The 144,179-nt window shown below is 38.1% G+C and overlaps 6 protein-coding genes and 1 long non-coding RNA gene across 13 annotated transcripts; 3 read left to right on the top strand and 4 right to left on the bottom strand.

Annotated features, from left to right (window-relative positions):
• Positions 1 to 14,500: 14,500 nt before the first annotated feature.
• On the top strand, positions 14,501 to 28,368 carry LOC128606486 (uncharacterized). 4 transcript variants are annotated; one of them, XM_053622637.1, is made up of 4 exons: positions 14,545 to 14,663; positions 15,198 to 15,315; positions 21,582 to 21,734; positions 22,009 to 23,599. In XM_053622637.1, exons 3-4 carry the CDS (start codon positions 21,703 to 21,705, stop codon positions 23,387 to 23,389), a joined length of 1,413 nt encoding a protein of 470 aa, XP_053478612.1. In that variant the 5' UTR covers positions 14,545 to 14,663; positions 15,198 to 15,315; positions 21,582 to 21,702; the 3' UTR covers positions 23,390 to 23,599. The 4 variants fall into 4 exon arrangements, 3 of the variants coding, with proteins under 3 accessions (XP_053478612.1, XP_053478614.1, XP_053478615.1); XM_053622639.1 differs by having other exon boundaries at positions 21,674 to 21,734; XR_008385686.1 differs by lacking the exons at positions 21,582 to 21,734; positions 22,009 to 23,599 and adding an exon at positions 24,748 to 28,368 and having other exon boundaries at positions 14,501 to 14,663.
• A 2,659-nt stretch (positions 28,369 to 31,027) lies between these two features.
• LOC128607187 (uncharacterized) lies at positions 31,028 to 42,859 on the top strand. The gene is made up of 4 exons (XM_053623879.1): positions 31,028 to 31,107; positions 31,309 to 31,383; positions 35,535 to 35,615; positions 40,929 to 42,859. Exons 1-4 carry the CDS (start codon positions 31,028 to 31,030, stop codon positions 42,280 to 42,282), a joined length of 1,590 nt encoding a protein of 529 aa, XP_053479854.1. The 3' UTR covers positions 42,283 to 42,859.
• A 1,569-nt stretch (positions 42,860 to 44,428) lies between these two features.
• On the top strand, positions 44,429 to 47,167 carry LOC128606487 (beta-1,4-galactosyltransferase galt-1-like). Its single transcript, XM_053622641.1, has 2 exons — positions 44,429 to 45,083; positions 45,392 to 47,167. Exons 1-2 carry the CDS (start codon positions 45,055 to 45,057, stop codon positions 46,722 to 46,724), a joined length of 1,362 nt encoding a protein of 453 aa, XP_053478616.1. The 5' UTR covers positions 44,429 to 45,054; the 3' UTR covers positions 46,725 to 47,167.
• A 3,760-nt stretch (positions 47,168 to 50,927) lies between these two features.
• On the bottom strand, positions 50,928 to 61,756 carry yif1b (Yip1 interacting factor homolog B (S. cerevisiae)). Of its 3 annotated transcripts, none has more exons than XM_053622642.1 (8): positions 61,316 to 61,756; positions 58,974 to 59,194; positions 57,849 to 57,953; positions 56,485 to 56,563; positions 55,616 to 55,673; positions 54,150 to 54,305; positions 52,886 to 52,979; positions 50,928 to 51,378 (listed from the first exon to the last, which is right to left on the bottom strand). In XM_053622642.1, the coding sequence occupies exons 1-8, from the start codon at positions 61,356 to 61,358 to the stop codon at positions 51,223 to 51,225; spliced, it is 912 nt and encodes a 303-aa protein (XP_053478617.1). In that variant the 5' UTR covers positions 61,359 to 61,756; the 3' UTR covers positions 50,928 to 51,222. The 3 variants fall into 3 exon arrangements, with proteins under 3 accessions (XP_053478617.1, XP_053478618.1, XP_053478619.1); XM_053622643.1 differs by having other exon boundaries at positions 61,325 to 61,755; XM_053622644.1 differs by having other exon boundaries at positions 60,966 to 61,755.
• Positions 61,757 to 64,429: 2,673 nt separating this feature from the next.
• si:ch211-136a13.1 (HHIP-like protein 1) lies at positions 64,430 to 82,246 on the bottom strand. 2 transcript variants are annotated; one of them, XM_053622646.1, is made up of 10 exons: positions 79,766 to 79,851; positions 79,513 to 79,594; positions 74,861 to 75,507; positions 73,406 to 73,549; positions 69,545 to 69,873; positions 69,010 to 69,136; positions 68,145 to 68,290; positions 67,138 to 67,219; positions 66,363 to 66,445; positions 64,430 to 65,504 (listed from the first exon to the last, which is right to left on the bottom strand). In XM_053622646.1, the coding sequence occupies exons 2-10, from the start codon at positions 79,513 to 79,515 to the stop codon at positions 64,579 to 64,581; spliced, it is 2,487 nt and encodes an 828-aa protein (XP_053478621.1). In that variant the 5' UTR covers positions 79,516 to 79,594; positions 79,766 to 79,851; the 3' UTR covers positions 64,430 to 64,578. The 2 variants fall into 2 exon arrangements, with proteins under 2 accessions (XP_053478621.1, XP_053478620.1); XM_053622645.1 differs by lacking the exon at positions 79,513 to 79,594 and having other exon boundaries at positions 79,766 to 82,246.
• Positions 82,247 to 87,421: 5,175 nt separating this feature from the next.
• Positions 87,422 to 92,850, bottom strand: LOC128606492 (uncharacterized). The gene is made up of 3 exons (XR_008385687.1): positions 90,773 to 92,850; positions 89,274 to 89,378; positions 87,422 to 88,757 (listed from the first exon to the last, which is right to left on the bottom strand). It is a non-coding gene; the product is annotated as an uncharacterized LOC128606492 (long non-coding RNA).
• Positions 92,851 to 92,880: 30 nt separating this feature from the next.
• LOC128606491 (uncharacterized protein C14orf132) lies at positions 92,881 to 99,315 on the bottom strand. The gene is made up of 2 exons (XM_053622647.1): positions 98,857 to 99,315; positions 92,881 to 93,142 (listed from the first exon to the last, which is right to left on the bottom strand). Exons 1-2 carry the CDS (start codon positions 98,881 to 98,883, stop codon positions 92,933 to 92,935), a joined length of 237 nt encoding a protein of 78 aa, XP_053478622.1. The 5' UTR covers positions 98,884 to 99,315; the 3' UTR covers positions 92,881 to 92,932.
• Between the last annotated feature and the right edge of the window lie 44,864 nt (positions 99,316 to 144,179).

Consider the following 144,179-nt stretch of genomic DNA (forward strand, 5'->3'; position numbering starts at 1 on the left):
ATAATTCTTGTACATTTTCTCAACAAGTTTGATTGTTAGCTTTTTTCTAACATTTAGGACAGACTCATAGCCATATTTCCCATGCCTGGACATACAACCACTGTAATCATGGTCTGTGTTGTAGGTTATGAGTGTGTCCCTAGATTTAAAACATCTGTAATTAGCTAATTAATGCTGATTTGCTGAACCCCTACTCACCAGAGGGTTAATAATATAAGCGACAGAGTATCATTAAACTGGAGCAAGAGATAGAGGAAGTGTCATGATTCCCCCTTGAAGCAGTGTGCTCTAAGCGAGCACATGTTTTGGATTACGTTTTGGATTACGATTTGGATTTGTCTGCCTGTCTTTCTTTAAATAAAACTCTCATTCGAACTGCGATTGCATCCGCCTTATCTTCCGCTCCGTCACGAGACGTGACAGAATATTCCGCCGCACCATGGATGCAGCACGAGGACGAGAGAGAGGTCAAGCTACAGAAACCAGGGAAGTAATTGGACAATGCCTCATCAGGGAACGCTCGGATTACTGGCCGCGTTTTTCGTCCGTGCAATTTCCTCAAAGGTACGACGTCGAGCTTCCGCCAGAGACAGCGGGATTGGGGAGCTACCCGCTGGAGTTTCTGTTTAGCTGCCAGGTGTATTTTTGCAGCCTGACATATCCCAAACCTAATAAGAGACAGTGGAACGGGTTCATGGTGTCCCGGTTTTGCGGTCCGGCCCGTGACTGTGCGGAGCAGCTGGTGAGTGCTGGGTCCTCAGCCCTCCATGATGTCTCACAATTTTCAGAACTTTTTTATGGAGGAGTTTTCACAGCCCGGACAACTTCATGGTCTTGATTTACTGGGGTGGAGAGTCAATGGACAGCCCCAGGCAGACCCGCCATTCAACCTCTATTATGAGGAGATGGACAGGGCAGTAACCAGCGATCCGCTTCAGGTTCCGGCCAACGCAGGGGAGAATTCTCCGAGATGTATGACCGAGGGCTGCGGGAAAGAGACTCAGCTTCAATGTCCCACCTGCAAGAAGCTGGGCCTTAGGGGAAGCTTTCTTCTGCTCCAAGGAATGCTTCAAGAGCAGCTGGCGTCAGCACAAACGTTCACACAGAAAAGCCCCAATGACACTATGGCCAGGAGTCATGCTCATGTCCAAGCCTGCTGACCCGATTCCGCTCATGTCTAGCCCAATTAACCAAGTTCCACTCATGTCCAAGCCTGCTAACCAAGTCATGCTCATGTCCAAGCCTGCTAACCAAGTCATGCTCAAGTCCAAGCCTGCTGACCCAGTTGACCAAGTCATGCTCATATGCATGACTTGGTTAGGAGGCTTGGACAAGTCCAAACCTGCTGACCAAGTGCAGCCCACGCCCAAGTCTACTGACCCGGTGGCCCAAGTTCAGCCCATGCCCAAGTCTACCGACCCGGTCGCCCAATTTCAGCCCACGCCCAAGTCTACCGACCCGGTCGCTCAAGTCTACCGACCCGGTCGCCCAAGTTCAGCCCACGCCCAAGTCTACCGACCCGGTCGCCCAAGTTCAGCCCACGCCCAAGTCTACCGACCCGGTCGCCCAAGTTCAGCCCACGCCCAAGACTACCGACCTGACCACCCAAGTTCTGCCAAAGCCCGAGTCTGCTGACACGCACAGCCAAGTTCTGCTCACGCCCGAGTCTGCTGACACGCACAGCCAAGTTCTGCTCACGCCCGAGTCTGCTGACACGCACAGCCAAGTTCTGCTCACGCCCGAGTCTGCTGACACGCACAGCCAAGTTCTGCTCACGCCCGAGTCTGCCGACACGGCTGCCCAAGTTCTGCCCATGCCCAGGGTTCACCTGGTGACCTCAGAGCCCTAGCCTGAGATTTACGAGGAGATCTCAACTCCAGAGCTGCAACCTTCCTGTTCAGCTGTGGACGTCGCTCAGCCTGCCTGTTCAGCTGAGGTCGTCGCTCAGCCTCCCTGTTCAGCTGAGGTCGTCGTTCAGCCTCCCTGTTCGGCCGTGGTCGTCGCTCGGCCTCCCTGCTCGGCCGTGGACGTCGCTCGGCCTCCCTGCTCGGCCGTGGACGTCGCTCGGCCTCCCTGCTCGGCCGAGGTCGTCGCTCAGTCTTCCTGCTCCATGGCGAACATCGTTCCCCCCTCCTGCTTTGAGGAGACCCACGCTCCTCTCCCTGGCCTCACGGAGACCCACGCTCCTCTCCCTGGCCTCACGGAGACCCACGCTCCTCTCCCTGGCCTTACAGGGGATTTCGCTTCGCTTTCCTGCACTCCTGAGTACAGTGCTCTGTTTCCCTGTTCAGCCAAGGACGTCGCTCCGCTTTCCTGCTCCGACGAGGACGTCGCTCCGCTTTCCTGCTCCGACGAGGACGTCGCTCCGCTTTCCTGCTCCGACGAGGACGTCGCTTCGCTTTATTGCCCAGCTATGGGCATCGCTCTGCCTTCATGCTCCGCCGAGGAAGTCGCTCAGCCTGCCTGCCCGGCTGTGGTTGTCGCTCTGCCTACCTGTTCAGCCAGGGACGTCGCTCCGCTTTCATGCTCCGACAAGGACATCGCCCTGCTTCCCTGCTTTGCTGAGTACAGTGCTCTGTTCCCCTGTTCAGCCGATGATGTTGCTCTGCTTTCCTGCTCCGCCGAGGACGTCGCTCTGCCTTCATGCTCCGCCGAGGACTTCGCTCAGCCTGCCTGCCCTGCTGTGAATGTCGCTCTGCTTTCCTGCTCCGCCGAGGACGTCGCCCTGCTTCCCTGCTCTGCTGAGTACAGCGCTTTGTTTTCCTGCTCCGCCAAGAACACCGTGCGGTGGCCTGGCTCTGCTTGGGACATTCTGCCCAAGGGGGCCGGGGCCGCCAAAGATGTTGGATGTCTCGGGGCACTCCGGGAGGAATGCCTTTGGGGGGGGTTCTGTCATGATTCCCCCTTGAAGCAGCGCGCTCTAAGCGCGAATGCACGAGCACCTGCTTTTCCAATGTTGACAGCAGTGACATTTCAACATGTGCTTTTGTTATTGTTTGTCATGTCTCCTCCCCGTCCTGTCATTGGTTGTCATGTCACGTGTGTCTGGATTACCCTCAGCTGTTAGCAGTTGCTAGGGTAATCATGTCAGCATATATACCGCATGCCTCGCAACACTCAATGCGGAATATTAGACTAGAATAGAGTACATGTGTTTAATGCGTTCCATAGTCATAGTCAGTTTCATGTTTAGGCTCGTTAGTTTGGATTACTGGTTTCTCCGCTACCAGTCCCTCGCTGTATGCCACGTTTCATATTTTGCTTATCGACCCTGTTTTCCGTACCACAACCTTGATCTCTGCCTTGTCCAAGTTAATGCCTGTTTGCCGATCGTCTGACCTTGCATGTTTTGGATTACGTTTTGGATTACGATTTGGATTTGTCTGCCTGTCTTTCTTTAAATAAAACTCTCATTTGAACTGTGATTGCATCCGCCTTATCTTCCGCTCCGTCACGAGACGTGACAGGAAGACCTTTTCAAGAACAGTGAACTTTTTAGGAAACAGGAAACGTAGCTGCATAAACACAAAAAAAACCCCTCTCAGGCATACCAGTTACAAAAGGATACACAGAATTATACTGAGGAATACTAAGAACACACACACACACACACAACAGGACTATGCTTTCAAAAAAAGCTATGCTTCTACATTTTGACAAATTGTTAATAGTATTAACAGCTCTGGGATATTTACAAGGAAAATCCCTGACACTGGGGCTGCAGTAACTACAATCTCTTCTCACTGGGTTCTTGTTTTCTGTTATTTTTGTTTGATTGATGATGATTCTGGCAGCAGCATCCTGGACAAATGAGCTAGGCCAGATAAGAGCCTAAGTTGATTAGAAAAAGAAAAAGAAAAAAAAAACCATGTACAAGTTTTTCAGTGTTAGCAGTTGAAGAGGAATGTGTGCTGCTCTGAAGATGTTACTGACCTGGTTGTCAAAACTGTAGCCTTCAAAAAGCTCTCCATAATGATGTGTGATATTGATGAGAATTTGGGATGTGGTATCTGGCTTTCTGTCCTATTTGGGTTGGGATTTTGTTTTGTTTTTTGAGTTAGTGATGAATTTTTGGTCATATCTGTTCTATGTGCTCCATTCACAGGAATAAGAAACAATCTATTTCCTTAATGGTTCAATATTATGAAACCACTGTGCCTTTAACTGAACTTGAAAGTGTATGATTTTGACCGGATGCCAGAACACCAAATACTTGGGGGAAAACTGTTCAGTTGTAAAAATCAAAACTACTCTCACATTCACAAGGCTGCATTCATATGAAGCTTTGGTTTTACAAACTCAAGCTGAACTAATAAAGTATCTACATACAATGATCTCCCAGAGACCTGAAATGTAGTGCAGCAGCAGTCACCTCTGCAGAACTGCTTTGTGGATTAGTATGGTGAGATAAACGCTATGGAAACAAAGCATACCGCATGCAATCTGTAATGAATTTATGCAGAGGGGTCAGGCTGGGACATTTCCTTAGCCCTGGACCAAAAAAGCCTCTTAAAGTTAGTTCTGTCCAAAAACAACATGCAAATTTCCATGATACAACTATCCACCTCTACAAGTGTTTCCTATTGCTTCTCTTTGAGTTTGACACCAGAAGTAGCTTAGGACCAGAATAGTACAGAGAAACACTACAGGTTTTTTTTTTTTTTTTTTTTTTATGGTAATGAGTTGATTGGGGGAAATAGAGGTTGGTCCTTTCGGCAGCCAGAAACTGATACAGTATCCAAGAACCAAGAACTGTTACCTAACAAGTAACCAAGAACTGTTACCTAGTTAAGATAATAAAAGATTTTATAAAGAAATTTATCTGTACAACAAACACAAACCAGTCCCAGAGCATAGAATGTTCTGGTGGTTGTTTTCATATTTAGGGGTGTCAATAATCTGTTCCATTTCATTTTGAGAGGAAAAAATGGTTTGATTCTACTTGATTGTAGATGTACCTACTTTGATGTATTTGATTCTAGATGTATGTACATAGATTAGCACCCGAGAAAAACAATTAGAAGCAACAGCAGAATATAATCACTGCTTTTATAAAAATTTGTAGAACATTATACAGAAGTATTGTCTACCAAAATGTATTTCATGGTGAGGAAACAACTACAACTAGAATATTTCCCTGCTGGCAATATGTCCAAGTCTGTGTCTTTATTTTTATATATATATATTACTTACTGAGTCCCCTATAGTTGTAGTACTATATATGTAGATATTGAAAATGAAAATCAATATAAAGCCAAAGTCAAATATAAAAAAAAAAAAAAAAAAAACTTGTCATCTGGACAATGACATGTTAGCGTCCTGAGATACAAAATGAAGTATTGTGTATTATTTAATAAAATGTGGCACTGTGACCTTGCACTAAACTTTAGTGCAAGATCACAGTGCCACATTTGTGATGAACAAACATTAAACATTAGTTCGCTTAAAACATTTCTTGCTTTTAGAATACTCCGCAACTTTAATTATTACTGAAAGTCAGCACTAATTTAAAACATGACATCGACCTTTTGTTCTAAATGTAGCACAGTTCATTTTTGTGAAATCAGAAAATTCCCCACATTCTAGTGTGCCAGAATTTCCTGTATATATGCTGTATTTCGTAACAGTGTAAAAAAAATAAATAAATAACAGCCTGGCGGTCTAGTGCAGAGCAGAAACTGCCCCGAAGTTCTTCTACAGTTTCACAATCAGTTCTCATGCCATTTAGTTAAAGTGGTTTGTACAGAGAAACTGCATGATAGGGTCAGATGAAATGATATTCACATGCACAGTGGTAATTTCCTTTATATAATAGTAACATTATAATATTTTTTTCCCTCCAATATACACAAGAAGAAGAATATACAAGCTTAATAGACAGCTTAGTAACAGCCTGCAATCTAGACCAAAAAAAATAAAAAATTCCACAGCTGTAGATTATTTTGCCATTTTAATAACTAACAGAACATTTTACTTGCATACTTGTTTTGTATAGCTGTTCAAAGGCTGGTTAAGACTTTACACCCAGCATTTGCAACTCAAGGACAGAAACTATAGACCTACTGCATATTTGCATCAAATCATAGTGGTGTGAGACCATGTGAAGACAGGAACTTCAGGAAGTGAAACACCACTGTGTTTGCATCACATTCATTTAATTCTTCATTAACAAGCCAGGTTTTAAATCAAAAACAGTGTTTAACTTAAGGTGTTGTTCCGTCTATAGAACACCCTAATGTTTGCCAATTATGTTGCTTAGCAACCACTGTTTAATAAGAGAAAGTCAAATGATGCATCCTGGCTGTTTTGAGATACATAGGCTTCAAATGAAACTGAAACATTAAGCTTGTTTTGTCTTCTGACAAAAAAAAAATAAAAAATTAGCTGCATCACACAGATCAAAAAGTACCACGAGTTTATGTAATACATATATAAAATTGATGGCCTTGTTATACTTTGAGGGGCATTTTATAGCATAGTTGGGTCCACTTATTCCCTTAGAAAGAAGAGTCAATGCAAATCAATGTAATTAATGCAAATCAGTGCAAATCATTCAAATGAAAATACCCCATCCACAGAGCATGAAGGCATGAGACTATGGCCCCTTCAGCGTAAAGGCAGTGTTAGGCAGGATAGTTTTTCCTGTACGCCCTGGAGGACAGGACTGGGTTTTCTGCCCTAAAGGCACCACACAATTGGTCTGTTTGCCTGAGCAAGCTTTGTGATTTTGAAACCTGCACTTTGAAATCTATGGCTAATCTAAGCATAAAAACTGACTCTGTCACACAAGGTACATTCTGCAGGATTAATTGACGCACATCAGGCAGAGCATCAAGCAGAGAATTGCTCCATATTCTGCCTCAGGTGTCCCACCACCAGGATTGAGGTCTAAATTTATTTCCTTACAAAGGGGTCAACATCTGCAGCAGAAGAGGCAATTTATTGCTAGTGTGTGCCATACATAATGGAATCAGGTTTTCATAAGGGCATCATCAGAAAGGCATCATCAGTCTACAACTGGGCAGAGTGCATATGCAATATTGTAAGTTTTCACCAGGGTGCCATCAGTGCATCTGCACTCAGCACTTTGGACTCCCACAATGAGAGTTTTCAGCTGATGGACAGCACAAGGGCATCCTCACCCTCCACCACCTGGGACTGAATGGCCTTGAGCCCTTTGTCCAATGCATCGGTCTGCTACATAAAAGGGAGAGAAAAGTTAGGTGAGTGAAGCACAGGGCCCCCAAAGAGAGCTGCTTTAACACTCATAAATGCTCGTCGGCACTGTTCGGACCACTTGATTGGATCTGGTCAAGGATGAGGATCTAATAAAATCCTGTCACCCCCCAGAACTGTCTCACCATCTTTTTAATTAGGTCTTATTCATGGCCGTATGCAGGGTTTAAAAAATACAGAGGTCCAAAAACTAAGTTTGCTAGCGGGGTAGGGGGGTGAAAAATATTGATTTCCCTCATATGTGAATTTTAAGACGTTGGATAATAACAGCTGTAAAACCGCATCAGTGTGCAGTAGCAAATTAAAAACACCTTCATTTAATCTTTGTGTTTTTGTTTGCACCATTTTGGATTTGAATTATAAAAATGTGTCTCAAGCAGTACATAATGATATCTCTACAATAGTACTGTACTGTATTATGACACTATACTTATGAAAAGAAATTGAACCTGTAGGCTTCATTGGAATTATCAAATAACTTATATCTCAGTGGTAATTAGGCCTACATTGCTTGAATGAGATCAGGTCAGAATTTGTTTGTGTGAAACAGCACAGTAACATACTAATCAAGCTAACAATGCTAAACATATTCTGGGCACATTGGATAGTACGTGCTCTTCCTCTCTCATCTCCATCATCTTCTCCTTTTCTTTTTCTCTCAGTCTCATCTGGTCCCCTGTTGTTTCCCATCCCAAAGCTGATCTTTAATTGATGCTGTCTTTTCATTTTCGTCTGTGTCAGTAAAGAAAGTAAGGATAAATTGATATTTTTTTTTAATTTGTAAATGTTACCGGCCTCTGCTAGGATAATCTTGCAATGAAAATAAAAATATATAGTGGTACATCATGCATTTCAACCATACACAAACTGATATGAAAGAAAAGCATATCATTATCAGTCCGTCATTGGATGGATGGAATTAATGTTAGCTGGCTAGTGTTGGGAAATTATATCAGATTAAAGAAAATGGGAAATAGAGAAATTAAAAAGGAAAACCCTCCTTTTCTAGAGCTGAAAAACTAAGTGTTGAAGGGGCCCAAGCAAGGTGAGCCTGCAGGGATAGATAATTTGTGCGTATGTAAAATAGACACGCCCACACAACTCACACGCACACAGAAAAAGAGTTTCGAAAACTTTGTGTAGTTAAATAAAAACACATAAAAGAATTACTTTTTAACAACCATGGGTTTTACATAAGATCCTGGGGATACATAATTTTATAGTTCACTGTCTACGGGGAAGGGTGCACGGTGGCTTAGTGGTTAGCATGTTCGCATCACACCTCCAGGATCGGGGGTTCGATTCCCACCGTGGCCCTGTGTATGCGCGGAGTTTGCATGTTCTCCCCGTGCTGTGGGGGTTTCCTCTGGGTACTCCGGTTTTCTCCCCCAGTCCAAAGACATGCATGGTAGGCTGATTGGCATTGTATGAATAGGTGTGTGAGTGTGTATGTGATTGTGCCCTGTGATGGATTGGCACCCTGTCCAGGGTGTACCCTGCCTTGTGCCCCATGCTACCTGGGATAGGCTCCAGGTTCCCTGTGACCCTGAAGAAAAAGGATAAGTGGTATAAAAGATGGATGGATGGATGTCTACTGGGAGGCTGTGTACCATATGATATATGCATATCTTTTCTTTATGAAAGGCACAGTAAAGTATGTTTGGGAAAAAGTATTTATCTTTTTCTTCTTAATGGGAGGTCCAGGGTTCTGCCTAGAAGAACCAGGGTAGATGGTTTTGGATCATACATTTAGATGCAAGGATAACATTAAAAGACATTAAAAATGAAACATATAAAGCACCCACCCAGAACACAGTAGGGGAAAAAAAGACAGAGGCCATCGCCTAGGAAATAGATACGGACAGCATGCACTTGCACTCATGACTCAGCAAAAGGAGAAGAGCAGATGCAGGCAAAAGTTTCACAAAAAAAACCCCCAGGGGCCCATCAGAAAGACGTAAGTGAAAAAGGCGTGCAGAATTGTGATAAGGGCACTCCCTAAAGGCACATGGATGCTTTAATTGTATATAATACACAGTGTAAACGATTGTATTTTGTTGGGCCCAGCTGGGTTCCTTTTGCTGTCTGCTGAATAAACCTGCTTCTTCTGAATCCAGTCTCCGTGAGTTCTGCTATGTTATTTATCTAAAAATACAGGTCAGATTTGCTTAATTAAGTTCATAGTTTAAGTTTGTGAGCTAGGAGGGCCAGTGCAGGCTGAAGTGGCCCAAAATTTCCTGCACTAGCTAGTTACATGTAATTCACTCATGATGGACGGCCACCGTTTAACGAAGCGCGACTGCACACAAGAGCTAGTTGTCAGATGATGTCTGAATACATGCAGACAACTAATAAAATTCTCTAGTTACCTCATAATGCTTTGGCAGATTAAGGTGCCTGCCGTGCCCAGTTCTTTGACATAGCCCAGCACAGTGGAGAGCAACGCCCGACCCCCAGCCGATTTCATTGGTCAACTCAAGCAAGCAGTCCCTTGAGAAGCTCAGTTATTTTTGCAGTGTACAATCTTTGCGGCACCAGAGTTATTATTAGGCAATTATTTTATGACTTTTAATATAAACCTTGGAACAAAATGCAGAGGTTAGGACCTTGGTGACCTCAGTGGTGGATATGGACATGGTCTTATTCAGTATTATTAAATTTGTTACACATTTGCCCATGACCCAAGTGGAAGCACAGATAACGTACCTTAATCCACCTGTCCAATCTCAAACTTCACTGGGTTCACTATGAGACCCACCCTCAAGGACTTTAGGACCACACTCATGTGTTGCATATGTGTCTGACAATCATTCCTGTATATTATTATTTAAATATGCAGTGTACCATGAGGCATTAACACCTGATCCATCAGTAAGTAAACCATGGCTGACACCCCAAGAAGCCCAAATAGAAGTGTGGCAAATAGATGTTAACCAAACAGTTTGGACAAAGCCATATTTTTTCCTTGGACATTGGTGACAACAGAATCAGCCAATAGCCCTTGGTTGAATCCAGGGTTAAATAAATATTAGCCTTGTCCAACCATCAAGCTTATCTGATACCTGATTCAGCTTCTTTGAGAAACACCGAACAGGGGTAACAGTGGAACAGTTTCAATTCAGTATGTGAAGTATGTAAACCATGAAGTAGTAAACTGCAAGTAGAGGTCATTGTTCATTGTCCATACAGCTTTCACTCTTCTCTATGATGATGCAACCCACTTGACATTAAAGATTCAGCCAACGTTTCTCATATGAATGCTTACTTGTGAGGCTGCTGTATCCAATTGTCTTTGATTTTTGGGAGACTGGTGGTAAAGGCAATATAATTTGAAACACTGCCACTGTACATTGAAGAGTACATCATTTACAAGGTTGTAAAAACAGAATTACTGAAGTGTCATCTGAGCAAAGTCCAATAAAGCCATCTTTAAGGAATGCATCATGAAAGCCATGTCTGAGCAGTTAATGAGTAAGCAGTCAAGTAATACTTCAGTGATTCCTTCGGCTTTGTTGGATGACAGTTCTACAAGGTCTAGAAAGAAAGTTGTAGGTTCAGAATTGTTAATTGCACATCTGAGATACACTTTTAAACATGTCGCCTCGCTCAAAGACATGCTCTCATCAAATGAGAATTGTAATCTTAGGTCTGGTAGATATAATGCTGGATGTCAAACAAATAAGGATTTCCTTTGAGATGGGGCTGATTATGTCAGCACAGAAAAAAAAAAAAAATATATATATATATATATATATATATATATATATATATATATATATATATATATAGTACTCATCCCATTACTCCATTATGGAGATACTCCATTCAAATTTTTTTATTTATTTATTTTTCCAATTTACAAGGCCTATTACTATTGGTGTTGCAATAAGCAGTATTGCACAAGGATTTTGTTGATGCAGTGGCTTGTTCTTGTGCTTTAAGGAAGCTTGAATTCAGTGGTTGTTCTTGTCTCTTTTGAAACTGCCAGTTTATGGCTCTGTAGAAGGTTATGTTCATGTAATTTTTGTCATAATGATGCAAGTTGCTCCTCTTCTGTATATCCTTATGAACTAACTCTACCGTTTTGCCATTCACTTGAAAAAAAAAGTGTTGAAAAAGCATGTGGCTTCTTTGCAAACAACCCAGCTTTTGGTATGCTATGCGCAGAAATTGATCGATTTTCTTGCGGTATTCATATTGGAAAATATTCCAGCAGATGGTCAAATTATCTTCTGTAACTGACTGTGAGCTTTGACATTGCTGCTGCTGCTAACTGGGCCAATGCACAGCTTTATCCCTTTCTAGTTTTCAGTAACGCACCATAAACATTTTTTGAGTGATTTTGAGCATTTACATTCCTGCCTCTCAGGGATCAGCATTCATCTGACATTAAATTACACTGTGCACCACAAACTGGACAATATCTTTTAAAGATGAAATATGATTGGCGCTTACATTTTGCCCATGAAACATGATTGGACCTTATTGTTTCCATGATTTTTAAAATTTTTTTATTTTGTTCCTGCTGTCCATCACGATGCAGTACAATCAGACAACTTGTACTGCAAGTGATCTTCCCCAAATTACCACAGGTGCCAGAACGCCATTCCAGATTGTTCATTTTAATGAGCTGGAACAATGACTCTAAGCTCATGAGCACATTGCTGGTGCCCAACTTTGCCTTGAGACTAAGTGACTATCCACTCTGCAAAGCATGAACTATGGTGTCAAACGCAACACAAGTGTAGAAAGAGGGGGGGAGGGGGGGGGTGGAATACCAAGAGGAGGGAGTCAACTCATGGTACAACGAATAGTTATCTTCTAATAGTTATATTATATCTTTCATACAGATATAGACAGCTAAGTCTTAAATGTCTCAATATAGTATATACAGTAATTAGAATTATAAGCAGCCTTCAAGCCTGTCCATCTGTGAAGAGATTACAGAAAAATCATTTCACTTAGTCTTACAGTACATGACAGCTTTCTGTTCCTTGCTCCACTGCTATTTCTGCTCTTCCTGCTGCTTCAGGAAATGAAGAGCTAGAGTGACATGTTGATCTGTTAGTAAGTAAGTAAGTAAGTAAAATTTATTTATATAGCACGTTTCACACAGCAAAGCTGACCAAAGTGCTGCACAGAATAAGGAAAATAACATAGAAATAGAATTAGACCAAATAAAACAGACAAAGGACAATAGAAAAAAATTGATTAAAAATTTGTTTAAACAATTAAAAATTTGATCAAAAAGCCTGGCAGAAGAGATAAGTTTTAAGCCTATTTTTAAAAGTGGTAATAGAAGGTGCAAGGCGGATGTCCAGTGGCAGTTGATTCCATAGACGGGGGGCAGCAACAGCAAAAGCTCTATCCCCCTTAGTTTTTAACCGGGAACAAGGGGCATGCAAAAGAAACCTATCAGAAGATCTTAGACATCTGTTTGATGAATGTGGTTTAAGAAGATCCTCGAGATAGGAAGGAGCTTGATTATTAAGAGTTTTAAAAACAAACATTAGAATCTTAAACTGAATCCTAAAACGGACTGGGAGCCAGTGAAGCGATGCTAAAATTGGGGTGACACGATCAAACTTCTTTGCCCTGGTCAACAGCCTTGCAGCTGCATTTTGAACCATCTGAAGACGAGCCAGAGATGACTGAGGAAGACCCAAGTATAATGAATTACAGTAATCTAAGCGAGAAGTAATAAAAGCATGAATAACCTTCTCCAAATCCTGGAAAGACAAAAATGTTTTGAGTTTCGAAATAATCCGTAGTTGATAAAAACTAGTCTTAACGACCGAATTTATCTGCTTGGTTAAGCATAATTCTGAGTCCAGAATGAAGCCAAGGTTCCGAACCTGGGAAGAAATTGAGGGAAAGTGATTATGGAGCTCGTTAATGAGACCATCTCTCAATCTCAGAGGGCCAAAAACAATTATTTCAGTTTTGTCTTCATTAAGTCGGAGGAAATTATTTGTCAACCATTTTTTAATGTCATCCAGACAGTCCAGCAATGGCTGAATGGAGTCAACAGCTTTCAAAGAAATGTACAACTGGGTATCATCAGCATATAAATGAAAAGAGACATTGTGAGCCCTAATAATATTCCCCAACGGCCGCATATATAAATTAAAAAGAAGTGGGCCCCGAATGGAGCCTTGAGGAACACTACTAATAATAGGACTAGAAGAAGAGCAGAAATTACCCAACGCTGCAAAGAAAGACCTGTCCTCAAGATATGAGCTGAGCCATTGTAGGGCAGTGCCCTTGATACCAAACAGATGCTCTAAGTGCCAGAGAAGTATGTTATGGTCTACAGTATCAAAGGCAGCTGTAAGATCTAATAGCATCAACACAGTATTTTTTCCAGCATCCACTGTGAGTAAAATGTCATTGGACACTTTTAACAAAGCAGACTCCGTGCTATGAAAAGCAGTGAAACCAGATTGTAAAGGTTCAAATAACATAGCTGAGTTTAAAAACAGGAGCAATTGAGATTGTACCACTTTCTCTAGCAGCTTTGACAGAAACGGTAGCTTAGAGACAGGCCGATAATTATTAAGGCAACCATCATCCAAACCCTGTTTCTTAAGCAAAGGTTGAACAATAGCATGCTTAAAACAATTTGGGACCACCCCTGCATCCAGAGAAGAATTTATCAACACTTGGATACTGGGGCCAATTTCAGAAAAGGTTGCTTTCATAAGCACAGCGGGAACAACATCAAGTGGCGTGGATGATATTTTCATCTGGTTAACCAGATCACACAGTTCCTTTAGAGAAACGTGTTCAAATTGATCAAATGAGCCAGTGAATTTGGGGACAGGTCTGATAAATGCAAAGTGAAGGAAGAACGAATGGTAATTACTTTATCAGCAAAAAAAACTTTAAAATCAGTGACATGTTCAGTGACATGTTGAGTATTGTGAGTGGAATTTAAAAAAAAAAAAAAAAAAAAAAAAAAAAAGACAAAAGAAAAAGAAACGAGGAAAAAGTGAAAGCCAGTGGGCACCCACTGGCAGGAAATTATTGGTTAAGCAAGCAGTGGCATCTCCCCCCCCCCACACACACACAGCAATAGTGCTCTACTAAGATCCCCAAAGGGGATTATGGTGTTTTCAGTCCTGGTTCATTTGAGCCCTACAAACACTCTCGGAACGGTTCAGCATGTATCTATGAACAACCGAAATGATCTCAGACCCCCCGAGGTAAGTACTCTACTTCACGCAGTTAAGTGAAACGCAGTTACATTTCTGGATGTGAAACACAGTTACATTTCACAGTTACATTTCTGGATATGGGTCACTAAAGTGGGTGTCTGCATTGCATTATCGGCAGAACTGACACTCCTTCCGCACGTGCCCTCACACACACTCACACACACACACACACACTACTCAACAGAAGAAGATTGCTGCCGCTCTTCGCAGGTAAAGCCTTTTAATGTTCCTCTCATTACAAAGTGTTCCGTTTGTAGTAAAATATGTTCAACTTATTTATATATATATCAACTTATTTATATATCTTACTTTCTAGGCAGTTTCTCTTTCGTTTTAAGAAGCATATGACGGTTTCTAACTAGACATTCCATATTAGAGTACTAAAGGCGACTTTAATATTAAAAAAATAAATTAAAAAAAGGGGGAAAGAACTCGTTTTATTTTTGTATATCATGACGATGGTGGTAGAAGGCTACTGTGGCGTGTTGAACTTTAGATGAACTTGTGGTTTTACATGGTCTACAACTTATCTCCTGAGGAACAAATGTTACAGCTTTCTTAAAAGAAAAGTATCTGTAGGTCCATAATTATTACTGAGTTCAAAAATTTGCCCTTATTCCTATTTCCTGTGCGTTATACGTCGCTACAAAATAGTACAATCTGCTGAACATGTGGTAAATACCAAGGGTGTGGTTTCCGACACATTTCAACTTAGTCACATCTGTACTTCTCTCTTTTTTTCAGATTTCAAACTGTTTTTCTTGAGGAATTCATTGAATTTCTGAAATACAAGTAGAAACTGTAAAAGTGCAGCATTGCACACAATTGTTCCAGAGAAAAGAAACATTTTGGACAGGTTGATGTAAGTACTTGATTATCTACTGGTTTTACCTCCTACAGCACCGAAGCACCTTGCTTTCACAGCTAATGGATGACTTTTGTCTGAAATATCTTGCTTTTCTGGAAACTTTGTGTTATACACTGAACTTTTACTACTTCTACTATTATTACCCTGCTGAAAAAAAACAAACAAACAAACAATAGAAACCATCACAGAAATTCTAATGGTTTTCACCACATGTACCGTTACAAACCACCAGCTAACCATTAAAACGTATACCATTATTGGTCTTTAATGGCATCCATTAGACATAACATGCCACCAATAGAAGACCCCCCCCCCCCCCCCCATAGTTTCTATTAAAACCATTAAAATCATTACAAATTCTATGATTGTTTTTTTTTTCAGCAGAGTACTGCAGTAACCGAATTACTGCATCTTCAGAATTACATACATCCTCTTTATACCTCATTAGTAACACACTTTTTTACCACATCCTTTTCCACCCTTCGCAAGCTTTCACACTTTGCAAACTCAAGCTGAAATAATAAAGTATCTACATACAATGATCTCCCAGAGACCTGAAATGTAGTGCAGCAGCAGTCACCTCTGCCGAACCGCTTTGTGGATTAGCATTGTGAGGTAAACGCTATGGAAACAAAGCATAACGCATACAATCTGTAATGAATTTATGCGGTAGGGTCAGGCTGGGACATTTCCTTAGCACAGGACAAAAAAAAGCCTGATACATTTCCATGATACAACTATCCACCTCTACAAGTGTTTTTTTTTTTTTTTTTTCTCAAGACTTCCTGTTGCTTCTCTGTGAGTTTGAAACCAGAAGTCGCTTATGACCAGAATAAGAGAAACACTACAGGTTTTTTTTTTAATGGTAATGAGTTGGGGGGGATTTTAAAAGATTTTATGAAGAAATTTATCTTTACAACAAACACAAACCAGTCCCAGAGCATAGAATGTTCTGGTGGTTGTTTTCATATTTAGGGGTGTCAATAATCTGTTCTGTTCCATTTTGAGAGGAAAAATGGTTTGATTCTACTTGATGGTAGATGTACATACTTTGATGTATTTGATTCTAGCTGTATGTACTAGGGATGTCACAAGAACCGATACTTCAGTACGAAGTTGGTACTAACATTCTTACAACGTGACGGTACTTGTTTTTCTGCAGTACCATTGATACCGGTTGTAATGAAAGAACCGTGGTTGCGGTTCTTCCGGACCTGATGGGGGCAGCAAATACACGCAAGTGTTTTGGTCGGTCCACAAGTGGTGAAGAAGAAGAGGAAAAACACCTACAAGCACACGGGAAAAACTACAGAAGATTAGCTTAGTTTAACAAGTTAGCTCCGCCCCGATTCGTTGAGAGGAAAAGAGAGGAAAGCTAGTATCGGTTTCCGGTGTGCAACCAATGCTATCGTTCATTTCAAACAAAGTGAGGAAACACCTGGAATTTGGCAAAGCACCTGAAAGACGGTCCTATATTATTTTTGTTTGCGGCAGCTGGCATTGTAGCCGTGAAACCAGCTAACGTTATGCTCCATGTAATGTTTGCGATAGCTAGTTATTTGTTAACGACGCTAACACATTGCAGTGTTATAAACTACCTCCTAATGGGCCACCATGCATCGCCATTCAGCCCGTGTCCTGTCAGCTAAATGTAGCCTAATGTCACTAATAATTATTCACATGTTCATGCTTTTGATAAATCTTTTTGGCCTACCACCATATCAGTGAATTTAAACTAATCCTTGCATTCAGAGTATAAGGTGTGTGTGTGCGCGCGCGCGTTTAGGAGTGCACGTCCACTCAGTGTCAGACAGTGTTTGATAACTAAAATACCCCCCCCCCCTCTCTCTCTCTCTCCCTCTGCCAGTATCAGCCAGAGTAGGATGTCCTCCAGGAGAGTTTTTTTTATTTTTATTTTTTTTTAATTTTATACCACACCGTGGTATCGACTTTGGTATCGAGTACTTTTGGTGGTATCGGTACCGACTCCTAAATTTTTGGTATCGTGACATCCCTAGTATCTACATAGATTAGCATGTGAGAGAAACAATGAGAAGCAACAGCAGAATATAATCACTGCTTTTATAGAACTTGTAGAACATTATACACGAGGATTGTCTACCTAAATGTGTTTCATGATGAGGAAATAACTTTGGTGAAATCAAAATGATCACATCAGTCAGGCTTGCCTGCTCACTCACTGCTCACTTACTATATTCAACACATATCATTAGTGTTCACAGAAAAAAAGTTTTCAAACAGGTTTCATTGTCATCCTCAAGGTCAATGAAAATCTTTTTCACAACTGAGCAAACTGATTCCAGAAAATTACCATTCAGGGTGCATTTGTATTCATGCCTTTTCATGATTCAGAAAGCATCAGAACATAGCAGAAACATTAGATGCATATATCCATACATCCTGCTTTTCTGGAAACCTTGTGTTATACACTGAACTTTTACGACTTCTACTATTACTACCCTGCTGAAAAAAAACAATAGAAACCATCACAGAAATTCTAATGGTTTCCCCTAATTCTATGAGGGTTTCGTTTTTTTCAGCACAGTACTGTAGTAACCTCCTGGATGCTTTTTCAGAATTATATACACATTCTTTGTACCTCATTAGTACCATACCCTTTTACCCCATCCTTTTCAACCTTCGAAAGCTTTGTTAATTTGTAGCCAATGGAGAATATCCAGTTGACTTTAGCATAACTGCTGTCATGTGGCAGTAGTGCAATACAAATAGAAACCATGCAGCTATAGGTCAAGAGTCTCAGCGAAAGTTCACATCAATCACCAAAATGGAGGAAATGTGCTCTCAGTTTGTTTAACATTGACATGGTTGTTAGCGATTTAGGCTACATTTACATTTATTCATTTATCAGACACTTTTATCCAAAGCGACTTACAAATGAGGAAATACAAGCAAAAGTAGGCTAGACTATTTCAGTCTACTGATTTCCTGCTGATTTCCTGGGATGTTCATGCATAACAGTCTCTGGAGGTTGTGCAGAATGGTGCAAAAAGAGAGAGGAAATAAAAGTAAGCAGCAGTTCATGCACTCGGAAACGAGCTGACAGTAAGGCTACAATAACTTACATATCCATTCTTTACAACCGAGGTGAGAAGAAGCATCTCAGAATGAGCAACAAACTGAACCTTGAGTAGGCCTGTCACTATAACTACTTTTCTTGGAGGATATATTGAACCAGAAATAATTGCGATAAACCATATTATTGTCATTTTAAAACCATTTTATACCACCGATTTAACAATATTATAATAGCATAGTTTTTGTCTTCTGACGAAAATATCCTTTAAATTTAGTCAATATTTTGTCATGACATTCATTTTATAGTCAATGTATTCTGACTAAAATGGCATCAAATATAAGTCAATGGCACCGCAAGTTGAGAAAATGCAAAACTTAGAGCAAATATTCACACATTTTATACATTAACTTAAACATGTATCAACAAAAACCTCTGAAAACTGCCCTTGTTGTGAAATAATAACAATGAGTACACTATTGTAATGCAATATTGTGAATTCTTTATACTTTAGTTATTCATTGTCCGTGTTTTAGTGTGTTGATACGGAAAGAATGTATTCACAACGTGATACCATTCTACCTAGCGCATTGCTTTAGTTCACTTGTGCATTCACGTGATTTTGTGCAGAAGCGAGTTGTAGTATTAGGTTTATGTTGTGTAAATGTCTGATTAATCTCACATGTGTATAGGATGTGTTTGGGTGAGTACCCAGCTAGTTAACTGCTTCAGTTTACCGCTTTTCATTCACTCTTCAGCTTCAGCTCACGCAGCTTAAGCAGCTCAATCCCAGACATTATTGAGTATGACTGGATTATTTTAAACACTAACATTTTTTTTCTTCTAAATTTTTCTTCTTCAAAAAAAAAAACATTGTTGGTGCATTGGTTATATTTTATAATTTTTTCAGCAGTATGTTTTAATTAAAATTGGTGCTAGTGCTTACTACACATCATAAATTTGAATGCACAGTTTTTGCATTCAAATGTGCATTTTTATCTTAAATTTGACAAATATTCAAAGTAAATTTAGTTTAACAGCCGTAGAGCAGACGAGAGGACAGAAGCAGCACAAATGTTCAGTGTGAAGTAATGTTCAGTGTTTTGCCGCCTGACTTTGCCGTGTGTTTTTTCCAAGTTATTGATCTAGTTCCGTTTTCTCGTTTGTGTATTTTCCCTGAATTTGCTGTTCGCTGATCACCTGACCTGTTCCTGTGATTTGTTTAATGAGTTTGATTAACAATTTGGATTTGTCTGCTTGCCTCTCAAATAAAATGCTTAAACTGCATCTCTACTCACCGGACATGGCATGATGATGTTTATTCTTATGTAAACAAACACACATGTAAACACAATGGGCAATATCGAGGTCAGCAAAAATGATCGAGGTCATGTCCATATATAGTACAATAAGTCAATAAAGTCAAGTAATTATCGTGACAGACCTAACCTTGAGGCAGATGGGCTACAACCCCAAAAGACCTAATCAGGGTCTACTCCAGTCAGCCAAGAACAGGAATCTGAGGCTACTGTGGGCACACATTCCTTTATGGCCACAATTTACACACATAACAGCTACTTATAATGGCTTCTTATAATGGCTACTTCCAGCAGGATAATGTGCCATGTCAACAAGAACAAGCCATCTTTAATTGGTTCCATGAACATGACAGTGAGTTCAGTGTACTTCAGTGGCCTCCCCAGTCATCAGATGTGAATCCAGTACAGCACCTTTGGGATGGGTGGAACACCAGATTTGCAGCATGAATGTGTAGCTGACAAATATGCAGCAATTATGTGATCCCATCATATCAATATGGACCAGAATTTCCAAGCAATGTTTCCAACACCTTGTGGAATCCATGCCATGAATAATTTACACTGTTCTGAGGAACTCTTCTTTTTGGTGCATGCACATAAAAATCATTTGGAAGCCTTTTTATTAATTGGGTAGGTTTCCTCTTGCTGCAATGGACTAATTATAGATGCCCCTGAAAACTGGTGAAGAACAATCTAAGGATGGGGTTAATGACAACCCCAGTGTAAAGCTTAATATTGTTTTTCAGTTTTCAGTAAGCCTATGTAAACGTCTGATCATGGTTTGTGCATCGATGCAGAATCTTTAAAGCGATTTACACCCTGAAGAGGTCCTCAACCGCCCCCTAGTGTCAGGACTGTGTATGACAACTGCCACTACCAAATAATAATAATGTATGGTCCTTCATACCATCATGCCAGACTGTCTGAATTGTAAACAACTCCAGGATTCCAACCATGTAATTGAGTTGAGTTTTTAGTCTTGCTGCATTTATGAGTCATTTGGTTTGAAGCATTACCAGTGCATAACTTTATTTAAAATATATGCATATAAAGCATGTAAGCATTCATTTAACTTGTAACTACTGTAAATTTGATACTGCAGTGGTAGTTTTGAACCTGATTAGGATATCTCTGCCTCGGACTGACTCGTATTGTAAACAAGGTGCTTCAATTTCAAGTGAAGCCTTAAAAAGTCCTGTCTTATTTCGTACAACCCACTTTTTATGGATGTATGTTGCTCCATGCCATTACACCCAAATGATTTACTGAACCTAAATCAGACAGTTCATTGCAAAGCAAACACAGCATTACACATATAATGTCTTAGAATTAACAGATTAATAAAATGTCCAACAAAAACACATCAAATCCTAGCGTACTATTAGAATAGATTTGACAATATGTGAAGTAGGACTCATAAATACATAAATACCAGCTTGTGCATTGCTATTTTTCCCTGGCACATCTGTCACTTACCATTTAAAGTACATTCACTTTTTTTTTTTTTTTTTAGAGATTGCTATGAAAATAACATGACTTTGCATGACGGAATGAGTTGTTTGCAGTATCGGTCACTTGCGCAGGGGACCTAGATGAGGGATTTGAAACTGAAACAGTTGAACTTTTTTCTTGGTTTGTTTGAAAGAAAATCTAAAATATTTTTTTACAGAGTGTATTTTGTTGTTTGACATACATGCATTTTACAGAACTTTTGCAAAGATGTAAAAGTAGTGTAGAGTATAATCCTGAAGAAGAAGAATACATAGTCCTGCATTACTGATCTGCTGCTCAAACTGTTTGAACGCATCTGACCATCACAGAAGAGCAAAGGCAGGCCTCAGCAGTAGCGTTTGCCCTTTTGTCAGGTGTCAAATTTGATTCCACAGCAATCAGTGGCTGGGGGACAAGGGAACAAAACTGGTATCAGGGTGGGAGTGATGTTTTTCTCTCTGTCCCCTGTCAATCACAACGACACTAGGCAATTTGCAGGCATCTGTGAGATCATGTATGGAGAAGCAGGCAGTAATGCTTTCCCTGGGGTAAGTTACACCGCCCTGTGACCCAGCATGAGGAATGAATGAGTGAATGAATGAATGAAGGCTTAGCTGCCATTTTTATTATACAAAGACTGCTCTTTTGGTATATTATGCCATATGTTCCAGCTTACTCTAATATTAAAATGGCGGAGCTCCTGCACAAAATGCATGAAGGTTCTCAAGTCTGATACAGCCTTTTAAATATTTATGAGTGTACACACAGCAGTGAACTCCCAAGTTTAACAGTTGTTTTGTTTTTTGTTTTTTTACTTCACAGGGCATCATACATCTCACAGCATTTTGTTTTTTCAAGGACCCTCTTCATCACAATTATCTTTTTTGTGCTCCTGTATTTCTTTTATTTCCTCACTGGAGTAAAAAATATGAAGAACTTCAAGCCTATTGTTTTATACCCTCACTTTATAAGGAAACCGCCACCCTTAATATCATGTAGTGTGCCAGTGCAAAATGATCCAATCATTAAAGTCAACAATCTTAAAACATATCTGGTTGGCTCCTACATAGAGCACCGTCAGGAGGTGAAAATGATAAAGACAATCGCTATAGTGCTTCGTAGTGAAACCACAAAGTATAACTGCTTGCTGTGCTGCAACGGACAGACCACATCCGTACCCGCTATGTACAACATTCACACTGACCACTTTGAGTTTGAATACGGTACGGCTGATATTACTTGCCAATTACCAGAAAACTGTACAACACCGACACATGTGGCAATCACTTCCCGATCATCTAATAAGGATGGATCCTCACAGGACATTCACACCTTCCAACCTGTTAGGAATCAGCAGAAGCAGGAAGTCTTTCCTTATGAGTTTACAGTCTGCATTTCTGTCATGTATGATTATGACAATGTCCTGGAGCTTGTGCAGGCCATGGAGATGTTCAAGATACTCGGTGTCCAGAAGGTAGCTATTTACAAAACCAGTTGCCTTCCCAAAACACAGAAGGTCCTGGATTACTACATCAAGCAGAACTTTGTGGAACTTATCCCCTGGAAAGTAAATTCTTACATCAAGGTGTCCAGAGGCTGGCAGAAATCGGTTTCACCAGGAGAGCTGCATTACTACGGCCAAATTGCGGCACTCAACGATTGTGTGTATCGTTACATGTACCAGACCCGCTATGTAGCTCTGCAAGACTTGGATGAAATTATTCTACCTATGAATTTAAAAAACTGGACAGAGCTCCTGCCTGAACTGGAGAGGAAATACAATCAGATTGGTGGCTTTGAATTTGAGAATAATTATTTTCCTCTTTCAATCACGGATCCATCAAGCTCTAAGTATTCTCCAGACTCCTGGAAGAAGGTTACAGGAGTAAACATTTTAGAACATATCATTAGAATAAGCAATGATCCGACGAAATTCAATAACTTCAAAGTGATTGTTAATCCTCGCCTAGTGTTTCAGACTACAGTCCACGGACTTTTGCAGACTGACAGGGGTAGTGTCACTCTGACTGGCAGGGGTAGTGTCAGAGTGGACCCTCACATTGCCCGTATGTATCACATGAGATCCATTCCAAGTGAAGATTTGAAAACACATAATAAAATACAGGACACACATCTGAGGGACTATGCGGACAGTCTGATCCCGGCTGTTTCTAAAGTCCTTCGAGAAGCACTGGGCATTTAAAAAAATGCATCACTAATCTGTGTTAAACCAGAAAACTATTTGTGAAATGTATGGTTAGGGGCATGATGTGGTAAGAGTATAAAATTTATTTTATTTAAACATGCCAGGATACTGTTTACAAATGCCAAAATCACTGTAATAAGTTTAGGTGGAAGAAATTGATCTGAATTGTACAAAATAGGAAGCAATAAATGTCATGTAAGAACTGTTTCACTTTGTCATTTCCCCCTTTTCTTTTTGCACAGGAAATGAAACCAACAAAGACCATGGCAATTTAAATGATAGTTCTAAGCATTTATTTTAGCAATGTGAAAATCGTGGGAAAGTTGTCAGGAAACACAAAAATAACACAAAGCATGTGAATTTCCCATAGCACATTATTTGCAAAAATAAAACAGCTTATTTGAATGTCAACCTTTATATCCTAATTAGTATTTAAATGGTTTTATCTTCAGGTGTTGATTCCTGATTCCTTTCAATTATAATTACAACAGATGTCCTACAGCAACAATACTTAACACACACATATTCCATCTGAATAGTACTTATATTGGCAGTGGACAAATAGACAATAATATATATGTGTATGTGTGTGTGTGTGTGTGTGTGTGTGTGTGTGTGTGTGTGTGTGTTTACCTTTCCCAACACACAGAAATTTAAGTAACTTCTTTCCTCCTCATCCAGACTCTCTCCACCTGTAATCAAATGTAATCAAAACTGCAAAACTACATTTGTTAGTATTTTGCATACACCATTTTAATATTGAAGCATATAGAAGATCCCAGTAAGTACTTCAACCTTATGGAATGAGATAATCTCAATTTCTGATGCAGAAAAACTAGTTCATGCGTTCATGACCTCAAGACTGGATTATTGTAATGCACTTCTAGGTGGTTGTCCTGCATCCTCCATAAATATGCTATGGTGAGTAGATACAAAATGCAGCTGCTAGAGTGCTTACTAGATCACGAAAATATGAACATATTACCCCAATTATATCATCACTAATTTCTATCACATTACAATCCTTCACGCTCTTTAAGGTCACAAAACTCTGGACTTTTGATAATACAGAGGATATCAAAGTCAACTAAAGGAGGTAGAACTTTTCCACAATTAGCTCCTAAACTCTGGAATAGCCTTCCTGATAATGTTCGGGGTTCAGACATACTCTCTCAGTTTAAATCCAGATTAAAAACACATTTCTTTAGCCTAGCATTCACATAACGCATCCCATAATGTTGTACTCCGGTCATGTCTGATAAAACAATAACAAATGTACATGGCCATCTCTGCCTGAAATGCACTGAACAGCAGCTACGCTAATCCTTCTCCATTTGTCTCCTCTTCCTAATCAGTGAATGTGACAGCTCCAGCTCAGAACTAGCCTGTAGGAAGATTCCAGATGACGCCAACACCCACGAAAATCTGACCGTTCTGCTCTCCAGGCCGGCTTTGATCGTCCTGGTACCCTGCTTCTGGAATTCTCGTTGCTTGGAGGCCAGTCACTGTTGCCGAGGATGGCCCCCTATGGACAGCCTGGGGATACTTTGAAGCCGTGGAGAAGGCATTGGACTGCAATTGATGCGGGCAGTTTTGGTGCGGTATCTTGGAACTGCGTTTGCGGTGACTGTTTTGGACTACAATTGCACAAACAGACTTTGTGCCCGGGTCTCCATCAGTGGACAGTTCATAATTCCAGTGGAATAGACTTCATGTTGAGATTGTGGTGATTTCCTGATTACACAGTTGCACTATTTGTTTTATCATATAGCACACAGTTATAGAAAGGAATTATTTATAATTACACTATCCGGTGTCATCCAGATGAGGATGGGTTCCCTTTTTAAGTCTGGTTCGTCTCCATGTTAGATATTCCCATTACCTTTTTGAAAGTTAACGATAACATAGCATTACAGCTATTCACCATGATGTAATACAGAGAGTGGGTTAAGGTTAATTACATTTAGCAAGTGTTTTGGACAAGGCAAGCTGTAGTAATTAGCATTAGGAGGATGGGTTAGGGCCATGTTTCTTCGTGTGTTCGGTGAACGTTAATGCTGGTGAACAGGTGCAGACAGTCAGTGGCTAATGAAACTTGCTAGCTCAGTAATGTCAAGGTCAAAAGTTCTTCACAAGGTTAACGTGACAACAAGAGAGGTTGGGGGTTACAATAGGTTGAAATGATTTCCCCGATCTCTGTAATGTTGGTTGACTTAATTAGGTTGTGCAAAAAAATTGGTAGTGAGGTGCTAAAGGCTGGAAAATAAATATTATCTAGTTAGCTAGATTTTCCTGGTGAGTCTACAGCACCATTTTGTTCATTAGGAGAGTGGAGGTCACATTTCCAAAATGACACAATTTGGGACTCTGTAACGCAATTTCTCAATTAAAGCCCCAAGTCATTTATCCATATTTTGTAGCTAACAACTAACCAACACTCTTTTTGCTCTTTTACAGCTTTTCAAATGGAAGGGAGTGGGACTCCTGTCTTCCCAGATGGCAGGGAGATTTGTAAGATGCATCAACTCCAATTCTTAAATCTGTCAAATATTTTAATGATTTTAATAAAATGTCACCTGAATTTCATGCAATTGATTATTTTTTGAGCATTTTAGTAGAATTTTAGCACACAAACAAATAGCATTTTAGGATAATTGTAGGGGGAAAAGTATAAACAACACATCGGTGTTATTTTCGTGTTATTTTTTTAACACATCTTTGTGTGGAAATGTTTAACGCACAGCATGTGTTAAATGTACTAACACACTGTGTTAAAAGCAACACAAAATGTGCTGTCCTTAACTAGACACACAGATGTGTTAAAAATGAACACATGATTGAGTGAATGATATCAATATATTTATCCATTACTGTACACTAGAAAAAGTAAAAATGTGCGATAACAGTCCAGTTTACATGACATTAAATGCACCGCTATTTCATTAGCTTGGGCTTACCTGTTTGTAATGCCCACTGGATCGTAAGATGGTTACTCAGTTTTTTTTTTTGGATGCTTTAAACGTCTCCTTTGATCAAAATCGGATGTTTTTGTCTTAAATATATGACTTATTTGAGTTCTTAACTTCAAAGTCTATATATAAACACCACTTTAGCAGCTCTAGCAATACATTTCTGAACACGTCTTGTGTATAAATAAAGGAGATATCAAGTTGACATATTTGTTTATAATGTGGTATATTTAATAAACCTGAAAATATTAACCCATTTTTTAAATAAAATTAACCCAGCGTTTTTGTAAAAATTAAACTATGGGTTTAAAAAACAAATCATTTGATGAGTTAAAATTAACAACCCAATGTGATGGGTTAGTTTAGCCCAAAATGTGTTCTGTCTTATATTTACCCAGCCGTTGGTTTGTGTTTAACCCAGTGTTTGTATATTTGTAAGCAATTGTAAGTATTTATTAAATCTATCTGTGGTAAATACCTATTAAGGAGAACACTTTATCTGACAACTTTATCCCCTTTATTAATCATTTGGAAAAATATTGATAAAGGCTTTACATTAGAGGAATTATATTTGCTTGTCTATGATAAGGTTGAAACCTATTAGGGCCAGTTTCCTGCACACAAATGAAGTATACTATTTAAGAACATATTTCTTTGTGGATAATCCTGGTTCCCACTGTATGAGATCTCAGACGTACCTGTATGCAGGATTAACAGATTTCCTTTGAGCCTTTTCAGCACTTCTGGCAATAGAGCATTGGATTTCCCCCAACCCCACCTCCTTTTCAAAAAAACTGACTTAAACTTGACCCAATGCAAAACTTATTTTATAGACAAATAAAGATGCTTTTAAATATTGTAATCATTTACCAAATGTGTGAAATTCGTTAAACCCATGATGCCTCTGTGTAAAATATGATATGTGCAAAACTTCTTATGAAAGAAGTAAATACTAATGTGCCGTCTGAAAGAAATTGTTTTTGAAGGGTTGGAGGATGAAAATGAAAATATGAAAAAGAGAATTTTTAGTTACTTCATGTTTAGGTGACAGTATATAAAACTAATTGTCAGTTTATGAGACACATCCAGCTTTACCTACATTTACTGGCCCATTTATTGCCAGATATTGACATTTTCAAGAGTAAAAATAAACCTGAAAATATTAACCAACTTATGAAATAAAATTAACCCAGCATATAATTTTATTTTATTGCCAGATATTGTTCGGGGAACTATCTGGTCAGTTTTAGTCTTGTGGTGATCCTGTGAATGTAAAACAATATCAAAATCTTTCATAAATATAAACATTTTTAAAAAAAATCTATATTTAGCAAATATTTTTATAACCTTGTTTTATTTGCAATTGTTTGATATCCATGAGAGGATTTTTTAAACAAAAGATCAAAAAGTTAAACAATAAAGACAATTGTTCACAGCCTTCTTTGCTCATATTTACCAAGGGTGCCAATATTAGTGGAGGGAACTGTACACTGTACATTTTTTTTTAAAACAGTGTGTTAACATTTTAAGAGGAAAAAACTGTCAAAGAGAAACCTGTAAATTGCAAAGTCCAATGAGAGAAACCAGTGTGTCGATCAACCGTAAGAAGAGGCAAAAAACAGCCAATATGTCACACCACATTTGGATCTGGTAAGAAGTCTGATGAAAACTGCCCAGCTCTGAGGGGAAAACATTAAGCTCTTCAATAACTACTTTTACATGGACAGCAATAATCTAATTATTGATCATATTCTGAATAAGATAATATTCTGATTAAGGTGTTTAAATGAGTTGCTTTTAGAATATTCCTTTCATGTTCCCGTTTTACATGTTATAGAACATAGACCGATTAATGGCACACGTCATTACTTCCCCATGCCACGCCGTCCAACAAAACAATTTCGCCAATCCAAGTAGTTTTCCGCAAAAAAGCACAAAAGACTGCAAGTTGCATCACAAATTTTGAAAAAAGGCACAACAATCACAAAAAGACTGCGAAATCCTATAAGGACTAACTTCTTGTGCCGTGCAATATAGTTTATTTGTGTCTGCAACAAAAGTTCAAGTTGTGTGACACAAATCACACACAAAAAATAATAAAATAAATTTTTTTTAAAAAAATTTAAAAAACTATTGTCCTTATAAGAGAACGGCCCATCATCATTTACTACTTACTTATTTCTGGAAAATCAAGATTGTCTGTTATTTTCTTTGTTGTGCTGTGGTGGACAGTAGGCTAAGCCTACTGGAATTGAAATCGCATACTTACCTACTATATAGTAGCCATGTCAGAGGTGTAGTGTATCCGAATTCTCAGTAGGCGAGAAATACCCGGATGGCGTACTGCTACGCGAGTCAAACAATCCCATGATGCAACGTGACTGGTGCGGACGAGCTCAGAAAAAAAAGAGAAAAAAAAACGCAGAAGACAATGTCGGCTCTTTTTAAGTATTAAACCTTGGTTAAACAGAACTTGTTTAACAATACCCCAATAAATTGTTAACTTGTTTAAGATTTTTGCGTTTATGATGATATCGAAGGTCACATGACAATGCTAAGATGGCGGATGTAGTATATCCAGGATTGTAGTCATAATAAACACTGATTAGTGTCATAGTATGCGATGTCGGGCGCTGCCTAACTTTCCATTTAACTTGACAAAGTGATACGGAACTGTAATGTGGTCAAGACCTGACTGGAACTACTTTAGCTGTGCATTTACTGAAAAATAAATAACTGCACACCTCAGAACGTCTGTCAGCCAATCAGAATTGAGAATTCAAAAGTGGAAGTATATTAGACTAAAGACTGAGCAATAGAACCTCTGACAACAATACATTATATACTTTTAAAGCATGTATTCACTTGCAAACTATCTAACAAACAATGTGAAATTTACCTTATGCTGATGAAAAGAAAAATAATAACGCTATAAACGAACACACGCGATGATAAAGCATATAATCAGAAAACGTCATCACGTGCGTGATTTCGCACAAACGCCCTGAAGGGGAAACAAGGGAACTGCAAAGTCGATGGAGAACCTTTGCATCATTTATTTACTCTACCATTACAATCAGGTTAAATCTCTTTGGGAGGACTTAAGTTGTTATTTATCTTTTATAAAATATGATTAAAATTTTTCATTGAAATATATATTTCTTTAAAGGGCGCATGGTGGCTTAGTAGTTAGCACGTTCGCCTCACACCTCCAGGGTCGGGGGTTCGATTCCCACCGTGGCCCTGTGTGTGCGGAGTTTGCATGTTCTCCCCGTGCTGCGGGGGTTTCCTCCGGGAACTCCGGTTTCATCCCCCACTTCAAAGACATGCATGGTAGGCTGATTGGCATGTCTAAAGTGTCCGTAGTGTATGAATGGGTGTGTGAATGTGTCTGTGTTTGTGTGGCCTGCGATGGATTGGCACCCTGTCCAGGGTGTACCCCGCCTTGTGCCTGATGCTCCCTGGGATAGGCTCCAGGTTTCCCCACAACCCTGAGAAGGATAAGCGGTATAGAAGATGGATGGATGGATATATTTCTTTATTTTTCTGACATTGACCATGCGATTGTTGTCTTGTTGTTAATTTCTTTGTGTTATAAATAAATTATTCACAAAAACGTATTTCTCAACATCTTGCCTAGATTTGATGTCTTTCTTGCTGAGATTTCTCTTATCGTAAACTCTATTAAAATCATTGATAACAATAAGAATAACAAGTTTCAGAAGAATTATGATCATATTTTTCTTACTGATTGAGGTGCTATTGTTTGTTGGTTTTTTATTCCTCTTCTTTTTTCTTTCATGTTATTGTATTTCAATGCAGTGTTGTTTTCTTTTCTTTTCTTGCAATAAAAGAAATAAAGAAAGAAACTGAATAAGGAAAGATCTGAATTCTCCAGAGCCCCAGAAGTATTGTTTGTATGGACGGGACGACGCAAAAGTTTTGCGAGAGAATGCCAACAATTTAAAAAGCATTAAAACATAAATTTTCCTCCCCTCACCAGGTCCCCTTACTTGAGGTGATAAGAGTCTACATTTCTTTATATAAGTAACCGTTATGTATATCAATGATAAATCGTTACATTGTAATTCCCCACAGTTACTGACCCTTACTCTCAAATGAAAGAGGGTAAAAAAAAATCACATTTATTGTTACCCTCATTCCACAATTAATATGCTGTTAGTCAAGTCTGTGGTGTTGTAGAAAAGCCTATTTTTAGCTTAACGGTGACGTCGCTGTGAAGGGGAGTGGGCTGTGCAGGGGAGGGCGGGGCTGTGAAGGGGGAGCTCGCTGAGGCGGAGCAACACATAATCCATAGCCGACGCGCTGCCATCGCCTTCTAGGCTGTGTTTTAATTGGTTGGAAGCTCCTGACAATCATGTGTACTTATCCAATAATGTTGTGAGGTTTGTGTGGTCAGCTGCATAGTCTTCTACCATGAGTGAATAGTGTGTGCTGCCTACAGGAAAAATAAATGGGGGAAAAAATAGGTATTTTCAAAAACCTAAACAACTATTCTATTCTAGGCATAAACACCACCACCACCTACGCTCCCCCCATTCCCCATTCCCCCCTCTCCTCTCCTCTGCTCCACCCCCCCCCCCCCCTCTCTCTTTCTCTCTGATGGGCGTAACTTCTTTTCAGTGCCAAAAGCACACTTTGTTGTATGGTTGGGAGCCGTTATAAGGAAAAACAAGCCAAGACGCGCGGTCTTTCCATGCTGTATAACATGTGCCTGATATTTACGTATGCCACAATAATGATTTTATTAGTAGTAGAGTTGTTGTTTTTAAATAGGCCTATATATAAATGCATTGTGATCTTTTATCATGTCTTATTTGAGTAAAAAAAACAAAAACAAACAAACAAAAAAAAAACAACAACAACGTTTGGGTCAGTCTTAATATATATATGTTTTGTTTTCTTTTTTTTTCATATGAAAAAAAGTGATGGGACACGTCTCTGTGTTACGCCTATACACACACTAGGACAAGAGAAGATGGACGCGCACATTCCCAGCAGGTATTGGGCTTTTAAAGCATTTTAATTATTGCTATCTCCGAGTTTTCTATTTGAGCAGTCCCCATTAATGCTTACTAACAAACTAATATTTACATTGATGAGCTCATGTATACGTGCCTATCCATATAAGATTTAGTTTCGTTTTCAGCGGTTTATAACTGTCCTTACAATAGTCTATCCCGGATTGGAGGCTGTTATTATTAAATATTTAGTCCTTGTTTTATCCTGGGACTAATTATATGCGGCAGGATTATAACGTTTTAAACATAAAGCTACGTTTATGTATATATTTAGCAGTTGTCTTGGTGGTAAAAACCTATTTGTTTCTATGTTTATTGGCAAGTTAAACGCAAATAGGTAAAAGTTTAGCCCTATCTAGTAAACAACTTCGGTTACTGTCTGGTTTCAATCTCACATCAATTTAACTGCAAAGTTCTTCTGTAGGCCTACTGTGGTAGATGTTGTGTTGAAACATAGCTTGTTTAACTCAATCACATTAGAGAGAATATAGTAAGCTTTCCAGAGAGTTCCACAAGACATCTTCAGGAGTTGGATAAAGTTATATGATAAACAAACAAACACACACACACATATATATTTTTAAATACTTATTTTACCAGCAGCCCTGTTTTTTGTCATTATTTTTACAGGCTTTCCAGGGCATAGTGAGAGAAAAAAAAACAACTTTTGGTATACACTGCTCGTTCATGGGTTTTTTTTTGTTTTGTTTTTTTTTACCCCCCCCCCCCCCCCCCCCCCCCCCACATTGTGGCTCAAATGTCACAATGGTAAAAAAAAAAAAAAGGTGACATATCAGTCATTCTCATCTATACTCTCTCACTAACAATATATTTCCTTCCTGAGAATCTATGCGCAGTAGATGGTTTGTTTGGTTTTCTACAATTCTCTGTAATGTCAAGACTGTTGTACGTGCAGTATCTCTGGAGGTCAGTAGTTTCCGAAATACTCCAACCAGCCCTTTTGACCAACCAACAACCATGCCACGGTAAAAGTCACTGAGATCACATTTTTCCCCGTTATGATGTTTGATGTGAACATGATCTGTAACATTGATCTGTATCTGTATGATTTGCTGATTGCGTGATTGCAGACCAGTTACACTCCTCTGTGGCAATGGTATTCCCCAGTGCCAGTGGTGTCCTTCAGCCCCCTGAGCCCTGCTACATGGGCCTAATTTATCAAGATGGATACGGATGTATTTATTCGTAAATCATTCGTACGAGGGTTTACACAAGAAATTTGGTATTCATGTAAATCCCATAAATTCAGAAAAAAAACATTTGTTTTCTACTCGTGCTCCTAAGTGTGTGAAAATTTACACATGGGAACGTTAATTAATGTAAAGCTCTACATGAATGAAAAAATTGCATTTATCACTTTTAGATATGGAATGTATTGTCAAGAGGTTTTTTAAAATTACATTTACAGCATTTAGACTTGAAGTTCTTTAGATTCTCTATCAAAAACATATCCTCATGCTAGCTCCCTTTCAAAGGGAACTCAATGGAAGTGCATCATGAAGTGTCATGCTTCTGGGGAAAATCGTGTTTATAACTCCATGATGTCGGGTTATTAAGCATTATACAGTACGGCTGTTTTGCTATGCCGAAGGTGGAGGAGGCGGTTGCCAGCCACCTCTCTCCAGCAACGGCAGCAAAATCAGGGGGCCGGTTTTGCCATCCAAACCATGTAAGACCATCTCGGTATAGATTGGCGAAGTCTCTGTGGCCGCGGGTCTCAGCGTGGAAACTACTGCCAAATGTCTCTCCATGGGTTCTGTCCTCCATTGAAAAGGGTTCCGGGTCCAGTTCATAGCTGGACACCCCCCACCCTCTTTCAGAGGCATGCTCACCACAGTAGTCAGCACAATGTAGAGCCCGACGTTAGCCCAAGGCGTAGATCTCTCTTGGACAAAAGGAGCCAAAGAACATGTACCTCTTTCTCTGAGGGAGGGAGGTTTTACAGTCGATGTGGGCATGTGTGTCCCCAACATGCGTAGGGCAATCCTATCAACATTGAGCAAGATAAAGTTAGGTCTGGCCATCCCCTCCAGTCTCTACGGAGACTGTTGGGACTTATGGCAGCAGCAGCCAACGTCATACCGTTTGGCCTGTTGCACATGAGACCTTTCAGTGGTGGCTGAAAGTCTGAGAGTAATCAGTGTCACGCGACAATGCCTAAGTGCTCTGAGAACTTGGAGGTGTCCCTGGTTTCTAGCCTCGGGTCACACTCTAGGGGCATCTCTTATCGCAAGATGGTAAGGTCATCATTATTCCCTAATTTGTTTTCAACGTTGGGGACAAGGTGGTTTAATTCAATTCAATTAAATTCAATTTATTTGTATAGCAATTTTTACAATGGTCATTGTCTCAAAGAAGCTTTACAGAAATATATAAACAAGGAATACAGATTTTAAATGTGTGAATTTATCCCAATTGAGCGAGCCGGTTGCGACGGTGGCGAGGAAAAACTCCTTAAGATGTTAAGAGGAAGAAACCTTGAGAGGAACTAGATTCAGAAGGGAACCCATTGTCATCTGGGTAACAACGGATAGTGTGAAAGTAAAGGAAAGTTCATCATGGTTTAATATGAAGTATGTTTGTTGAACTAGTCCACTGTTCAAAGGAGACCTGAGTGCAAACTGCATCTTGTAATTGCAGACCCAAGGCCATAGTAGCAACCGTAGTCCCAGCAAACACAGTGAGAATGTCCATGTGGAATTGGAGTAGATGAGAGTTCCATCCAGAGATAGGGCATCCGAATGGATCAGACAGGTCCGGAGAGCAGAAAGAATCAGGATCACTAGCATCTCCATAAAATCTTGTGTGGCTCGACAGAAGGAGAGAGGGAGAGATTGTTAGGTAAGACTGTGCTTTGCATAAAAGAAAGTCTACTCATGGTAAGCTTGAGTAAACAAATACGTTTTAAGCCCAAACACTAATTGGAAGACCGTTCCCTAACTGTGGGGCTCTATAAGAGAAAGCTCTTCTCCCTGCTGTAGCCTTCGCTATTTGAGGTACCGACAAATAGCCTGCACCTTTTTATCTAAGTAGGCATGGCGGATCATAGAAAACCAAAAGTTTGCTTAGATACTGTGGCGTGAGACCGTTTAGTGCTTTATAGGTCAATAATAGTATTTTATAATCAATGCGAGATTTCACTGGGAGCCAATGCAGTGTTGATAAGATCGGGGTGATGTGGTCGTATCTTCTGGTTCTAGTTAGGACTCTAACAGCTGCATTCTGGACTAACTGGAGTTTGTTTATGCTCCTACTGGAACATCCAGACAGTAAGGCATTACAATAATTTAGTCTAGAGGTGACGAAAGCATGAACTAATATTTCTGCATCATGTAGTGACAATATATTTCTTATCTTAGAAATATTTCTGAGATGAAAGAAGGCTATCCTGGTAATATTATCTACATGAGCATCAAATGATAGACTGGAGTCAATAATCACTCCAAGGTCTTTTACTGCTGCACATGACGAAACGGAAAGACCATCCAGCATTACTGTGTAATCAGAAATTACTTCTAGCTACATGTGGTCCTAGTACAAGTACTTCTGTCTCATCAGAATTAAGTAAGAGGAAGTTAATAAGCATCCACCGTCTAATGTCTTTTACACATTCCTCAACTTTATTAAGCTGCTGTCTGTCCTCTGGCTTCGCTGAAATATACAGCTGTGTATCATCAGCATAGCAGTGGAAGCTAATTCCATGTTTACGAATAATTTGACCTAGAGGTAGCATATATAAAGTAAAAAGCAGTGGGCCTAAAACAGAACCTCGTGGAACACCAAATTTAACCTCGGTATGTGTGGAGAAGTCGCCAGTTACATCTATGAATTGATAACGATCAGTCAAATAAGACCTGAGCCATATATAGCTTATATGGTTGGTTACCGTTATAAGTAAAAGAAGCCAAGACACGATTTCTTGCAAGCTGCTGGATAACAGGTGCCTAATATTTACTTTATTTAATTTAATGCCACAATTATGATTTTAGATTATCAGCTATATATATATATATATATATATATATATATATATGACTGATAAGGTATTTTTGTAAATTGTTTGGGTCAGCTTCTATATTTTTATAATTTTTTTTCTTTCTTATAAAATAGTGATTGGACACATCTATGTGTCACGCCCATTCACAGGCTAGAACAGGAAAAGATGGGCACACACGCGGATGCTCTCAGCAGGTATCGGGCTTTTGAAGCATTTTAAGATTGCTATCTCCAAGTTTTCTATTTGATCAGCTTACTAACACACTAATATTTATATACATTTCTGTGCATGTATTAGTTTATGTGCAAGTTTCTACAGTGAGGGAAAAAAGTATTTGATCCCCTGCTGATTTTGTACGTTTGCCCACTGACAAAGAAATGATCAGCCTATAATTTTAATGGTAGATTTATTTGAACAGTGAGAGACAGAATAACAACAAAAAAAATTCCAGAAAAACGCATGTCAAAAATGTTATAAATTGATTTGCATTTTAATGAGGGAAATATGTATTTGACCCCTCTGCAAAACATGACTTAGTACTTGGTGGCAAAACCCTTGTTGGCAATCACAGAGGTCAGACGTTTCTTGTAGTTGGCCACCAGGTTTGCACACATCTCAGGAGGGATTTTGTCCCACTCCTCTTTACAGATCTTCTCCAAGTCATTAAGGTTTTGAGGCTGATGTTTGGCAACTCGAACCTTCAGCTCCCTCCACAGATTTTCTATGGGATTAAGGTCTGGAGACTGGCTAGGCCACTCCAGGACCTTAATGTGCTTCTTCTTGAGCCACTCCTTTGTTGCCTTGGCCGTGTGTTTCGGGTCATTGTCATGCTGGAATACCCATCCACGACCCATTTTCAATGCCTGGCTGAGGGAAGGAGGTTCTCACCCAAGATTTGACGGTACATGGCCCCGTCCATCGTCCCTTTGATGCGGTGAAGTTGTCCTGTCCCATTAGCAGAAAAACATCCCAAAGCATAATGTTTCCACCTCCATGTTTGACGGTGGGGATGGTGTTCTTGGGGTCATAGGCAGCATTCCTCCTCCTCCAAACACGGCGAGTTGAGTTGATGCCAAAGAGCTCCATTTTGGTCTCATCTGACCACAACACTTTCACCCAGTTGTCCTCTGAATCATTCAGATGTTCATTGGCAAACTTCAGACAGGCATGTATATGTGCTTTCTTGAGCAGGGGGACCTTGCGGGCGCTGCAGGATTTCAGTCCTTCACGGCATAGTGTGTTTCCAATTGCTTTCTTGGTGACTATGGTCCCAGCTGCCTTGAGATCATTGACAAGATCCTCCCGTGTAGTTCTGGGCTGATTCCTCACTGTTCTCATGATCATTGCAACTCCACGAGGTGAGATCTTCCATGGAGCCCCAGGCCTTGGGAGATTGACAGTTCTTTTGTGTTTCTTCCATTTGCGAATAATCGCACCAACTGTTGTCACCTTCTCACCAAGCTGCTTGGCAATGGTCTTGTAGCCCATTCCAGACTTGTGTAGGTCTACAATCTTGTCCCTGACATCCTTGGAGAGCTCTTTGGTCTTGGCCATGGTGGAGAGTTTGGAATCTGATTGATTGATTGCTGCTGTGGACAGGTGTCTTTTATACAGGTAACAAGCTGAGATTAGGAGCACTCCCTTTAAGAGTGTGCTCCTAATCTCAGCTCGTTACCTGTATAAAAGACACCTGGGAGCCAGAAATCTTTCTGATTGAGAGGGGGTCAAATACTTATTTCCCTCATTAAAATGCAAATCAATTTATAACATCTTTGGCATGCGTTTTTCTGGATTTTCTTGTTGTTATTCTGTCTCTCACTGTTCAAATAAATCTACCATTAAAATTATAAAATGATCATTTCTCTGTCAGTGGGCAAACGTACAAAATCAGCAGGGGATCAAATACTTTTTTCCCTCACTGTAACCATCTATGATATAGTTTTGTTTTTGTTTCAAGTTTATATAAATATAGACCATGCAAAACAGTTTTGTGCAATTGTAATTTCTTCAATTCAAGTAGTTTTCTACAAAACAAAATCACAAAAACATGCAAATTATATCACAAATTTTGAAAAAAAGCCACAGCAAAGTCAAGCATTTTTGACTGAAACACAAAAAGAAAACCCAGAGAAATCCTGTATGGACTGGTTATGTAGGGTGAATTCCAATATATTGGGATATTTCTTACCATAAATAATCCAAAATACCTAACACATGCTATACGGTCAGGTCCATAAGTATTTGGACAGTGACACAATTTTCATATTTTTGTCTCTGTATACCACCAAAATGGATTTGAAATGAAGCAATGCAGTCAAGCAGGATGTGATTGAAGTGTAGAGTTTCAGCTTTAATTTAAGGGGTGTAACGAAAATATTGCATTAACCATTCAGGAATTACAGTCCCTACATTTTCGCAGGCTCAAAAGTAGTTGGACAATTGACTGATTAGCAGTTACAAGGTCAGTTGTGGCCTATTTCCTCTTTATTTCATGAAAAATTAAGGAGATAAAAGGTCTGGAGTTGAGTGGCTGCTGATAGAAGTGTATCAGGATGAATTCTGAAGCATATAGAGCTATAATTTCTGCTCAGATTCAGTCTAATGCTGCAAAACTGATAGGACGGCACATCACAGTACAGATGGATAATGACCTAAAACATGTTGCAATGGGTTTGAAATGAAGCAATCAGGATGCGATTGAAGTGTAGACTTTCAGCTTTAATTCAAAGTATTCAAAAATGCATTAACTCTTTAGGAATTACAGACATTTTTTAAAAAAGAGTTCCTCCATTTTCACAGGCTCAAAAGTAATTGGACAAACTAACAATTATAAATATAAGGCTTATTTTTAATACTTAATACAGCCTGAAGTCTGGAACCTATGAATATCACCAAATGCTAGGTTTACTCCCTTGAGATGCTTTGCCATGCCAAACTGAAGGCTAAAACCGAGAGTAGATAATCAGAGCTATTTATTGTTTAAACAATCAATCTAACAGGACACACCTGGGTGACAAGAAACACGTGTCACATGATCCAGTATTTTTGCTCGCCTACAATGTGCTAAGTACTATGTCATTTAACACATCTACATATAAAATCTGAACCTCTTAACTCTCTTCTCATATTCTTTTGATCTCAAACGCAAATATCTTTAGTCTACATCAAAAGCAAATGAATTGACTTTACCATTCCAATAGTTTCAGAGGGGACTGTATTATAAAAAAAAGAACCCCTGGCAAAAAAACAGCCCCTGGCAAAAGTTATGGAATCACCACATGTAGAGGACGTTCACCCGGGTTTTTTACTTCGTAACAAATCACAGATATGACACAAAAATATTTTTGTTTAATAGCTGAACATTCTGCCTTCATGAAACATACCCTCAATCAAATTTAGTTAAATTGTTGTAATTAATAGCATATTTTTTTCCAGATCATGTAGAGGAAAAAAATTATGGAATCATCAACAAAAAAAATCACAGTTAGCACTTTGTTGCTCTTCCTCTGGCTTTTATGATGGCCTGAATTTTTTGAGGCATAGACTTCACTAATGAAAAACATTCTCCATCAAGCTGGTTCCAACTTTCTCGATTAGCGGTCGACAGATCAACTTTGCAGGATGGAGCCTTGCCATGGACCAATTTTTTTTTTACATTTCCTCCATAAATTTTCAGATTGAGATCCGGACTGTTTCCTGGCCATGTCACTGAGTTCACCTGCCTTTCCTAAAGAAAAGCTTTAACACTTTTTGCCCTGTGGCAAGATGCATTATCATCCTGAGCAATGACTTCATCATCACCAAACCTGTTTTCTATCCATGGAATGAGAAGTGTCCAAAATTTCAACGTGCACCTGTACATTGACTGTTGAGGTGTCCAGTGGTCTTTTACCTGACATGCAACACCATATCATAAATGAGTGGGGAAATTTGATCATGTTCTTCAGGCAGTCATCTTTATATGTTTCATTAGAACGGCACCAGACAAAAGTTCCAGCATCATCTCCTTGGTCAATGCAGATTCATCACTGAATATCACTTTCATCCAATCATCCACACTCCATGAATGCTTCTCATTAACCCACTGTAACCTGGTTTTCTTCTGTTTAGGTGTTAGTGCTGGTTTTTGTTTGGCTTTTCTATACGTAAATCCCATGTCTTTCAGCCTATTTCTCCTTTTTCTTCCCATTTGTTTTTCATTTGTTTTGTTATGCATTTTCTATTTTCAAGGCATATTGCTTTGAGTTTTCTATCCTGATGCTTTGATGTCTTCCTCGGTATTCCCGTACGTATTCCTTTTATAATCTTCCCATTTTGTTTGTACTTGCACCAAATTTTAAACAAAGCTGATGGGAACAACCAACATCTTTTTCCACACTCTGTGGCGGATTTGCTTCCTGGAGGAGTTTTTTGTAATCCTTTCCATTGTTTCAATTGATGACTCACGTGGGGCTATGTTTCCTTTCAAAAAGTCCAAGGTGAAGGTCTGTATGCACTCTCTTTTAAGTCGGACTAATTTGCATTTTTATACATGTGCTATTATTTGTTTAATCATTTGTTTTAGTATTTGTAATTTGTTGGCAAATTACAAGGTGATTCCATATTTTTTTTCTCCACACTGAGTGAATCCATAATTTTTTCCCTCTACTTGATATGGGGAAAAAAGTATGCCATTAATTAAAATTATTTAATTTAACTTGTTTCACAATGCCAGAATGTTCAGCTACGACGCAAAAAACCCGGGCGAGCATCCTCTAACTGCGGTGATTCCATAATTTTTGCCATGGGTTGTAACTTACCCTTTTGCCAGAACTGACCAAAAATCATTTTAATGACACCTTTGCTAGTTTGCGATACATATTTTCATTGGTTTCGACCTTTACTTTCATTTTTAAACATGTTTAAAACGTTACTTATTTGTAGCATACTTAGGCATGGTATTGATAAAAGAAAATCCCAGGTGTTCACATCAAGTATTTCCACTTCCACTTTTTTTTTTTTTTTTTTTTTTTGCTTTCGCACCATTCTATGTTCTAGAGGCTGTTGTATGTGAAAATCCCAGGAGATCCCAACATGTTCTGACATACTCCAACCAGCCCACATTTTTCCCCCACTGTGATGTTTGACCATGTTGACCTGAACCTCTTGACATCCACTGAGTAGTGAAAGTTTTAATATTAATATAGTCTACAATTAACATGGATGAACATATTTGGCAAAGGCAACAACAAAAACTTAAGAAAAAGTAAATAAAGAAAGGAGCTAGGCCACCCTGTCATTACTCCAGTCCCAGGTACTCTCCTTGAATAATCTGACTCTGATTGATTGGTTTTGGTCAAATTTTTGTTTTTGCAAATCGAGAGGTACCCCTAATAATGAAATTGCAAATGCCAGTGTGTTTAAAATCTGATTGAAAAAGCAGAATTATTATTTTTTTTCCTTTCAGTCTGAAGCCAATCATTTGAGCTTGATAGTTTGATAATTGTTTTCATTTCCATACTTCACAGGTCAGAACCAGTTTCTTCAAAGCAGTTTGCTTTTTTAAGGACACTCTTCATCCCGCTCATTATTTTTGTGTTTCTCTACTTCATCCAGTGGCTCACTAGAGAAAATGTTAATAATTACAAGCCTATTGTTTTGTACCCTCTCCCAAAAAAGAAGCCGTCACCCTCAATGTCATGTGGTGTGCCAGTGCAAAATGATCCAATCATTAAAGTCAACAATCTTAATACATATCTGGTCGGCTCCTACATAGAGCACCGTCAGGAGGTGAAAATGATAAAGACAATCGCTATAGTGCTTCGTAGTGAAACTACAAATTATAACTGCTTGCTGTGCTGCAACGGACAGACCACATCCGTACCCGCTATGTACAACATTCACTCTGACCACTTTGGGTTTGAATACGGTACGGCTGATATTACCTGCCAATTACCAGAAGACTGTGAAACACCGACACATGTGGCAATCACTTCCCGATCATCTAATAAGGATGGATCCTCACAGGACATTCACACCTTCCAACCTGTTAGGAATCAGCAGAAGCAGGAAGTCTTTCCTTATGAGTTTACAGTCTGCATTTCTGTCATGTATGATTATGACAATGTCCTGGAGCTTGTGCAGGCCATGGAGATGTTCAAGATACTCGGAGTCCAGAAGGTAGCTATTTACAAAACCAGTTGCCTTCCCAAAACACAGAAGGTCCTGGATTACTACATCAAGCAGAACTTTGTGGAACTTATCCCCTGGAAAGTAAATTCTTACATCAAGGTGTCCAGAGGCTGGCAGAAATCGGTTTCACCAGGAGAGCTGCATTACTACGGCCAAATTCCGGCACTCAATGATTGTGTGTATCGTTACATGTACCAGACTCGCTATGTAGCTCTGCAAGACTTGGATGAAATTATTCTACCTATGAATTTAAAAAACTGGACAGAGCTCCTGCCTGAACTGGAGAGGAAATACAATCAGATTGGTGGCTTTGAATTTGAGAATAATTATTTTCCTCTTTCAATCACGGATTCAAGCCCTAAGTATTCTCCAGACTCCTGGAAGAAGGTTACGGGAGTAAACATTTTACAACATATCATTAGAATAAGCAATGATCCAACGAAATTCAATAACTTCAAAGTGATTGTTAATCCTCGCCTAGTGTTTCAGACTACAGTCCACGGATTTTTGCAGACTGTGAGGAATAGTGTCAGAGTGGACCCTCACATTGCCCGCATGTATCACATGAGATCCATTCCAAGAGAAATCTGGGTAACACGTTCCCAAATACAGGACACACATCTGAGGGACTATGCGGACAGTCTGATCCCGGCTGTTTCTGAAGTTCTTCGACAAGCACTGGGCATTTAATAAAATGCATAACTAATCTGTGTTAAACCAGAAAATGTGTGAAAATAATTAATATATATATATATATGATCAAGAAATTTTATATAAACATTTCATGACACTGTCTAAAACTTCCAAATGCATTCTAATAAATTTAGCTGGAACAATGATTAGCTGAATGTCATAAGACAGGACTTTCTTGTAATATTTACTGCAGTTTTTATAGACAAATAAAATGCTTTTAAATATATGAATTATCAGTTAAATATGTGAAACTCTGTTCAGTTTGTAGTCTTCTTGAATCCTGTGATGCCTGTACATAAAGCATGATATGCACACAACTTCCTGTGAAGTGTAAAACACTATTAAGCTATATACTAATTCAGTATCTGACAGAAATTCTGTCATTGAATGGTAAGATGATTAAAATGCAAAGATTTACGCAACTATTCAGCAACGTAGAAGGTAAGAACAACCTATGACAGTAACATACATAAACAATACATAAACAGTACATAAACTTAATTGCCAGTTTATTAGGCACCCCCAGCTTTTGCCCGTTTTTTCCAGTTTCATTTTTATTGAACATTTCTGCTGTACATTTCTGCTGTACATTTCTGCTGAACATATCTGTTGAACATATCTGTTGAACATAACATTTCTGCTGAACATAACATTTCTGCTGAACTAAACATTTCTGCTGAACATTTCTGCTGAACTAAGCATTTCTGCTGGACATTTCTGCTGGACATTTCTGCTGGACATTTCTGCTGAACATTTCTGCTGAACATTTCTGCTGAGTATATCTGTTGAACATTTCTGCTGAACTGAACATTTCTGCTGGACATTTCTGTTGTACTAAACATTTCTGCTGAAGCTTTTGCCCTTTTATTGGCTGACCACCTATTATTTGGATGTCTGGTCAGTTTTAGTCCTGTGATGGTCTATTTAAATCTTGGAGGAAGTACAAGGGAGAAGACAGGGGCGTAGCCATCATTTCAGATGGGGGGGGACAGAATATCAAGGGTATTCATTGTTTCTGACCTTGGCCTAATTGGTGGATTTCATCTCTTCTTGCTCTTAATTGGCTTAATATGCAATTTAAGATTCTGTACTTGCATGTTATATTGTATATTGCACTGTATTATTTAAATTTTGCAAATTGTATTTAGGCGCACGGTGGCTTAGTGGTTAGCACATTCACCTCACGTTCACCTCACACCTCCAGGGTCAGGGGTTCGATTCTCACTGTGGCCCTATGTGTGCGGAGTTTGCATGTTCTCCCTGTGCTGCGGGGGTTTCCTCGGGGTACTCCGGTTTCCTCCCCCAGTCCAAAGAAATGCATGGTAGGCTGATTGGCATGTCCAAAGTGTCCGTATTGTATGAATGGGTTTGTGTGCCCTGTGATGGATTGGCACCCTGTCCAGGGTGTACCCCACCTTGTGAGCGATGCTCCCTGGGATAGGCTACAGGTTTCCCCATGACCCTGTAAAGGATAAAGTGGTAGAGGGTGGGTGGATGGATGGATGGATGGAAATTGTATTTAGTGTACATTGTATTGCATATACATAGCACACATTATATAATATATATTTGTATAATCACACACTACTTTATTCTATTCTATTCTGTTGTTATTGGTATGTTCCTGTCCTGCCTTGCCAACCTGCCTGTTTCTTGTTCAATCTATTGCCAATACAGTAAAAAGTAAGATCAATAATGAAAAAGAACCCTATAACTTAAAACCTATATCAGAGCATTAATGCATACCACTTAAAATATTTTTAAATACTACATATCCATGATACTGTGGAAGATTTTTAGAAGGTCTCTCACTTTTCTATTGAATGATATATAGTTATGTATAAAGAAGCAGTGTGTGCTCGGCAATCTACCTGTGGCAAAAGCACAAGCTTAGTTTATGGCCTTAGTGCTTTTAAAGCAAAATAATAATAATAATAATAATAATAATAATAATAATAATGAAACACACTCACTTTTTGTTACAATTGAGCAAAATCCCGGTGTAGCTCCTATCTCAGCGTCACCATCGGGGTGTCATTCACTATATGTTCACTGGTGACCGGAGCCGGACTGCAGCTCTTTGGCCGTGGCCTCTGTGTTTCCTGAGTGAATCCCTAAAATCCATTCCAAATCCCATCCATGTTCTAATGCATATATCTTGTCATGTAGAATGATCCACATCTGATGCCGGAAGGGGCAGCAATACTGCGTTTGTGACGTAATCGTGACATTAACGATGACGCACGTCTGAGAGACAGATCCTTCCGCTTTTATATCATAAGGGTGACAGCTAATTGGCTTACAACCACAATACAATTATTAGGGAAGATAACTGACTTCCCCACTACGCAGTGATACAAACTTTTGCACACACACACACACACACACATATATACACACACAGTAATCTTTGCAAGTTACATGATTTGAAGTCGATAAGAGTCAATAGAGGTTTGTCTTTTCATGTGTAAATTTCAACACACTCCGGTGCATGAGTAGAATATGGATGTTTTTCTGAAGTTACAGGATTTTAAAGAACACAAAATTTCTTGTGTAAAGGTTCCTGCGAGCAAACAAATCCATTTGTATCCAGCTTGATAAATGAGGCCCATTGTCTCAGCCCCTTTCAATGAAAATCAAGAAGGTGAGTAAAGGTGTGTGTGTGTAAGGATTCGTCAACATTCGTTTAACATCCGCCCTCGGAGACACAGAAACAGAGTGCGCGTGTGCGTATGCGTGTGAGTGCTGTGGGAGGTTGACACTGGACAGATGGGCAATCTGACTGCAGCTTGCCACAGGTATTGGGCTAAAAAAGCTATTTATAATTGCTTATATTTAAATCCAAATGTACATAAATGCCAAAATGTATATATTTATTTATTGTCTTATGTACTTAATCCATTTCTAGACATTTTAAATAATTCTAGTTAATTGCTGGCTTGAAATGAACCGAAGTTCATATGTGTGAAAATACATGAAAAATGGGGGAAAAAACATGTTTTAGCATGGGATTAATTAGGAGAGATTTTTTTTTTACCATGCTGCAAATAAAGTGCACCGGTTCTACTCAGTTCCAATTACTGAATTTCTTGTTGATACTTCACAGGGCAGTATTTTCAAAGATGTTTGTTTTTCCAAGGATCCTTGTATTCCCTCTCATCCTTATTGTGCCCATCTTCCTCACTGGAGTAATTAACTTCAAGAATTACAAGCCTATTGTTTCTTACCCTCACTGGAGAAGAAGGCTGACGGCATGCGGCGTGCCAGTGCAAAATGATCCGATCATTAAAGTCAGCAATCTTAAAACATATCTGGTTGGCTCCTACGTAGAGCACCGTCAAGAGGAGAAAAATATACGTACGATTGCTATAGTACTTCGCAATGAAAGCACAAAGTATCACTGCTTTCTGTGCTGCAACGGTAAAAATGTGTCCATACCTGCGAATTACAGCATTCACTCTGACCACTTTGGGTTTGAATACGGCACGGCTGATATTACCTGCCGATTACCAGAAAACTGTACATCACCGAGACATCTGGCTATCACTTCGCGATCACATAAAAAGGATAGATACTCTCAAGACATCCACGCCTTCCAACCTGTTAGGAATCAGCAGAAGCAGGAAGTCTTTCCTTATGAGTTTACAGTCTGCATTTCTGTCATGTATGATTATAATAATGTCCTGGAGCTTGTGCAGGCCATGGAGATGTTCAAGATACTCGGAGTCCAGAAGGTAGCTATTTACAAAACCAGCTGCCATCCTGATACGCAGAAGGTCCTGGATTACTACGTCAGGCAGAACTTTGTAGAACTCATCCCCTGGCATGTAGCGTCCTACGTTAATGTGTCCAGAGGCTGGAATAAGACGCTGTCATCAGGAGAGCTGCATTACTTTGGGCAAATTGCGGCGCTCAATGATTGTGTGTATCGTTACATGTACCAGAGTCGCTATGTAGCTCTGCAAGACTTGGATGAATTCATTCTGCCTATTAACAACAAAACCTGGCCAGAACTCCTACCTGAATTGGAGAGGAAATACAATCGCAAGCTGGGCTTTGAATTTGAGGCATATTTTTTCCCGCTCTCTATCACAGATTTGAAGCCAGAGTATTCACCAGCCTCATGGAAGAAGGTTACGGGAGTCAACATCTTAGAACATGTCTATAGGTTAAGCAATGACCCTGAAGAGTTCAATAATTTTAAAGTGATCGTAAATCCTCGCTTAGTCTTTAGTACTACAGTGCATGGATTTCTGCAGTCTGTGAATGATAGCATCAGGGTGGACCCTGCGATCGCACACCTTTACCACGTGAGGAACATTTCGGGTGAAAACTTAACAAAACGTTCCATCGTACGAGACGCACGTCTCAGAGACTTCGCAGACAGGCTGATCCCTGCTGTTTCTAAAGTGCTTCAGCAGGCACTAGACATCTACTGAAGTCTATGTACATGTATGATCTGTGCTTAATCAGAATTGTTGTCAGTGGGGCAATTTATATCTGTATTTAGCATATTTGCTTAAGGTACAGTGATGTTGAATTCTTGATTCTGATTGGTCAAAAGGTGTTGATTTATTTTCTTCAACAATAGTGCTGACTCCTAGGCAAAAGGTTTATAATAATGTGCTCATCAGATACTTTATAATTTCTATAGTAAAAGTTAATTCACATTTAACTTGTATGGACTTGTAGGACTTGTATGACGGTGTTGTGGATAAAAATGACATGAAATAAACATGAGGGAGACCTAGTATGAGTAATATGTAATTTTTTTGAAAATTCACAGGACTGGTGGGTGCGTAATCTTGAGGAGAGCGGTAGGGGGAAGAAAATGGGGTGTGTCCTGGGGACATGGGATAGTCAGCAAAGGTGAAATAAGGAGACCACTGAGAGTACGGTGGACTGACAGGTGAGAAGAGGGAAGAATGGTCAGAGCCCAGATCAGAGAAGGTGACATCATCCTCAGACTGAAAGCTGGAGGGAGGGTCTGTCTGTGTAGAGGCGTCAATACACACATTCACGGGGTGGATTCTGTATCTGAGAGGGGGGGAACCCCGCATTTCCATTTCCAGAGGGGGTGCTGCGAAGAATGTTAAGTAGCACCATGGTCAGCAGTGAGATGCGCGAGCTGATAGAGAGTGTTCAGATCCAAATCCAGCCCCTCCAGTAAAGGAGAGAAGGAAAAATGACGACGGGCACCTAGACACACAGAAGCGGTATTAGGCGGATATTGACGAATTGGATTCACACTTTAAGATCTTTTAAGAGTAACACACTATGGTTTATTAGTCACAAAGAAGTATAAGAGCTGAGGAGTGCAAACACACACACACACACACACACACACACACTCTCGTACAGTCAAGGGCAGGCATGCAGACATAACACGCACACACACACTCTCTCTGTCTCTCTTTCTCACACACACACACATAACATTATAACTTTATAAGAATGATAAAAAGGAGTATTAAGATATTATAAGGGTAATATAAAGAGTAGTAGGATATGTAGGATATTAGACGGGTAATATAATGATATTATGAAGTAGGATGTACAGTAAACCATTTGCAAGCAGTATAACTATATATAAAATAGAGATATAGAGCAAATATGAAAGTAAATTATAAACCAGAAATACAGAAAAATGTAAAAGAAACACTCATAATTCAGATTGTGAAGATTCTGGTCTCAGACGACGTAGGCCTTAATTTTAAGAGAAAACCATGAGGAGCCATTTATAAGGGTAGCTGAGTCAAGCTGCCCCCGCGAGATAAGAGTGAGACCAAGGTCTCTCTAAATTGTTTCGTCTCTCTCCCACTTTTGATCCTAATGGTATCCAGAAAGTCCTCTTTCAAAACATAATGGTAAATTTGATAAGCCTCTTTCAAAACATAATGGTAATGTAGATGAGCTCTTTTTTAACCCTATTGGTATTGATATCATAGTCTTTCTGAAATATATTGGTTGTCTACTGTGTAAATACAGTATAAATACTGGTGTCTTTTTTTCTATCTCCAACTGGGTTCACAGATATGAGTATTTGCTTCTATGTTGAATTTTAAGTGTCTTTGGGTAATAGGCTAAATTTGGGCCAGCAACGGACACTCCACCTAATCTAAGATGGATTCGAAATGTGTTGTTATTTAACAAAGATAACCAGCACTGTTGATATGAAGTCTTCTTTAAGGAGGATCGAGTCTCTGGTGTCAGTGCTTTTGTCAGAGGACGTTCTGGTTTATCAGTAGCATGACAAACTGCATTTTTTTTTTGTCTTATTAACTTCAAGGGAGAGAAAAAGAGAGGATGTTGAGAAAATAACTGTTTACAATGTAAGGCATATCAGGAATGAACTTGTTTCATGGATGTGTTCTTTATTTAATAAAAAGTTTTTAATCGCTTCGTTATATATATATATATATATATATATATATATATATATATATATATATATATATATATATATATATATATATATATATATATACGAGGGACAAAACACCTCGGGATGTGCTGTGATTTGGAAAATAATCACGTTTGAGTGGTAACGGTAACTATGCATCATGTCAGGCTGCATTACATGATTATTTTCCTCTAACAGCACACCCACAAGTGTTTTATTCCCGACATATACAGTACTCAGTTTCACAGAGCCTCAATTATCAGTGAATACAGAAACAAATGCTGAAATCTAAACTTTATATTAGCTTGGGCAATACAGAATGTAGTGCTTCATTTGATCTTCCCATTCTGCTCGTCACTGCCGTCTGTGAATTGTACATAATAGGTCATGTAATTTGGAGTAAGGATTACGTTTGTAATATATGTAATATCTGAAAGCAATAGACCTGGCATGAAATGTCATGTTTTGATCAGGTGAGCAAATCTTATGACTGAAGTCAAGATTCAGGACGCATTGGTGATGGATGTACTAGCAAATCTTTCATGAAAAATTGAGAAAAGATGTGAATGGAAGAAGACGTTCTAATGTCTACCAGTTCACCAGAAGTGCACGTTTTCCTTTAACATTGCAACACTGAATCGGTTCCACATTTGGTATGTAAAGATTGCTTATTTAGCCTCTCAAGCTTTTTGCATCATGCAAATAGGAAACTTGAGCCATCATGCACAATGCAAACTTCATGTTCAAATCACGGCTCTTGTCTCAACCAGCACCGAGGAGTTCACGTTTTTATTAAACAAATGGCAGTGCTAGCTCAGTGGGTAAGACGTTGGGCTACTGATCAGAAGGTCATGAGTTCAAACCCCAACACTGCCAAGCTACCACTGTTGGGCCCTTGAGCAACTCAAATGTATAAATGACCCTCAACTACTCAGATGTGTAAATGAGATAAATGTAAGTTGCTCTGGATAAGGGCATCTGCCAAGTGTAATGTAAACAAATGTTGTTCATGGTGTATGAACTGTATGTCTGTAAAAATAAACATTAGAGGGCATCCAGACTGATACCAAATCATCTGATTTGAATTATACTGTTGGATTATATGTTAATTAGAGAATGTCATGTTATGCTAGGCATCAACCATTTATAGCTTAACAGGAAATTAAACACATCTTCCACTGGTTTTATCAAAAGAGTAAAATCCCCCCGCCAACCACTTTTTGGAAGTATAATCTATTTTAAGAAATAACTCATGATGGTAGTGAGGCTGGTGTCTGTAGTGAAATGACTCCTCAGTGATCAGACTCTTACATTTGGCAGCTAAATTAACAGCCAGAGCAAGTTTATATTGGGTCACTTTTAGAAATATGGTGACAATTGTTGCATTGATATTTACAGAAATCTGCACTCGTGATACTCAGAGTATAAAGTATATAATTGAGTATAAAATTATAACAGCCAATTTAATTAGCCTGCAGGATTGCATACTTTACTTTCTTGTGAAGAACTGTTAACAATTTTGCAACAGTTCAATAACATTAAACACATGTATAGATGGATTTTTAAAAATTGTTGCCATGGCATATGAGGAATTGAAGTATTAAACACTTCTGCACATCCTGTTATTGGAAAACAATCAACTTTGGGGTTGTAACAATAACTCCACTTTGCTTCAGGCAACAACACACCACGGAATCATTGATTATTTTCTTAGAACAGCACACCCAAGTTGTTTTATTCCTTACACAAAACATCAAACTCTTCTTTGTTTTCGTCTCTCAGCCTGTTCTTTGAAGCTTTTTGTTTCTGCTCTTTTATGTCTTCTGGAACACGATCATACTACATGCAAATATGAAGACAAGCACTTTTTACCCTTAATTAAAATCTGTTATAGCATCTCATTTCATGATATTTTAAGGAAAACAAGAGTAGAAATTCTATCATTGTTTTAATTACAAAAAAAAAAAAAAAAGTCAAGTTCTTGTTTGCCAAATTTCAGAATCAGTCCTTTAAAGTACTTTACAGTAGTTACATACAGACTTATTATGTTTGTTTGTTTTTTAAATCAGGTGAAGAGAAATGCATATACATACACCGATACAAATGTACACAGTTGAAAACAAAGAACATAACAGGCATTTGGTGTTAACAGGTACCTGGGTGTTGGAGTAAACTGTGCAGACTGGCTCAAATATACCTTTTCAGCCTGTATTTCAAGTGTTCACATTGCTTTAAAAAATATGAATCAAATAATTGCACTCTACATCATACAAAAACAACAACAAACAAACAAAAAAAAAAAACCAACATAAAAAGCATATAGTCCTTCTTATAAATGCACAAGTGGAAAGTAGCTGAATTATCGCAGCTCCTGTTGTACTGTGAGCTTTCACAATGCGTGTTCATTTGTTTGCATCTGTGCAAATGGACTCTCTGTGCTTCAAGTCTCTACTGAGGAGGACAGAGTGCTTCTGTCATGGCTGTAGTGGTAGTGTCCTTCATTTTCACTGCTGGCGCCATGCATCTCCACATATTTACCTTATCAAGTGGAAAGTTAACCAGTACATGAACACAGGCTGTGCTGCAGCAATGGCCATGGTTAAGTACATGCGCAGCTGATTCTTGGCTCCTCGGACAAGGACGCCCTCCGCAGCCACCTCGGATAGAATCTTTAACCTCAGTGTTCGGATCTACAGCGCACACAGATAAGCCCGCGTCAAGCACAAGGTTGTCTCTGAGCCCAAAATAAACATTATTGCAGTCATATGAAGTAGCTCATTTGTGGAATATTACTTCAAGTTCATTACAGTGTGTGAGAAAATGCAATCCCTGTTTTATTGTTTTCAGCATTGCCTGTAACAGCTAACTTAGTGATTGCGTTAGGCAAAAATTAGTTTAAAATAAATAATATCAGGTGCAAAAGTGTGCCTGTTTTTAAGCACATTCCTCAGTCCCCAGGAACTTTTTAACCATGCCTTTAACCATGTCCAGTTTCCCCTGGGGTATAAATGTTTTTTTCCGTTAATGGATGACCATGTATTTTACATGTGTGCACATGTAAAATACATGGTCATCCATTAACGGAAAAAAATTAATAAATGCCTTTCAACACAAAGGAGATGGTTGTTGACCTGGACAAATCAGGTCATGGATATGAAAAAAATAATGAATAGGCAGTTGAAAATACCAGCAAGGCCATATTTAGAGTCATAAAAAAAGTTGGCCAAGAATGAAACCCTATGCACTGAGGAGCATAACAGGGTGTTTATGAGTTTTTACTTCAAGGTTCACTTCACAAGGTTTTACTACACAAGGTTTTACTTCAAAGATCAGCTGCCTTCTGTGTTGTGACTACTGAAACATATGACATTGTATTTGTTTTGGCAAGACTGCAATCACAACTGATTAACCAAATTTAAATGAGCAATAATATTTTTTTTAAAGGCAGACAAACTCTCAGACCTTTGTCTAAAAATGTAAGTAGCTTATTATCATTGTTGTAGCTCTCAAATGATTACTTCCGTTAGCGACTTAACTTTGTTTTGACGCTCTATATGTGGTTTCTTTCAGTCTACAACTGTTAAGTGTTCAATGATTTAAAATAATAATAATAATAATAATAATAATAATAATAATAATAAGTCAATAGCAAGCCTACGATCCTGCTTGAAGTACCAAGACAGAAACGCGTGTGATTAAACTAACAAATGTATATGATATATAATGTCAGAAAGATATCGGTCCTGCCTGCTGTTCATAAATGCCAGTGATGGCGTTTTTTGAAAGGGAGTATACAGTCAAATTGAGTCATCAGTGTCCCAATGTGCAGTGAGCCAGGGTTCTTTACTAGTGTCCGAACTCGTGTACATCATATACTAATTCACCACCTAGGGAGCTAGGGAGCTGACTGAGACGCACCCATAGTTAACTATATACTTATAAAATTTATATAAAATCACCGTTACCTAAATTCTATAGCCATAAATTATTCATACCCTTTCAAATTATTCATAACCTAAATTCTATAGCCAGACTTGCAAGGTAATTTCCTTGCTAGCAAGACTAAAAACAATATAACAGTGTGATTTTCCACAATGTAAGGCATCATCAATGATCAAAAAAATGTGCGCGATAAAATAAGAGGAACAAATCCTGATCTCATCAGCAAATACAATGAAACAATTACCTTCCACTCACCGTAAAGACAAAGATTGAAGCACAGCACCAGAATAATGAGAGATAATACCCTGTCTTTCCAAACAGGAGCCCGGCTAACACTCCAACTATCATCCTGTGGAAAAAAGACAAGATGAGAAATGATTACAGAAATCACTTCCAGGTGCAGCAATATTACTAGTTTTGGAGATATTTCCATGATCTATTAGATTATATAATTTAACAACATTATATTATACGAGACCATTATGTTTTACACTTTAACTTGGGCTTAAAGAATAAAACCACCTCAAATGACTTAGTCTTTAAAACTACCATCCTCAAGGTCACCCAAGATTTATTTTGTAATGGCACCAGTCAGAATTAGCCCTCGCTTCACCTGTACTTAAAAAGAGCAGTGCAGCAGCACTTTAGTCCTTTACTCTGTCCAACTTTCTCATGTCATTTTTGCACTCTGCTCAAAGAGATTAGCTTCCAAACTTCAACATTCATTCTAATACCACTGTCAACACTAATGCGTCATCACGTCATCATCGTCATCATCATCATCATCATCGTCGTCGTCGTCGTCATCTCGTAGACTAGCCGAGCCGAGTCTATACTGTAACTCGGTGCAACAGTGTCGCAGTGCTGCACTGAATTCTGGAACTTACAGTCGAAAGTTTGTTCACTCTGCAACTTTTACACTGTATTTCTCATGAATATGAAATTAAATGTGGAGTGGAAAAAGTTGTTGTTTCTTGCCAGCAGTGAAACCTAAGCGTTATCGCTTGTGACCCCACCCCACCCGTTAAACACCAAAAAAAACCCAAACCCCGCACACACCCGCTAACCACTAAGCACGATATTGTTTCAGGGTGGAGATTTACTTTAAGCAGCAGTTCAGAAAGGGGAACGGAACACATTCAGTGTGTGCACATAACGGAAACTATAATTAAATGATGTCATATTTTTTGTAATTTGTAACAACTATTGTTAAAAGTACCGAATAAGCAAAGTGAAATCAGCTCATAGCCATGTCAGTGTTCGGAAAAGGTTAATGCAAAGATAAATAATGAACTACAGGCTTTAGGAACGACTTGTTCTTAAGGGTTGTGGACATTAGGGCAGAATGTCAACTCTTCTAAAAAAAAAAAAAAAAAAGAAATAAATAAAAAATAATTTTAAAAAAAATTATGAAAAAAAAAAGGAACACACATTTAAAAAGCTACACCAGGATAAGAATAAGAAACCTGTCACGAGGTAGAGTAGATCATTTTATTCAGTCTTTAATAAGCCACCTTACCCAACATATTTGTATCCAGAAAAGGCCACCAGATCGATGGTAGTGAGGTCTGTGTTCACTGTGACCAGGTAAAGGCTGAGGAGAATGGCAAGAACTTCAATAATGAGCCACACCAGGGCTGAGCTAGCCTGCATCCCCAAGATCTCAGGGGAAAAGCTGAATATAGAGATACACACAAAGGCAAGAGTCAATAATGTAAACAAACAGATCTGTGGAAATCTTGTGAAGATTTTCCATTATACAATATTAAACCAAACATCCCACAACATAAAAAATATAAACAAATCAAATTTATGACAAGTCATTAAAGAAAATGTTTACGTTGGCAAATTGCTGTGGTATAAAGGAAATAAAACTCTGTGTTATAAAATAAATCACCGTGCCATTGATTATTATTTTTTTTTTTACGTTAACAGCACACCCTGTTATATTTTATTCCTTAATTATAAATCGCTCTGGATGTGTGTGCATTATCAACGATTAAACAAAACCTGGATGTAAAATGTAGCACAAAAGCAAAATGTAGCTGTATTGACACTATACACTCGGATGTTTTCAGAGCCTAAGAAACCCAATATGTTTCATTTCAATTTCAGAACTTTAACTGGTTTTATGTTTCGACAGCTTTTGAACAGAAAATATTTAACACGCTGTCTGACAGAGTCCCATAGAAGAGAGAGTATGCTCGGGTTGTGTCTTTAAATAGAGTGGTTCCTCTGAAGCCCCGAAATAGAAGCCTTTTTTGTCACAGATGCATTACGGCACAGTGAATTTCTTAGGATGTTGGGATCAGAGTGCAGGGTCAACAATGATATGGCACACGTGCAGGAGAGAGAGTTAAAGTGTTAGAATTGTCATTTTTGGGTGAACCGTCATCAATTACTCGCCTTTCAAGCTCCAAAAAGTTCATAAAGGCATCGTAAAAGTAATCCATGTGACTCCAGTGGTTTAATCCCATTTTTACGAAGCGATACAAATGCTTTCTCATGAAAGCGCATCGTAGATCTACGCGGAATTGAAGATATTTTGCGAATAAAGACTTCATTTTAGCTTTTTTTGCGCACACAAAGCATTTGTATCGCTTCATAAAATTGGGATTAAACCACTGGAGATACATGGATTCTTCTTACGATGCCTTTATGAACTTTTTGGAGCTTGAAAGTTTTGGTTATATGGACGGTCAATGGAGGGACAGAAATCTCACAGGTTTCATTCAAAATATCTTCATTTGTGTTCAGAAGATGAACGCAAGTCTTATGGGTTTGGAACGACATGAGCGTGAGTAATTGATTAGAGAATTTTCAATTTTGGGTGAAACAGCCCTTTAAGGGCCTTGCTCAAGGACCCAACAGTGGCAGCTTGGAAGTGAACTCTCGACCTTCTGATCAGTTAGCCAGAACCACCACCTCCCTAGTGCATGAGGATCCATCACAAGAATGTAAAAGTGTGTAGAAAACCATGCTTACCTGTTTTGTGTGCCAAGGGCCAGGCCTGCAACCAGGACATACGTGATAAAAGCCATCGCTGAAATGAGAAGGGGATAAGATTAGACAATCAGAACACGGCATGCATACCATATATAAAGTATGTACTTTTGCATGCAGCCTAATAATTGGGTAATAATCTGACTGGTGGTTTAAACTGACTAAACTGGATCAGATTTTGAGTATACTCTGTTGAGATTGACAAAGCAAAACAAGCAGAGTGACTTATCACTCCTCGGCTTAATACAAGCACCCATAAGGCTGCAACCAGTGTATTGAGTTCCTGACAATTTGAACCCTCTCTTCCATTGACTGGGTGCAATTCAGATAGAGTTTGAGACATTCTGGTGCTCCATCCGTCATTCCCAATAATCCTAAGTCTCCTATGAGACCGAACAGTAAAGGATCATGTGTTTTGATTGTCTAAAACCCTATAAGATGAAAGTGTCAAAACAGGTAACCTCTGAGTCTAGTCAACTGACTATTCATTTTTGTGCAATAACTGGTGAACAATTTTTTTTTTCTCTGAGAGGTTAAAATCAGGTTCAGTTTGCATATAAATGTGCTTGTTAAAAAAAAAAAGGAGATTACATGAAAGAGAGACACAAAGTTCTTTCAAAATGAACAATCCAATTTATTTGGATCAATGAAAATCTTTCAATGTAAACACAGCCTGTGTCCTCTCATGCTATAACTCATGATAAATAAACCATGCTGAATACACCTAAATCCACAGTTTCTTTGGGATCTATACTTACTAAAACAAGGACTTATTAATCATTCCTCTTTTTTAAAGGATGTCATTTCATATACTGTTGGGCAATTTGTTATGAAATATATAAATAACTTACAGGGAATGTACAGGTCCGGAGCATTGATATCAAAGCGTGGAGCTACTGGAGTATCCTGTTGGTAACTAACCTCCCAGTTCTGTAACAAAAGCACTGATGAGACACCAAACACCCACATTCTCCGAATACACACAGATAAATGGAACCTAACCTGATTACGGCACATCAAGCAGAGCTTAGTGCATTTGTTAAGAGATGAACATTAAAACAATCTGAAATGCAACTCGTTAAGATGACATTAAAACAGCAGAAAACAAATGAGAGCCAGTAGAGTGAAAAAGAAAAAGCAGTTGTGCATAGACACAAAGAAAGAAGATTCATGTCTAGGGGTCTATCGGTGTACCACTATGATGGCATACTCTCGTATGAAATATAAACATTAATTAATATAAAGATTATAAATAAAGACAACCTGAAATGTTAAGTTTATGTCTCTGGTGAAACATTATATGGCCAAACATATGGTCAAAGTTTTTTGAACATCCCATTCCAGACTTAGTCTCCCTTTGCGGTTATATATATTATACAACAGTTAGTTCTGGTCCACAGATTTGACTGCTGTTAATATGAGAGTGTTTCAAATCTACAACTGGATGAACGGAAAGTTCAGGAATAACAAGCTCTAATGGATCAAATAAATTAATATGATGGTACAGATTAGTCCTAGTCTTAAAATTAAATCTGTACAGTGATTATAAGGAGGACTATGGAGATTATTTTACTCTGGATGGAGGTCCAAAAAAAATAAACCCTGCACTAATGTGTAGGTTAAGGGTAAAATGATTCAATTCAATTCAATTCAATTCAATTCAGTTTGTATAGAGCTTTTAACAATGGACATTGTCACAGAGCAGCTTTACAGAAATATATCAATTCCGGATATAAATTTTAAATGTATAAATTTCTCTCTTGAATTATAGGAATATATGTTGTTCTCCATATAATGAATTTTAAAGTAAATAGAAAACAGTAAATCCCTTTTAAGAGCAGAATGAACTGGTATTTTTTGTAGTACACTACTACTGCTTGCAAGAGAAATCGTATTAAAGGTTTTTTTTTTTTAATCCTTGCATTATTTCCCTAACCAAATAAGCTCATACTTGCAGTGCTACAGGAGTGTTATTTCGCCTGTAACTATTTGTACAACATATTTAGATGTATTAAAATTTGCTCAACTTGCACAAACATGAAAAAAAAAGCAAATAAGCAGCAAACTAGGTGCCTGTGTGAAGTGGAGCAGGATTAGCACGGTATACAACTCACTTCCTAGGAGAATTTCTGTTTACTTAGATCCTTCGTCTGCCAGGTGGCAGGTGCAAGTATGCACAAATTTATGTGCTACATAAAGAACACATCAGTCATACCTCATGCATATAGGGGAATACCAGCAGTCCCAGCTTCTTGCCAACATAAACGGTGTCCACAGCAAAGTAATATTTCAGTTTGGAGATGGGGATAAAGCGGTCAAGCTGTGAATTTGGAGAGAGTTTAAATGCCAAGCAAAAATAAATAAAAATCACATGAATTTCAGTTCTGCAATACTCTTATATGAAGTTAAACACTTCCAATAAGCCAAAATTATTTTTGTTGTGTATTTCTGATCCAACTTTAGGACCCTACTTTTTTTTTTAATGGTAAAATACTTCTATACCACGAGAGCAATTCTAAAAACAGTTCCACATACAATTATAAAAGTTACTCTTTCTAAATATTAAAACTCTTTCAAGATGTAAATAAAAAAAGAAATACAAATAAATAAATAAATAAAAAATCAAGCTAAATAAATTGTCAAGGATATGTTACTCTGGGTAAATAAATAAAGATGAATCTGTAGAATTAAAGTTTAAGTTAAAAGTAAGAACATTATTTATTAAAATATATTAACACAATACATGCTTTGATTAAGAAAGAGACAACTTTCACCTTGTGAGATTCACACAACACATTTATAGTATACTTCTACTGCTAGTGTTAGTTTTTTGTGGCAGTATTTAATATTAAATCTATGAAGTAATATAAATTAATCTGACAGTTTTTTAGTTACTGTAGAGGAGTGAATGAATGCGTTAAAAGGCTCTTGCTGCATCCAATATGCTCCCATGTTAATCAATGTGGCCTTTCTTTGTCACGCAAACTTTGCGTCTGACTGCCTGCTCCCAAGCACATGACAGCATGATGCTCCCAGGACTATTTTCTTAGGTCATTACACAGTTCAGTTCACACAATTCGGTCTGTTGTGTTTATTTCGTGGTTGGGTGAAGTAGCCATACATCCAGAAGCTGATTTGTGGACTCTAATAAGAAAAATATTGTTTTTGCCTTTTGACTATGCTAAAGGTGGGTATCAAGAGACAGCAGCCTAAGCTCAATTATGGATCAAGGCAGATATAAAAATGCCACCCTGCCTGGAGATTTCAAATAGCACATTTTGCTCCACATGGGTGCATTCACTTCTGGACACAAAAGCAAATTAGAACAAAGAGCCCTTACGTTTTTATCCATCATTTGTTTGCCCTGGCTTGCAAGGCTGCTCCCATAGGCCATAGCGAGATTGGACATAGGATCTGAGAGGATGGCATGTCCTGCGTAGTCCATCCCTCCTTTGTCCATGCTGCCAGGTCCAGAGTTGTGTTGACCAGCACTGGTGTCATCAAAAAGCTGACGGGGTTCACCAGAATCTGAGCCAGGACTCCTCATCCTTGGCCTGGATTCTGAAACACAAACGCACATCTCGGAGTGAGAGTCAGGCTGAATCCCAAATGGCTCATTACACTGCGGATGAAATAATGGATTCTACAGGCTACGTAAGACATGAATGCATCCCACAGGAAGCTCTCCGGAAAGCATCCTCAGTCATTTAGTGCATCAAAGTCTATGTTAGTATAGACTTAGTCTAGAAGATCTGAACAGAAGGCAGATACACTATATGGCCAAAAATCTGTGGACACCTGATAAACCACACCCATACTACAGCATGGGTGTGGTTTATCAGATGTCCACAAATTTTGTGGGCCTTCTCCAAACTGCTGCCACAAAGTTGAAAGCACAGAATTGCACCCGTATGTTGAGCCCGATAGCGCAGGATCACAACAACCGACGCGCATTGTAAGTTATATGGTTACATGACCATGTTATAACAGATTTAAAAAGCTCCTCAGCTCTCTTGTGGCTGAATTAGCAGAAATCCCCACAGCCACAACTCCAAAATCTAGTGGAAAGCCTTCGCAGAAGAGTGCAGCTTATTATAACAGCAAAGGGAATTAATCTAGAATGGAATGTTCAAAAAGCACGAGTGTTTATATCAGGTGTCCACGTAGTGTATTAATATAGCTAGACTGTATTGCAGGTCAGTTGAGATTTAAACTAATGCAAAGCCGACCCAAATTTCATTTGTTTTGGTAAATAACAGCACATTTTATCCATGTGATTGAGTGATTATATATATATATCTCAAAAGTTCAGAGACACTCGACTGAAATGTTTCTCATGATCTTAAAAACCTTTTGATCTGAAGGTGTATGATTAAATGATTTTAAATCGGTGTTGTAGACAAAAATATAATTGTGCTAACATATTAATTTCTTTCGTTAGAAGACTAACATTTTATTTACATCCATCCATCTTCTACCGCTTACTCCTTTTCAGGGTCGCGGGGGAACCTGAAGCCTATCCCAGGGAGCATTTTATTTACAAAAAAATATTTTTTTAAATGGACGACTCGGAGCGAAATATTCTGAAAAGCAGCCGTTAAGTGTCCAACATAGGTGTGAACTCCTTTAATACTGTTTAAAAAGCATCTCAGGGAAATTCCTCAAGAAATAGGTTGAGAAAATGCCAAGAATATATTTCTGGAAATTCTAGGCAAAAAAAAAGGTGTCAACTTTGAAGATACTAAAATACTAAATTATTTTGATTTATTTAGGATTTTTTTTTTATCACAACATAATTCCATTTGTGTTACTCCAGAGTTTTGATGACTTGGTTAATAAAAATGAAGAATGTCTAAACTTTTGATGGGTAGTGTATATAACCATCCTGCCTTGGAACCGGAAGTATTGTCATAGAAAACTTGTCAATACCTTCTGACCAATCAGAAGCGAGAATTCAGCAGCACTGTGATATAAAGCAAATAAATTCTGTTCCATCTTACAGAAAATCACCTAAGTACATAAAGTGACATGTCAGGGGAAGAATTATATTGTCAGAATAAATTTTTAGCTCGAACAGACCACAAGGCTCAGATTAATGACTAAATGAATGAATGAATGGATGAAAGAACTAACGCTAACCTAGCCACTTATGTGTTAGCCGTTAGCTTATCTAAACACCGAGTTGCACTAAACATTCAGGACAATTAGCTTGTTATTACGTGATACACGTAACACTGCACTTATATTATGTAAGTTATAATACTCGATAATATTAGTTAGCCAACTAACAGATTCAATAAGCTAGCGTTAGCGAAGTATGGAAGTGTCGTACTCTCTGTACTGGAGCTAAAAATAGGCCTAATCCCGAACGGCTTTCTGTTGAAAATTTAGTGCCCTGCGTGAAAGGGCGTTAAAATCATTACGTCATATCCGATTTAGTGCACCTATATAGGGCGGAGAGAAATATTTCGGATTGAACCGTAGCCAAACCGAGCTAACTAATCTTGCTTTCTGGCCTACCATTACAAACTACTAGCTGGGTTAAATACAAATATTACTCATGGTATATAAATACACGTATTGTTAATTTACTGAAGCTAAATTTGAATTAGCTATTCACAAGAGCAAAAAAAATAAAAATAAACTGTCTAAAGAAATCACAACAGAAATAGCATGACGTACGTAACTTACGCTGTCTGAACCCACTCTGATTCGTGTAATCCATCCTCACAAAAAATAAATATTATATATTAAACTTCTCTGCGATTAGTAAATGTTAAAAATGCTATTTTCATAAAGCGAGTTTATATGAGATCAGTTTCAATTCATCTCCAAAAACACCGGCTTCGTTTCCCTTCCACCCGAGTGACGTTTTCTTACCCATATGACGCACGTTAACAAAGCCAATCACAGCGCAAAGAATCACCAAAAGGGGCGGTCCATAGAAAAATCATAACCAATCAAGTACTCCTCTAACGGTATAGGTGGAACCAACAGTTTGGCGTATGCGTATGATGAGTTTTAATGAGATATGTAAAATTTTCAAAATCCCTCCCTCCTAGGTTATTTGTTTTTAAAGAGGAATTTTTTAATATAGTTGGAGACAATGAGAGGGATGAAAAGTTATAAATATTGGTATTCTTTATTGGAGAATTTTGGCTTTATAATGTAAAGTTCTCCTACGCCCTACTTTATTTATTTATTTGTTGATTGTCCTTGTTTATTTTATTGTTTGGTAAGCTGTGTAGAATGTAATAAGAGAATTGAGTGTAATCTCAGTCCTTGTTTGTAAATAGTTCATTTATGACTGTCTTGTTTGCTTTAATTTATTGCTTCCTCGTTTCCTCTCTCTTCCGTCCTCCAGCCCGTAACCCGGAAATTGATCGACGTCAACCACCTGGAAGGACATATGAAATATTTTTTTATTGAGCGTATACAAAAGTAAATACACATACACGTTTACAACTCACACCATATATTAACAACAATAAAAAAATATAACAAATAAACAAAGAACCAGGTTAAACAAAAGCAAAAGAAACAAAACATGTGGCCAGGGGTAATATATAATTTACAATAAATGAAAATTGAGCTCCCTCAATTCCTTTTATGTGCAACACACAATCAATTGTACATTATATTAAAAAAGCATAAATATTGTACAAAATGTAAAGGTACTCTAATAGTGGTGCAGGGATGACGTCATTTTGTATGCCAAATCCTGGAAACGAGTTAGAATTTTAGCCTTTCCGGTTCCATCGTCCAGAATTCAATGGGTTTTTTTTTTTTTAATGGGATTTTGGTTAAGAGCCTGAAATAAGGTCTCTGATGAACACAAGCTCAGAATATTTTCACGTTTTATCCTATGACATAAAATACACCAGTAATACCCCACTCATGATTTAAAAAAAACAAAAAACTTTTATGTGTATTGAAAAAGGCGGTTGCTAACAAGTTGCTAAATGGGACTACAGCCGTTGTCGGGGACATTAAACGTAATCACGCCGAACAGGACTACACTTTGCAGATAAACTGGTTCAGGTATGCTGTGCAAAATTCCCCCAAAAATATGGATGAAGATTCATCCACAGAGTAAATCCGTGCTATGGAAAATATTTTTAAATCAAGTTTGGAAAAGTTGTCGGAAGCTTGGTGATGGTGACGTTGAAGTCATGCGACCGTGGTGTAGTTCGTTTGTAGGATACGGTTAGATTATTATTATTATTATTATTATTATTATTATTATTATTATTACTTCTGGCGATTGCATTTAGGCTTCAAACTTGTTGTGTTAATTTATATATATAAAAAAAAAAATCTTGACGGACAAAACGTAGGACCTGCGAGTTCATGAGTCATGTGTTTTGAGTCTTTTACAATTGATTTGACCAAATAAACAGAACTGAAAAAATCTTCCTCTGCTTTTCCAAGTCTTTTTATTCAAAGTGTTTGCACAAGTAACCTTTTCATAATTAAATTCTTTTCTTGTAGTTATATATTTTCAGAATAACAAAGAATGTCCAGCATTTTAGTCTCACTATTTTCATTTGATGTAAAGCCAACCAACACCTAACTATAATAGATAGTAATCACTGACCAAAAGCATTAAAAATGAATGAAAAGTACTATTAAGTGTTAAGAAAGGTTAAGCTAAACATTAAACAAACTTTGTAAGGTGGAAAAAGGAAGCAAGTTATCTGACCTGCAGCTCTACTTGACTGCATGTGTGTGTTTGTGGTGTAGTCTGGAACAGAAGATGGCAGCATTATACAAAGAACTTGTTACACTATATGGCCAAATGTTTGTGGACATCTGACAATCACACTTTTTTAACATCCCATCCCAGTTTTAGTCCCCTCTTTACTGTTTTAATAGCCTTCACGCTTCTGGGAAGGCTTTCCACTAGATTTTGGAGCGTGGCTGTGGGGATTTGTGATTATTCATGCATAGGAGCATTAGTGATGTCATGTGAGGAGGTCTGGGGCGCAGTCAGTGTTTCAGTTCATCCCAAAGGTGTTCAGAGGGGTTGAGGTCAGGGCTCTGTACGGGTCACTCGAGTTCTTCTACGCCAACTTCGGCAAACTATGTGTTCATGAACCTCGCTTTGTGCACAGGGGCATAATCATTCTACAACAGGTTTGGGCTTCTTAGTTTCTATGAAGGGAAATTGTAAACATACAATCTCCCGTCATAGAAACTAAGAAGCCCAAACCTGTTCTAGCATGACTATGCCCCTGTGCACAAAGCGAAGACCCACATATGGGTGTGATGATCAGGTGTCCACAAACTTTTGGCCATATCATTTCTAATTTTATGATCTTCCATATAAATGCATGTTTTTTTCAGATAGTCACTACACTCAACTTAATTTTAGCGCCATAAGGTGTGGAGATGATCTTAATTTTGGATCCTGTCCCAATTGTTGAAAATTCTGCATGATTTGGGTGTTAACTTGATTTGTGTATCGATATTAGATTTCACAAAAAATGTAAAATTATACAGAAATATATATATTTTTTAAAAACTCAAATGATATTCGTATAAGGGTTTTATAGGTTTGAAATCTATAACATGAAAATCTGTCCTAATTTGTGTGTGTGTGTGTGTGTGTGTGTGTGTGTGTGATTTTGTATATAAAGGGCTAAGAAGTGTTTCCCTTCTGAATTTGTGAATTGTTTTAATCTTATTAAACATTAAAAACATTAGCTATCTTAGCCTTGTCTTTGTCTGAGATGATCAACACCTCCATTTAAAACTGTGACCTAGCAACAGCATTATCAGACTTTATCACTACCTGTCAATATTCATTTAAAAAGTAATTCTCTGCACATATTTAAAATTAGGCTGAGATTGATGGTGCTGAAGTATTTCATAACCATTTTACAAACAAATCAAGAGCAAGACCAATGTTTTCAGTCATTCAAGAGTGGACTGGGAAATGGTCATCACTTGACAGCATTCTCCTCTTCGGAGCTACACACCACCCCTACATCCTCCGCATGTGAGCAGTTGTGATTGCCGACTGTAGCGTGTTGGCAGTGCAGCAGTGTCCTCTCCGTTCCCTCACATTCCACATCATCCAGTAGGATCCGGAGGTTAGTGGCCACACGTCCCATTTCGCCAGGCTTCGCTACCCTCAGTGCTCTAGCAAATCCCAGCTGCTTGCACACCACTGTTGCTGCCTTATTGTCAAATAGGTCATCACACACCGTCCCCCACTCACCCCTCACGAAGATCTCCACTCGTCCACGATCTGACTGTTTCGGATCAGGACTAACAAGTCTCACCTTCCCGCTGCGAGACCTTCTGCCACCCCCTTTACCTCTTCTTTGGCCATTTTTTCTGCCTTGCCCCCTGCCTCTTTTGTTAGGCCTCTCTGTTGGTAGGGATGTCTTGAGGGAGGCTGAAGTCCAGTATACAGGTCTGGTGGTGGTGCTTATAGAGGCAGGCCAATATGAATGGGTGTTGCTGGAAATGTGTGGTTGCTTGGTAGATGGACGTAATGTGGTTGGTTGAGGAGTCCTACGAGGTGTAGTTTCTGATCTCACTTTCAAAGTGGTGATATACTGTGGCCTCAGTGTAGTGCTCTGGAGTGGGTGCACAGTCCCAGTTGGTGACTGATGTCTCCTAAGAACAGTAGGGTTTGTCATTAGTGGTTTGAAAGTTGGCTTCGGTGCAGGAATCTGTGGTTTTTGTGTAGGTTTCCTTGATTTCTGAGTTGGTGCACTTAATTTCGGCTTTTGGGTAAGGATCCTTGGAGAGGCAGTCGTATGTTTTCTTGGTGTGGCCTGAACCATGGTTGTGCTGGGTTTAGTAGTTGCTTTGGTTTTGGGGGAGGCAGTGGTTGTAGGTTTTTTGTTGATCACAAACTCTGTAAAAGAAGACCAAGAGATGATTTTAAATTCAAACCCACAATTTTTATTGCATCGGCTAATTTGGCTGATGCTTTTATCCAAACTGATTGATAACTGAGACTGGATACAACTGAGCAATTTGACCTCACTACTTATAGTAGCCCTAAGCCTTAACCAATTTCCCAGATTGATATAAACCCAGATTAAACCCAGTTTCTGTTAGAAAAAAATGTTTGCTTGTTTTCAATTTGGGGGATTTACCATATATTTACTGTTGTAAAATTCTAAAGCAGTAGTTTTTTCATTATGGTGTTTGAACAGTCAGGTTTGGGGTGTTTGGAAGCAAGGTGAGGTGAGGTCGGTGCTGGTGGGAGCAAGATTTGCAAAAAGAATGAGTGTGCTCTTGTGGTTTCTGTGATTGGTACAAATATTATTTTTTAATTCATCCATCTTCAGTAACTGCTTTATCCTTTATCCTGGTCAGGGTCATGGTGAATCCAGAGTCTATCCCAGGAACACTGGACGTGAGACAGGAATGCACCTTGGATGGGATGCCAGTTCATCGCAGAGCACCACACACATACATTCGCACCAAGGGGTAAATTTAGAGTAGCCAATTCAACTACTTTATGTTTATGGGAGGTTGGAAAACCCTTATGCATCAGTTTGTATCCATTTTGTGGTACATAAAAACGGGTTCAAGCCCCAGCACTGCCAAGCTGCCACTGTTTGGCCCTTAACCTTCTCTGCTCCAGGGGAGCTGTATCATGGCTAACCCTTTCTAACAAGCTGGGATATGTGAAGAAAAGAATTTCACTCTGTTGTAATGTACAGTATATTTGACAAATAAAGACTGTTCTTCTTCTCCTTCTTACCTGCTTTAGGATGGAAGTGAATCAGTTTGCCCTTTATCTGAACAGGAGTGGGTTTGATGCTGCACTTGCCTGGAGGTGCTCGCCTAAAAGATATAAAGACGTGGCATCGTGCTTAGCTTCACCAAAATAATCATGGAATAGTAAACTGCTTGCAGGTCAGTAATGCTGGCATCCCCAAGAATTTTGGCAGTTCTATAAGTTTCTTTGCTCTAGCATCTATGTATCTGAGTCACACCATCTGGAGAATACTTGTCGAGATTATCATACATGCGTTACACTTAGTTTGTAGGTTTACCATTCCACATTTTATTTCTTTTACCATTTAAGCTCCTCAGACAAATGTCCTAACGTTAATTCCTGTTCATTTTAGCCTATTATTCCACCGACTGGGTGCAATTCAGTTAGACTTTGAGCCCTATCGTGGTGTTCCTTCTACTGTTCCAAATAATCCCACAAATTGTCTGTAGGATTGAAAGCAGTTGATTTTGCAGTCCAATCAAAGTGTCCCAGATTTGCTCATATATACACTACAGTCATCATCCTGAAACAGTGTTCTACTTGGTTAGAAATGGGCTAACAAACGGACCATCTGCTTTTATAGTGAATTCCTTTCATCAAAGTGAACAAACTGTTGCCATTGTAGAATAACATACTGCTCTTTGTCAGGCGGCAGCATGGACATGACACTCTTGGTGTATGTAGATAATTTTTGTCAGGGGATCTTACTGTTATTGTAATCTACAACCGAGTCATGGAACTGTTGCTTTGCAAGTACCTGGATGGATCCACTATCTTGTACACTACTCCGGCTCTGGAAGCTGCACTCGGCGTTCCTGTGGCTAGGAAATATAGCTCACCTAAACCAGAGGGAAATACATATCAATACAAGCAGACAATGAAGAGATTGTGTAATTAAGTTGTCTCATTCTTGAAAAGAAGAAATAGGATATGGCACTTGATTTATTCAAGTTATTATATAAAGAATTTCCTAACAAAGAAAATACAGTAAAAGGAACAGAAAACAGATTGCACAATTTCACACAAGATGCAAATAAACTATGACAAATTTCAACACAATTAAAACAGTAACCAGTGCAAACAATGCCAATGGTGGAATTTGATATTAGATATTAAAAATAGATTGAATATTGAATTAGACATTAGATATCTGGCTAATATTATGAATGCAAAGTAAGAAAGCCCAATATGCATTTTTTTTTTCTTTCAGTTTTGTTATCTCAAGGCGAAATCATAAGAAAACAGTTCGTCATCTTGAGAGCATGGTTTATTTTTCTTGGGATCTTGGGATAATAAAGGTTGGGAAGCCTAAGCTTGTTGCATGCCACATGGATGTGTAAGGCTAAAGGTCTAGCTATAGGGTTAATGTTACCTGGATACCTAGCATAGTTTCTGGTAACTTGTTGAACAAAGATTCTTTAACAGCTGTTATCTCTTTCTCCTGTATTACTGGACGATTAAAGTATGTCATATTTATGGACACCTACTTGTATCTTCAACCCTAATTATTCAGTTTATCTTTAATGTATTGTTAATTTTTATAATAAGTACTTGGAATCTTTACATAACAAGACAAACCAAAATAATTAACAATGCATGGCGTCTCTGGACCGCTGCATTTATGTATGAGATGTATCTTTCTCCCTGTTCTCATCAAAGAGGGGAGAAGCAACTTTTGTTGATTCCTACACACATACACATGTACGCATGCACGCACGCACACACAGACACAGACACACACACACACCTACTCCTCAAGGTTACCTGCCTCATCTTCACCAAACGATATGATGTACTTGTAGTAGCTGTTGATCAGTCTTGGAAAGCGGCATGTCTTGTCCTTGCCCATGCATATTTCGGTGTAGTCCCATTTTCCAGTGTCTGGGTTCTCGTTAAGCGACATGAGTCGTCTGGGTTCAAACAGAAACAAAATATTATTTAATCATAGGGAATTGACCATGCATATTTTAAACTCTGACCCTGCTGATCTAGGTTAAATGTTTTATTAACGAATAAACAAGATAGTTAAATTAAATCACATGCATTAATGGTTAATGACTGACTGAATTTACATTATTTTACTTGACTTTAAATTCGCTAAGTGTTTGTTTTCTACAGAATTAGCTTGTCTGTGTTGTAGTTGTGAAAAGAAACATTGACGTTAACCTTTTAAGACAAATGAAACTTAAATACAATCAACAACAGTTGATGTGTGACATGGAGTCACTAATAAGACAAAAAATTCTACAGAGAAACTCCAAAGCAGCACATCCTGAAAACTTTGCCATGTTGGAAAACACAATGGAGCTTTATCTCTGACAGTTACATAGCACTCACACTGGAAACTTCCAAAAATGCTACATAATGATCTCGTAACAGGAAACCTCACCATATCAACAATTACACATATTTTTAATCAATTAACTCTGTGTGAAGTGTCTGCTATACAGTACATATACAGTACTATACTATACAGTCCCTGAAAGGAGTGGTTACTATAAAAATTGTAACGTTTTAAAATGAGCACATGGCATCATGACTGTTTCAACAACTATTTACTTGCATTTGCTTATTATATGAGAAACATAAACAGCAAACATTATGTAAACAAACAGTATGGCCACTGTACCCGCTCATGAAATCCCCAAAGATGTAGAGACCATTAAGGTTTGGCATCTCACAGCCCCTGTAGATATAACCACCAGTCACTGACCTCCCAATTTTATGTGGATAAGCAAAAATTGGTAGGATGTCATCTGTAAAAACAGATCAAAAATGGCAAACAAATTAGTATAGATCAAGATACATGCACTGTACAGGAGAAATACTATTTTTAATATCTCTCCAGGTACAATTCCATGCCAGATTAATCCATATTTACACTTTTAAACAGTGTTAAAAGTGGACCAACAGTAATGGGGTTTTTTTTCACCATCAATTTTAGGTACAAGGTTCCTAATAAATCCACAGATTGACCAGTTTTAATAGGCAATATAAAAGACAAGTTTAGTGGCTTTCCCATTCCCTATTATAATTGAATTGCTGTTAAATGAAGGTACATGGCGTGGGTGTTAAACCCAGAACCCTGGATGAGTTGATGCAACAAAGTTTTGAAGAATCAAAAACTTATTTAAAACAAGGCAGAGCTGGAATGTTTGTCTTACCCAAAGAGGAGTTTAAACAGAGTTTATTGTCATAACAGGAGAACCCTTCTTTTGCCCTCCATCCATAGTTGCCCCCTTTTTCAATCATATCCACTTCTTCATACTTGTTCTGGCCAACATCTCCACAGAACATGCGGCCCTGTCCTTGGCCCGTGATCGGGTCTCCTCTGTCAATGGAACAGCGCCACATGTTCCTGACTCCGTAGGCGTAGATCTCTGGCTTTGTTTCTTTCTCCCCAATGAAAGGGTTATCAGAGGGGATACTGTATGGGGCACCATCATCGTTGTTGTCCACATCAATTCGTAGAGCTTTGCCTAGTAAAGTAGATCTGTAAAACATGAACAAAGCTTCATGAACATTGATCTTCAAGATAAAGTCTTTTTTAAAGTATATGAACCTGTTGGTTAAATTACATTTTCAGATCTCTCTTATCTAACATACTTTATTATTTTATTATAGCCTGTGTGAGTATTATCAATGTCATGAATAAATCCGGATGACATGCTTGCACGGTGTGCAGTACACAGTGAGATGGGCAGTTGAGGGATATTTGTGTGCATTTTATTTGTAACCAAATTAGGCTTCCTGCTCATTCATTGTTTAAATTTAAATTCAGTGAATACAGAGCCAAAAAACTATTGTGTCAGTCTTTAACCACTTACAGATTGCTAAGTAAATGTAGGGTAAACATAAAGGGAGTCAAAGATATTCTCTTTACAAAATAGTTAGATCTCTAATATTGTTTGAAGCTTTATTTGTGTTGTGTATAACAGCAAGTAAACACAGCTGACATGACTCAAAGCATTACATTGAAGAATTTCACAGACTAGGGCAAATTTCGATAATTATTGCATATCAATAATGGAATTTCCTTTATCATGCTAAAACTAATTTGAGAGACAATGCCTATAATACAGTGTATATAGAATGTCTGTACACACCTGTTAAAATTGCAGGTATTTGTAATAAATAAATAAATAAAACAAAATAAATTTCACCAAGATAAATCATGTCAGAGATTTTTCCAACTGTAATGTAATATAGCAACCAATAAAATATTCAAGTGAAAAAAAAGAACAAATGTTTTAAGGATAAAAGAAAAAGAAAAAACTTCCATTAACCTGGTTACACAAGTGTGCACACCCCTGAATTATTAAAGCAACTTTTGTTTGTAATACGGCATTCGGCGTTGATTTGGCAATTTTATTCCACTCTTCTTTGTAAAAATGCTCCAGAGCTATCACATTGTGAGGGGATCTGCTGTGCACAGCCCTCTACAAGTCGTCCCACAGGTTTTCATTAGGCTTTAGATCTGGGCTCTAACTGGGCCATTCCAAAACATTGATCGTCTTCTTCTGAAGCCATTCCATTGTTGACTTGGATTTATGCTTTGGATCATTATTGCACAGGAAGGTGAAGTTTTTCTTCTTCAGCTGTCTAACAGAGGCCTGCAGGTTTTCTGTCAAAATAGATTGTTATTTGGAGCTATCCATTATCCATGGAGCCTCTTTCTTGACTAGAGCCCCGGTCCCAGCTGAAGAGAAGCAGCCTCATAGCATGATGCTGCCACCATCATGCTTCACCATGGGTATGTTCTTAAGGTGATAAGCTGTCATCTTTTAAAATTATGCGCACAAAATTACACTTTCTACACTTGTTGATGATGACCTTCATGGTGTTCCATGGTACAGCTAATGTTTAGGAAATTCTGGCCCTTATTTGAGGTTAATCAGAATCACATTCTTGATGACATGCGTATGATAATTACTTTTGAAGATGAGTTTGAATGTGTTTGGTTAATGTTACTGTTACTGTTTTTCTTTTTCTTGTGTTTCCATTTGTTTTTCACTTGAATTTTGTAGAAAAAGATCTCACATGATTTATTTTGGTTTGTTATTGCTTTTACACCATAAAAACCTGCAATTTCTACTGGAGTGGGTAGATTTTTTTATATTCACTATATATTGCAGCTGTAGTCTGCCATAGGTAGTTACTGCGATTTCGATGCCTTGTGTTGTAGCCCTTGAAGCAGTTGCTGTGCGCCACGATGAGACATTTAACATGTAGTCTCCATATTACCACTCTGCACTTTATCCAAAGTGCTGGCCGTTGACGTCTTCATCTTGGCACCCAGGTTCTAAAGCCATAGTCTACACTGTGTGAATATGGCAGGGCCTTTTTTCTAAGAGTACACTGTTTTTTTTAGAGTGGCCCTATGCCACTCTCTGTAAATTCACTGGTCATTGCTAGGGAAGTCAAGCTGCCAGAGCCAACACTAATATTTTGAGGCTATGTCTCCATCTGAATGAATGTACATTGGTGCCTACGGGTAAATGTTTGCCAAACACCCTGGACAGTAACCAGCTGAGGTAACACATGGCTAATTTTCCTTCCCAAGAGTAAGTTATGGCTTTCTTGCTTTGAATATTTAGAGATGTTTATAGATTAAATGGGTCATATGGAAATCACTGAAGGATACTAATACTGACGCTGAGTACAACTTATTATTAACAGTAACAAGACATTGCTGTCCATTCTATTTAATCCTATCTACTTATACAGATTTCAGAAATGAGACTAGTTAATTTAATGCCTACTAATGTACTGATGGCTGTAAGAAAATTTGCACCACTCTGCATTCTCAGAAGATTTAAAAGGTATACTGCATGTATCTTGTCAGGAAAAAGATACATACTAAAGGTACAACAGGACTGAACAAAAAGTCATGAGAGGTGTTTTTTACCCTAATATGGCCGGGAATGAGTGGTTGGGGTGTAATGAAATGCCACAGAAAAGCCATTTGTTTCTGTATCCTTGTGTATCTAAATACCCATATCTGTATCTAGATTTAAACTCAAGGTGGGTGTGACCTAAACTGGACAAGGGATTTTCTTTCTTTCTTTCTTTCTTTCTTTCTTTCATAAATATTAGCCCTACCTCTATGCCTCCATGAACACTAGAAAACACTAGAAAAAAAAGCGCCAAAGGTAGATTAGGCAGCACAGTCAGCATGGTTTGTGAATTCTAGCTCTGACAGTTCCTCAACCTCAACTACACCACTTGAGTTCATAATTGGTCTCAACTTGAGGCGTGAGCAGGACTGTTTTTTTGTTTTGTTTTTTTATCTGGCCCATTTTCCCAGAAATTAAACTAACCATCAGAATAATTTAAATCACAGTGACCCTGATCAGGCAGTTACTAAGGATGAATTAACAAATTAACATGGTCTTTCTTTGTCCCACAAGTTTTTATAACTGGCTGCTCACTCAGCCTGCATGAAAGTAAATGCGACTTTCATTCATACAACTTTTTCTTGTTCACACAAATGCTCTCTGAAATAAGAAGGTGATGTGAAACAGGTGAGGCAATCATCTAATCATAGTATATAAGGAGCCTCCCAAAAAGGCCTAGTCCTTCAAGAGCAAGGATGGGTCAAGACTCGCCAATCTGCCAACAGATGTGTCAGTGAATAATCCAACACTTTGAGAACAACATTCCCCAAAGACAAATCAGTAGGATTTTGGGCATTTCACCTTCTGCAGTGCACAATATAATTAAGATTCAAGGAATCCGATCGAATCTCGGTATGTAAAGGCAAGGCCAAAAACCACTTCTGAATGCATGTGATCTCTGATCCCTCAGATGTCACTGTCTTAAAAACCGTCATGAGTCTGTAAGGGATATCCTGACATGGGCTCGGGAATACTTTGGTAAACTTTTGTCAGTCAATTTAGTAGGAAGGTACGATTTAGCAGTTTTGTTGTAATAGTGCTGCCCTGTTATAATGACCCTTGGTTTATTATACTTGAAACAATTAAAATAAAAATAAAAAAGCTGTGGTCTGACAAAAGTTCACATACTTGTTTTGGGAATTCCCAAACTTGCCAAAAGGGTCTCCTGCTTTTCCTCCATCTCCTATGAAGATATAAAGGTAGCCGTCCAAACCAAACAGAAGCTGGCCTCCGTTGTGGTTTGATGCCGGTTCCACAAGTTCCAAAAGGGTCCTGTTAACAGAAAACAATCGCTATAATAGAAAACCACAATATGGTCATGCAGTTTGGTTTCAATTGGAATTATTAACCTTGTATGGCACTGTAGTAGTTTTTTTTCATTAGTTATGAATTTGAACTTATTCAAATACAGTGATGTATACAGGGAATTACACACTCCAGACTGTACAGTTATATGAACATAATATACAGGTGCATCTCACAAAATTAGAATATTGTGGAAAAGTTCATTTTTTCCAGTAATGTAATTAAAAAAGTGGAACTTTCATATATTCTAAGATTGATTACACATAAAGTGAAATATTTCAAGACTTTTTTTCTTTTAGTCTTGATGATTATGGCTTACAGCTCATGGAAATCAAAAGTCCAGTATCTCAACATATTAGAATAAAGAATTTATAATGAAATGTCAACGTTTTGAAAAGTATGTTAATTTATGCACTCAATACTTGGTCAGGGCTCCTCTTGCACGAATTACTGCATTGATGCGGTGTCTCATGGAGGCAATATATATATATATATATATATATATATATATATATATATATATATATATATATATATATATATATATATATATAATGTGTGTGTGTATGTATGTAATTTTCATATAACTGCACAGTCTGGAGTGTGTTCCCTGTATACATCATTGTACTGTATTGTCATTTTTCTAGTAACAGCTTACACAGGGACTTGTATGGTGGACACTCCTCATAGGTGAGGAGAGGTTTATATGACGTTTTTGGAAGGAGTCTCCAGTGTCAGTATTTGTAATTCTCAGAGGTAAAGCTGTAACTTGTTTTTTGTTTGTTTTTTGGACATTGTAAACTCTTCAGGATGTTGTGCTTTAAGGTAACATGTCAAGCTTTATTTGTTTTATTTAGAGAGGAAAAAAAAGAGAGGCTAGCAAGGGAATGAATGTTTATAACTGCTGTGCTTGTTTCACTTGTTTCACGGCTGTTACACAACATTACATTAGGCTGCATCAGACCACTTTGTCGTTGCATACTTTCCTATGACAGGACACCCTGTCATGTTGTGTTCCTTACTTATATCATATACCTACTAATATATAAATTGCTGTTTATAAAATTACATGATTTAGTGTTCAGTTTTTATGTTGATGGTCTGAAACTTTCGTTCCTTTTTAGTTACTGTAGCTGAGATATATAGATACAAAACATGTTAGCTGACTGCACTGCGTTAATTAGATTTTTTAACTCTAAAATGGAGAAGAAATATTTAGCAAATTTGATTTTCTTGATCATATTCATCAATATTCATTATCATCTCCATTCTGCTCACCTTTCAGATGAGTGATCCAGCATGTTCATATCCGTGTCTGACAAAAGGAACTCGCTGATCCTTATCCTCTCCTGCTTGCTCACAGATACAGAGTAATAGACATATGCCTTCTTGACCATGCTGAACCTAGGATGCAGGGCAATACAGAGAAATCCACGTTCATCCCCAGCCCACGGGGAGGTCAACACCGCTTTGGTGAGATTTAGGAAGGGCCTGTCAATCCTTGAACCATTTGGGAGGTAAGTCCATACATATCCCAGCTGCTCAGCTATGAAGAATCTGTGTGTGCCGTCATTTGCATGCACCATTGCCACTGGATTACGCAGGCCATTTGCTACTTCCTGTAGGCAAAGCTGAATGCAGCCCTTGGGATCAGCTTGAACGTTGCCCAGATTAGCGTTTAACTCGTCGCTGGTGAGAACGTTGGGATAGCAGTACTCTGGATCCTTCAGCTCCAAATGGTCACAGAATTTTTCCCGATCCTCCTCAATGATGGCAGTGATGTTGTTGTCTGTCAGCAGACTAAGTGTGTAACGGCAGTGATGCCAGAAATCAGAGCAGTAGTCACGGCAAAGGCCGGGGAGCTCACGCATGGGAGTATTTGCATCCTCAGCATCATACAGGTGAGCTGCATAAGGAGAACATTCCTACAGGACAGAACATATTCATTTCCTTTTAACCATCATTTTCTGTTTACTACTTAGCAACAGATATCACACTGACCAAAACAAGCACTTTTAATCAAACAGCAATATGGTTTGTAAAAATTTTACCTTAAAATACCCAGTGTAGAGTCTACAGTTGAGCAGGGTAAATATTAAAAATAATTAATATCACAACACAAATGTCAATTTTTGGATTGTAATTTTTTGTATTGGAAATTTAATTAAAAATAATTAATGTGTATTGGCTTTTTTTTTTCTTTTTATAAATGATGCTTCATCTAATTAAATGTGCAAAGTTGCTGGATAAAACAAAACAAAAAAAAGCCTTTGGATGATGCTAGAGTTAAATTTAAAAAAGGAAAGTCTTTTACAGAATACTTTGAAATATCATTTACTATCAATTAATGAAGAAAATACCATGCATTGTTATAAAAATTATTTTAAAAAAATAATAATTTAATGCCATTTTTAGTATAAAATCTAATAAAATCATTAAACATGTTTAAAAAAAAATCATGAATGCATGTTATATAGAAACAGATATTTGGTACCAAATAAAAACAGATTTTAAAATAAATATGATTTCATGTATTTCCTCATTTATAACTTCATAAAGATTATAAATGAAACTGATCACATAATGATATACAGCTTGATATTTATAGCAGGAAACAATCATTTCAAGGATATATGACATGATGTGATTATGAAATGAATAAGCTAAATGCCTTCTTCAAATGTGCAGACTTTCAGATAATTTTGTTATTATTATTATCATTATACTCAATTAGCATTTTCCATCTTTCATGTAACTTTCAACTCTTCGAGAAAAATATTTTCCTCCCCCTCTCTGTCTCTCTGTGTGTGTCTCTCTCTCTCTCTGAACTTATTCCTGAAACGTGCTGCTCTGCACGTCCGTCTTTGTTGAGTACCCAGAATTCAGTTTGGTAGCTGGTGATGGATACTTAGGATATAAATACAGCAGCTCATGGGCACTTTGGCTAGTCCAAGCCCTTATTACCTTTCGGCCACAATTCCACACCCATCACTGGGTCGGCCTCAACAACATTGTCTTACATCTACACCCAAGCAAATAATCATCCCAAATGACTATAATGGCTTTACAACAATAAAACTAAATGAAAGTGGCTGGGATTTATTGCTTCACAAGCTGGCAGAATTGTAGAGTTTTATATATTTCCAAGATATAGAAGTGTCCTTTCTTTGATTAGAATCGAAACTGAATTTAAGCCTATTTAAGGGTTATTTATGGTAAACCTAAATGTCTGGTGCGTGTTAAACCACACATATGGTGGATTATGTAATGTCACTGCCTTAGTATATTTGGGTGAAAATCTTGAAGAGAAAACTAGAGTTGATGACATCCTGCTTTACCTCACTCCTAAAGTTGACAGTGTTGATTACATGTGGAACATCTAAAAGCATTTATTTAAACTACTATATACAATTATCCACCTAGAATGTCACCAAAACCTTGTCATGCTTTCCAGACCTCCACTTTCTCTTCTACTTTTTGTAATTCAGGAAGAGAAACAAAAATGGTGAAATGATTGCCCTTACTACAACCAGCAGGCCAACCCAGTCTTCATCAATGTTTGTCATCTCAGCACAGCCATATGCACACTGGCCTACTCTTTCCATTTTTATGTTTACATTTCATTGACATTCAATAATTGGGAAGCTCTGGAGGTGATTGGGATTTCAGGTCTGTTGAACTCCACTGGGTTTTTGTTGAGATTGAAAACACATGGTCCCCCAGTCCCAAACTCACAGCTGCCACATTTGGTGCATTCCACTAGGCCTCTAAAACCAATGAGTTACTTTCTATATGGTGACTCAGTGGGAATCTGTCTGCCACTATGAGGTGTGCATAACCCAACTGTGGACTGTTTTCTCATGAATTGAAATATGATAATCATAGACACAAGGTTTGATTTTGAAATATATGTTGTAGTCTGTGAACCTTTGTTCTGAATGAAAGATTTAAAATACAGCTTCTTTCAAATAACATTGTTTCATAGTCAGGGTTATAATTAATCAGGTTATAGTTTGATACTGGCAGGTTTACAAGCCACTCTGGTCCTACTCAATTACGTATATTGTCTATACTTGTATCACTTGTAGAATATTTCTTTAAACAGATTATTTGCTTACATTAGTCATTCCACCCTGGTGTACCATATAGCTTGATATGCAAAATGTGATATCTATATAGGTTATCTAGGGGTTCATGGTGGCTTAGTGGTCAGCATGCTTGCCTAGCACCTCTGCTCTGTGTGCGCAGAGCCTGCATGTTCTCCCAGTGCCTTGGAGGCTTTCTCTGGGTACTTTGGTTTCCTCCTCAGTCCAAAGACTCGTACTATAGGTTTATTGGCATTTCTAAATTGTCCATAGGGTGTGAATGTGTGTGCAATGGGCTGGCCCCCATCCTGGGAGTTCCATGCCTTGTGCCCAGAGGTCACTGGGATAGGCTCCAGGTCCCACATGACCCTGTGTAATATAAGCGGTACAGAAAATGGATGGAATGGATTGATTTTTGGTTAGCGCTTTATCCTGGTCTGGGTTGTGGTGGATCTAGAGCCTATCCTGGAAACACTTGGCACAGGTCCAGAACACACCCTGGATGTGATGTCAGGCTATTGCAGTGCACCATGTAAACACACAATCACACATTCATTTACACCTAGCATGGCCAATCCACCAACCTAAGAACCTGGAGGAAACACACATGGGCACAGGGAAAACTCCACACAGACAGTAACCCCAGTTCAGGATCAAACCAGGGTCCCTGGAGCTTCACCACTGTGCTGCCCCCATTAACCTATATTTAATGTAGTCACGGCTAGTTATGTTTGTTGTAGCAATGTTTTGGCTAGTAAACATGCTGAATGGCTACTAAATTTGGAAAACAGCTATCTAAAGTGGATGGTGAGCTACTTTATTAATTTGTCACTATTTTTTTTTTTTTTTTTTTTTTTTTTTTTTTTTTTTAAATACAGTTACAGATCATTTTTTTTTCTCCATTACTGAATCAGACCACAATGCACAAACAGGAGGATAGGATAGCACTTAAGGGATCTATAAATAATAAATCCTAACTCCAATCTTCTTGCTTTGGCTGAACTTTTCTTAGCGACCATAAATTCTGCATCTGTGTCATATCACTAATCTTCAACTGTCTTCATCCTCTTACCATTCTTTCTCTTCACTGTCCTCATCCTTCCTTTGATGTGTTGTTTTTCTTACTTACTTAACATCCCCAACCACTGTCTGAGAATATGAGAGATCTTGATCCAGATTTGAAAGGAAGTTGATGTTTTGGCTCTCCCCAAGTCTCACTGCCACACAAGCAACTCCCTGTAACTGAGATAAACGTCCCAACAAAGGCTGTCATTGAGCAAAGCTTCCTCTCTAAGTGGTCAAGTGAATGAGACCTTTCCTCAACAAACCACATTACCTATCTATGTAGGATCAGTGTGGTAAAATAAAACACCATATTGAAGTGGGTTGAAACCAAATGAGCTTGAGGTGCTGCAAAGCAGTATTTTTTCTTATGTGTTAAAGACATCGCTGGAATGGCTGGTTTTATCCTATATGATTTGGACCCAAATAGACCAAGGTGAAGTAGGCACAAAACAGCCATGAGTCAGACTTGGTTTTGCATAATGATATGTTTCTGTGCTGTTCTAAATCTATGTGCATTTATTTGCCCATCATGAGATAAAGATGGCTGTAATCAACCATGCATAACTTTATATTTAAACATTTAATGTCCTTATGAAGTGTGTTTATCTTTTTGCTCGAAGGACTTAAGAAGTGTACCCAGCTGTTATCATTTTTTGTTGATCATGTCCTTTATCAGCATTCTGTATTTCTTGGAGCAAGTGGAAGATTTTAATATAATAGTGACTTTATCAGATAAAGATAAGATATATAACAACTTCCATTCTCAAGCATAAAACCTACCATTCATTCAGAACACATGAGGACTTCCATTCAAACTGAGTCACGTAAGGTCTTCACTGTAAACATCACTTCGTGTGAGACACTGTTTCAAAAACATTTGAATTTGATCAACACATGACTGATTCCTGTACACTATTTGAACAGAAGTATTTTTAAATCTTACACGTGTCAGATTTGTTTTTTGCCATAAATATCTCTGGATTTTTGTCAGATGATGCCCCACAGTGATGACAGGCCTAAGTCTGAGTCTTACCTGGCACAGGATGCTGCGGATGTACTTCCCGCAGGCCATGAAACCAGAGTGATCAAAGTAGTCCATAATTTGGTCAAATCTGTATGAAATCTGTTTGTCTTGTTCCAAATCACAGCAGCCAAACTTGGAATACTCTTTGCAGAAGCGCAGCGGCTCCTGAGGTTGGAAAGGAGGCTTGTAGTCCAGGCATTGCGGGTGGGCATCTGTATGCAAGAAGCTCAGGAGGAGCCAAAGCAGAAAGTGGAGAAGCCCAGCTCTCCAGAGTCTTACTAATCTCATGGCAGTGAAGAAAACGAGAGAAGGAGTCCCGGCAGACAAAGGTACGAATTATAAGGAATGCCTTTTTTGTGTGTTCTGCTCCAGCTGCTCAATTATTTGTGGGCTAACTTGGATGCCTGTCAGCACTCTCACATATGCACACACACTTTCATTGGACTTGTGCTCTAGTGGAGAGAGAATGAACAGATTGAAGTCGCACAAGGCCGTCTCATTCAACAGTCTGTGCTCCAGCCACATGTACACACACACATACACTTCTCCACTCCCTCCTCCTCGTCTCTACCAATGTCTCCTCCTCTCATTCCCGCCTTCTTACTCTTTCTCCCTTTTCTCAAGCATTCTCAAGGCATTCCTACCCTTTGTGGCTGGCCTCTGTAACAAACTTGTAGTCACCCTTCCCCCATATGCTGAATCTCTTCCCATTAGGGATGTAATGATACACTCTTGTCATTATTCGATTCAATTCAATTCTCAGAATATTTTGAACAAAATTTGAATGAAGGAAAATCATGACTGAAAAATAGTGACCTTTTTTTTAAAATTTCTGAAGTGTAAACAATGCAAAAAGTCTGTATAAAACTAAATAAATCAAGTTGCTGCAAACAGCAGATTAATATTGTAATCAAAATATATTACAGGTTCAACATATCTTAATAAAGATATTGATAATTCCTCACCAAATTTTGAACAAACACAGTCTCTGACCTGGGGAAAAAAATGACTGGTTGAAACATAATGAGCACTGGAGCAGTGCCTGAGGCATCATTTTAACCACAAATAGAGCTCCAAAGTCGGTTAAAATGCCCGAGTTCCAGAAATTTTTTCTAGGGCAGGATAGATCACAGTGGGATGGGGCTGGGGTTGCTTGAAAGCTACTGAAAAGCTCTTTTTTAACATGCTTGTGTAACCATATAACCTATATTGTGTGTCGGTCATTGTGATATGGAGCTATCAGGCCCAGCGCATGCTCTATATATTTTAACTCTATGGGTTGTGTAGATTGGGACTTCTGCTGTTCAAACAGTGCAATAGCATTATTACAAGGGACTTTAAAAAAAAAAAAAAAAAATTGAATAGAATGCTGATTCCCACAATGTGAATCACACATTTCCATGATGCACATCATCACATTTTTTTCACGAAGCATCATTACACCCCTACTCCCCAGCAGTCTTAATCTAATCTTTCACTTAATATATTATATACACCACTTTACAGACAATGTAGTTGTGTGCAAAGGTCTGTGTACCCCAGGACAAAATGAAAAACAAATTAAATTCATATTAAGAGATTTATTTTATTGTTTCACACACGTTCCACAGAAATGGTCAAATAATGGTGTATATTAAAGTGTTAATAATGAAACAATCAGAATTATATCACATTGAAAGTTTGTATCTGAATGTGATATACATAAAGAATAAAACACTTGGGTGTTCTCTTGTAGGAAAATAAATCACTGACTGGGTGGTGTAACAAGTTATTTCTTAGCACCCCAAAGTTCATTATTTTACAATAACAGCACATCCCAAAGTGTTTTATTCCTCTTATACCACAGCTAAAGCTTGCGAAAGCTAACAAATTTTTTGTTTATTAAAGCATGATGTTGCAATTTTTCCCATGACGTGTTACATTTCATGTTGTAGAACAAGTCAGAATAAAGTTAGTTCCTCTTGTTAGAAACAATTCCTTCACCAGCTTCTCTTTTTTCTTATTCTTGAAGTAAATAAGGCCAAAATTGCAGCTTTTCACATTACCAAAAAACCACAAACACCCCCACTAAGGAACAACAGGTGAAATAACAAAAATAGGCCTCAAAGTCTTGTTAGCAAGATTGACAGGAACTCTGGAGCAGTCTTGGAATTGGCTAGGGGAAGCATAACCAAGTATTAGGAAAGAAGTGACACATGGTGGTTTTTTTTTTTTTTTTGACTGTTGAGTTTAATCATTTTCATGCAAAACTATAACCCACAATACAGTCTGTTGAGTTTACTGACAGGACTCTGTAAATTAACTCGGTTTATATGCTTTATATTACTATATTCATCAAAGTTTCGCAATCTAGTTCTAGTGTTTACATTTTGAGACCTTGAGGTTGTCTCAAACAAGTTTTTTATTGCCACTGTCACCCGCATTGAATCGAACACATTTTAAGAACGTGTTGATGTTGTGGATAGATTATATAGGCGACATTTTTAAAGCTGAAGGCTTTAATCCACCCACTACCCACTTACTTACGGTGACATTCTATTTCTCTAATATATGCAGTGATTTAAGGATTTAAAGGGAACCATCTGCTTCATTGAAGTCAACAAAAGTGATATGCTCCTCACTGTTCAGCCATATACTCAAGGCAGTTGATTCTATGAGCTATACCATAGATCCTTGAGATGTTTGCTTTTTTTTTTTTTGTAATTGCTCCAACCTGTATAAAATTGGTCGCATAGCTAGAAAAATTAAGTTTAGTTCAAATGTTTCAAACAGAAGGTTTTTTTTTTTCTTTTTCTTTTTTTATATATAAACGGCTCATATGAGGATGCAGGTGTCTTGCCAGAAACCGTTACTGCACTTCTTTTTAGTTTATTTGCACTCATTCTTGAATTCTGCACTATATTGTGCCATTGGTATGCAGTTAAAGGAGCGTGAAATTTGGGGATTTGCTTCATGTGGTGTCAGAATTACTAGATCTAGCTCGAAGGCATAGCCTAGTCACTTTAAAAGAACAAACAGTGGCTAATGTCAAAACAAGCTTTATGATGTCCTCCTAAGTAGCCTTGGTTGTTTGTTGTTGCTGTATTTAGTTAGCTTACAGCTGTTGGGTTTCATGGTTTCATTGCTGTCCTCACTGAATCTGTCTGGGACAATAATAGTTATTGGCAGTTAAAACATTTTGAAAACCAGGAATTTGCTTCATGTGGGAGATTCCTAAATCAAGCTTTGATGGCGTGGGTGAACATAATCACAACCTGTGGGTAATGTCAGAACAATGTTTGTCTGCATTTGCTATGCAGTCACTGAATACACCTACACTACCACTTAACGGGTCAGAATAAAACAGTTAAAATGTTGTACAATCAGTATCTGGATACAGATGCATTATTATGGCCAAAAGTTTGTGGACAACTGACCATTACACCCATGTGTACTTTTTGAACACCCCATTCCAGATTTAGTGCCCCTTTGCTGTTATATTATACAACAGTTAGTTAATGATAATGAGTCTTTATTGGTCACATACATTACAGCACAGTGAAATTCCTTTTTCTTCGCATATCCTAGCATGTTAGGAGGTTGGGGTCACAGCACAGGGTCAGCCATGATACGGCGCCCCTGGAGCAGACAGGGTTAAGGGTCTTGCTCAAGGGCCCAACAGTGGCAGCTTGGCAGTGAGGGGGCTTGAACCCCCGACCTTCCGATCAGTAACCCAGAGCCTTAACTGCCAAGCCACCACTGCCCCAGTTCCACTAATTTGATTGGTCGAGCAGTGTTCCAAGAGTATTATACTGTATTTTCTATAACTGCACTGAGACATTTCACTGTGTGAATCATTCCACTCATCTGTATTCGCCATGTACAATTCCACTGCTTAGTTCGAAACCGTTACTACAGTAGTGTTAGAGACATCATCAGCCAACATGGCAAACAATACCTTTCAGGGATAGAAATTTTGACTTAAGATATGAAAACTCTCAGATGTAGATGAAAAGGAATAAGGAATGCCAATTTCAGTGGAAGCACCTTAAATGGCAATGTAAAAATCAAACGTGCTGTAAAGTGAGTGTGGCTTCTTCAGGATCTATTTACATTAGCAGAGCAAAAATAAACAGGGCATTTGGCCATATTGTGGCCGAAATGTCACTTACTCGATATTAACTTAACTTGTTTATATTACTACATATGTCACTTTTGTTACATGACTACCAGTCTAGGGTTGGAGAGCCAGTAACGAAAAAACAAAAAGCCAAAAACAAAAACCACCTTGGAGAGAGAGCCAGGATATCCAACCTCCTGTCCCAGAAACACCACAACCACTAATTCAATGAAAATAACTTTTAACTTAAAGTTATAAAGAATGGTAACAAATCACAGAAGTAATAATGACCATAACAGAACTAATAATAATAGGGTACAATAGCTTCAGGGGAGGGCATAACCAAAATAACAAACAAAACAAATAGCTACCAAGAAACCTCTTTAAAATTACCTAGAAAAAGATCAGGAAAATAAAGAAAAGAAATTACCAAACCCTTCCCTCTCTTCCTGTCCAACCATAAACTCAGAAAAATCAGGATTACAAACAAAAATGGCACCCTCCCCTACATTCCCCAAACAAGAACAAAATAAAGATACTGAGCAAACAAACTACTTACAGTAGAAGTGGAACATAAAGGAAAATCAAAACAAAATCAACAAATTTAGTTCTCTTTCTGTTATGAAACACTTCATCACAATCTCCTGAGCTCACTTACTCAAAAACAACTCAACATTATAACTCGACACACAATTCTGGAAAACAGAGGAAAGGCTTCATCCTCGTCCAAGGAAGTCTCTCCCCTCTATCCACAAATCCAATGCTGCTTATATATCTGCTCCTCCCGTACGCCATCCAATCACCTCAAACATCCACTAATTGAATACAGCTGGTCAATCAGAGTAACTGCATTACGATGGAGGGAGAGAGAAAGAGTGCAGAGAACAAAACACACATCCAAATACAACACGGAGTACACAAAAATACATAAACACGCCGCTATAAATAAACATACATCCTCGGCCGTAACAAAATATCGCACTCGCAATCAATTGACACGGCTGTGATTACATATACCAGTATATCTGTGCTAATGCTCGTGCGATATTGCTTAAATAACCTCTGCTTTTCTGGGAAGGTTTCCACTAGATTTTGGAGCGTGGCTGTGGAGATTTGTCCATTCAGCCACAAGAGCGTTAGTGAGGTCAGCCACTGATGTCAGGTGAAGAGGCCTGGTGCACAGTCAGTGTTCCAAGTTCATCCCAAACTTGTCCAGTGGGATTGAAGTCAGGGCTGTGTGCAGGCCACTCGAGTTCTTCCATACCAACCTTGGCAGACCATGTCTTCATGGACCTTGCTTTGTGGACAGGGGCAAGTGAAGGGAAATGATATTGTTACAGCATCCTATATATGTCCAGTCAGGTCCATAAATATTCGGACAGTGACACACTTTTCGTATTTTTGCCTCTGTACACCACCACAATGGATTTGAAATGAAGCAATCAAGATGTGATTGAAGTGTAGACTTTCAGCATTAATACAAGGGGTTTAACAAAAATGTTGCATTAACCATGTAGGAATTACAGCTCTTTGGTTGGGCTTTAGTGCCTTACAGGAGTTGAATGGTTTTCTGAAAGGGAAACCTTCTGTTGTAAGATTTTACATAAAAAACCCTTTTAACTTTTAAGAGTGCTGAAGTACTCTTTAGGCTGCTAAATGGAACCTTTTATGGAACCTTTTTTTCTAAATCTTGCCAGTTTACATGATGCCAAATCCACTTAGAAAGCTATACAGCATTGATAAAAATCATTGAAGAAGAAATGACTATATATATTATTTACTGTATATAATTACATTATGAGGTTTTTTTAATTAGGTTGTGGCTATATGGCTATAAGAGTACTATATAGCTTAATCAGAAATCTGGTGGTTTGTTACAGACATTAAGAAGACTAATAATCACATTTTCATGCACCAGTGACGTGTCTTTAGATCTACCGTGGTGTGCAATAAAAGGGCATTTAAAATTTTGGAGCAAAATAATTTGCCAAGTGAAATTAAAACCCATGTAGCTATAATTACTATAATTACTATATTACTATAATAACTTCTCATATTCTAACAACACACTTAGTACTGTTTGTCTTTACTCTTCTTCACCTGTACAGTGTAATGATTTGTAACAACACTGACCAGCATTGTAATAATGTAACAACACTGTCCACTGTCCAGCATCACCCAGAAGACCCTTTTGAGTCTGGTTCCTCTCAAGATTTCTTCCTTATGACTTCTCAGGGTCTTCTCTGGCCACTGTCATCTCATTAATGATTTTAAATCTGAACTTTCTATAAAGCTGCGTTGTGAGAGTGTCTGTTGTTAAAAGGTGCTATAAAAATGGAATTGAATTGAATATAATTACAGTTCTTTTATTTGACACTTATTCATCTAGCAGATGCTTTCATCCATAACGACACTGTTGAGCTGATCACTAGCTGAAGCTGCGGAGCCACCACTGCACAACAGTATAAATAACTTCTACTGTTCTGCTTTAGCTTGAACCATTAGTCAAAAACTCATTATGTCATTGTGCTGTACTTATTATAGCCTTGTGGAATGAAGAGATTGTTCTGGGTAATTTGTGGGAGGAAATACAGTAAACCTAGTAACTCAAGAATTTCTGGGAAACTTGGCCTTATGGGTGATTTAATGACTTGAGATTGTGGCCCAGAAGACTTTAAATACTTGATACAGTGACCCAAAAATGGTGTTTGTGTATTTTAGCAGAAGCTCAAACAAAAACTTCTAAGAGAAAGATCTTTACTGATAGAGTTCTTGCAATATTGTCGGTGGTCTAGTTGGAGGACTATTAAAAGTGTTAAGCTACTGTCAAGATATTTAATGTCCTTGACTGTTTTTTGTGTTACTTTCTTGGTGCTACAGATAACTAAGAATTTTAAGGTCTTAGACAAAAAGGCAAACACTAATCACTCAGTCATTAATCTGACTCCAAAGAGACAGCCGAGTTCTCTAGGTGACTCAGAAGAAAGGTATGAGTTTAGCCTTGCTGTTATCATTCACACTGGGGGATGGATCCGTGGAAACTGATCCCACATTGTAAAATATAGGGTCATGGCATATGTTTGGGTGGAACTTTTTGCCACAATGCTAAGAACAATCAGTATTTATTAGAGATGCACCGATGTATCGGCCGATAAAGGCTATTTTTCCCGCTATCGGCTATTGGCTGATAGTTTAAAAACCAGGGCCGATTATATCCTGTCAATCAAAAGAGGGCGGGTAAACACATCGATTTCGTGCTGTGTGTAAAGATGATGTCTCTCGTGTGGAATTATGACAAAACTGCAGTTTGTAAGCTCTGCACTGCTAAAATTTTACACCGGAAGTGAGCAGCAGTGAAGCGGCGTCGAGTCTAATTTAGTATTGGTGCATCTCTAGTATTTATAAAGTATTATAAAGCAAGGATATCTTCATAAACTGTTTTGACTCCAAATCTGAATATAGGCAAGAAAATAACAAAGAAAAGAATATAAATGAGAACAAGGGTACAAGGGATTTTTTTTTAATTGAAATAATAATAATTAAATGTTTTGAAATGAACTAAAGCTGCACTTAAAGAAACAATACATTAATTGTGTGGTTAGCTGCAAAAATTCTGGATTCTGAAAAACAGCCAAAAAAAAAGACAAAAATCACCACACAATCATCAAAACAGAGAAGAGCATTTACACACTCTGCATACAGTGGTCTTGCAACCATGTTGACACGGACATGTGTGGGGAAAAACATACTCTGGTATCCCTGTCTGTAATTTATACAACACTTTTTAATGGCATGTCAACTAGTGAAAGTATTATAAAGGACAAAATTCTAATATGTGTAGCATCGTGGGAATTTTAAAGGATGTCACTTATTTATTACATGTTAATGACAGTAATCTATAGTACTGTAGCCTAATGGATGAATATAAGCACAAATGCAAACAAGCATCTGCATAAACACATCCACACCGAAATATTATGCATTATCTGTTTCTGTAGTAACAAGCAATTCACAGGTACTTGTAAGATGGATGCTTCACATTAGCTAAAACTAATGAAAGAATCAAAAAGCATGCTGTTATTTAATTAGAAAAAGTATCGTCATTGTTAATATTAAAACAGTACAATTGTGGTCTCTCACCAGCTACATTTGTTGTAACATCTCATCCCTTAGTTAAATGTACTTGCTGATATTTTTCATGTAAATATATGGTCGCTACAGTGGTACTACTGTACAGGGTGTTAAAGCATGCATGTAGTGCCAAGGTAATATTTCTAATAGAGGCATGAAAAAGAATAATTCTAGTCAAGATGACATTTTACATTTTTACACACTGTGCACTACTCTCACACTCAAGGAATGAATTCCTATTATGTAATCACGCAGTATTTACTACATTTCCCCAATATTCCACCCCTGAATTATCTTAAATATATAGGAAAAATCAATGCCACATAACCAAACATTTGTGGAAGCAATTGTGTATTATAAACAAGGCTTAAGAAAGAAGAATAACAGAAAGCATCTTTGGAAACATCAAGTCCACATACCAAAACATTCCTGGAAGCAGTCATGTATTATAAACAAGGCTTAAGAAAGAAGAAGAATAGAAAGCATCTTTGAAAGCCATATGGATTTCTGGAACTGATGCTCTTTAAACTAGCACACGGGAGGTGAAGTATACAGTAAAATATTTGTAAATGTGGAGCCCAAATAAATGCCAATTGAAATAAATACCAACTGTTCCACTTACAAAGGGTATGACAGCTTAGTAGTTAGCATGTTTGCTCGCACCTCTGGGGTTGGGGGTTCTTGTGCCCCGAGCGCCCTGGGACAGGCTCCAGGATCCCCTGCGACCCTTTGTAGGATAAACGGTCTGTAAAATGGATGGACTGTGGACTCCTATCAAAAAAAAACCAAAAAAAAAAAAACCCCATAAAAGGAATAAAACAAAACAACAGTATTGTATTTTTTTTTTTTTATATATTTGGTGCAATTATAGTTTGTCATTATAGCACTTTTTTTTTTTCGGGGTACTTCTTTGTTAGTACTTTTAAATGACATTTTCCTTTATCTGTTAGAAAAACAAATTATTCATTGCTGGCTAAGTGGTCCTGATGCAAGCTTTACATTTCTTTTTAAAAATCTAAATCAAAATGTCCATATCTGCATTTTGCATCTCCAGCCAGCATCCAAAAAAAAAGCCCATCCGTGTGTATAGGATTAAAGTGTGTTGGTATTTTTGAATCCTTCACTGTGAGAATCCTAGTTTATGAAGATAACCCACACTCAGTCCTGTTTTGTCATAACTGTTGAAAGCCACTAAGATAATTAGGGATGTCTTGCTTTTGTCTCAAGTCATAAACTCCAAACTCTCTATCATTTTTCTTAGTTCCTTGTCATGATTCAATATATTACCCAAAGCCATATCTGCAGGCAAAATCCTCAGTGTCAGAATTCTTTGAGTGTCACACCATCAGCTCAGCTGAATCCACTCGTCCTGATGTGCAAGCTCCTCACACTCTAAAAGACAAAAGTAATAGAAGGCACACTGCATGTTTACTGCCCACACACATATTCAATGTTGACCAACAGTGATGTCACAGGATAAACAGGTACTTATGATAGATTATATGTTTGTGGACATATGACAATCACGTCCATATGTGGGTCTTCCCCAATCTGCTGCCACAAAGTTGCCAAAAAGCACACAATTGTATAGAATGTCTTTGTATGCTGTAGCTTTACAATTTCCCTTCACTGGAACTAAGAGGTCAAGCTTGAACCTGTTCCAGCATGACGATGCCTCTGTGCACAAAGCGAGGTCCATGAAGACATAGTTTGCCAAGGTTTTCCGACCTGACCTCACTAATGCTCTTGTGACTGAATTGGCAAATCCCCACAGCCACATTCCAAAATCTAGTGGAAAGCCTTCCCTGAAGAGTGGAGGTTATTGTAACAGCAATGGAGGGCTAAATCTGGAACGGGACGTTCAACAATCACATATGGGTGTGATGGTCAGGTGTACACAAACTTTTGGCCATACAGTGTAAAAAAAATTCTTCCTTGTTGTTAATCAACATCGATGAAATGTCAGAAAATCCCAAATGCATGAGGTTTGCAAAATACATGATGCATGATGCATGATTTATTACTTATAGTACTTAATATATCTAATCTAGATGGCTAATCTAATCTACTGGTGGCATGTGAGCTTCTTTTTACATCAACACAAAAGGTTCTTCTGCCTTGTTTCTGGAGAAAGCAGCATTACACCACTCTTCAAAGAGAATAATTTAATTAAACTCCTTAAATAATAAAGAATACAAAACTTAAATCCTTGAATCCTTGAACTTGTTAAGCCACATCTTCTGAACATCTCAGTTTCTACTCCGTGAGGAAACAATTTGCTGTACTTTGAAGAGAATTTCTGTAAACACAGATTACTGAATGGTATCAGATAAGTCTAATTGAGGGTAGACACATTTTTGGAAAGCAAGTTCTGATGCAATTTCACATTAAATAGTTCAGTTTATTTTTAGTCTAACTGATGTGGGTGCAGGTTTTCATTTAATTTCATTCAATCCATCAGGAGCCACACCTGATTCTACCTGTTTAATCAGTTAATCTTGGCTTTCAATAGCCTCAGGTGTGGTTTCTTGGTTAGAATGAAATCCTGCTCTCACACAGGCACTTAAAGCCTTGTTGTTTCTCAATCACTCCTTGTTTCAATAAGAATCATGGTAGAGAAACATGAGACCCTAACCTGCCTTCAGCAGAGTCATAGTGGCCTTAAGAGGTGGTGGTTGTCAATGCATTTTATCAGAGTGTCTTTTCCTATGGGCAGTGCAGCAGTATGACCGCACACACACAGCTATACATCAGTGAAGAAGGGAAGGCTGGGCTGAAAATCTTACCTGCATGGGTCTGGGTCTGAACCTCCTTCTGTGCATAGAGTCTCAAGGCACTTTTCAAACTATATATAGGGGTGTTTCAGTGATTGACACCTATGCCTCCATTGACTCTGGATTCAAGCACACAGCCTGACTGCAGCATGGCAGCACTGCACTCTGGCACACTGGCTAAGACCAAATCATGTCAAGAAAAATAACCCATCTGCCATTCCACTAAAGAACATGTGGAAGAGTGGTAAAATGTAACATACATTTAATTAGCCGTATCACTAGCCGTAGCATGAGTCTATACATTTCATAAGAAAAACACATGCAAAACTGTGTCTTTTTACTTTAATTACCAGTTTAAAGCACTAAAAATCTAGCAGTATGGTTGGCTGTACTGATGAGACACAGTACACACACACTAACAGTTACCACCCTAGATCCATTTCTCTTAAACAAACCCTTTGTGTCAGATTGTCAGAACGAACTCTGTGTTGTCTGTCTTTTAAAACAAGAAGACAAATGATAAAAAAAGAAAAAAAAGAAAAGAGGCTGAAGTAATGCAAAATGACTACTGGTTAGATTATACAGTATTTATCTGCTTTGGCTTCTTTTCATCCTCCTGCTTTGACACACAGAGCAGCAGCTCATGAAATGACAGAACAAGCTTTGTTCATATCTGCTTTGAACACCAATTCTGACAGGAAATAGAAGTGCTTTGATTTGGAACTAAGATCCGATATGATCAAATTAGCACAGTGACTGTGGCCTGACTGATCTGGGATATCAGAACACACAAAACGCTTTCCTGATTGTGTAAAAATATTACTTAATATAAGATTAAATTGAGTTATAAGTTAGTTGAGGTAATCTCGAGGAAATGTTTCAATGATTTTGCACATAAAATGTATTTAGTTTATAGTTCAACTTCATGTTCAATGTCAGCAATTAAGGAGTGTTTTTCTGAGGAGTAATCACACTAGACCTCAAATATTACTGCGCTGCTTGCAATGCACTCATTGAAACCAATCTCATTGTGTATTTATTGTACATGACCAACAGTATTATTTATTTAGTTGATCCTATTGGACAAAAATGTTGATTCATTTTCTATAACTGCATGGTTCGGACAGCAAAGTTTATATTAAAGCACTTACCCTACTTGATGATTGTAGAATACACATAAACGATTTTTAAACAATGTGTAATTAGTGATATGAAGTTTAAAGTGAGGACATGATTTAACATTTATTTATTTAACAATTTTTGTAAGGGGTCTCCAGTGTCAGCGTTTTGTAATAGTCTGGTAAAGGTAAAGCTGTAACTTTAATTGTTCCCTTACAGAAAAACTGTCAGAGCAGGGAGCTTTGCGGTTTCTCTGTAACATGACAAGCTGCATTTTTGTCTTATTAACTTTGATCGAGAGAGAGAGAGAGAAAAGAGAGGCTGGTGAGGGAATGACTGATTATACCTGCTATAACATAAGTGATAAGGGAATCTAACTTGGTTTGTGGATATTCAACAACTTTAAATGTGACTATAACTGGATACAAATTGTGAAGTGTTGTTCTTTAATTTAATAAAAGACTGTAATCATTGGCAAATTGCTGTGGTCTAAGAGGAATAAAACTTCAGGACGTGCTGTTAAAGGGAAATAATCAAATGAAGACCGGAGAATACAATCAGCAGATGCATGTTCTGTAGGGTTACATCAGGCATAATGGCTGTGGGTGATTTCAGATAAAGCCAGCTGACCCTGTATGACTGTACAACCCCTTCTGAACAAGCAACATCTGTCACCAATTTATTACACCCTCATACACACACAGCCAAACTGGTTATAAAGCTATATCTAATTATGTGTTTGACCTTTGGCTTATTTGGAGAAGGGTGCATAACACCACATCTGAAATAATTCCTAATCTGCTGATCGACCTGCTATAGACTTTCTCGCTAGAAATAACCTATTTGTAGAAAGCATTCACGGTTTTCAGGACCTTAATTCGTTCTGATCTAAAATACATAAATATTATTTTATCTGGATTAGTCCAGAATCCGGGATTTCTTTTCCAACGACTTAATCTTTGGAAGAAAGTAAGAAAGTATTCTAAAGCTCTATTTGGGCTTAATGAGGGGGATAATCAGGAGGTCAGGCTGTGCCCTTGCACATTACGGAGTCTAAAAGGCACAGGCACACACCACTGCCACGACTACAATGTTGCAGACAGTTGCAATGATGGCCACCCACAACCAGATGGCGTCGCTAGAGAGTTTGCCCTCGTCCTCCTGCTCGTCAGGCCGGGAAAAGCTGGCGTTTAGGTTAGACACAGATGTCTGTAGGGACGTATTGCCATTCAATGGGGAGTCCATGAAGGTGACTGGATAATGCTGTCAAGAGATAGAATGCGATTATTATATAAAATCAAAGCAATCTCCAAATGTACAGTTCTGATTAATTTTGCCCTATTGTGAAGCTTAGCATTCAAATTATTTTCATTTTTCTAGGTATCATTTTAAAAAATGTGACCGTGTACCCTGAGGTATCATGCTTTCATATATATATATTAGACAGCAATTATTAAAGAGAAAAATTGTCACAGGAAGTGACAGTAATCAAGAAGCAGCAACTGGTGACCATCATTCCAAATACAATGTTAACGCTCAAAAACCTTAATGCTAGATTTGTGTTTTTTATATCATTAATATTTGTTCAAAAATCCAGGATCTAAAAACCAACATGTCATCTTAAATCCTTTTAAATTCTCAAATCTGATGGGATAGAAATAAAAAAAACAAAAAAATAAAATAAAATCACACACACAAAAAAAAAAAACACACCTGCACAGCATCCTGTAGTACTTGCATAGCAAACTGCTCACTGTAAAGCTTGAATGCTTTCAGCTAAAGCAATATCATCATTCATACTAATAATTCCAACATCCTTCACCTTGACGCTAAAGACTTTGAAAGTCAGCCATCAGACAGGTTCCAGACCGGAAAAACTAACTTAGTTTACGCCTCATGTATTCCCATTCATCATGCAAATGTCTGATAGCTTCCATCTGAGCCTGACATATGGTGACACCAGTCTGCTAGCACAGGTGCGCCCTCAGCAGCGTGGTCCGATTCACTTCCCTGCTGCTTTCTACCTCATTGACTCTGCCTTCCCCATTGCAAGAGGCTTCATTCATCACACACAGACACACTCATCGCTCTCACAGCACTGACAGCAACGCAGTAAAGTACAAAGATGGACTCTTAAGCTATCTTGGTAATAGGACAGACCTCAGCAGAAGTGACCGAATGTTTGTTAAATGTAAGTGGACACATGTGAGTAAACCAAAGTTTTCGTAATTCTGTCCATCTGAACCGAAATGTGAGAGTTCATTACATTGCAACTCAGCTTCAAAATGCTCTCGCAATCTGTCTAAAATTAAGTTTAAATTTACTAAGGCTGTAGCGCATCACGGAACCGGTGAGTGGAATCGCCTACTAAACACACTATGAGTGAAGCACAAACTGCTGTGTAAAATCTGCCTTGAAGTGGTGAAAATGTAAACTGCCAAAAAGCTTGAAACAAAGGAAGAAATGCAACTTCAGTAATGAAGATAATGTGTTAACAAATAAAGTTCTTACTAAAATAAAGATTTTTGGGTCAGAATAAGTAAATGGTAGTGGTCGATATGTAGGGACGCGGATACCAAACAACAATAAGATGGCAAATGAAAACACAATACATTTACATGCAGAATACAGGCCTACAGCAGATGAAGAATGTTTTTAATGAGTAGTTGGGTTGGTTTTTTGTGTTGCTGGTGCATGTAGTCTGGGTCACTGTGGATCCCGGGCCAAACACTGTGCGTGAGGTGTGAGGTGTGAAGTGAGAATACACCTGGAATGGGAGCTGCCAGTCCATCACAGAGCACCAAGTACACTCACACATTCACATACTCATTCACACCTAGGGGCAACTTAGAGTAGCCAATCCACCAACTGTACTAGCATGGTTTACTAGCAGGTGGGAGGAAACCAGGAAACCCAGAGGCAAGCCACATGGACAAGGAAAGATCCCCAGAGACAGTAAAACTCAAAATATGTGAACTAGTACATAAATGTACCGGAGCTGGTAAAGAAGTCAGATATTAAAGCTGAAGGGACACTAAAGTTAATGGAGACACAGGAAAAGTACAGGAAATATACTTTAAGAGATATACACATTAAAGGTGCACTAGATAAGACCAAGGATTCAAGACCCAATCTTCTTCAAGGATTAGCTTAGTAACAGTTAGGTGGGTTCATCAAACATTTGATCTTCCATTCAAACACAAACAAGCATTCCGGACCAGAAGTCGGTTTTCTCAGCAACTTTATAAACTTTTGCTAAGGCCACTGCATAATCTATTGGGTTTTTAAAAATCACGTTCTACATATTTTGCAGGTTATTTTTCCAAGTAAGGAATAAAATAATAATAATTATTTTAACTATAGAAAAGGACTGGAGTGTATTAGAGATAGATCAGAGTACGTGGATTCAAAGTTTAAAGGGAGATTGAGTTGGCCTCAGGCTTCAGTTTTTGAGTGTAACTGACTGCAGAAAGATCAGTCCTCTGGTTTAAATGATAATGTTATTTATTGAAGAAAAAAATTGGTATTATCCAATACCAAATTGCCCACATTTTTACTAATTCCCCAAATCTGTGAAACTGCATTCATTATGGTGTTCAGCCGGACTAGACACAACCAGGCCTGATCACTGCAAACCCTGTTCAATCATTACTAACCCAGAAGAACATTAAGGCTTGTCTGAATTTTTCCAAAACACACCTTGATGATCCTCAAACCTTATGGGAGAATGTTCTGTGGATTGATGAGTTGAAAGTAGAACTGTTTGGAAGACAGGGGTCCTGTTACATCTGGTGTAAACCAAACACAGCATTCCACAAAAAGAACATCATACCTACGGTCAAGCATGGTGGTGGAAATGTGGTGGTCTGGGGATGTTTGCTGATTCAGGGCCTGGGCAGTTTGCAATAATTGAGGGAAACATGAATTCTGCTCTCTACCAGAAAATCCTAAAGGAGAATATCCGGTCTTCAGTCCATAACTTGGAACTCAAGTGCAACTGGATTATGCAGCAAGACAATGATCCAAAGCATATGAATAAATCCCAGTCTTAGAAGTAAGTGAAAGACTGATCTCCAGTTATCAGAAGCATTTGGTTGCAGTTATTGCTGCTAAAATTGGCACAACTAGATTTTAAGTTTAAGGGGGCAATTAGTTTTTCACACGAGTGATGTGTTGGACAACACCTTTTATTATTCAATTTATACCACAACTATTTTCCACTGCAGTTTGTAATTTACTAATTAATGACAGGTCATGATTTTTAACCATTTATAGTTACATGTAAGGTTGAGAAGTTTGTGAGTTCCTGTTAGTTCCTTGACAAGTGACAACTTGTCATGTCACAGACAAACCGGAAAATGCAAAGTCCTCCACCCTGAGACTTTCCAGTGTCAGAAAACTTACTGACTCTTTCAAAGGGCTGACATTGGAGATACGTCTTCCATTAATGTAAAAATGTCTCCTTACAGAAAAGGTTACCATATCAACAATTATACGTTTGTCCTTGATCAATAACACATTTGACTTTAATCCATTTATTATTTGACTTAGATTATGTTGTGCATATGCCATAGAAGTCCCTGTGAATGAGTGGTTACTATAGAAATAATGTATTAAAACTTGAGCATTAATATTAGTGTTGAGGATCAACCACCCACTCAATTTGGAACACATTCAATACAACGACAGCATATTTTTCCATAGTTTCATCACTCATCAGCTAACTGAACACCTGCTTCACAAACTATCATCTCTGATCCCTGCTGTGCCAAAAGCCATGCCAGGATACAGTCAGCTTGAATGGATCAAATTTTAACTTTGCATTGGACTAAGTAGGATAGATGCTTCACTTGGTACAGGAGATATTTAAATGGTTCACTTATGTCAATCTTATGTCAATTAACTATAGTAGAATGGTTGAGGGGACAAAATTAGCCATATTAAATTTTCAAAACCTGAATGGACAAGGCTTTCAAAGCTACATCACACACTGGTGTCAGTACCCTCTTAATTACATTTATAATTACAGTCCAGGAGGGAAGGGAACAGATGTGAGCTGGTGCCCGACTCTGACACTCTTCTTGATATTACTGTGACTTCGCTATAATGTACAAAAAAAACAGAAGCTTGACTAAATAGCTTTTCCCATCTGTTTATACCTATAATATCCAATCTGCTTTACTCAGCCAAAAGAACTACTATTAGGAAAAAATACATTAACAACCAAGAAATAAAGCCAATATCTACCTCAGTGTAAAATGATGTACCCAGTATAAGCACGGTCAAGTTTCCCCAATGGAGGCGGTGCCTAGTTTCATGTTTTTTCCCCCCACAAAAGAAGCAACTCAAACACCTAAATAAATAGTTTGATTAAAAAAGGTCAGTAAACTGTACAACACAATTTTAATATTATTCTGATCTAGACATAATTACTGCACGTTATATTGGCATGAGGCAGGAGATTTTGACTTGGCTAGAATTATAAGCTATCTGACTTGACAGTAGGTTTTACAAGCACAATTTTTACATAGTTCAGCAGGTTATAAAATATTTCAAATTCTTACCTAAAAAATAAATAAATAAATAAACCCGAACACAACAAGTCATTTAATGTGAGTTTGGTATTACAGATGTTCTTTTGTTACATCACTAATAGCACATCGGTTCAAAAACTGTTTTATGATATTAATACTGAACAAAGACTTGTGCTGGTATTTGTTTTATAAATGCAAATGACAAGGTAACGAGGTTATCTGTGTGGAGTTTCTGTGCGTGTCCTCCCCATGTCTGTGTGGGTTTCGTCCAGGTTCTACCACCTCTCAAAAACATGCCAGTAAATGGATTGGTGACTATAAACTGTCCCTAGGTGTTAATGGTGTCCAGAAATGGACTGGCATCTCCTCAGAGTGCATTCCCGCCTGAAGCCGAGTGATCCTGGGATAGACTCCAGATCCACCACAACCCTAACCGGCATAAAGCACTTAGTATAAATGAATGTGTAACTGCTGGTCTAAATGAGCTTGTCACTCTTTTAAAGAATATTTAATGCAGACACAAACTTTTAATAAGTGTATTTCTCAGCATCTCCAACCCCCTCACACACACACACCTTCCCAATCAGCCTAGTAAGTTTTAATGTACCATCAGCTAATACGACCCTTCAAATGAAAAGGATTCATTAGGCCCCGGACAGATATCATAAATCAACTTCAAGCTTTATGCTGCATCCAAATTTCCGTCCTAAATAGTATCCGAGATTAGAATGAACGTGTCCCAAATCATAGTATGTTGTGATGTAAATGAGTATCCCAAACGTACCTGGATTGCCTAGTATTTGCAGTATATTTTTTTAAAAAATTTGGATCCAAGGACACTTTTTCAACTACTATCGCCCACAAATCCTTGAATGAGGAAGGAGTTTTGTGACTGTTTACTTCGTCGAATTCAAGGACGCATTTTAGAGAGGTGTAAATAAAATGCAGAAAAATAAATCAAGGGAATGGTAAATTAAATCAGACAGTATAAATTACATAAGGAATAATGAATGAAGAAAAGATTAAATGTGACAGGAATTTACAGCGACAGTGTGTGTAATTAGTCAACAACCTTCTCTTCCATTACAGACTTATTAGCATATCCAAGTAGGCTAATGCATACACAGTTTTAATGCATTGTATAAGCAAGCGAATCAAGTTCCGCCCATAGAATCTAAGGTGGCCTGTAGAGTGTCTGTAAAATGATTGACAGCAGGAACATCCACACACAAACAAGCATTCCGGACCGGTTCAGTTTCCTAAACGGGTTTTCTCAGCCACTTAATACACTTTTCTGCTGAGGCCACGAGTGTGACCTCTATATATTTATCATGTTTTACATATCTTTATTGCAAAATACTATTGCAACTTTAAAATGTTATAAACGTAAATATAACCTACTTTACACGTAAATAGCAATTACAGTACAGCAGGTGCTCTTACCTGCGCTGGGATCAGAGAGAACTCCATCTCCTATACTGGGTGTTTTTACAGATATACTGATTATTCTCCGTTTCTCTCCCGTTCCTTTCTTTTCTGCACTTCAGCTGAAGAGTAACTTTTACTCCTTGAAGACCGCACAGGAGAAGTTTGCGTTCCCTCGCGACGTCTAAAAATTTTAAGCAAACAAACGTTGTTGTTGTTGTTGTTGTTTCAGCTGGTTAACGACACGTTCAAGTTTTCCTTGTCAGCACGTCTTGTGTTAGTCTTCCTACATGTAAACAAGCTATTCGTTTGCCTTTACGTTGAAAAAAAAAAAGTTAATTTTGACTTGACAGCCTGAAGCCAATGACAGTTTAAGCAGTGAAGCTGAAGTGTGCTTTAGTGAGTGTGAATGAACAGCCTCTCCACAGCACCGGCGACGTAAACACTAAACGTCATGTTCGTGGCCTCACCCACTTTTTCTTTTTAACCAATCAACGTTTTATTCATGACCAGGCACGTGCGCGTTTCCCCGCCTATTTGTATAGTGGGAAATAAATGGCATCTGAACTCGTGCTGCAGGTTGATCTTTTAATTTTATTTTTTAAATTTTTTTTTTTTTTGGGGGGGGCTACATATCAGATTAATTACACAAATCGTCTGCAAGTAGGTAAACTAAAGTTTTAAAAGCAAACAAACATGCATGTACGAATAATGACTATTTCACACCCAGGACCTAAACGCGAAAATCTAATTTCAGCTTAGGTGAGGACAATAAATAAACATGACAACTTCTCAAAAGCATTTCCTGAATTGGACATCAGAAGCCCTGCTGTAGCAAACACAGTTAATAATATTAAGGGCACGGTAATTATTACTACATGACTACTATATATATATATATATATATATATATATATATATATATATATATATATATATATATATAAATCCATTAGGACTATCTGAAATAGTCATTCAGGCAAAAATATTGTATTGCAAAGTTTGCCTGCAACTGTGGCATAGAATGAGCAATAAATATATAAAATACAAATATGAGGTTTAACCTCAGCATTTTCACAGCTTGAGTACATTGCATTATGTAGGCCAATGGAAATAACAAAATAGTCTCGGGTTATTTAAAACAATCTTTGCTGAGACTGACAGGAATACTGTAAGAGTTGTTCTGTATTCTTCAAATGTTCTTTTAAAAAAAAAATGTTCTGTAACTCAGAACATTTTTTTTCATGTTTTTTTCAGGAAGGGGTGTGGGGATTACATGTCCCCCTCTGTCTGCCCCAGGGATGCCTATACCAGGACCATAATCAGGTTAAAAATTTTTGCGAGGTCCATGTTGCAGAAATGTGTCATATTAAATATATCACGATGCCTAGGCGTGGAAACAGTATACTGAGAAATTATACTTATGTGAAAGTATAGATAATGTGTGAATATTATTCACTTTAAAGTTGAAGTATCCTGCAAAAGTGGAAGTATCCTCAAGTAAAAGTAAAAAAAAAAAAAAAAATTGTTAGTTTTAAATGTACTTTAAAGGTATTTTTAAAAGTATTAAAATGTGAAAAATAATTTAAAATATATATATATTCTTATATGTTGAAAATAAAATCAAGTGCTATGTTTTCATGTGAAAAATAACTTTAATTACTTATCTAAAACTGTCATTTTCTTTTTTTTTTTTTTGGAAAAAAAAATAAAATAAAGCAACTACACGGTATGCTTTGCCTAAAAACATTATTCAATCTCGGTATGTTTGCCGGTTGTTTGTATGACTAATGCGACAGTTTGCCAGTGAAATAAAATATCCTGTAAATATTTTGCATTAGCTAGAATTTAACTTACTGCTTAGCCAATTATGCCAGCTAGTGGACTCAATGCTAGTCTAACCTGGCATTAGCAACCGAAGGAATTAAAATTTCACTTACCATGCCTACTAAGGAGGTAAAGGAATAGTCCAGCTTTGTTTAGTCCAGCATATTGAAACATTTTACCCAGTTAGGGCCAGGGATGTTCATCCTCAAGTTCCACACTGCAGTTCAGGCTTATCCATATTCAGAGGCACACAGAAAGCTATAGCATTAAATACATTGTGTGGCAAGAGAAGGTCACCACAGATGATCGCACAATTCTTTTCGATGAAATTGATTAGATGCTTTGAACTGTAATGATTGAATGTTAGACTTGTTTTAATAACATTTTGTTAAATATTACAATATTACAGTATTGCAACACACGAGTCAGGTTGTAAATATATATATATTTAGGAATTTGGTTGGTTTGGGGCTGGTTTCCTTTGGTCATTTAACTGCTGCTTCTGTCATGCAGAACTGGCAACTCTGCCAACTCACCAAAATCAAGAATATCTTAACTGCCTGTGAACAGCCAGGACATGACCAACGGACTGACCATAGCTAATCCATCCTAACTGTCTAAAAGTCAACTAAACAGTAGCATGACACCTTTGGCATACTTTTATCAAGTGTTGAATTAACTGTTATATTGTACATTTGTGGCCTGCTCTGATTAGTACTATAGGTGTTATGAAAACAATTCGGCTGCGTTAAGATGTATTTTCCTTCAAAATATTCCGTGTAATCACTAAATAGTAGCGCAGTGTCATGTGATAGATATAGACTGGTGATATATTAAATGTTAAACCAAAGTGCTGGGTCAGCGCAAGCCACCAAACTGCTTCAGTGCACCTTGTCACAGCTGCTACAAGTCTCTGGACCTGTACTGGAGGCATGATCACCATTCATCTCAAAGAATATTCCTTTGATTGGTGTTTTGATGATGTTGAAGAGGTCATAGATTTCCCAAAGGTGTTCAATTGGGTTGAGATCTGGTGACTATGAAGCACTGCATATGATTTAAGTAATGTTTATGCCCTTCAAACCATTCAGTGAGTCCTCTTTCCTCATGGACGGGGGCAGGATCATCCTGGAAGAGACCACATCCCATCAGGATAGAAATGTTTCATCAGAAAGATAAAAATGATCAGTCAGAAGAACGTTTGTAATGATTTACAGTGAGGGACAAGTATGTTAGTATATCACTGCTGTAACATTCATCCATCATTTTTCCTAACAACTTATCCTACACAGGGGAGCCTGGAGCCTATCCCAGTGGACTTGGGACACAAGGCGGTGGACACCTTGGACAGGGTGCCAACCCATCACAGGGCACCATCACACACATTTACACACCCATTCACACACTACAGACAATTTGGAAATACCACTCAGCCTACAGTGCATATCTTTGGACTGCAGAAGGAAACCTGAGTACCCAAAGGAAACCCCCGAAACACAGAGAAAATATGCAAATTCCACACACACAGGGCGGAGGTGAGATTCGAACCCCCAACCCCAGAAACGAGGCAAACATGCTAACCACTAAGCCACTGTGCCCCCACTGCTGAACCTTTTGCGTATTAAAAGAATTTTGGCTTCATAAGTCCCAGCAGTCATGCTGTGAATCATGATTTCATCTGCAAACCAGTTTCATCTAGTTTCATTTGGTTTTTGATTTCATCTGCAAACCAAAGAATACGGAATAGCATCTGAGCTCCTGATGTGCTGATGTAGCTGCCAGATGACGGACATCTGTGTTACTAAAAGCAACGCTCCATCAAGGACACCAAACAGGCAATGTGCTCAGCTGACATGTTTGTCAGTCCTATCTTTAAAATGTCCTGTACATCTGTCAGACCAAATGATGCCGCAGACCTCTTCTCGGTATGTAGTTTCAGGATGAAGCCTACAAAATAAATGATTGAACAATGTGGCATAATTCTGATCCAGCTTTTGACTGGGTGATGTCTGGAACTATGTGCTTCTACCTATTATTAAAATATGATTACCAACCAGAACAAGGAGTATCAAAATATTCAATTTCAAGGAAGATAAATTCTTGTAAATGACTTTCTATTATGGAATAGAGCAAGCGCTTTATTTATTTATTTTTTTAAATCAAGAAATCTACTTTAGATGCACGTGATTTGAATGGAACTCTATGGAGTTTATACTTCAGTCGTGTGTGCTTTGTGTTTTGACAGATGCATGTCGCACACTTCAGAGTTAGTGTTGACTGAAACATGAATAACTAAAAAAAAACAAAAAAAAAACCCTCAAACACTTTCAATGTGAACTGGTCTACACACTTGTTCACTCGTGCTGTAGGTAGCGTACCAAACTCCAGCCCACCAAGCTCACGAACACAATAGATTTCATTAACCTCTTAAGAGAGATAAGAACATTTCCATCAAAGTCTTCCACCCAAGTAAAAGCAAATCCTCATGTGTGTCCCACTGCTATCAGTCGCAGCATGTTTGATGGATGGAAAGTGGCCCTTTCCTTTCTCCCCTCTCTCCCTGTTATTTCTCACTCTGTCAGCTCTCAGTGATAAAGGTTAATTGAACATCAAGTGTGGCTCTCTGAGAGCAGGAGTGTAGCTTTTTAGAAGAGTGTGATACTTTTTAGCTATACTTGTCTGTTGGCTGCCCATTTCCATCAGCTAGGTAAGGAACAGATGCCCAAATGTCAGTCTTTGCGCTTGTTGTAATGCGTTATTGTTTCTATAACCTGCTGATAAAAAAAAGAAGAAACTCAGAATTTGTTGCCTTCTATTGGTGGCATGTTATGTCTAGTGGATGCCTTTAAGGACAAATAATGGTAATGGTTTTAATGGTTAGCTGATGGTTTCCACTACAAATGCCATTACATTTACATTTATTCATTTAGCAGACACTTTTATCTAACACGACTTACAAATGAGGAAATACAAGCAAAGCGATATATCAAGCAGAGGACAATACAAGTTGTGCTACTTTACAAGATCTTTAATTGAGTTATAGAAGAAGCAAAGTACGCAGAGTAGAGGTGTAAGAGCCAGACTAAGGTGTTTTTTTTTAGGGGCTAGTTACATGTTCGCGGAAGAAACCATTAGAAACCATTACAAACCATTAGAATTTCTGTGACTGATTTTTTGTTTGTTTTACAGCAGGGTAGTAACATCTCAAACATGTAATTGTTGATATGGTGAAGTTTTCTGTGAAAATATATATACTTAGCATTTTTAGAAGGACTCTCCAGTGTCAGAGCTTTGTAACAGTTTGAAGTAGAGATGCTCTTTTAAGTTTTCAGATGCAAGAAAGGCTTCAGGACAGACTTTGTGCGTTGGGTTTTCTGGGTAACATAAGCTGCACGTTTTGTTTAACACACACACACACACACACACACACACACACACACACACACACACACACACACACACACACACACAGACAGAGACAGACAGAAACAGACATACACAGAGCAAGAGGGAGAGAAGCTGGAATAACTTTCCTCCATGTTGATTAATTGGATAAAACAATAAACACACAAGAACAGTCTCATTGTTCCAGTGTAACTGTAATATTTTAAACATCCATTGATGGAGTTCAACAACTTCAGCTTCCATTATAAGGGAGTTCTGGTCATTTCTGTGGACAGAGGGAAATGTCCAAATTCTTGTTCAGGGAATTTTTGCCCTCATCGAAAAATAAATCACAGAGGGCAAAACTTCAGCGATACAGAGAGAGGAAGAGTGTGAGATGGTCAGCTACTCAGTCCACCAACCGATCTCGACTCAGAAAGGAATTGTATTTAATTATTTATAATAAATTTAAATTAGAGGTAAGTATTGTTTTAGAAATTGCTGCAGCCACAGAACCAAAAGGTATACTGTTTCCCGACCCCATCTAATAAAAAGACTCGGCGGCAGAGTGTGTCACACGTGTGCTTAAATAGAGCAGTGCTTTTCAAAGTGGGGGCCGCCAGGGGGCGCCCCGGGGGCCTCAACAATTTGGGGTGAAAAATAAATTCTCACTCTCAGACAACCACACACACACACAATCAATTCCTAATGTAATGTAATGTAAAGATGTAAGATGTCATTATTAATAAAAAAAAAAAGGGGGGGGGGAATATATTCAGAAGTCTGTATTTTTTAATATGTTTTAAAGACATTTTGCTAAAGGATGGCCTCGGTCAAATGTTAATGCCATTTGGGGGGCCGTGCCCTGGAAAAGTTTGGGAACCCCTGAAAAAGAGTACTCTCAGGTGCAATCGGTTGCGGTAATGACCGGAGTGAGCTATGGATGTTGTAGTTCTCATGGGACTACACTATTACCGCAAGGAGGTCTGCGCCGCCCTCTGCCGGCGCGTGCGGGTGTTACACGAGATTACACATTGCCGTATTAACTTATCTACTGACTTAATTGATTCCTTCCTTACTTATTTACTTTATTTATTTATTTATTTATTTGCTTTCTTCCCTTTCATATGCACCTATTTGTTTACTCACTTACTCACTCACTCACACATATTTATAGGCTATTTATTTAAAATACCTACTTACTTTATTCATTTTCTGATTTAATTCCTTCCTTCCTGACTTATTTCCATACCTTCTCACATTCACTCACCAAGTTCTTTATGTACCTACAACCCCAATTCCAAAAGTTGGGACACTGTGTAAAATGTAACTAAATGTAAATAAAAACACAATGCAATGATTTGCAAATCTCATAAACACATGTTATTTATAACAGAACATAGAAAATATATCAAATGTTTAAATTGAGGAAATGTACCATTTTAAGATAAAAAAACAAAAAACAAACAAGGAACATGGCTGCAGCACAAAAGTTGGAAAACAAAAGGCTGGAAAAGTAAGTGTTACTAAAAAGAAACAGCTGGAGGTTAACTGGAAACAGGTCAGTAACATGATTGAGTATAAAAAAGAGGATCCTGGAGAGTCTTTCAGTAAAGAAGGGATGGAATCTGGTGCACTTATATAGCGCTTTTATCCAAAGCGCTTTGAACTTTGTCTCATTCACCCACAGTAGCAGAGCTGCCATGCAAGGCGCTAACTTGCCATCGGGAGCAACTTGGGGTTCAGTGTCTTGCCCAAGGACACTTCGGTATGTGGAGTCATGTGGGCCGGGAATCGAACCGCCAACCCTACAATTAGTGGGCAACCCACTCTACCACCTGACCCACAGCCGCCCAATATTTATTTATTTATTTTTAAAATCAAGAAATCTACTTTATTTGCACGTGATTTGAATGGATCTCTATGGAGTTTATACTTCAGTCGTGTGTGCTTTGTGTTTTGACAGATGCATGTCGCACACTTCAGAGTTAGTGTAGACTGAAGCATATGTTAAATCTGTATATACCTTTCAGCATGGGTGCACGGTGGCACGTTCGCCTCACACCTCCAGGGTTGTGGGTTCGTTTCCCACCGTGGCCCTGTGTGTGCGGAGTTTTCATGTTCTCCCAGTGCTGCGGGGGTTTCCTCCGGGTACTCCGGTTTCCTCCCCCAGTCTAAAGACCTGCATGGTAGGTTGATTGGCATGTCCAAAGTGTCCGTAGTGTATGAATGGGTGTGTGAATGTGTATGTGATTGTGCCCTGCGATGGATTGGTACCCTGTCCAGGGTGTACCCCGCCTTGTGTCCGATGCTCCCTGGGATAGGCTCCAGGTTTGGATGATGGATCCAGAAGATGGATGGATGGATTTCAGCATTGACGATGTTGGCATTGCCCAGGAGACACAGCGAATTCAGCAAGCAGCAGTGCGGGAGGTGTGACAATGCTTGCTGGCAGTGTCACCTGATGCACTGGTGACCTGTGCAGATAACAAGGCTTCTAGTACAAAATGTATTATAAATGAAATGAACACAAAAAATTGGCAGCATTCTCTTGAGGCTTGGATTAATTCAGAAGTGACCTAATAGGGTAATGACTATAAGAATTGATTAATAAACATAATAGCGTTGCAACTGTTAGGTTGCTATTTCCCCCTGTGTAAGATGTTTAAAAAATCATGGAGCCCAGTTTGAGCGCCACAGATTTAGATACCACGCATGTGAGTTTTACATTAAAAATCTCTTTAAAGTATAAAACGTGTATCTGATTTATTGTACCTCGATATCTTAAAAGCCACAACATTGTAAAACTGAATTTTTTTCATTCCAAGGTCTTTTCCCAGCTTGTTAGGCAATACTTTCCTTGCGTTCAATTACTTTTAACACTAGATGGCACACAAACACAACTCCAATTGAGTCATTGTTGAATCGACCTGTGTTAGAGAACCTTGATCAAGTTAGGAGTGAATTTATTATTATTATTATTATTATTATTATTATTATTATTATTATCTTTTTTAAAGTCATTTGTTCAAATTGAATTTCTAGAAAAGATTGATTATGAATTTGGAAAATTTGTCTGTAAGAAGTAAATTACACAATGTTACTTTGGCCATCATCTTAATGTCATTTTTTTCTTAGCCATTTTCACTTACTGTAATGTGTTTATTCAACATTACAATACACTTGTCATGAATTCCCTCTCTGCATGTAGCATGGTTCCAAGCATGTGAACATTGTTTTGTTTTGATTTTGAATCATGTTTCCACCCCTGTCTTTTGACTGGTATGTTCCCAAACTATGCTCAGCTGTTCTCAAGTCAGCCTTGATTAGTTTTTCTATTTATACCCTCTTGCATCTTAGTCCCGGTACAAAGTTATCATAATCATGCATTTTGTTAAGTTTTATTTCCTGGTTCTGACCCACATCTGTGGGCATGTGGGTATCCATAAATACATATGCATTAAATAAGTAACTTTTTAAACAGGATGAAAGTAAAAGTTTAAACCAATGAAAATGTGTCCCAAATTTTAACGAACAAAAGGGTACGCCATGCTTATTTACACTATGACGTAAACGATTTTCCTTCACATGTACATAGAAAACATTCTGGGGATTTTTAGAAATGCATCATTACCAATCTTACCCAAGTTTCACCTGTTCTTCTTCAATGGATAATTTCACTCGGTTAATGTAGATTTAAAAATAAAACATCATCTGTAATCATTAAAATCCCTGATGCTCTTACAGAACATCCTTTCAACACACTGAGTACTGTTTGAGTTTATAGTATACATCTGTGGAAGAGTAATTACTTATAACTGTACCTTCTGGTTTCACCGAGAAGAGGATTGGTTCCCGTTTGAGTTTCCTTTCCTTTTTTCTTCCTCATGTTGCTTACTAGTGATCTAAAGCTTCTACATCCTGATTTCTGTAAAGCTGCTTTGTGACAGTACCTATTGTTAAAAACACTATACAAATACACAAGTAAACATACAGGATTTCTATCCTGTGTTTATAAATTCCTGTTAAGCTGCTTTGAGACAATGACTGTTGTAAAAAGCGCTATGCAAATAAAATTGAATTGGATTGAAAAGTGAAATTTACTGAACATCCTTTGTTTATACAACAGTTAGTTCCGGTCCACTCATTTGATTGGACGAGCGGCGTTCCAACTGTGCTTATATTTAGTATAACATTTCACTGTTTGTATCACTGCGCTCGTCTGTGTTCGCCACGTAAAATTCCAGTTCTAGCAACAGTCCCAGTGAAACCATTACTACAGTAGAGTAAGCGACATCATCAAGGGACATGCCAAACGAATATAACTTCTGATTTAAAATATAAAAGCTCATTAGGTGAAGTTGAAAAGGAATAAGGGAAGCCAATTTCACAACTTAACAGGAATGTACAAATCATTGTGAGCGAGCTAGATAGATAGATAGATAGATAGATAGATAGAAAGATAGATAGAAAGACAGATAGGCTATAACTGAGTGTGGCTTTTTCGGGATCTATTTCTGTGTGTGGAGCAAAAATCAATAAATTATTTGGCCATATCATGTCTGGAATGTCAGTTACTCGATAAGAATTTCTTATTTTTAAACCTGTTGTATAAAAGTACCATCACACTCAAAATCCTGCCATTGTACTGAACATTACCATGGCTGTGATTACCTATGGCCGAATCACAGACGTGCAGATATTTAGTATAACCGCACTCCTGCTTGTGCGATGTTGCTTAAATATTGTGCTATATACTGTATAGCCTTTGTATATAGGGGAGCACTTTGATTGTACTGACTCATTACTGTATTGTACTGCACTATCATTTGCACTGCATTTTAAATGTCATTCATCTGAGGTTTCCTTTACAAGCATTGCTGCACTGATTTCAGTCCCATAATCCTCCATGCATGCTTTTTATTCCTGTGGCACTTTATTTATGTCCTGTCAGCACTGTGTATATCATATATGTATCTTGCACCTTGGGTCCAGGAGAAACATTATTTCAGCTCGCTGTGTACTTTACATTGTATATGGCTGTGAAGACGAAAACGTACTTGACTTGACATCGTGTTTCCAAGGAAATAGTAACAAATCTTTAAAGTTTAAAATTAGCTCATTGCCTGAATTTACGTTGAAATGCTAATACTATATATACACAGTGCCCTCCACTAATATTGGCACCCTTGGTAAACATGAGCAAAGAAGGCTGTGAAAATTTGTCTTTATTGTTTAACCTTTTGATCTTTTGTTTAAAAAAAAAAAAAATCACAAAAATACACAACACAGGTTTAGTGAGATCATTCCTCCATACAGAATCTCTCCAGATCCTTCAAATTTCGAGGTCCATGCTGGTGGACTCTCCTCTTTAGTACATCCGACAGGTTTTCTATGGGTTTCAAGTCAGGGGACTGGGATGGCCATGGCAGGACCTTGATTTTGTGGTCAGTAAACCGTTTTTATGTTGATTTTGATGTATGTTTTAGATCATTGTCCTGCTGGAAGATCTAACCACTGCCAATCCCAATCCCATTTGAAGGTCCAGTAGTGTCTGGCAAACTGAAGACGCTCGAGTTTGTTTTTGGATGAGAGTAGAGGCTTTTTTCTGAAACCCTTCCAAACAACTTGTGGTGATGTAGGTGACTTCGGATTGTAATTTTGGAGATTTTCTGACCCCAAGATACAACTAACTTCTGCAATTCTCCAGCTGTGATCCTTGGAGATTTTTTGGCCACTCGAACCATCCTCTTCACAATCCATTGAGACGATATAGACACACGTCCAATTCCAGGTTGATTCATAACAGTTCCCTTTGACTAGAACTTCTTAATTATTGCCCTGATGGTGCTAATGGGCATTTTCAATGCTTGTGCTATTTTCTTATAGCCACGTCCCATTTTGTGAAGCTCAACAACCATGACTAAATGTGGCCCATATTTGACCTCATATTTATACCCCTGTGAAACAGGAAGTCATGATTGAACAATTTCCTGTTCCAAGTTACCCAGGTGTACTAAAAAAATGTAAACGTCAATGGGAATATACTTTAAATATATTTTCCTCACATGAATTCATAGGGGTGACAATAATTGTTGCAGACCTATATTTAACAAAGATATTTTTTGGATAAACCTATGTTGTATTTGAATTGTTTGAGAGCAGAGATTGTTTGTGAATTTTTTAAACAAAAGATCAAAAGGTTATAAAATAAAGGCAATTTTTCACAGCCTTCTTTGCTCATATTTACCAAGGGTGCCAATATTAATGGAGGGTACTGTACATTAATTAAAAAAATGTCTGGTTGTGTACATTTAGTAAAACCATCATTTGACTTAGTTTGATGTTGGCATTGTATAGTTTTACTGTTTATCGCCTACTCCATTTGAATTTAGGGAACATTTTTATGAAATTTATGTAACCAACAACAAGATGGTGCAAGAAGACCAGATTAATGAAAACTGTTGCATGAAGTCTACACTCTGCAAACTGCTGAATAAGACTCACAATCATGCAACTGAAACTGCAAACATGTAACACCTACAGCCTCAATGGAAATTTACTGCTGTGGCTGGGGATTTTTAAATACCTGACAGGAATACAGCCAGTTTTTAATCATTAAAAAATATCTAAGAGTCAGTGTTTATAAAGTTGAAGAGAGTTAAATGTTGGTCTTAAATGTGAGAAAATCACCCCCCCCCCCCAACTTGTATGTCTCAGGATAACGGACAAAAAATCTTCATTTTTAAAAGTAGTCTTAAATGGGGGAGTATTTCAGAGTGCTTCAGAGATGTCTTGAACTGTTGTGAAAGTTGGAAGCACTGAGACAGAAAGGAGAGCATAGTGCAGTTACTAGATGATGTAGAGATCATAAAGATGACCCAGGCTGATCATAAACGTTTTTTACATCACAGATTTCATTAGTAATCTAATATATCCAATAACACACAAACAGTGCAGAAATTGCCAATTGAAGCCCAATCATTTTAGAAGTACCATGACTGGACTACTCTATTAATGATCTCTGGACCAAAAAGCTACCATGTACAGTATGTGGATTGTAAATATGAATGGATAAACACACCGGTCCATTAAGACCGGCTTCCTTTCTTAGCCCTACGTATAACATATGTTGAAGAAAAAGAGTACTAATCTGATCTTTCCTTGTAGCTCTGGTGGTACCCTTATCTTTTGTACCATTAATAAGTATCTTTTACAAGAAATATGGATAAAGTGACTTCAGTATACCTTCAAAGAAGATTTTACTCCCACTTTCCAAAAACATGCCGGTTGTTTAATTGGCTACTCAAATTGCCCCTAGGTGTGTGTGTGTATGTGAATGGTGCCCTGTGATTGGCTGATGTCCCAAGATAGGCTCTGACCAGGATCAAGCGGTTACAGGAACGAATGAACGAAATGTTTTTCATGTAAACAGGAAACCTTACCTACCCTGGTTTGTGTTCATGCTTGCAAAGTGCAACAAGAAGCTAATGATTGACGTGACAACCTGAGCTGTCCAGACACTGCAAACATGTAGCCATACAATGCAAACACACTTTCTCTTGCTCTCTCATTTTCTCTCTCTCTCTCTCTCTCTCACACACACACACACACCGAGCAGTCTCATTAAATCACAGTTCCTCTCTGCACACCATTTTCCTTTCCTAGGCATCTCTGTAAATCTGTTAGCTCACTAGCCAAGGCCCAATAGGACATTTTTACAGAGATATGAGATGTTCCCTGCACACTGGCTGTATTAATGTTTTATTAGTCAGTCCTCAGCAGTTATCCTGTCCTCACTGGTACCCGTCTCAGCCCCAATGGCAAGCACAGCGCCCAACTACAGTACATGCTGCAAACTAAGGCTAGCTCCTAAGTTCCAATCTTATAATGCCTGTGATATTTTAAACACCTTCTCCTAACATTTTGTCCACCTGCTGAGAATATGGATCTATCTGTATTTCTAAACATTTTGCTGCATTCGCTTTTAGTACTTTCCCTTTTTCTTTAATGATCTCGTTCTCAGCACTACCCTTGCTCTATTGTGATATCTATTTTTGCAGGGGTTGACAGTCTCTCCCGCTTGTCTGTGCTATCTGCTCCAAACATCATCAGACCAAATTTCCAGTCAAGCATTGGTTATGACAAAGAAAACAAGTGGTTTTGCGGAGGAAGACACAACCTCCAGTGGCACGTCGAACGTCTCCTTGTCATGGCATCCATTTTTTTCTGGGGTTTATGTGAGTTTAAACATTGAGGGGAGAGGCTGTGATGCTGTGCACTTTCACACATTTCTTCACTTTGCAGCAATCTGTTGCATCTCACAGGTATTGCAGCACAGCATGAAAGTGCACATTTATAATGCAGAGTTCTCATCCGTCCTCCCTCTGAATGATAAATACTTTTCATCAGTGCACTCATCGTTGGACTGAATAGCTAATAGATAGATATTTAGAATAGATTTTTTCCCCCACATATAATTTGCCACTGGTGGCATGGTGATGAAGCGTGTAGAGTTGCCACCTCACAGCTGCCAGTAATTCTGGGATTGACTTCTGGGGTTGAATGCATGTTTAATGTTGAATGCAACTTCCTGTGTACTCTCTCTCTCTCTCTCTCTCTCTCTCTCTCTCTCTCTCTCTCTCTCTCTTAGTCTCCAATTCAATCCTGAGATTTTGTTACTGTCTTTGTAGAGTTTTCTGTGTTCTTCTTGTGGCTGCATGAGTTTCCTCTGGGTTCTCTGGTTTCCTTCCACCTCCTAAAACATGCAGGTAGAAGCTATGCTTAATAGTCCCTAGGTGTGAATGAGTGTGTGTGTGTGTGTGTGTGTGTGTGTGTGTGTGTGTGTGTGTGTGTGTGGTGCCCTGTAATGGGCCGATATATCATGCATGGTGTATTCTCTCCTCACCACCAATGTTCCTGGTATAAGCTCTGAATCCACTGCGACCCTGACCAGGATAAGTGGTTACTGAAGTTGAATGAATGAATGAATAATTTGTCACTACTTGTATATTGTTTAATTTGAACAAAAAATAAGCAGATTTGAGTGTTTAGCATGTTTGCCTCGCACCTCCAGAGTTGGAGCGTTGGGTATTTCCTCTGTGTTCTCTCGTTTCCTGCCCCAGTCCAAAGACATGGTGTAGGTTGATTGGCATTTGCAGATTGTTGGTAATGTGTAAATGTGTGTGCGATTGTGCCCTTTGATGGGTTGACTCCTCACATCCCTGTGTAGGATAATAGCTATGGAATTTGTATAGATGGATAGAGTAGTTAGCATACTCAAATACATTTCATACCATTATTGCCACATTTATTCATTAACGATTTAAAAAAAAAACATAATATTATATATAATTGTCTATATATAAACAAAAATATATATAAATGTTCCAGTATCTGGGGGGGGGGGGGGGGGACAACAAGTATCTTGTTCTCTTAATGCAAAAGTTAAAAAAATAAAGCAAAGAAAAAAAAAAATCTGTGCTAAACGTTTGTCATTTTCTAACCTTCTTTTTTAATTGTTTTCTGATCTTATAATATAATTAAATTATTAGCTTTCTTCTCCTTGTGTAAAGGAGTTTAGCATATTTCCAGAGCACTTTTAATATTATCTGTGAACAAACTTGAGAGTTAAACTTTCCCTAACAATTCTGTCATTTAAATCCACCCCACACTAACAGTTTCTAGTACATGAAAAGCTTTACATTGTCTCCCAGTGTTAATACCAATGAAATGAATCTGTAATTTGCTATATCATTGGTATGTGTATACACAGCAAAATCCCCAGTGTTGATTTAACACACAGAGTGTTGAATTTGCACACTACAGTGTTTATATAGTTCAACTGGACTGTATAGTTTGTTTAGTGAATCTATGCCAATGCATGAGTCATCACTGGGTCATCTTAACAGGCAGGAAGACAACAACGGAGACAATAATGTCAGACACACACAGCAACATTTGCAATGTTCTGAGGTGTTGAGCAATTTGGTGGTCGGTTATGGCCAGAGTCATGTTTGAGGCATAAATTATGATCTGTTTGACACCAGTAGAGAGGAGCAATAGGGGCTATACTTGCATGAAGGTCACTGGTGCACCAGTCGTCCTCTTATTCCTGGGCTGAGAAAAAATGAGAATAGCACTCCTTTAGAGGCTGTCTCATGAATCAAAGGTTTATTACATTTTTCTGTTTCAGTTTGTAGCTTTGTTTAATCTTCTACCTTTGCTTGTTTTTATAATCCTCTTTAAATCTATGCGTCTCAAATGTTCTAGACCTGTTCCTTAAATAAACTATCAAGGCCTGTTTCGACTGTTTTTGTATTTTTGGAAATTCTCAGAAAACCTTTTAATGCAGTAGCCCTTACTCAGCTGAGTCAAAAAAGAATAGGTTCCTCATAGTGCTAGATAGTATGCAAGATGAGCTCTTCCTCTTTTCTGTGTAATATAATGAAATTGTGACCTTTGCCAGAATACACATTTTTGCGGTTTAAGTACACCTTAAACAAGTTTCTGTAGAAATTACACAGTGCACACTCTGTCGAACACCTATGATTTGTTTTCCTATTAATGACTTCTTTTATTGCGTTTGCAAAGACTTGCCGGCCTTGCAGATTGAGTCTTTTTCTGCCTAGTGGTTCTGTGGCTTCCTGTTTAGTATTCCTTGTGTTTTACCACGTTAAGCATTGTCTCATTTTCATTGACGTCAATTTGAATATGTACATCAACCGCCAGCCTCGAAGTGTGTCACTTACATTTTATCAGTAGTTTTTAGCAGTTTTTACTGGAGTCTGTGGTCATGTGAATTTTGCGGTCTCCTTAAACTTTCCCACAGAGTCAACCTGACATTTGACATGTTGCATTTTGCCATGTGTAGAAAACCAACCACATTTACTTCTTACTTTATGTTACGGCATCTGATGGGTCACTGGCTAAATTTTCATATCATTGAGACTTTTTTTTCCCACCAGATTGAGATCAAAGTATCTCCAAAACCACACTCATGTGGGTCTGGCTAACATGTCTGCCATTGGTCTTCTCAACTAATGGCCATCCCCAAACTGACTCCTTTAGCCACAGTATAATGATTTATTCTCAACATACAGCTTAAACTTATGGCATGTATACTGACATGCCACATATATAAGCTTTCCTAGGCTGTTATGATTCCATGTTGTCCATGTAGTCTTGGTTTCTCAAAAGATTTCTTCTTCTCATCTTCATTCTTGAATTTTTTTTTTTTTTTTTTTTTGCTTTTGCACAGTGGGCCTTGGTTGGCTCTGTGGATCTAAAGGCACTGATGTCTTTAAAGCTGCATAGATAATTGCACTGTAACAGACACCTGAAAATGATATTCTGTATTATTCCAAGCCATTCTACCCCAGTGCATAAGTAGCAGCTCAAACAATTAGTTCTCCTTTTCAGCCTTTTCAAACTTTCCCACTGAGACAGTCAGACTTTTGATGCACTGCAAGAATGCTTGTAGAAAACCACAATAAGCATCATACTGAGCTTAAAAACTGGGTTAAAGCTGCCTCAGTTATCTGATGTGTCTTTGATATCATTTCTAAGCTATTCTGCAATATGGGTCAAGAGTAGCAAATGGGATTTAGAACATTTGAAAACATTAGTAGCTTGAAATGGGATGAGAGACATGCCTCTGGAAAATGCTTCTTCATTATCATCATTTGAGGATTGAGCTGAACATTTGAGGGTTAAGTGATTTCTCAAAGGCCCAGTGGTGGAGCACTGGAAGTGCTTTCTTAGTTTTCAGGTGTTCCTCGGAGACTTCACAGAGTTTTTATGAAGTTGGTTGGACATGCCCGCATCTCTGTCAATCCTTTTAGTCTGATTCCACCAGAGAAGCTCAATTTGGATTAAGATTGGATGACTGGGCAAACCAGTCTGTTATAGGCTTCCTCTTCATGAAACCTTTTCAGAGCCTTCCATTAAGTTTGACTGCAAATCAGATGACATGGAATTTTTAGGCAATGTGTGTTCAAACTTTTGACAGGCAGAATATATATATATATATATATATATATATATATATATATATATATATATATATATGGGTGGGTTACTGGCACTCACTGCTGTATGCTGGGAGGGCAGAGTTTTTGGATCAAAGAGTGAGAAGCATGCTCTTTCTTTGGTAGGAGGAAGGTAAAATCAAATGTATGTCCAATGCACTGGCCACCTGACAACCTAAACGTAACTCCTTCTGGGAATACACAGCAGGCAGACATTTTTCTCTTGGAGTCATAAGGATGGATCTTCTTGTCTACAGCAAAAGACATCTTACCCAGGGGCTTGGGTGAGCAGCCAGACTGGTGGCTTGTTGGCTTGTTACAGCACTTGGTTCTGCCAGAACCTTGAAGCACCCAGACAATAGGGGTGGCTTGTGGGGGCAGTGAGTATGGTGTTGACTTCCTGTGTAGGCAGTGAGTTTAAATGCCTCATCCTCCTTCTTCTTGTCACATCACCTTAATGCTGCTTAAGGGTTAGTGCTCTACAGGTACTCCTGCAACATGCCTTTTCTCAATGACAAGCACACCATAGAGATTGAGCCAGAGGGCAAGTCTGTCTTTTACATAAAATCCAGATATGCCATGCTTCAGGTCAAGTGAATCTCTCCAGTGATGCCTCATATTCCTTGTGCATGCAGGAAGTACAGGCAGAGGCTGTTTCCTAGGTCTGATGGGAGGGCTTAAAAGTTTGTCATCATACACATATAGGTCAACTCTCATATTTAGTGTGATTTTGAAGCAATCTGATTTTGGTGACCAGCTCACACACCTCCAACATGATATCAGTTGGCTCGCTGGCATGGAGCATGGGTGGAAGGAATTGAGTCATCATCTGCAAAGTCCTCAAATTCATTAGCTTCATTATCATCCTTTCTGGAGTTGAGCAGCATCCAGAGCTGCTGCACTGTCACAATGTCAAATAAATTGTGCTGTTCAGAATCACAGTTCTAGGAGGCAGTGACAATGAGCAGAAGCTTCCTCAGAATGTTTTAGCCTCATTCAGGTAACTTAAAAGTGATGTGAATTTTTCACTGTGATAAGAACACAGCAGGCGACAAGACATGCTTGCAACTGCTCAGTCTCAGAGACCTCAGGTGCAAAGGCTTTAGAGAGCACCATGCTAGAATGGAAACTCACTAACTGTGACCGACAGGTGGACAGCATTGTCAGTGTGAAAATGTGATAAACAATGTGGCAAAGCTACAAGGTAACATGTCAGACATGTTGCAATTGGATGCTTCTACAGAGGTCCCTCTTACAGGTGGATTTCAAATATGAGATGATAAGAGAACGTATACTAGTTATTACAAGACCTGAAATAGACACAAACCACCCATCCCCCACCCAAATATTTGCCCCAAAGCAGTTTAGCCTTTCAGAATTTACATATACTTTCAAGATACATCATCAGAAGGAAGGTTTCCCATTATTCAAACTAGAAAAGTTTGTTCTGGAGACTAATACTGTAAAAGGATATTAGGTTTGTTTACAACAGATGTATTGAGGGTTTATTTTGACCAGTGCGTCACTTTAAACAGTGGTTAGAGGGGACAAAGATAACATGTTTGAGAGGACGTTATTAGATAGTAGTACAATTCCTTCATGAGTCTTAACCTCAGGGCAAATGGATAGGGTCTTAACTCATCTAAATAAAAGAAATTCAAAGCATGACCCATAGAACTTCACAGCAATCTAAGCAGGCTGCAGGGCTTGAAAACTACTTTGTTTTTTTTTGTGAGTAGGTTAGATGAGTGGAGAGAGGTTGTTCTGTTGGTTGCAGAGCGAGAGGAATAGTCTGAATATTTCATCAGCCTCCTCTCTAAAAATACAAGGGAGGAAAAAAGGAATCAAATTTTGACAGCATTTAGCTGTACTTTGACTTCCATCTCCCAACCACCTCCATCATTCTATCACTCGTTTTTGTCATTCCTGTGACATTCCTTCACTCCATCAATCTTTCTCTGTCTGTCTCATTGTCTCTCCCTTCTTGTCTGACTCACATGTCTTCAGCAGGCTTGCTTGTGATGCAGGAAAGGTCTCCCTGGAGGCAGTTGCTAAGCAACTGGCTGCTATTGGATTATGGGTTAAGTTCAAGGCAAAGAAACACACCATGCTAGATGGTGTATGTGTGTGCAATGATGAAACATAAGGTGTTGCTTGTATGTGCTGTGTTTGAGCATCTGTGTCTGCATGTTGGTGTGTTTGTGTGTGTATGAGGTTATAAGTACAGAGAGTCAAAGCTTTAAAGTAACAGGTATTCCTGCCTTAAGGCTCTGTGCACATAGCAACAGACCCCCTCCTTTCCTTCTTACCCTTTCTGAGATTCAGTATATATGATTAGTATAGAATTAGATGGAGAGACAAAGACAGAGAAAAAGTTACATAAAACTTAGAACCCATCTGGTGGGTAGAGTAGAAAAGGTACCATGTGCTGTACCCGAGGGCAGGGGGTATTTTGCTTAGTGCTAGAGGCTCAGGCCCTCCAGGCATCTCCGATCCTCCCGTAGGACTGAATCGTGATACAAACCTATGAATCTATTACTCAAATCTATGAATGAAATCTATCAATACCACAATATATGGTAAAATCTAGATGTAGACGTGACAGTTTCTGGTTGTTTTTTTTAATCATTTACAACTGTCCCTCTCACTACTGGGGTCATAAATGTGAATTATTACTTCATAATCTGTGGTCACGCTGAATGTCTGTCTCTGCGAGTGTGTGCATGTGTGTGTATTCCGAAGCTAGTAATGTGAATGAATTCTGCTGTCACTCTGTTAACTGCCTGCTGTTCTGGGAGCTTCCAAATGGAAAGGGAGGGAGGAAGTGAGGGAGAAGAATGGTGAGAGAAAGAGAGCACCACACAAAAAGGGAGGGAGAGAGGAACAAGTGAGGAAGAGAGAAAAGAGGGAGAGAGAAAGGGAAGAGCTTAGAGCTGTACTGAGAGGGAAAGAAGAGACACGCCAAACAGGAAGTGAAATAAGGGAAAAGAAGTCTTTGGTAGGATGTAAAGGAATTATATGCCAGGAGTGCTAACCGGAATCCTCTTTTTTTTTTTTCTAGAAGAAATGATATAAAGAGCAAACAGAATAACTGAAATAGGAGAGAAATTTTTGCCTGGAACTGCCGTTATTCTCCTGCTCCTCTGTACCTCCCTCGGACTTTGAACCCTGTTGAACCCCTAATGCTTGGATACATCTATCATTTCCCTGTGCTCCTGAAAGTTTCTGAATCAACAGACGAAAAGAAATGCGAAAGAACCAGGAAGAAGCATGAACTCTTTTTTGAATCTTCAAACTTGGACCATTCGTAAGGTATGAAGTCTCTAAGGGGTTTGTACCTGTAGCGCGCTGAGGGATGTATGCAGTTTTGCTTGACAAAGTGAGATTCACTTCAAGTTACTTATAATGAAAGATTCATGCAGACAGGCATACTGGAAGACAACCCCATGCTGTCCGATGCCTCGTAACACCGGCAAGCACATAAAGAAGACAAGATTTTAGCATCTCTGCAAGACCAATCTGACGACTCCTCAAGGTTTGGCTAAATCGTGAGAACAATCTCTTTCCCTAATCTTATGACAGACTACAAGTTTTAGGAACCTCTCAGAAGCCTGCTGTGTGGGAAAGCCTTTCCTCTGCGCACTCAGAAAGAAAGAGAAGACCTCAGAGGCATAGTGAACAACAATAATAATAATAAGAAGAAGAAGAAGACGAAGAAGAAGAATTAAAGAACCAGGAGAAAGGGACAGACAGCCAGAACTGGCTGTGGCAGGAACAAGGGAGCAGGGGGAAAGGGTGAAGAAGAGATGGGACTTCATGGGCTTTTGTGAAAGCTTGAAAGAATGGAAGCAGCTCCAAAATAAAAAGCAGAACAGGGAGTCCCTGCAATCCCCCTGGTACAATGCGTGGTAAGTAAAATAATGGGACTTTGAAGAATTTAAATGGATTTATGAAAAAAGTGAGAGTGTCTATGCTTGTGTGGGTGGATGCATTCTTTGAAGATACTTCTGACAGGTAGAGATTTCATGTTTTAGGGAAAATATTACATAGAACAGATGCTCGGTTTAGGTTTCGATCAACCAGTATAGTAATTTCCTAATTACTAATTTCCATTTCCACATTTTTCACGTTTTCTAAACTGCTATAAAATCAAGGGGTATTAAAAATTTAACAAAGGTGTTTTCTTTCATCTGTAATGGCTTTATCCCTACTGGTTTGACCAAGAAGTCACTGTGCTAGGGGTCATGCAGTAGGCCCAGAAGATCAGGACTGACTCGGTGCATGATGAATAATATGCTAAATGCATCAAATGATCTTTAAGTCTGGCTTCTTGTCATACGGTATCCTCCTTCCCAAAAACCACTCACTCTATAAAGCTATAAATTATTTCTTTAACCATTAATATTTAACACCTTAAACGACAGACTTTTAGTAGTATTAGTTTAGAAAATGTGGACTGATGAAGCAGGTATTTTTTTTTCCTCAAAATCTTTTTCTAGTATATAGGCAGTCTATTGCTGCATGAATATTCCTTGTTGTAAATATCAAATGAATCACTGAATATATATATATATATATATATATATATATATATATATATATATATATATATATATATACTCTCTATGGACTTTCCAGGGACAGCACAGTTGGCCGTTCCTGTTTTGTTGAATGTATTTATATGTCCAAAACCTGAATTAATAGGTCACATATTTCAGCTACATCAAAGTGTCATACAGTGGCACTAGATTTAATACTGCTCCTCACTCAAACTGATCTTGCACTAGGAAACGTGATTTCTCTTGTTGGGCTGATATGATGAGACCTTATGACATAAACCGCAAAGGTCACAAAGAATATCTCACACTTCTTCCGTGTGCTACATCACTTAGACAACCTAAATCAGGATTCTGTACAACCATCGCAGCCATGGGATTCAAGTGATCAAAGCAGATGAAGCTGAAGAAAATCAGGTAACCAGCTTAGTTATTGCTGGGATAAATAAATAATGAGCATACTAGATATGTTCCAAATAAATTTTTCAAATGTTGTCCACTAATCAAAGGGTTGGCGGTTCGATCCCGGGCCCACATGACTCCACATTCTGAAGTATCCTTCAGTATCCCCCAATTTGCTCCCGATGGCAGGCTAGCACCTTGCATGTGTGTGTGAATAGATGAATGAGAAAGGCTCTTTGTAGAACTGTCACGGATAAAAAGGCGCTATATAAATACAGACCATTTACCATTTATGATGTACCTGATGACACACCACCACAGTCACTGAAATAAAATATTCAGCACAGTAAATAGGAGCTTAAAGATTTTAATGAGGATTTTTGCTTTTGACTATACAATATCTTTTCTAATCTTAGCTGTCATGATAAAAACAACTCAAGTCTCAAAGGATATCATTATATACTGAGATGCCAGATTATTAGTTACAGCGGAACCTCATCCAATGAGGAATATCTGCATTTTATTCATGTTTCCTTCTGAGAAGACAGTGTTTAATCACTTTAATTTCAAGGTTGATAGAATTTAGGCCCTGGTCTATTGATTTACAGAACCCTGATCGATTTTTGACCCCAATATACATTAGTGTGCACCTTCATTTGCTGCCTTTAAAAGAAAAAAGTTAAATCTGCTGTCTGGGGTTGCCTGCACTTAATGCAGTCAGTGTAACGGACATGTGGGTAAATGTTGATGTATTATATTCTCCTGTTTCACTTGCTCTCAGAACTCCTGGTCCCTTAGACTGAGGACCTAATCTATGATCAATATGTCCCTGTCCAACATTATTGGATGTTTGTGTTCAAATATTAATGCTGTTCAAATGGTCACTAGGGAGCAAGAATTGGATCTGTTGAAGTGTTGCAGTATGTTAAAGATTGACATCAGGGTTTCAACCTTTAAATCCGTGAGGAAGATTCTTTGCAGCTTATATGTGATCTTTTCAGCTTTGTAGATATTTTACTTTTAGGGGCTGGGAAATAGCAGGGCTTGAGATGTGGTACTGTAGGTATAACATTGTTTCACAAAGCATCATAAACCTTTACTGTAATACAAAAGTGTCAAAGATAATTACAAAAAAAAAAAAAACACTTTGATGTTGAACTGGAACGTGGACAAAATTGCTATTAAGGCCGTATTTTTTCCATATTATGATTTTTCCTGTAAATGGCTTTATGAGACAGCATAGGAGAGTGGGCAAAATTATAATGTAGTATACAGCCATGTGAAAAAAATAGGTGCAGCCATGGAAATTGTTTTTTTTTTTTTTTTTTGGACAAATTTGGACAAGCATTTGATTCGAAACAGTTCCTATTAATAAAGTTGATACACTCTATCAAATAACATAAAATGTAAAAAGTAAGTACATGGAGAAAGTAAGTACACCCCTACATTCAAGTGTTCAAGATTGGGTGCCAGTGATTAGAACCTGCTTAGGGAGTGCCGGTGGAACCTGTCTTATTTATACCCCTCTCATGTCTTGTGTCTAGTGTTCCCTTTGTTGTTGAGGTGTGTGGTGTCATCATGCCAAGATCTAAAGAGTTCTGTAAGGCCTTCAGGAAAAAAATAGTGTGGATGCCTATGAGTCTGGTAAGGGATATAAAAAGACCTCCACATTATTTGAAATACATCATTCCACTGGAAGGAAAATAATATAAAAGTAGCGTAGATTTCAAACAACTTCCAATTTGTCCAGGACAACTTTTGGTTGAACAACTTGTGTGCTTAGGGTCATTGTCTTGCTGCATGACCCACTTTCTCTTGAGATTCAGTTCACAGACCAATGTCCTGATATTTTTCTTTGCTGGTATAATTCAGAATTCATTGTTCCATCAATGATGGCAAGTCATCCTGGTCCTAACCCAATCCATGATACTACTACCATAATGTTTCACAGATGTGATAAGGTTCTTAGGCTGGAATGAAGAGTTTTACTTTCTCCAAACATACAGCTTTTCATTTAAACCCAAAAGTTCTATTTTGGTCTCATCCATCCATATTATTTCCAATAGCCTTCTGGCTTGTCCACATAATCTTTGAACTTCAGGCTGGCAGCAATGTTCTTTTTGGAGAGCAGTGGCTTTCTCCTTGCAACCCTGCCATGCACATCATTGTTGTTCAGTGTTCTCCTGATGGTAGACTCATGAACATTAACATTAGCCAACGTCAGAGAGGTTGCTTAGAAGTTACCCTGGGTTCCTTTGTGACCTCGAGGACTATTACACGTCTTGCTCTTGGAGTGATCTTTGTTGGTCAACCACTCCTGGAGAGGGTAACAATGATCTTGAATTTTCTCCCTTTGTACACAATCTATCTGACTGTGGATTGGTGGAGTCCAAACTCTTTAGAGATGGTTTTCTAACCTTTTCTATCCTGATTAACATCAATAACACTTTTTCTGAAATCCTCAAAAATCTCCATTGCTTATGCCGTGATACACTTCCACAAACATGTGTTGTGAAGATCAGACTTTGATAGACACCTGTTCTTTGACTAAAACATTGTGCTCACTCACACCTGATCGTCCCATTGATTGAAACACTTGACTCTAATTTCATCTTCAGATAAACTGCTATTCCTAGAGCATAACTATATACTTTTGCCACTCACATATATGTAATATTGGATCATTTTCCTCAATAAATAAATAAGCAAGTTTAATATCGCTGTCTCATTTGTTTAATTGGGTTCTCCTTGTCTACATTTAGGACTTGTGTAAAAATCTGATGATGTTTTAGGACATATATATGCAGATATATATATAAAATTCTAAAGGGTTCACAAACTTTCAAGCACCACTGTAGAACTCTGTAGGGTCCCCCAGAGAGACCTCTAAAGAACCCTTAAGAAGGGTTCTATATTTTCTAAGACTGTAGGAGCCAGGTAAAGAAACACAGTGGTAAAAACTGTCTGCCTAGAGAAGACGCTTCATCTTGCAAGCTCATGCTGTGAATGTCATGCTGTGATCATGTTTTTAGATATGTCCCACAGCAAAACAGACATAAGCCTAATAGATTCAGTTTGTAAATGATCTAAATACCAGCTGTCAAATTATCCGTGTGCCATCAATGACAATGCATAAATGGCTGAGGACAAAGTTTGGCTTGAATACTAATATAAATCCGGAAAATTTAGCTAAAAGATGAGCCAGTGATCATTCAGAGACTGATGTGGATGAGGCTGATCAAAGTGTTTACAAATTCCCTGTCTTAAATGTGTAATACTTTGTGTCACTAATGCTGTTTATACATAAATATTTCAGATTAAAATATAGAATATTTGCTTAATAGTTTTCATGACCATATTTATCATTTTAGATTTATTACATACACACACAGATTAGCGAGAAAGGAAGTGTGTGTCGATAAAATGTGGCCTACATTAGCTGTGCTGCTGCACGTCAAATAGCAGCTGGGACCTTCTCATAATTTTAATCATTTCCACATTCAGCAAATTCAGTTTGGTAAACGTCAGATTTTATGAAGAATATTTTTTAAAATATTTGCTTGCAGAATTCCACAAGATCATAGGTAGGAGAGAGAGAGAGAGAGAGAGAGAGAGAGAGAGAGAGAGAGAGAGAGAGAGGTTTATTGCTATCTCTTGTTTTTCTGTATCTTTTAATAATTGCTTTAACAGGTTTGATCTTGAGCTCAGGTTACTGTCTGTGGGAAGCTTAGCCTATCCTTGCCATGCACATGCTTTCCTCGCACTTCCCAAAAACATGGATTGAGTATGCTAAATTGCCCCTGTGTGTGAAAGTTGTGTTTTGTGATGCCCAGCAATGGACTGTTTAGGCTGCACCTCATATTTCATTAATTTACACAATGACTATTTGTCTTAATTACTACAGACGAGTGATCAACTTAAAGTAAATAAAAACATAAAATGGGTTAGTAAGGTGTTGGGCCACCACTGGCTGCCAGAACAGCAGAACAGCTGCCAGATATAACTTCATATCATCTGAATTCTTATCAAAGTTATAAAGGTTATGCATACTACCATTCATACATATCAAATATAATCTAACAAAATCTAATCACATCACTGTCACCCAGTGATGATCTAATACTCCAGACCACAATGTTGTTCCTGGAACAAAAATATATTTTGATACTGATCCAGGAACTGGTGATCGTGAAGGCTTGAATGACAACAGTGTAATGATGCCCAAGTCTCCTGCCCAAGACTGGCTAAATATGACTAAGGGAGAGAGAGAGTACAAGCAAGAGAACAAGAAAGAGAGATAGGGAGAGAGGAGGGAGAAGTGGACAGCCATCTAAAGCCATAAAGAGTTTGATAAAGAGCCTGCGCATGTCCTGGCATTATAAGTCTCGACTCACTCCAGCATCACAATATGAGTCATCAGACTCTGTGTGTGGGGGCAGATGGAAAAATACATGTGTATGTTTGGGTGTATACTAATGAATCTCTGGCATCATCTGTTTTGCTCTTTGAAGCTCAGATAACAAAAATCAATAATGACAAATTATTTCAATCTTGAATTTGTGCATTTCTAATGCTGTCAGTTTGAACAATGTGGTTTTATTTATTATGAACGATCATTTTCTCTAATGGAAGCAACAAGCTTAATATAAACATAGACTATGTCAACCTGATATAACTTAAATGCATCAACGAGCCTCGTTTCTCTGAAGTGACACTGTAAAGAGTGTTTCTTGCTCTTTTCCTCAGTCCCCGTCTCTCTTTCTCGCTCTGCTCAGTGGCCCATAGTAATCTTATTACTTCCTTCGTTATGCAATAACCCCCAAACACTGGGGAATAAGTCACTACTTTCATGTAGTGATTTTTGCCTTGTCTAGATTCAGAGGTCTACTAAAGGTCTGTGTGTGTAAAACCATGTAGAAAACTGATAACACCCACAAAAACTTGCAAGCTAATTTACTAACAGTCTATGGAGGATTGTGTATTGTCTGTTTTGTGTGTTTGCATAATGAGTATGGAATCTGGGTCATTTCAGGCTAAATGTGAATATAAGGCATTGTCAATGGAAATATTTTATTTTAGCACCAGCAGTGTGGATTACTGCAAAATCACTATGGGATCATTGATTTCAGGTGTAGATGAACATGGCTGAAGGGCCAGTATTAAATTAGCAAAAGCCTTTTTACACCATTTAAAGACAAAATAAAACCATTCCTAAATTATGTCTCAACAGCTCAAAATAATGAAAGAGTTTCTTGAAATTGGCTTAGATTTACAGCAGTAAAGTTCATGGCTTCATATTAAATATTCTTCACACGTTCGTATCTGATCCCAACAACATATAAAGAAAGGTAATGAAAAGGATTTCCTTACATATACCAATCAACAAATTAGTAACTCATTTCATTCTTTAATTTTGACCTTATTTTGTATTTTGAACAGTGTCTCAATGTTTTTAATAATATAAATAAATTTATAATTATACATTTTAATATACTGGTATTTATGGGCATGTAGCAAGTTTCCTTTTCACTTTTCTGGGAGTGTCTTTGAGTTATGAACAGACAGAAATTTTACTTAAATTTGTAGACATATATATAATTTGTAGACATATATGTATATATATATCCTGTCTGATTCACAAACATTTTGGTTTCATTTTTCTTGAACACTGATTTTCTATGTACTCACATGCAGTATGTATGTTGATAAATGCCAATCACTCCATAAATTGCAATGCACATTTATGCTACAACTAATTAATACTAATTAATGTTTAGTGACACCCATAAAACTCCTTAAAAGGCAAAGCTCACAGAGAGCTAAAATGGCAAGCTGACGAACTAAACAGTGAAAAAGTGTGATGGAGCAGTGTGTTAGTATGTGTTAGTGTGTGTTAACGCAGCACATTGGCAACCATAGACACACGCTGTTATACAGTGCCATTTATTTTGTCCTAATTGAATGACTAATCTTTTCTGTCTTAATATATGGAGTTATTTTGAATTGCTTTCACTCACTTGTTAATATGAAATGAACAAATATCACAAAATTTTTTACTAAAGCCATTTGTGCAATAAATAAATAATTGAAAAATGCATACAATTTGAAGCCGATCAGCTGAGGCTGGAATTATACATACATTGACAGAAATTCAGGAATTCTCATAGTAGTGTCTTTCTAAACGAACTTGGTATTCACGAATGCCACATTTCTTGTATAAATGCTCCTGCATTATAGATGGGAATAGGCTTAGTTGAATGTAATTTCTTAAAAATCATTATACATTGCTCTTTCCACACTCTTCCAGACCAGAGAGATAAAATGATCTCACATGGACTCAAAGGTTAATGTTAGGGTTGGGTCAGGGATAGTGTTCATACTATTGTTCCATGTTCCAAGTGTCCTTGCACTACTATCCTAGCTGATGGAGATAATCCACCAATCAGGTCAAGGTTTAAGGTTCAACCCACCAAATCAGGACCAAAAAAAAAAAAAAGAAACAACAGTTTAAAACTGTAAAAAATTTTCTCAATTTTTAAATCACTTATGCTCCTTTATTTTTGCAAACCGTAAGCCTTATTATGCAGTAGCTACATGGAAAATAATATCAGTATGAGTCCGTAGTATGCATATGGGACTATCAACAGTTCCTTGGAGGTCAAGATGAAATGCCAGAACACTTAAATGTCTGAACATGTTCTCCCATGACATATCAAGTCTCCATCAATGTGAGAGGCCGACACGTCTTCTCTGATACACGTTAAGCCTGTAACTGCATCTTTATTGCACGTCCAGCCGGGTCTCACAGCTCTGCTAATCTCTTCAGTGCATCTCTGAGGATGTGTGTGTGGCTTTACAGACAAGCAAACATCTCACTTTTCGTCTCATATGTGTAGTGGCCTGGGAAAACCTGTTGGCTAGCACTATAGCTGAATTCTGGCAAACAGACTAAAATAGTTTTTTTTCTGACAGTTCTAATTTAAGAAGACATAAATATTGTATATTTCACCAAATATCTGTCTAAAGATGTCTAAAACCTTGCTAGCTAGGTGTGATTTCCTCACGCAGTGAATGTCAGACTTTGATCAAGTTGTTGGAGAGCTACATGGCAAAATTAAATGGACATACGCATTAGCAAATTGTAGTTTTAAAACCAAAGTTTGTCATCAGATACTGACTGTCAAATTGGATGTAATGCTCCAGCACTGTCACATCATCATCAAAACAGAGAAGAGTGCTTACACACTCTGTAGACCAAGTTTTAAAGTATTTAAATGACCTATGGGCAATTGAAGCCACAGATCAGAACTCAATGAACTAACTAGTGATTATTTCAGCAATGTAAGAGCGAACATTGTTCACTCAAGTGATGAGATGATGATGAGGCTCTTTTTTGTTTTAATGCCAAAAGTGACTTTGACCTAATGTGATGAGACAGATGTGGATGATGCAGATGACCAAAATGGTTACATTTAACATTCTAAACGTATAAGTAAATATATTAAAATATATAAATATGTAACATTAAAACACTTTTTTCGAGTAACCAGACTTTAACATGCTATAATTTTACTCAGAGTTGAGATCAATACAAAAGCAAAACATATTTAAGGTAGGAAAACCTGTAGTTTAAAGAATTACAGTATATGTAGTAGAAAATATCCAAATGTGAAGGGTTTTCCCTTCATTTTTCATTTATTTTATTTCTATTACAGTAGTTTCAGCTTATGTCTTATGATTATTCATTGGTTAGACTACATAGTTCATGTTTTCTAAAATCAATAAGGAGTAGGACATTGCTATCTCAGCTACAGGGTTTTCTTTATTGGGGTTTGTAGAGCCGAGAACCCAGACATCCTTCTCCCCAGGTAGGAACACAGAGTGCTACGGCCCTGGGCACTTCTCTACTCAGACAGCATGAAGCTCTGATTCAGCAACATTTCTCTATGCTATGCCTACACACTATCACCTCGAAGGAATTTTTTTTTTGTATTGTCTACTATGTAAATATTGTGTGAAGAAGTGCAGACAAGCAATATCCCAATATATATTTTCAGAAGAGAACACCGGGAAACTCCAAACTCTCGGATTTCCAGGTTGCGTTGAACAAAAAATATTTCCACACTAACAAAGTACATTCAGACTGTTTCCTTTACCATTTGCCTTGTTGTTTTTCTACCATGCTGACTACTTTAGAGCTCCCCAGAGCTACCTTGTTGAAGGATATCTGATATTACAATACTAAAATTATGTTCATAGATACTTTATTATCCTGAAGGTGTTTTGCTTATATGCCATATGCTTTCTTTTTTTCAGGCACACATTATTTTTTAGCTGTATGAATTATATTTAGTATTTCAGGCACATGTTGAATGAACGCTGGAAGCAGAGTACAGATTGTGTGTGGTATCGAGAGTACTCCTCGATCCTTCCATCGTGCCAAGGCTGAGGTGACTTTGGAGGCAGACAGAACTGGGCTACAGACGCTTCATCAGGGGAACCTGTTAGCTATTTTCAGTCTTTACAGGCTGAGAGGTCTGTCTGCTGGTCTAATGGCTTTCACTGGGCCTCCGCAGAGAAATGCTATGCGTGACAACCTGAAATGACAGCACGGTTATCTTTTATCTATCCATTTAAAAAGATGTCCAATTATTAATACTAGACTGTTTTTAGGTTATTCTTGCTCAAACCCCAGTCTGCTATGCTTTGCACATTCTTCTCTGCTCTAACACAACCAGTTCAACTCATGAGCTAATTATTGAGACTTTACTTGCTGAGTCAAGCATATTAGACCAGGGAAAACCCCCCAAAAAAACTCCTAGATCATATTGACTTACAAGATATTCTAAAAAACCGATGGAGAATCAAGTTAATCTTTTATTCATTTTAAACATGCCAAAGGCAAAGCCAGAGTGCCTCTTCACATTCATTCCCCTGACTTAATGTCTTTGCTGAGCTATTTTTGTTCTGTCAGTGCAAACTGATGCAATCTGCGGCTGCTGGACCTGATAATGACTCCGCTCCAAGTGTGCGCAGAGCTGCGGGGATTAACTCGAGAATGACGCTTAATCCCAGTAATTACTTTGATTGATTAATGTGCCAATTAGTCTCTCCGAGATCTCAGCAGAGTTTCCTAAATCTCCTGAACTGGACTGACTGTAATTTCACAGCATGCCCTCAGTAAGTTACACGAAGTGGGAGTGTATATCACTGAAGCACACTTGATGTAGTAAAGGATGCTGCGTTCAATGTGCAAATTCCATGTGAAGGTCTAGATTTCATGTATATCCAGAAAACCCATTTACTCAGTATTAGGATCTGTATATGGCACAGGCTATGTAATAGGGTTTAGATAAAATTTTCATAGTCCACTGAGTTTGATATTAACACGTTTTTTATTTGTTTCTAAAAATACTATTAATACTTCCTATATCATAATCTCTCTCCATCACACACACACACACACACACACACACACACACACACACACACACATAAACAGACTACAGGCAGATATATGGAGGTGGTGTTGCCCTGACTGGGAGCTTATTAACTCAGGTCAAGGTGAGTGGTGTAATAGCCAGACTCTTTATTACATCCACTGAACACTCACTGAAACGTTTGGCGCAAATCCAAAGCTACTCGACCTTCAAAGGTACTCATTTGTTTCACAACAATTCTACTTCTCTTTGGCAGCAGATGAATGGAAAAAAATGTTTTGTTTCAACCGTGGTGGATTTTTCATTGCTGCCTTCATCCACTTTAATAAGGATGATATCCTAGACGATGACATGGCATGTGTTTTCAAGAGTTATATCATACATTTTTGAGTCGCAGCGTCATCACCAGTAGGCATCTGATGCACTTGAATAACAAATAAAATGGCATTAGTCCCTCTTTTCTCGGCTTCAACATGGCTTGCTTTTCTCCCATAGACAGCTCTCTGATCTTCATGTTTGCTTATCCTTTTCAACAACAAATGCAATCTTAACAGGTGAAATTGAAGGATAAAACCAAGAGTAGATGTTCAGAGCTATTTATTGTGTAAAAAATCAACTAACAGGACACACCTGGGTAACAAGAAACACCTGTCAGTCAGATGGGTTTTTATTTATTTATTTTTTTTTGCTTGCTGACATATTAGGTGGTCTGATACAAAATGTGCTATGTTCTATGTCGTTTAACACATCTACATATAAATAACAGGAAATAAAATCTGAAATGCTAAACTCTCTTCTCATACTTATCTACTGATCTCAAATCCAAATGTCTTCAGTCTACAGCAAAAATAATTGAACTGGCCTCCAATAGTTTCGGAGCGGACTGTATGTTTGCTGCTAACAAGCTGCTACTGTAAAGCAAGACATACCTCCGTGAGTGGGACATATACATTCTAGGGAGCATTTAATTGGAGGACATGAACACAAAACTAGTACAGGATGAATTATAAATAAACTCAGCAAAAAAAGAAACGCCCCTTTTTCAAGAGACTGTATTTTAACGATGATTTTGTAAAAATCCAAATAAGCGCTACAGATCTTAAAGGGTTTAAACAATGTTTTTCATGCTTTAAACAACCATATACAATTATTACACATACACCTGGGGAACAGTCCTTAAGACAACAGTTTACAGGTTGTTTTTTTTAAAAAACAAAAAACAAAACAAAAGATCAAAAAGTTAAACAATCAAGAGAATTTTTCACAGCCTTCTTTCCTCATATTTACCAAGGGTTCCAATATTAGTGGAGGACACTGTATATTATTATTATTATTATTATTATTATTATTAAACATTTTACTGCTTTCACAGAAGTGACAAACTATAAAAAGTAAGACCAGAATATCTGCAAAACATGTTTTTTGTTATGTTATTTTATTGTCCGTACACAACGCTCTGAAACACCAATTTTCATATCAGAGGCACTTTAAAGGGACTCAATGGATTGTGTAAAGTCTGTTTGTGTTATTTGATGCATTTTTATGACAGATGGGGTTAAACTGAAAGTGTGAACTCTGTTGAGGTGTGTTCAGTTTAGTTATAAAAGAACTTCTCCCTATTGTTGTGATTTTGTTGTTGTTGTTGTTGTTAAAAAATCATAGACTTTATCTGCGCCTCACAAGAGATTTTACATAACCCACTGTGATGCACACCCAAGCACGTCATGTCTTACAGCAATCACTGTAAAGTTTGTGACTCATAAAAAACGCTTATTGAACTCATAATTCCTACTTGGAATTTTCTGAAAGCTCTGACTGACAGTTATGACAGGCGTTATAAACCAACACAACCAAAAACATGACAGCAGCGTCCACAGTTAAAGCTGGTTAGAAATCGAATTTCGGGATTTAACTTGGTTTAACTCTATATGTACAGTACAGTATGTGCATCAGACATGCCTATCATTATCATTCCCTAGTGATGACCTCATAAAAAATATCTTATAGTGTAGGTTATCTTTTTAGTTTGTGGCATTTAGCTTCTTATCCTAAAACAAGGAGATTTATGCAATTTTTAATTATTCTATACTGTGGAAATGTTGAAACAAGAAATTTCCCAGTCTGAGGAGATTACGTGACATGTTTCAACAAGACATAACTGCACTACTAAGGGCTTTTCACACAGGAGGCAACAAATTTCTCCCCACTTCCGGTATGAGAGATCAGAATTCCTGCTCAATACAACTTTTTATACAAAAATTAATAAACAAACAAATTTCTTGCATCTCTGTCAGGTGACCATGCTAACAGCAATGCTAAACATTGCTAGAATTTGTTCATATGCTATATTTTCAAAAAGGAACATGTTTTTTGACATACGTCTTTCATAAATTCTCCAGCATTGCATTATATATAACAGACTTATGCAATTTTTGCATGTCATCTTCACAGTATTCTTGGAATGTTGCTCTGCTGAAACCTGTTACATGTTCTCAGGAAACGTTCTGACATCCTGAAAAAGAAAAAGTAGGCTGTGATGTACTTTTTCTCCTTCAAGTAGCCATTCATGTCATGTCTCTGGTAAGGGCTAAATTTAGCCATAGTAAACATAGTCTTGTTCTTCAAGCTACTTCCCTTACAGTATTAATGTTGGAACGTGGGCTCATGTAATGTTGCTTGTGTTAGAAGACCATCTCTAATGCATGCTTTGTGGACCGAATGGATTGCATCCCATCGGGACTTCATCCAATATTAATTGTGACTTCAGACTGGCCTGCTTTCTCTGAAGATATAGTTGATCGAAAACTTTCTCATGAATCATTCATATACAGTATAAGGTCAACCACAGCACTGTTGAATTCTCGATTCTGATTGGTCAGAAAGTGTTGATTAATATTCAATGTGACCAACTCTGATGACGGGTCGGGCTGCAAGACAAATCGCAGGTTTATAGTGATGCACTCATTCTAATATGTTATCGTCTCTTTAGTAACAACTTATGCAGGGACTTGTAGAGTAGATGCTCCAGATAAATGGACTTAAAAAGTGGGTAATGGTTAATATGGTGAAGTTCACTGAAGTTCACTGTTTATTTGGAGTCTCCAGTGTCCTTTGTATTAGTCAACGTGAAGCTGTTCCTGTATGTTTTTTGCGACGGGAAAGTCTTAAGGTCTTCCGGTTCAATTTGTTTTTTGCTCTAGACTGAAAACATCTGGGTTTGAGATTAAAAGATGAACATGAGAAGAAAGTGTAGAGTGTCAGCTTTTATTTCCTGGTATTTATATGTAGATGTGTTAAATGAGATAGAACATAGCACATTTTGTATCAGACCACCTAATTTGTAGGTGAGCTAAAAAAAAAAAAAAATTAAAAAACGTGAGAGACAGGTATTTCTTGTTACCCAGGTGTGTCCTCTTAGATTGATTTTTTTTATTTTTTTTATCAATAAATAGGTCTGGATTTAGATCTACTCTTGGTTTTAGCCTTCAGTTTCACCTGTGAAGTTTGTATTTGTTGTTGAAAAGGATAAGCCAACATGAAGATCAGAGAGCTGTCTATGGGAGAAAAGCAAGCCATTTTGAAGCTGAGAAAAGCTGGAAAATTAAAACAGAAAACCACTGGTGTACTGAGCAACAGACATCGAATGGGCCAGCCAAGGAAAACAACAACAGCTGATGACAGAAACATAGTGAGAGCTGTGAAGATAAACCCAAAAACAAACAAATTGGCCTTGCTGTTCCAATAGATTCAGAGGGGATTGTATAAACATAAAAAGTATGAAGTATTGTCCTTTTTGTTAGCATGTTGTTAGCTTTGACAAATTCTTGTTGTATATGAGGAATTAAACACATCAGGATGTTGTTGAAAAATAATCAACTTCGGGGTAATTCTGCTTAGCATTGGGCTACATCACAACATCACTTTGTTGATTATTTTCCTATAAAAGCATACCATGTCACAGTTTATTCCTTAACAACTGAAAGAGACAAATATAGATTTAGTAAAGAGATTCTTGTCAAATAATTATCAGACTATTGGATTTCCTCAAGCATACAGTATAGCATGCAAAAGAATGCTAATCTGCCAAGAGAAGAATCTGCCAATATCTAGAAATAATCCGACGTTACAATTTGTTTAAAATTATCTCATAAAAACAAATAGTAAATTGGTCAAATAAACTGACTAAAAAGAGATCATTTAAGAGCCAGTAGGTAAGATGTTTGAAATCTTTCACATTACAGAACTGCAGTGAAGAATGTTGTGAAGATAGTAGTCATTTTCCCATGTTGATGTTTATCTGCCTGACACTGGTTTTGGGCTATGGGGTGAGTCAGACCCCTCTGTCCTTCTTCCATGTATCCTCTTCTTCTAACTCACTCTCTCCTCCTGTTTATTCGCAGAAAGCATCTTCCCTGCCTACTATTATTTCATATACATGTTCAAAGGTTCTTATATATTCATTTTTTTTTTCTCTTTTCTTCACATCTACAACTATTCTCCCCACACATTGTTTGCTGTAGCGCAGTGCCACTCCAATTCCCTCAGATCTGTATGACTCATTTGGGATGTGTGTGAGCATTTTCCTGACTGGCTCCTCAAGCCCTCCCTAATTGGGTTGGAACTAATCAAGTTTTACTGCTGAATGGCTAAACCAAAGCAGAGAGCAGGGAGAGTGACAGAAGCACATCGCAGGGTCTTCTCAGTCCATATGCTACAACAACTGTTTACTTCCACTGTGTTCCAGTGGTGTGATTGCAGTGCTGTTCTGTGCACCTGATTAGTTTCCTAATAAAAGAAGCAGCTCATGCATGTGATTCAATTTGACAGGTAAAATGTGGGGAAACAACTGATGGAGATGGAAACATCAGTCCACAGGGCACAATCTTTCCCCACATATTTCAGTAATATGTCAGCATGATTTAAACTAATTCCTATTGAGTTTATCAACCAAAGAAAACAGCTTGTTCATGCGGAAATCTACATGCCTTCTGAACATCAACTTGTCAGAATATTAAGGTAGCAGTTTGAGAATCTATCCCATTTTCCACTTGTAGGCCAAATATAGATGATTAGCCAGGCCCGTATCCAGCATTTGCTTCTTAGTTTTGCCCTAGTGCTATGCGACTAATGTAGCTATTAAGTAAGGAAAGTAGACGCTGATTAAAAAAATATCATTAGTTTACCCAGTAGGCAAGTAAAAGCTCCAATGTGCCGCCCAGTCTCATACTTTCATTGCCCAGAAACCTAATTAACTAGACTAAAAGGTAGTAGCTTAGTTAACAGTAGGTTCTGTATTTTGCTCAGTTTTGTCATGGTTTTCAAATCCCTGTGTGTTGCTGATTCATAGAAAGGTTTGCCTGCCATCTGTACAAGCTAATTTATTCACCTAATAAAAAAAGTTCATACCAACGACAATCCAGAGGTTAATGTGTGTTAGTTGTAGTTTAGGAACGAATAGTGCATTTTAATAAAGCGCATCGCAACATCATAAAATACTGGAACTAACTACAACATGTTTAAACATACATAAACCAGTATGCATATACTGTATGTCCATTAGAGATGTAACTAAATTATTTCTTTTACATTATTTGGAATGAACAGATAATGTTGTTCTAAACAGACTCAAATACAGATACTAATAAAGGTGCACTATTCAATCAGTTACTATTCAATGATTGGTTGGTTGGTTAATTGGCTGGTTTGTTTAATTAGTTATTTATAGAGAAAGCTTGCCAGAAAGATTGAGATTAGGGGTGTTCACTAGCAACAAAAATGCATGAACAAGCAGTCAGATATAAAGCCTGCCAGACAAAGAAAGGCTACACATTTTTTTTTTTTGTATTTTCAGAACAAAAGAACCATTGATTGATTATAAAATATGATGGGTAGTACAACAACAACAACAACAACAACAACAATAGTAATATTATTATTATCACAAATTCCATGAATTCCAAAACAGTCCCATCAATATCTCTAGTTGAAACCTATTATGAACTGAAGTTGAGGAATTGTCAGGGCCAAAATTTGACCATTTGAGTTTTGTACAGTGTTTTTCAGTGTATGTGGCAGCATAGTGTTAGGGTTCATATTTACTTCAAAGAAAAAAAAACAACAAGAAGGAAAATAAATGTCCACAGATGATTATATGGATATCTGGAGAACTAAATAGATACAGATACATGTACATGCACTATACACTAGAGATACTCATTAAGAATATGTTCTGTACGAAAAAAAAAAAATACAACAACAACTGAGATTTGTAGTTATTCCTTTTCATGTATATAAATAAGTTGTTTCAATTGGTTGGGTGTGGGTTAGCTATAAATATCTGATAGGATGAGCTTGATTATTTCCATACAACTCTCAGATTATTAAAACTGTCTGGTATGAACATGTTATACTGGGTCATCAGCTTATGTACCTTACCAGGTACTAAGTAGGCATACTTAATAACCTTGAGATTCAGTGTATATTTTTAGCCCTTACTATCAGACACAGACATAGTAGCAGAGTTGAAAATAAACAACAGGGCTTTATTGAGGAAAACACTAAGGCAGAGGATGCAAAAGCCAAAGGCAATAAGATTGTTCAAAAAAAAAAAAAGCAAGCAAAGGTTGAGGACAAAAGGGCGAAGGAAAAATCCACTGCTTAAGTTTTACAAAAGCAAAGGTAGAAAAACAAAGTAAAGGTTCTTGTGTGGAATATCAGTTGTAATTGGAATGTAATTCTATGAGACCTATTCCGAGTCATCCCTGATATATATATATATATATATATATATATATATATATATATATATATATATATATATATATATATACCGGTTTCTGTGCATTAAACGAAACCTCCACCGTGAAAAACATTTCATATGTTTATACTGAAATAGTTCTGATGTGTTTAGTGATTCTGGTGCTAATTTGTTGGTTGTGGCTGTATTTTCGTAATTCCCATGAGACATTAGTAGTGCCATGCTGATGTCACAGGGGGTTAGGGAGGTATTATCGTGAAAGGTGAAGCTTTAGAAGCTTCTGTTCGAGCAAGCTGAAGAGACTAAAGGACTAAAGCACTGCTGCACTACTTTAAACAGAGATTAAATAGACCAGTGAAGGACGTTTAAACAAACAAAAAAATGTCAAGTCAGAATTTTGTTGCAAAAAATAGCTTTGATTCTTCATTCTACTCGAACTATTGTTTTAAAACTATCCATCCTTTAATTCAATATATTCCAGTAATTAGCTGTGTAATTTCATTTCTATTCAAACAGTTTTGTGTAGAAGATCTATACTTCAGATGTGTGGGAATGGGAACTGCACACTGTATGAATATTAAGTTTGCCTGAAATAGGGTTTGGAGCGATGCTTTTATATCACCAAATCTGGATCAACAGCTAATCCTTTTTAAGCTGATCTACAGGGTATATAGTATACTACCCTATAAAACTATGAAATAAAACTTATTAATGATCCATGCTACCACTTTTGCAGATATAAAGCAATTAGATGAGTGCTACATATGTCCTGGTAATGCTCCACTAGCTCTAAGGTCAAGGTTGGATGATGATTATTGTAGCTCTCTGCTGACATTGCAAACTTCTCCTCATCATAGAAAGAAAACTATACTCCATGTTTGTATTAGAGTCACTCTGTCCTTATTTAACAGCAGGATTTTGAAAACACATTTTAACATTTAGAAAATATGCACCAAAACGTGTGTTCATTTTGAAATATTGCAAGCCCCTTTGAATAATGCGAATAAGTGTCCTTGATTTTGTGTTCATTTCTGCGATTGCAAAATCACAAAATCCTGGAGGGACTGATATCTCTAATAGATCTAATAAATAAATAAGATGCCTAGTATTTAAATAGCTGAATTAAGTTAATCAAATAAATCTGTTCGGCAATCATAAGGTAGTCATGAATCTGAATTTTGAACTTCTGAACTGAAACTTTACGAACTTGCTTACAGAACACTCACATCGATTTCCTGTTTGCTTCAGCAGGTGTGGTGCCCCCTGGAGGTGGATATCACTGATGATAAACATGCTCCCCCATGGCCTTGCTCACGCGTGCCAGGCCATCGAGGAGGAGCAGGACAACGACAGAGAGGAGAGGATCTTGGCTATCCTGGGAATAGTTGGCACCATTCTCAACCTGCTGGTGGTCATCTTTGTCTACATCTACACCACCATCTGAAAACTGGAGTGGGAGAAGAGCCATCCAAAGATCTGAGAGGGAAAAGACTGGAAAGATTTGGATTAGTACATACACTCAGTGAGGACAGGAGAAGATGAGAAGAATGGACTAATGGACTACTTCATTTGCCAAAATATAAATATCATTCACAATCATCATTCATGCAAAGTAAATCTGAATAGTGTCCACCATTTTCACCATTAATTTCAAAAAACTCCATGTTTGAACTATTACGTTTGAATTATTACCTTTGAATGCTTTACCTACTAAGTTGTGTTGTAAATATTTGACCAATGGCATGGCGTCCTAGTGTATTTCTCATGGCATGGCATTCTAATCTATTTCTTATGCAATTGATTGATTGATTAGTGACGGTTAAGCATTTGCCAGCTTTAACGATAACCCTTTCAACAAGAAGCACTGCAGATAATGGAGGCATCTGCTCAGGACACAGCTGCAACACTTGCTGGATGTCTTACTTTGAGCAAATCTGTTAAAAGGAGGGACATTTCCCTGAAATATGCAAACAGGACAGCATCCTCCGGCTCCATATACACTACTAGAGGAATAAATATCAACATGTACTTTATACTTCATGAGCTTTTCTCGACTAACAAAGTTGACAAAACGTGATATTGAGATTCCTATATGGAAGACATGCTAAGAGGCAAACTTAGCTTCTTTGGTTTACAGTATATGGTTATTCCAATGCCTAAGCAGGATCTGTAGCAGTGTACATGCTTTGCATCATTCATGGGCAGAAAAGTGGATTGTTTTGGATGTTCTGATTCACATGGCTTTTCTATAGCTTTATCAATCCATTAAAATGGGGGGTTAGAGTTTGCACAGTATTATAACAGAAAAATGGAATGGAATAAAGTTACAGTTAAAGTTATGAGTTGCAAATGCTTACAGGAATTTCATTGTTTGTGTGAGATTATAGTTGACTCGATGACATCTTTCATCAAATTGCCTCAGCAATGCACAAGCATCGAGAACATGTCCTTACATGATAAGGAGACGTTCAGTCTTAAAAAAAAAATTGCCTTCTTCTACTTCTAGGTCAGGCTTCCTGATTTTTTTTTTTTTCTCTAGCTAGACAAAAGCACTTCTTTAAGCTTGCAAATAAAACATTGCACAACACGTAATGATGTCTGAAAGAATGAGAGCGGACCAAATGTAATTTCTCTCCCTCTCTGACAAAATGGCAAGAAGGAAGGCCAGAAATGAGCAGTGTGGTGGAGAAAAACAAGAGAGTACCGAGGGGAACAGGAGAGCCTGCAGCGAACACAGTGCCATCTGCTCTCCTCATGGACTACTGCATAACCCCCTTCCACATTTCAAACTCTAACACACACACACACACACACACACATTTATATATACAACCTCTAATCTACATTGAATTGCCAGTATATCAATTCCTAGATTACTATACCATGCAATTTAACGTATGCATGCAATCATGATCTTCAGGAACTTTGGATGATGCAACTTCCTGTTAAGGAAACATCCATTTTCCATCCCGCTTATCCCATGGAGCCTATCCCAGGGAGCTCAGGATATAAGGCAGGAGACACCCTGGACGGGGTGCCAACACATCACAGGGCACAATCACACACACATTCACACACTAGGGACAATTTGGAAATGCCAATCGGGCTACAACATGTCTTTGGACTGGGGGAAGAAACCGGAGTACCTGAAGGAAACCCCCGAGGCACAGGGAGAACTCGCAAGCTCCGCACACACAGGGCGGAGGTGGGATTTGAACCCCCAACCCCAGAGGTCCGAGGCAACCGTGTTAGCCATTAAATTATTGAGACCTCTAAGGAATATTTTTAAATAAATGTAAACAAATTGTCAAACTTTAAAAAACGTGATCTCTCTATACAGGAACTCTGTTGTTGCCTTTAACCATGTCAAATCCACACGTGTAAAAATCCCTTTGGCATCCAATACCGTATGAAAAAATAAAGATCTTTCAGCACAAATGAGGTAGATGAATGTTGAGCTTCACAGAGTAATGAATTTCAGGTAATGAATTAAAGGTAAATTCATTCAGGTAATGAATATTACATTAGCAGTTAAAAATACATTTAAGCACAATTAGAGCCATAGATTATAGCTCCACATATCGGAAACTGTCGGATATTTGATAGGAATTGCCACAAAGAGGCAGAAAATGACAAATTACTGGTTTACCAAATAATTATGGTTTTACAATTTCATTTTACTTGATTCTTGTGGATGTCAAGTCAACTGTGAAATCCAATTTCAAAACAACACACTGTTTGGAAATCATGAAAACAAAAAGAAGCCCTTCCTGAGATCATCTCACAAAATGCAGCTCTTGAACTTCACTAATTATTAGACCTACTGTACTACTGGCATTGTGTGTTGTCAACAGATGAGACCAAAAACAAACTTTTTGGCCATTCACACCAGGATATTTAATGCCAAAAGGGGACTGCACGCATAGAAACGCACCTGATAACCCACTGTAAAATATAGAGGTGGATCCATTGATGGCATCTTGAATTCTGCTAACTACCAGCCCAAAACCTGGTTGGTTCAGAAGGTTCGTGCAAATGTCTGTACTGCAGTGATTATCTCAGTCTCTGGATTTGAACCCTATTGAAAACATATGGTCTGAATTGAAGAGGGATGTCCACATGGACAAATTCAACAATCTAATATAATCTAATGTAAAATGTTCTGCATGGAGAAGTGGAGCAAGATCCCTTTAGTGTCTCCAACCTTGTTAGACATTACAGGAAGAGACTCTGTTACTCTGTTAGAGGCAGAGCTGTTATCCTCTCCAGGGCAGAGGATATTAATTGTATGTATGAGTGCCAATTCAATTTATTTTTATTTGTATAGCGTTTTTTTACAATGGTCATTGTCTCAAAGCAGTTTTATAGAAATATACAAACACAGGACACAGATTTTAAGTGTAAGAATTTATCCCAATTGAGCAAGCCGGTGGTGACGGTTGCGAGGAAAAACTCCCTGAGATGTAAAGAGGAAGAAACCTTGAGAGGAACCAGACTCAGACAGGAAACCCGTCCTCATCTGGGTAAGAGTGTAAAAGCAAAGGAAAGTTCATTATGGTTTTTATATGAAGTCTTCAAAGCCAATAACTTTGAAACCAGTGTATTGACAAAATAATAATAATAATAATAATAATAATAATAACTTAAAAATATATATTTTGTGTGTTTGAAAAGAACATGTTTAAATTCAGCTATACGGTATAATTAATAGCTAGCTTGTAATTAAGATCAGTGTATTACTTTCTAGATTTTCCTACCACAGTCTTGCTGTTTGGGGCTCACAGTATGGGGCTACACATGCAGACATTGCCAAGACAAACCAAGACCATTTCAACATGGTTTGAGAGTGTGATGATTTGCTTCACTTTTGTTTAAGCTCAATCGGTTTCCATATGCGTCACTGTAGATCATCTAGCTTATATAATAAATGTGCCTATAAAAAAACAACAACAACAATAAATGAACCCCTCAAAGTGCAATTTTATAACTTCAAATGTTTTGCAAGCCCTGTACAGTCTCTCTCTCCTCTCCATCATTCCCAACACCCAGTCTGTCTCACACTCAATCAGACATGCAGAGATTCACATCCAAAGAACATGATAATATACTCCCCTAGCATGCAAAACCTTTATCACGTTCACTCAGTAGCATTCACACACATTCTCTCACACACACACAAAGTCCATACATGACTCTCATTACTGCACCACCACCACCACCACCACAGCCCCTCCTTCATTATGGAAGCTGGAACTTCCCTGAAGCCAAAACAGAGCCTTGCTTTTCTTTTTGTAGCAGGCCTATAAAAAGCACATTGAGAAAAAACAATAGAGAGAAGATTGCAGGAGGAGGATGAAAGAGATGAGAGTAAATAAATCATTCACTTGGAGCAGAATCTGTGCACAGTGCAAATATTTGCAGCAAGAATGTGTGGCTGTGTCTACACGGCTCAGTAATGAGAATGAGGATGTGACATGTGACGATAATAATTAAACCTAACGCGATACAAATTGGGTAATTCTGTTTATTTTCACAAAAACGTCCTATTGTCCTATTACATTTTTATATTGCGAATATGCAATCAGAAAAAGTGGAAAATACTTAATAACTAATGAAAAGTCTATCTTGTTCAATTTTATAGTTGTTGTTTTTTTTTTCAGTACAAGCTGAAACACTGCAATAAAATAGTGTCATGGCTCATTTAATTATCATGCAATAGAGTGAATACATGGGAGATTTTTTTTTCTTCGTTATTGTCAGGTCTTTTAAAGAAAGTGATACCAGCTCATCTCTTTTAAATGAATAATAATGCTCCAAAAATATATAAAGTAGTCTTTACATCAAAATCAGAGATTAGTAACAAACTACAATTGCTTTTTAAGTGTCTGCATTTTACTCATGTTTCTCATTCGCCTAATACTTTTATTTACTACATTTTCGACATTCTCTGCACTACTACATTTCTCTTAGCATCAGATATCAAATCCCTAACTAATCTCAACTTTAACAGATGTGACACCTAATATCAAACCCAGAGCACTTTGTATTTATCTTGGCAGTTTGTATTCTGACAGCTCCAATAAATATAAAAAGTCTACACACCCCTGTTAAAATCTGAGGGCTTTTTTGATGAAACCCAGATAAATCATGTTTTCCACCCTCAATGTGAAATTACAACATATGAAAATTAAGCAAAAAAAAAAAAGAAAATGGTCAGAAACATTTTAGGGGAAAAAAAGGGGGGGGGGGAAATGCAATTAACTGGTTGCATAAGCGAGCACACCCTTTTATAATTGGGGATGTGGCTGCATTCAGAATGAACCAATCACGTTCACACTCATGTTCAAAAGTAATTATCATACAGCTGTCATCAATGAAGTTATTCTAATTAACGCCAAATAAAGATTAGCTGTTTCGGTAGGATTTTCTTCACATCGTCTTGGTTTTATCCGACCGCTGAAGCCATGGTCTGCAAAGAGCTTACAAAGCATGCATGGCATCTCACTTGTTGAACAATATCAATCAGGAGAGGGGTATAAAAGAATTTCCAAAACATTAGTTATACCATGGAACACTGTAAAAGGATATCATCAACAAATAGAGTAAATGGAGCACCACAGTGACATCACCAAGAACAGGACAACCCTCCAAAATGTACAAAAGGACAAGATAAAAACTTACCAGGGAGCCTGCCAAGAGACCTATGGTAACATTAAAGGAGCTGAAGGAATATCTGACGAGTACTGATTACTCACTGCATGTGAGAAATACGGCCCAAATAATTTCAGATAATAACAGAATTCCAGCCCTTTAACTAGCCAGCTAGCTATTTGCGAGAGCGGGAAGATGTCGCAGCATATCTGAATGGCATATTCATGAATATTAGTAGACCATAGGATGAGGATTTTAATGAGAGTAAAGATGTAGAGATCTTCCTAGGCCATTT

The sequence above is a fragment of the Ictalurus furcatus genome, chromosome 4, assembly GCF_023375685.1.
Source record: "Ictalurus furcatus strain D&B chromosome 4, Billie_1.0, whole genome shotgun sequence".
Lineage (NCBI taxonomy): Eukaryota > Metazoa > Chordata > Actinopteri > Siluriformes > Ictaluridae > Ictalurus > Ictalurus furcatus.

Excerpts from the sequence above, each read along its gene's own strand:
- LOC128606486 (XM_053622637.1), top strand. The coding sequence starts at position 21,703 with ATGGAGAAGCAGGCAGTAATGCTTTCCCTGGG. Across the intron at positions 21,735-22,008 it reads GCAGTAATGCTTTCCCTGGG|GGCATCATACATCTCACAGC; the intron begins GTAAGTTACACC and ends TTTACTTCACAG.
- LOC128607187 (XM_053623879.1), top strand. The coding sequence starts at position 31,028 with ATGGTTGGGAGCCGTTATAAGGAAAAACAAGCCAAGACGCGCGGTCTT. Across the intron at positions 31,108-31,308 it reads AACATGTGCCTGATATTTAC|TGATGGGACACGTCTCTGTG; the intron begins GTATGCCACAAT and ends TATGAAAAAAAG. Across the intron at positions 31,384-35,534 it reads GACGCGCACATTCCCAGCAG|TGATTGGACACATCTATGTG; the intron begins GTATTGGGCTTT and ends CTTATAAAATAG.
- LOC128606487 (XM_053622641.1), top strand. The coding sequence starts at position 45,055 with ATGGGCAATCTGACTGCAGCTTGCCACAG. Across the intron at positions 45,084-45,391 it reads CTGACTGCAGCTTGCCACAG|GGCAGTATTTTCAAAGATGT; the intron begins GTATTGGGCTAA and ends GATACTTCACAG.
- yif1b (XM_053622642.1), bottom strand. The coding sequence starts at position 61,358 with ATGGATTACACGAATCAGAGTGGGTTCAGACAGCGTAAGTTAC. Across the intron at positions 54,306-55,615 it reads GCCCTTGGCACACAAAACAG|CTTTTCCCCTGAGATCTTGG; the intron begins GTAAGCATGGTT and ends CTCTATATTCAG. Across the intron at positions 52,980-54,149 it reads TCTGGATACAAATATGTTGG|GATGATAGTTGGAGTGTTAG; the intron begins GTAAGGTGGCTT and ends TTTTTTCCACAG.
- si:ch211-136a13.1 (XM_053622645.1), bottom strand. The coding sequence starts at position 80,044 with ATGAGATTAGTAAGACTCTGGAGAGCTGGGCTTCTCCACTTTCTGCTT. Across the intron at positions 75,508-79,765 it reads TCCGCAGCATCCTGTGCCAG|GAATGTTCTCCTTATGCAGC; the intron begins GTAAGACTCAGA and ends TCTGTCCTGTAG. Across the intron at positions 69,874-73,405 it reads TTTGGGAATTCCCAAAACAA|ATCTACTTTACTAGGCAAAG; the intron begins GTATGTGAACTT and ends CATGTTTTACAG.
- LOC128606491 (XM_053622647.1), bottom strand. The coding sequence starts at position 98,883 with ATGGAGTTCTCTCTGATCCCAGCGCAG. Across the intron at positions 93,143-98,856 it reads TCTCTCTGATCCCAGCGCAG|CATTATCCAGTCACCTTCAT; the intron begins GTAAGAGCACCT and ends ATCTCTTGACAG.